Here is a 136589-nt window from a genome sequence, read left to right as displayed (position 1 = left end):
TGTGAAGTCAGAAAATACCAGCCAGCTTCCAGTGATGATTGTCACGAAGGGAAACTTAAGAGAGTGGATATACTGTAGAGTCAGCCTGCTTTAAGGTTTTGGCTGTGCCCACTAGACACCAACAAAGGACCAGCACCACGGGAGCATCAAACTGGTACTGTGGTGACAGTAGCTTTAATCTTCTACCACCAGATGGTCAATATTTCGACCAAGCTTGTATTTCCTGTTGACGACAAATGGTTGATATTTTGACCAGCAGCACGTGGCAGAATTAACATGCTATGTCTTTTTTTGTTCATTAGTATACCTCTAAAGGTATTACTTACTCGAATTACAAAACATATCAATTGTAACCATTATCAACATGTGCCATTTGAAAAAGTCCTTTGTTTCCTTTTTGTTACTATAGAATAAACCACTGCATCTTTTTGAAAAATTTAAATTCTATATGTAAGAATGAGTAAAAAACATCATTTACAGTAATGTCCTACAATTAAGGGTTCAGTGGCAAAGGCCTAAAGTTTTAAATTTTGTGTAATTATGCAAAATATCTGAATGCCATAATTTCAGTTGTTTTTCAAGCCACGATTTTTTTGTACTTTGCAGCAAGTTTGTATTTCTCGGCTTCAACAAGAATATAGGCATTCGAAGCTCCAGACCATAAGAGTTAATATTATCAGTGTTATAGTTTCACGATCTGACTTGGGCATGTTCCACCCTTCACTTGTACAGTTCGTGTATAATAAATAGGCAAAGAACACTGAATCGCTAGCCTTCTTTAAGATGTACATAAACATAAAACCTCTCGCAGCCAAAAGTTAATATAATCTAATAATATAATATCAGTTCAGAATATGTGGAGACTGGACACCCAGTCCTGTTCATTCCAAAGACACCAGCCAGGTAACTAACAAGATGTCGGACCTCCCTTTGTTGTTATTACAGCATTTACTCTTCGGGCAGGCTTTCTACTACATTCTGGTTTATTGCTCATGATTATTTTTCCATTTATGCTGTAGCCTATTGAATAGTTCATGGGTGGTTTTCGATCGAGTGGGTCTGGCATGCAACCAACATTCCAGTTAATCCCAAATATGTTCTATGAGGTTCAAGTCAGGACTTCGAGCAGGCCAGCTAAGCACACTCACCTGATTGTCTTCAAACCACGATGCAGTGGACCCTGCTAATGGTGAAAAGGGCCCATTTCAAACTGTTGCCACAGTATGGGCAGCATGCTATTGTCTAAAATGTCCTCATAAACACAACTGTTCATGTTGCCATTGACCAAAACTAATGGCCTGAGCGGAAACCAGGAAAAACAGACCATGACAATACTGCCACGTTCATTTGGGTGTCCGGTGACTTTTGGCTACATAGTGTACAGTTGAAATTTGAAAGGGGTATTCAACGCTGGTTGTACTTACCTGAAGCGATACGAGGGAGAGACCTGTAAAGGTCAGGTAACAGTACAAAAAAGTAGCTGCTTTGAAGGAACAGATTAAGAAAATCAGCTGCTTCAAAGAAAGATGTCAATTATGTAGTATTGTACTTTGGGGGGAAAATGCACCATAGGCTATGGATATGGCGTTGGCATCTTAGTGTGTTGTGCTAACCATTCTGCAACAGAGGTTGACTAGTAGTAGGTAAAACTGATTTCTTCTTCAGTCCCTTGAAGAGGGAAATATTTTATAACACCCAACCATCCATGAAAGATATTCTAATTTAAGAAAATTGAAGTGAGATACTAAGGACATAATTCTCAATGCCTCTTTTTAATTAGAAACCTGTTTCTTAAAGTTGCCTGTGTTATCTCAACCATGGCCCATTTTATTCTTCTATAAAGCAGGATGTTGCCAAATCCCATCTCTAGAAGCTAAGCAGCAGCATTTCTTTTCCACATGAAGAAAAGCAGTGCCAAATAGCATCTCTCTCTCCCCCACCCACCAAATACCACCCTTCCGACCTTGATATGAAAGCAGCATGGTACTTGGAACCTCCCAGTCCTATAAACCTGTAGATTGTGAGAACACACACCCACCCGGTAATAGATGCCGCTATTTCTTTCAAATATTTTGAGTTAACAAGATTTAAACGACTCATTCCCACTTTACCAGCCACTGAGCTACTACAAACACACAAACTATTTTAATTATAGAAAAGTATGGTTAATTGATTTAACAATTCAAAACCCTCCTGTCCACCCAATCATTTCTTATATATATCTTGAGAAGTACAGCTACGGACACTTCTGGATTGTAAAGATTCCATTTTAAGTCAATGGGAAATTTACAACCCAGAAGTGTCCGTGACTACAACTAAGGGGCTAACTTTAGATTATACCAGTTAAGATTTTAGTTTTTGTTTGTCAAATGGTAATATTTTTCAGTCTAGTGCACACATGTAAGGAAATGAAAAACAAGCACAAAATATCACGCACACAGTAACAATTAACAACCCTGGCCAAAGACACAAATATGTGCATAATTATTGTGTGTGTGAGTGTGTGCTTGCACGAAAGATAGCTCTGTACTTTCTTTACACCCTGTATATATTTCTCTTGTAGTCTACGGTTAATAAAGGGTAAAAAAAATAGTTTTTCGTTGTGACATTTCAGGAGCGCACATACTCCTTCATCAGACATTTATTTTTAATTTGAAGCTGCAATACATTAAATAAAAATACAATATTGAAGCTGCAATACAAAAAAAAAAAAAAAAAAATGGCCGCCGGTCATAGTAGTGCGTGTAGAAGAGCTCCTGGAAAAATCGTTAAGTAAAAGGTAAAAGGCTGTAAAGAAGCTGTTCGTAAGTGCACAGACATTGCGAAAGCTACAAGACAACTGTATTTGCTCGGAAAATAGGTAAAGTAAGTGAAAAGTCACAAAATGCCGGTTTGTTGTGAGTGCGACAGAACTAAACGAGAGATAGAAAGACTGTATCTCGAGCTCTCATCCAAGAATGAAATCATTAAGGTTCTTGAAGCGGACAAACTAGAACTATTGAACGAGAAAAGAGGACTAAATGATGTGAAAAACTCAAACATGTGGTCGGAGGTTGTAAATCGCAACGTAAATAAGAAATCTGTAATAAATTCGAGTTCCAACACAAATGGACAAAATCAAAATGCACGATACAAATTTATACACCATAATCGATTCGAGGTGCTAAACAGTGAAGAAGTTAGCCCCATGGCAACAAGGCTTGACTGCTCAACTGGGAGAAATGCGGGAAATTGTGCGAATAGTGACAGTAAAAAGAGGGTTATTAATAAGACAAAAAATCGCCCATACATGAAGAACCAAGACGATAACGCTGTAAAAAACAAAGGGCGCAAAGGGAAGATTTTGATCTTGGGGGATACCCATAGTCGTGGCATTGCGACGAGAGTAACAGAGAGACATGCGGACTATGAAGTAACTGGATTTACCAAACCCGGGGCACCATTAAGTGAGGTAGTTAATTCAGTGGCTTTCAAGTGCAAGGACTATGGAAGCGACGACTTCGTTATCGTAATGGGTGGATCTAATGATGTAGCAAGGAACGATACAAAATCAGCAATTATAGCCCTCAAAACTTGCCTTGAAACAGTAAAAAACACAAACGTTATTGTTAGTACCATCCCACTACGATACGACCTAATGCAATCATCATGTGTAAATGTGGAAGTAAACAAGGCAAACTCCAAATTTTCAAAAGTTTGCAAAGTTTTCCCAAAAGTGCAAATGTTAAGTGCAAATGAAATCGGAAGAGATGGTCATACCACCCACGGCCAACACTTAAATAGAAGAGGGAAAGATTTGCTGTGTGACGAACTCTCCCTATTGGTAAACAGTACACCTCCCCCCCAAAACGGGAAAAATGCCATAGTTCTTCCGGCTCCAAATCCTACTGAGAAGACTAAGAATTTACCCTTGGCACAACCCTTACTTCAAGATATCACAGAAGTAAATCAGGAAATAGTAAATAGTGGTAACCACATCAAGCAAAATGCTAAAAACAATCAAGATGATAGTGAATCAAAGGAAAGTTTGACTAGTGAAAGTGCAAATAGAAGTATTGAAGATACCCGTCGGAAATCTACAAGGGAAAGGAAAGTCCCGTTAATGCATGACAGTAATTTTTTATGGGGAATGTAATTGGATCAGTGGGCTGTATGGATACTATGGTAAGTTGTAGGAAGTCAGAAACCTTAAATAATTCTCACCAAAACCTTCAAGTTGTAAATTCAAATGTAGATAAGAAAATAATGTGTACGAGAAATCTTAAGAGAAACTGTAATTCGGAAAGAAATGGTGGAGGATCAATATCTCTGAATATATTCCATCAAAACATCCAAGGACTAAACACCGAAAAGAAACTAATGGTAGAAACACTCCTAGCTGATAAGTTAGCAGATAAAAACATCATCTGTTTCACTGAGCATTGGCTGAAACATGATGAAATATGTTGTGTAAATTTTCCAAACTTCATTTTAACTTCAAACTTTTCAAGAAGTAAATTCAGGAGAGGTGGTGCATGCATATATAGTAAAATTGATATCGCAGTAGAGGAATGCAAAAAGTTTGCTCACCTCAACATTGAAAAACACTTTGAATCATGCATTATCGAATTACCAGAACTAAAATATATAATCATATGTGTATACCGAACGCCAGATAGTGATTTGAATATATTTGTCAGTAACATGGAAGTTATTCTAAATCACTTTCAGCAGTCCAACAAAAAGGTAGCAGTGATAGGTGATCTAAATGTTGATTTTCTAAAAAAGAATGTAAATCATGAATTAAACATGCTTCTTAACATGTTCAACCTAGAAGCAATGGTTAAAGTACCTACCAGAGTAACAAAAAATACAAAAAGTGCTCTGGACCAAATTCTATTGAATACACTAGTCGACCAATGCACAGTAGAGGTTTTTGACACTGGATTTTCAGATCACTTTGCACAGTCTTTCTCACTTTCAACACCATTTTCACAAAGCAATAGCAATGTTAAACAAATAAATTATTATACCACCAAAAGAGTTTTTAATGATGAAAATACAACTTACTTCAATCACTTACTCAGCAATGAAGATTGGAAACATATATATGAGTGTAGCACGGTAAATGATGCTTTCGACAAATTTCATTGCATATTTTCTTACTATTTTGATGTAGCCTTACCAAAGAAGGAAGTTAAAGGGGCAACACAGAAAGAGAAACCTTGGATCACAAAAGGAATAAAGATAGCTAGTGATAGAATGAGATTCCTAAACAGGGCTAGGAAAAGCACAGCTGTAACAATTGATTTTGAAGAATACTTCAAGAAGTACAAGTCAACATATAAACGTGTGTTACAAGCTGCAAAGAAAGGGCATAATGGGAAACTAATTTCAGCCTCTTCAAATAAATCCAGAGCAATGTGGGGCATAATAAAAAAAGAACTGCAGGGAAATTGCAAAAAACTAGAAAACATCACACTTTATCAAAATGACACAAACGTAAGTGATCCTTTGGTAGTGGCAAACTTTTTTAATAAATACCTAATCAATGTAAATAAGGATAAAGTCAAAACCAATCAAAACTCTGGTAAGGTTAAAATGAATACACATAGTGCATCAATGTTTCTACGCCCAGTCTCTGTTGAGGAACTGACAGACATCATCTTAAAAATGAAGAGCAAATGGTCAACTGGCTTGGATGAAATTCCATCCTCAATTATAAAGGAATGTCACACCCATATCCTACACCCACTATGCTATCTAGTGAACCTATCCTTTGTTACTGGTGTGTTCCCAGATAAACTAAAACAAGCAAAAATCAAACCTGTGTATAAAAAAGGGGATAAGCATTGTGTAGATAATTACAGGCCCATAGCTCTGCTTTCACCCTTCTCAAAAATCATGGAAATTGCAATGAATATTCAAATTACAACTTTCTTAAATAAAAACAACATAATATCTAAATCACAACATGGTTTCCGTAAAGGCAAATCAACAACTACAGCAATATTTGAATACATCGAACATGTCAGACAACTCCTGGACAATAGGGAACAGTGTGTAGGTCTCTTTCTTGATTTATCAAAAGCTTTCGACACAGTATCGCATGACCAACTTCTGAAAAAATTAAATCACTATGGAATAAGGGGTATAGTAAACACCTGGTTTAGATCTTACCTGCAAAATCGCAGTCAAGCTGTAGAGATCTTACATGTAGAAGGGACAAATACCAATGCATCTTCCCATATCTCTAGGCTAGAAGAAGTGACATGTGGTGTTCCGCAAGGCTCTATTCTAGGGCCAGTACTATTTACCATATACATAAATGACCTGCCTTCAAACTTACCCTCAGTTAAAACTACCTTATATGCAGATGACACGAGCATTGTGATAACTGGCAAAAATGAACAAATTCTAAATTCAAATATAAAAAACACCTCAAACGAACTCTGCAAATGGTTCCCCACAAATAAGTTGACGATAAATAAAAACAAAACTTTAGCAATAAAATTCCATCATTCAAGAAATAAGAACAATGAAGAACCACTAATAAAAATAGAAAATGAACAAGTCAAATATACAAATTCCATAAAATTCCTGGGTATTTGGATACAGGAAAATCTCAACTGGGACATACATATAGAGCACCTAGCAGGGAAATTAAGCAAAACCATATATGGTATACGAACCTTAAGAACCATAATAAACAGGGAGACAATAAGAATAACATATTTCAGTCTTTTCCAGTCACAACTAACATACGGAATTGTATTTTGGGGGAATGCTAGAAACAGTGCAAAAATTTTTATTTTGCAGAAGAGAGTAGTACGAATTATGGCAGGAAAGAAAATAAATGAACCATGTAGGAAAATTTTCAGGGATCTTGGCATTCTACCATTACCTTGCCTATATATATTACATTTACTGTGCTATGTAAAACAAGATATGTCTAGTTTCTCCAAACGTATCAAGGAAGTACACCAATACAACACAAGAAAAAATCACAATCTGGTTATACAAACTCATAATACCACTCTCCTTGAAAAAGGTCCTAAATTCGTAGGTATCCACCTGTATAATAAATTACCTAATCACATGAAAACAATGGAATCAACTACCCAATTTAAGAGGGAATTAACAACATTCTTATTAAGACATTGTTTTTATTCAATAAATGAATTTCTAAATTTGTAAATATTAAATTACATAAATTGTCAACAAAGAGGGTTCGGTTGTACAGAAAATGGAATTATACTATTTATATTATCATGTATGAAGTATTCACTATATGCTATTATTATGTCTAAATGATTATTAATCAGTTCTGTATATATATTGCATTCTTCCATGTTGTATAAGTCACATAGTTACTTTTACATCTTATTTTTACACTAAAAAAAAAATCTTTGCTTATTATTGTGATGGCCTTAAATATTGTATGTAATTTCACTCCAATAGTGTATTCTTCCTCTATTTAGATTTCCTTCATGCAGAAGTTTTTCAAATCATTGCTGTAATTCTTGTCTATAATTGTTTTAATATTTTATTAGTGTATTTGGTTTTCCTTCATGTAGTAGTTCTTAAAATCATTACTGTAATCCTTGTCTAAAATTGTATTAATATTTTATTACTGTATGTATTGTTATATGACGATTTCCATACCTATGGACATAGGTCAACGGAAATAAAGAATATGAATATGAATATGAATATGAATGAATGAAAATGGTAACATTGACCCACTATGGAGTTTTCTTTTTCACAAGTGGAGTAAGCCACCATCTTTAAAATTTAATGTAACGAAAAACATCAAGAAACTCTGTGAAAGCAATGATGATTTTGAATTGCCTGATGATATTTGGGATTCATATTTTTTTAAAAAAAAAAATTAATAAGAAATGTGATCAATTTTTTTTATATGAAATAAAAATAAAACAGACTGCTTGTTCTACAGTTAAGTTATATTACAACAATGTAACATTGACAACATTCATTGTATAGCTGATACTTTGTTTAAAAAAAAATGAGCCATTGTTATAACTGAATCTTTATTCAAACTCAAAATAAATATCTGATGAAGGGAGTGTGTTCTAAAATGTCACAACGAAAAACTGTTTTTTTATGCTTGTAATAACCGTAAAGTAAAGTGCTCCCCTGTGCTTTGCACCATGCCATGATGGTGTGTGTAGGGGGTGTGGAGTTAAGGCAGCACATTTTCTTGATCTCAACAGAAGATAGGGATGATTTAATCAACACCATGCCCGCTACCTTTACCCACCGGATTTTCCTCTAGGTGCCAACTTTATAGGATGCTGGGTGGGCACTTGAGAAGGTGGAAGATCTTTGTTGTTTATCTTTGGGTCTACTCGGGCACAGACCTGTTGTCTTTTGACAGAGTTCCTATGATGTCAAAGAAACCATGGGGAGATCTTAGAAGTGTTGCCAGTTACATATTTGTAACTAAATCTTCATCTGTGAACCATACTCGGATCTGCCAGTTCAAAGTTTATTTGTAACTGTGTGAAAACCCTGTAATAAACAGTTATTGGAACGTTATTCCATCATTTCATTTCATAAAGAAAAGGTAACAAATCCCACACCAGTGACCAGTGACTGCTCATATATTAGTCCATAGCCTGAGCTGAGAAATCCGATCCAGAGTAATCCAACACTTGAGGACCAGTGAGGTGCATGTCACACGCCAATGAATATTCATGAATGTTCAGTCAGTATTTAAAAAAACTCATAATCTTAAACTGGCTCATCAATATCAAACTGAATTATTTCTACTATTGCATTGCAATATCTTGAAATCATAATGTACATTTTGTAAGTTAATTTTCAAACACATTGTTAAACACTATTCATTCATTTAATATTTTAAGTGAATTAACTTTGCCCACATTTCTCTAGGTACATCTATCAAATTGTGAAGTCTTATCCCTGCATGTACTATTCTAATTTTATTTTACAGTATGATATGACACACGTCATTTTATGTGAAGAAATACTGTAAAACCTTCACCGGAGCAGTATTGTGGGGGATATTATATCCATGCTCAGTGCTAGACAAAGCTAAATTAATTGAGGCACCAGGTTTGTTTTTTTACAAATACTTTTAGATGCTTATCGAAATAACCATCAGTCATCCTTCCTTACGAAATTGCATTGATTTCCCACCAAAATGCAAAAATAAAGTCTACTCTGCCAGGGGTCTCCGATTGGAATTACAGCTTGGGCATTATCTTTGCCAAAGATAATTCATGCAGCAATAAAATATTTTCCTACACAAACTATGATACGTTATATGGAAAAATGCAAGATGATAGAAGCACATCAGTTTGGATATTTTCTTCGTTTCTCACGACATAAAGGAGCATCATGATATTCTGCACTCTACAGCTGTGTTTTGTAAAACAAGTATTGCTCGGTAAATTAGCCATGACTATTTTCATTTCTTTTTCGTGTTCCATTCTACATGTTTCCAAGGAATGCATTCTTTTGCTATTCTGGTGCAGAGGTTGTCGCATTTTGTTCTAATTTTTGAATCGCTCATTACATGCAGTGCAAGACTGCAAGAAGAAGAATAAAGGGAGAAAAAAATTACCAGCAGTTTAGATTACCTATAGATTCATCCATTTTCGCCGCAGAAAGTTATGTGGAATATCCGAAGGTTATAAAAAAATCCTTATCCTTTGAGTGTATTGCAAGCGCTATCTACTGCTTATCCCCAAACTATGCCATCAGTCTATTTTCAATATTTTAATAATACAACAGGTCCAAATCGCTTATACCAGGTGTGCCGGTTAATAATTCTTAATTGATCCGAAAGAAAACAAGTGTATCTGCGGAGAAAGGTAACAAATACTTTATTCAAAGTATGCGCCATTGCTAGCTATGCATTTTGCCTATCTGTCCGTCAAATTGTGGATGCCCTACCAGAAAAATTGTTCACATTTTGGGGTGATCCAGTCAGCAAGCCATTGTTCGACATCTTTGTAATTGTTGAAGTGTTGCTGTGAAAGTGAGCGAGACATCAATGAAAACAAATGGTAGTCCAAAGGGGCTAAGTCTGGTGTGTATGGTGGGTGGGGCAAAAATTTCCAGCCAAGTGCAGAACTGGTGTGTCTGACGCCTTTCGCTGTGTGTGATGAGGCGTTGTCGTGCTGCAAAATCACTTTTCCGTGTCTTGTTGCCGAAAATTCCATTCCCTGTGTCTCTCTCCTTTTATCAGAATTATCTACTCCACTTGTCTGGTTTCTAGACGGATATGCACAAAAAAGTAGACTTCAAATGTAATATACGGATATGCACAAAAAATAGACTTCAAATGTAAAAAGCGAACACAATGAAACAGTGCAAAGGCAAAAGTGATGTATTTATATAATTGATTGATTTCAATCTGTGTTAGTAATGAAATGAGACAATTTACCGAACCCGGAAGATCTAGGAACTACATCATAGAATCCGTATCATTCGTTTAACGGAACTAAGGATATAAACCTGTGATATAAACGTTGACGGTCAAACAAAAGAAAAAGAAGTAAGGAATTAACGCCATGGATCAAGGAAACGACTTTGCCACCCTTACGTCTGAGACATCTGGTGGTGAAACTTCCGAATTACTAGCAACCACCGACGATAGTTTCGCGAGCGGGTCCAACGCAAGAGTGTGGCTTATTCCGCGACGGAATATAGTTCCCTGTTTGATTTGCATTTTCCTCCGTCGCTGGAGTTCTTCCTCTACAATTTACCTGTACTTAGTGCAACACACAAAACGTAGATGTACTTTGGCTGTATGTTATGCATTAGAATAGACAAGATGAGAAAGGTTGTTTTATATTTCGATTTAATTTAGCTAAAAAAAAATAAAAGGTGTAGTTGAATGATGGCAAACTACTGCAAGGAAGAGTTATGGTATTCTCTGTGTACAATGTTACCATTTGATTCCTTTCCTAAAATATAAGTTAATCACTCTGTATTTTACTTACAAACAGCGAAAAATAGTATACGCTAAAATAAAACTTTCACCCACAAAATACGAAACACGTGCCAACCCTCGTTCAAGCTCCCCTCCCCATCCTTCCGGGACTGTTCCTTCCTCGCAGAACATTCAACCAACAAACACCCTCCGACTGCTTTTGTTTTGATTTTGTCTGTCCCCGAGGCAAGGTTGACCACTGAACTGAATGTCTGTAGTGCTAGCCCTTAGCCAGCGACTCAGGTTGGGTTGGAATTTCCTATGCGCGATTGTTTTGGTTTTGGTGATAGCAGGGGTGGAAACTATTCAAGTGGTCAAAATTACTGATTTAACTGAACAAATTAACAAAAAGAAACTGACCACTTACTGACTTATTTATTGTAACGAACCAGTCTCGTTACAAATTGTATGGGATCCACCTTTATATGAATAAGCTTTCTTAGAATCTAAGTATTGAAAATTTAATTTTTGTATTATAGTTAATATTCAGGATTGAATACACTCTTTATTCTTATTTCCTCCACTTGTCTACGCCACTTTTCAGGCCGCCTCGATAGCGTAGGGGATAACGTTGTGGGATGGTGATCAAGGGCTCGGAAACTCCACTACTCCAGTTCCGATTTGCCTATCTGAGCAACTAGTGAACCAAAAACTTCGTCACTTTCCACGGCAAGGATAAATGGTGATCCGATGAAACAGGGAATGGAACAAATGCACTAAAATATGCAAACCATGGCCATAATTCGAACCTAGAGCCTTTAGAACAGAAGTCAGTTCTGCGCCACCGAGGTAGCAGTTTTGGAATAATAAACTCCATGGTGAAAACCGAATGGCTTATCTTTGGAGTACACCTGCTCAGCGCAACGAGTCCAATTGTTTTTATCGTGCCGACCTTCGTCGCCGAATGGTTGGCACAGCGCGCTACGAGGACAGGGTTCCCGGGTTCGAATCCAGGCTTGGTTATGGGCTTCCATGTGAGCGTCGTTTCATCAATTTCATAATATCATATCACTCGTTCTCATCTTCGAGATTAGCCGAAAGTGGGAGAAAAACGAAGAAATATAAACCAAATAAATAAATAAATCAAACCAATTGTTGCTGTTATTTGGCTTTCCTTTTCAATGAACTCGCCATTATCCTCACGATGCTTGGCCAACACCGACATATCGAAGGCCAGACAGTTCACACCGAAAGCAACATTTGGCTACCTGGGACTGCATATGAATTAATAATTCATTTCGTAATATTGGTATGAATATTATAAATTCGCTCACACATAAAAGATCGCTATTAAAATTATGTTTCAATCTGAAAAAAAAATTGACGAAAATATATTAAAGGCCCACATAAATACAATGTCAAGGCAAAAGCAAAATATCTCACCAGGAAATACTGTTCTTTTTGCGAACAACAGAATAAATTACAGTATTTCAAGAACCAAGAACAGTAAAATAATACTAACAATATTAAATAATAGAACCTCAGAAAATGGAATATATCTGACTTCACTGATTCACTCATTCTGTCGTTTATGTAACGAGTAGCTACTTTCCTACTTTTTGTTTACAAGACGGTTCGCGAATAGGAACTCTGATCTTTCCAATGTCTCTGATAGTTTCGCCTGAGAGTCAACCTCCGTGGCGGAGTGGTTAGCACAACGCGCTACGGCGACAGGGGTTCAGTGACGACGCCAGGGGGGGGGGGGGCAGGTTTCCCCTAGTCAGACACCTGGCCCCCTAACCCAACTGAAGTTAATGAAATATCTAATAATAAGAGAGTTCATTTCTAAGAGTATGACAATTTTCACAGTTTTCTAATTGGTGTATTCTGTATGCTATCACTTTTCCTGCTTATAATAACAACACGACTATAACAAAAAGTAATTTTGCTTTAGTATATATATATTTGTGTGTGTGTGACTTTCGTTCAAGATTCCAGCGCCGACCTGGGCATAGGTGATATCTCAATCATTTATGTCCTGTAACTTTCGCAATTAATCTCATTTTTAACCAGTTTTAAGAACTGGAAAAAGTGTTGAATTGTTGCAATCTATACTCCCTTCCATTTTATAAAGGGTGGTCACGGACTTTTGACTCACCCTGTATATTGCAATATGTATACTTTACATATGTTTCTTCTTTGAAATTCGTCCTACAGGACAACTTCAGTTAGCCAACTTAACGTATAGGGTGTGTTTTACTGAGTTTATGTTTGCGTAGCGCAACTGTAAGTGTTGCAAAACTTACCTCAAGTTCTCCAAAAATTAACTTTTCCCCAAATTTCCTTATTTTCATCATCTTCTTCTTCTTCTTCTTCTTCTTCTTCTTCTTCTACAAATTGGGCATGATGGAACCTAAATGTACTTCATTGGATTCTGAGTTCCATAAGCTTTCCAACGAGGTATCATTTGTGATTCTGGGATGATAGCCCCTTCTAGTTGGGTGCACTTTTTGACTCGCTTTGACTCTCTTTGCACCGATGCATCTAGTTGGTTGTACGGTGCAACACCGAGTCCTCTAGTTCGTTGATTTCGAGTCAAGTAGTGTATTTGGTATCTGCACCGTCTGCACTTGGTGTCTGCACCGTCTGCACTACCTTCCGGACCGGTGCAAGTGTGGTGTATGGTGACGTGGTGCGTGCTAACTAATCAAATGACCGTTTAAAGAAGCAGACAGGCATTTGTTGAATCTTTTGAACACAGCTTTCCGTCTAGTTGGTTGAACGTCATTTCCTTGCACCACCCTGACACTGGATACACCTGCACTGCACCGAGTGTTAAAAAGTGCAGCCAAGTAGACGGAGCTCTGCAATTTCCTTCAAATTTTGGCCGGGGTCTAAAGGTTGATACTATAACTGGCATTAATTCTAAATCTGAGGGTGTAGGACAAAAACCAAGTTCAGATTCGTCTTCAGCAGATCGAAAAAAAAATTTCACTGTCGACCAGTGTTATCATTCATCCTCGTTGTCGCGATTAGTCAAAAGTGGCGTAAAAGCGACGTTAAATAAGAAAAAAATAAAGTTTCGTCTGAATAAGAAAATTCTCAAAAGTATTTCTTTTTTAATCACTGTCAATACAAGTAATTATGGAACAACTTCTACTTCATCAAATTCTTCTAACGCTGGCGCCTTCCCTTTCCGGTATAATCAACGGGTCCCGGGTTCGGATTTGGTGAGATGTAAAAGAAAAACAGTTGTTTCATCCTTGCATTTGTCTTGGAATCTTGTGTCTGCCCACAATCTTCTCAATATTACATCCTGTCGTATCTTTACGGCATATTTTGTGACCCTCCCAGGAAAATTTTATTAATCCACCTACCTATGCTTGCAGTCAGTCTATTTCGTACCTCCTTTGTCTACAATTATTTTTGTAGGATGCCGTACATAAGCAGTATGGATTTCGTGAGAATACGTAAACTATCATTTGTGAAATTATTCAAGAGAAGCATCTAGGCGAAAGAAAATAATTTTACACAAGAATAGAATACAGCTTATCGTGCAATCAAAACAATAAGGATTTGCACATTTTGTAGAAACCCTTTCCCAATGGAAAGACGTAACGGTTTCCAAAAAGAGGAAATGTTTCTGGTTGTATCGCCTAATCACTGGGATCTGTTGTATCGTAAATAAACACACCGTAGTGTCATTCCGAAAAGTTGACCTTGACCACTCGCAATTGAAGTGACAAACATTTGGAGCTCGCTCCTACCGAGGGACGGAAGAACCAAAAAGTTCTTTGGGAAGAACCATAGCGGTATCCCTCCCTCAGGCAATTTCTAGGCTTCAGACCAGCAAGGTTTTCGTCGACCCATGAATTTGCGGACAAAATTGTTCGCGTGACGACTGCGCAGTTTTAAATTATCTACATTACAGGAAGTAATATAAATACATATTTACATTTATCTATATTGTTTTTGTTATTCTCGCCAAATTTTCAAGTTAATTGCTCGCCTCGTCTTTCTTTTCCCTGACTTGATAGAGACAATCTTCTCTATTTTTTGGCGATTGTGTTGGTTGACAGCACTCGACGAACGTTTAGCTAGCAGAAGCTGCCCAACTCAAATATCCCTCCGCCTCCTGGGAGTTCCAGGAGTAATGGTAGGTGGCAGCACAATATGCTGCGAAAAAAATACGCTGCAGACTTCGAATATTATAGTAATTGCATAATAATACGCAAAGTTCCCAGTGACAAGTATACATCAATCGCAGCATAAATGTTTCCTCTAGTGAACTATTATGTTGGATTTATAATATTCTTCTTGTGAAATAAGAAAATTAAGTGGAAAGGCATGTCAGCTGCATTTTGTCAGTTTTTATTATTTTGCTCTCAATATAATTATAAAATTTATGCTTCGAAGTATTAGAACACAGGGGACGGTTACGAAGAACAAGGCCCTACAAGCAGATGGTCGAAGTTCCATTTCAGAGCAACGCAATTATGGTAACAATTTACCATGTAAATGAATGGGATGAATTTTCAAGATGGCGGCCGTAGTCCATCCCGTTAACACGATGATGGACCATTTGCCTGGCGATACTTTCCCAAGCAGCTGCATCTCCCTTATTACACAACATTGGAGCAACCGTACGTTCTGACGGCACCGGAGAATGCTTCTATTTGTTAGGCTAAATGCGTCATTTGTTATGTTAGGCTAGATAGGTTTAGTTCTCTTAGCATCAATAATAAATATTCAGTATATGTATGCTAATAGACCTAACATAACAACGTAAATATTTCTCATCTGACGTCAGAACGAAATATTGCTGTAGTGTTGTGCGATAAAGGAGACCCTCTACAGCTTGAAGCCAGCTTTTTGGACCTTTCGGACACTGCAAGATAAGCACTTTCTGGATTTTGAAATAGCAAATCTGAATACAGTACCGATATAATAATCAGTCTCTGATAATAATAGTTGTTGTCCTGTTAATTCGAGTATCTATTTCGATTCTGTACTCGTCTTTATCATTCCTCTAGCTGAGATAAAATTTTGACGACTGATATGGTATCGGAGAGGCCTACAGACTGACTTCGGCATCTTTTAAACCAATCTTTACATCCCAAGACTAGCTATTGAGAAATTCGATCATTGAAGCCAAATCTTTATGTTGCGGAGTGAAACACTTAATAATTACATTAATTGTGGAATTACATGTAGCTGGGTGAGAAGCTCAGAAGCAGTAAGATTACGCGACGCAACAGTTTGTTTGTCTTACAACCACAGATTATACTGCACAAAACCTTGAAACGTCTGCTAGTGCTTGCGTCGAGACTCGAACATCAGCGGAATAAGGAAACTAGAAGTAAAGGCAACATCAAAAAAGGGAAAGCTCATTGTTATATACGAAATATAATCGAAGGACGAATAGAGATTGACGTTACTTATTAGCTTTCACGCGTTTTAACAGAAGCAGTTGCTGTCGTAATCATCATTGCAATAGAGTGATCAAGGCCGACGATAGAGTGCAATATGATTGAATATATTTGAGGTACGTAAATAGATTAACGAATGTGAATCATGCGTTGCATAACCTAATAGTAAGTGACATGCACTTTGTCTTTGAGAAATGTCACGTGAGTATGAATTTGAAATGTGTAGACGTTTCTGTTATTCTTCAACAGGTTGTTGTCATTAAATTACTTCAATGTGTTTTGTAAGGAAGAAAATTGTTACAGAAGGGAAAGTTCCTTCTCAGTTCCTGTAATTATATACTGATATTACATGAAAACTTGATATTATCGAAGTGGCGGTAAGGTGAAACAACATAACCTACATTTTTGTACTTATGTGGAATGGTAGCACGTTAACTTAGTTTTTTTTTGTCCTTTGCACAGAAATCGTCTAACAAGATATTTCCCAGTAGGTAACTTCATTAGGTATTGTTCAAAACACTCAATGGTAAAATTGTGCTATATATCCTTGTATTTTACAAAATCTTGAACTCCAATATCCACTTGCTTTCTGTCAAGTGAGATGCATTCTTAGTAGTAGTAGTTAGTTTTATTGTCATGGTAAAGTATCTCGAACATAGCAGAACAGAGAGTGACCTTACCTGAGAAAGATTCAAAATTCCTTAGACCAATTCTCATAGTGAATAATATCATTGGTGGAAGTGTGATCGTATAAAATGTTCGGTAAAACTGTCAAAGCCGGGAATCGGATTTGGTAAATATGCGATAAAGCCCGGACACCTTTCACTCTCGGATTTAACTCGTTTATTCTGTAATTGTTGACATTCGTACTTACTTATTCTGCATTGCGAAAGATTGTTTAACAAGGGATTTCGCTTTTTTTAAACGAAATTAGTATCTATTGTCGACATATCGAGTAATTATTGTTCGTTCTTTTCTCGCTGCCTGAACATGCAAAATGGCGGGCAAATCTTTAGCGTTGTGTTTCAAACGGCAAAGCAATGTTTCAACCTTCTTAACAAAAAAATTCCCGCATAGCCCTGAAAACCATTCACGCATAGCCCCAAAAACAATTCGGGATAGTATGACCATCCACGAATAGCCCCAAAATACCATTCTGGATCATATAACCATCCACGAATAGCCCCACACACCATCACGGTAAGGTTAGGTTAGGTTGGGCAATATAGTGAAAAAACTATGTTTGGAAACATTTACCGAGGATTACGTCATCAGATGCTCGCAACATCCGGTTCAAGTACATGGATGGAAATGCAAGCAACAGCTTTCGTGTATCGGATGGTCATTATTATAGAAAAAATACATGAATTAGCATCCAAATACATTGAAAAATGCGAGAAAACACTTCTACTACTTTCCGAAATTACACAGAAACTCAATTCCGTAAGTACTTTCTCCTGTAAATTTGAAGAAATCTGATTCCCGGCTTTGATAGTTTTACCAAATGTTCAAATAAAGAAGACTGTGAAAATACAACAAAAATAATTAATTATGTAGTATCGCCCATACACCTGTCACTCGTTTATTTTGTTAATTTTAGCATTGATACTTACCTATTACAGAAGATTCTCTAAGGTGAAGTTATGCCTTTTTCCATAAATTAGTGTCAACTTTTCATATTACGAGTCATTATTTGTCTTCGTTGTTTTAGCTTGTGTAACAGACAATGTGGCGTGCACTCGTCAAGGATCATCGCGCGTCGTGCTAGTGTTTTTTTGTTTTGCAGTGCACAAGCAGTGTTTCAAACCTTAATGACCGAAAAGTACGTATTATTACGATTTTTTTACATGTTTCCATGATTCTTGCATGATTACCTCCACTAACCATGCACAATAAGGTTAGGTTAGGCACAGTTAGAAAAAAATTAACAAGGGTTTACGACATAAACAACCAAAATTACGTACTATTACGATTTTTTTACATGCTTGCATAATCACCTCCACAAACCATGCATGATAAGGTTAGGTTAGGCAAAAGCAGTTAAAAAAAATAAAGAATTTACGACATAAACAGCCACGATGTGTCGAACAGATGGTTTTCAAATTCAGGAAACAAAAAGCGTGTTTGGAAACACTGACACGGGGTTACGTCATCAAACGCAGGCAAATAGAAAGGAATTGGCAGCAATCGCCTCTGGGTGTTGGAAATATTTCTCAGGAAAGAGAAAGGAATTCCGGGTCAGAAAGCTTAAACGATCAATATAAAAAAAGATGTTAAAAATTAACATTAAAAACTGTACTTACGTATGTGAGTATGTTGTTCCTAATTTCCTTTCCTTTAGAACTACGTTTCGGGGACTAACTATCTCCTTCTTCAGGTTCGTATAAAATACTAGGTACTTACAGGGTTCCCACACACCTGGAAAACCTGGAAATCTCAGGGCATTTGAAATAAATGCAAATCTCAGGGAAAATCATGTAATTGACTAATGGTTCCCAATGAAGCAAAACTGAGGGATTGTAATATGCTCCTGTCTGTGGATAATCCAAGCGTTGTAGCATTTCTCTTTCAGCAAGGAACTCATATCTATTTGTTTGTCGTGTTTTTTGTTTTTAAATGTGATTCCAGGGCTGGTGACCAAGTGTATACCCTCATAAATTTTGCACTTTTTAAAATTTAATTAACCGATTTCGATCTTTTACATGACGTAAAATATATTTCAAGATGTGGAAAATGCATAATAAAGATAACCTGATGTCCAAAATTAACCAGTGTTCATCTGATTTCCCTTATTAGGGAGTAGTTTTAAGTTTTTTCTGCCATCTTTTGTGTACAGTATTGTTGATTGTGTGTTTACTGCATTTAGAACAGAATTTTAAATATTTACTTACTAGTGCCATATATGAATTATGTACTGTTCGTAAATACTTGTTCATATTTTAAGTTTTTGATCATGTTCAACTATTATTATAGTCATGACATGACATGTGGATTTTTACGTGCCTCAAAAGCTCACATATGTGTAAAATGGAATTACTTGTAGGACCAGCAGATCTACATTAATATCATGTAGTGAAATAGTTTTCTCAACAGATATGATAGAAATTGAATATCATGAGGCAAAGGCCAGTCGAATGGTGTATACTTAACCCCCATCACACTTGCACTTGCAACTGTCACTAACTTACCATTACGTACTAGCATTCCTCACTTCTTCATCTTAGATTAGGCTCGTTTTGAAGCACTGTTAAGTTGGTTTTGATTTTATCACATGGCAATGCATATGTGGAAAGTGGATTTTCTGTAAATAAGCAGGTTTTAATAGAAAACTTGAAAGAAGTCTGTTGTGGCTATTCGGCAAGTTTATGATGCAGTGAAAGTGGTAGGAGGAGTGTCAAATGTAGAAGTAAGCAAAGATATGATCTAGAGTGTTAAAGGTGCACGTATTAGATACGAAGAAGCATTGCAGAAGATGAGAAAGAAATGTGATCACAAAGAAGACAAAAGGAAAGAAATGAAACGTAAAGCAAGTGAGATCAGTGCTTTACAAGCCAAACAAGAAAAGATGCAAGAAGAAGCAAAGGCTATTGCAGAACAATTAAAAAAAACTTGAAGCTTCTGAGAAGTAAAGTTTCTTAATGTGCTGTATCAGACATTAAGTACATTTCTTGTTTTATATTTCAGTATCAGTAATTTATTATTCCTTTTTAAATCTGTACTAATAATTCTCACTTAATATTTATATGTTTTAAAAATTCCAATAATTTGTTTTTCTTAACTATTATTGTATGCATTACAGATTAATTGATATTGTATCCATATATAAACATGTGTGAAAATATTTCAATGTTCTATATCAGATATGTTAGAAATTGTTTCAGAGTTGTTTAAAGTTCTAGAAAACTGGTCATTTTTGTTCTTAATTACATGCAAAGAAGTGTAGTTTTATTTTATTATTGAACTAGTTTTGTTATTTGCATCAGAAAACAACAGTAATAAAGAAGGTGAGGATGGTATGGCTATGAGGGGAAATGGAGGAGGTCATTGTAAAATTATAGTAGTCATTTACTGTGCATTCAATACTCTGGAAAAAATATGAGGATTCTGGAAAACTCAGGGAAAATGGATTTGGAGTTTGCGTGGGAACCCTGTACTTAACATGGTACCACGTTGAAATATAATAAGAGGATAGTGGACAAGGGTTGGTGTGGATATATTTAAGATATTATATCCCCCCTCTAGACATATTTAAAAAACTCGTCGTTCTCTAAAAGCTTGCACAATTACCCTATTGCCATGTTAAGAATGTTAAAGGACTAAAAACCTCTATGTATCACTATGTACAACTTGCAGGTTCGGCATTTCCTGATGAGCAGGAAATGTATCCATACCAACCCTTGTCCACTATCCTTTTATTACATTTCGACTTGGTACCATGTTAAGTATCTAGTTTTTTATACGAACCTGAAGATTGGGATAGTTGGAACAACATACTCGCATACGTAAATACAGTTTTGAACGTTAATTTTTTAACGTCTTTTTTTATATTCTGGAATTGTGAGTAAAACGCACCAAACCTACAAATATATTAAACGATCAAAGAAAACACCTTCACGAACTTCACAACGTCGGAGAAATTGATGAAAGTAAGTAGTTTCTTTGGTAAAAATGAAGAAATCCATTCGGGCGATACTACATATTCACCCAAAAATATTATGAAGACTGATATTATTGTAACTGGATATTCAGCTTGAAGCAAATACTTAACATGAATGTAAGTTAATTATATTGATTTTATGCTAAGTTAGCTTGTATAACGTTAAATTGCAATATTTCGGCAATCAGGGCACCTATAGAAGTTATTCCAGACGGCATTGAAAAGGTCGTGAGGGGCTCTTCCACACAAGATATTGTATGCCTACATGAGCGTAAAAAAAACAAAAAACAATGGTGGTGTAAAGCAGTGGCGTAGCATGAGCATTTCGGATGGGAACGCCAAGTTAGAAGGAAGGGTAGGCCTTTTTTTTTTTTTCTTAAGAGTTTACTTATGGAATTAGCCGACATATGTATTGTGTATTTAAAATCACAATCTCATTGTGTTTATTACATTAAGTCAGCCGGGTTCCGATAAAACATGATCCATGCTTGTTTTATCTAGAAAATGAGATGCCTCAGTGTGCAACAAATGCTTGGAGCACTGGTGTTTTATACCATTTTTAATTAGATTGCTCAAGTCAGAAACACTGCACACCATTCGGAGTATTTTGCTCCACACGTAACACATGTGTAGCAAAACAGTATTTTATAATCAACCTTTCAGCATGACGCAAGTAATTAAAAAACCTACCTCAATCACAAGCGCAACAACAGTAGACTTCATTGTTGTGGATGATACAACTATTGAATGATTTGGTTTATTTTACTTCGCTTTCTATCACTTTTGGCTAATCGCAAATATGAATATGAGTGATGATATTGATGAAGTTGATGAAGAGACACTCACAAAGAACAAACATGCGTAGGCTCGGGATTCGAACCGGAAACCTCTCGCACTGTGCAAAACACACTGACACGAAGGGGGGGGGGGGGTGGATGATCCAACAATCGTACACTCTACTGACGTAACAGTGCCTATTAGTAGTAATTCAGAGTTTCAGACCACTGTTTATTGTATCTTGAGAATGCTGATAAACATTTTAAAATAATTTTGTCAAGAGATCATACAATGTTAACAGTTTTGAAACAAATACTAAACATTTCCACTGGCACAATATTAGGCAGTTAGATACTAACGAAAAAATATTTTTTTAAATAAATAGTTTTGTGGGTTAGGTGGTAGAGCAGCCACAGGCTGAACTTCTACCACGAGGACTTTATCAACTTGTTTGACAAAAACTTTTTTGTTCTTTTAGTTTTTAATGCACTTCACTGTTCTTGCGATAAATTACACGATGCAGTGGTCATTAAAGAAAGATACGTCAGTCAATATTGCTTATTGTAGCATCACACAGCATGAGCAGAGGCACGAGCGCGAAAAACCGTGGAATTCTACTTCTGTCGTCTGCATCGGAAGTACAGCGCCTTGAATCGGAAGGCAGGAAAGGTCACATGGCCCCTAGAACCAATCAGGTCTCCGTACGCCCGCATATGGCGAGAGCATTTCGCCCGTGCTGTAGAGATCCAAACCACAAGCTTTCCCTCCTACATCCCTCATACACAACCGGCAAGCAAAGACATTAGAGAAATGCTACAAGGAGAGCTGTTAGTGGAGCGTTGTAGGCGGATCGCGAAAAATAGCTTTTATAATGCCATTATGCTCAAACATGTATATAATTAGTCACGTTTTACTTTATATTTACAGCATTTTTGAAATTTTAAATCGGAGAACGCCGGGCATATGGACGTATTAGGACGCTACGCTACTGGTGTAAAGATAATTTTGGTAGCCATTTTCTCAAAAATTGGTCTTTGAATTTAAATATACAGGGTGACCTGTAATTAGATGTATTCCCTGAAAGGGGTTAAAGTAGATGCAATTTGCAATAAATTTGACCATATGATACCCCGTCTGAAAATTAGTAGTTTTCGAGATAATCAAATTTCTATTTTTTTTAATAAAAATGACATTTTTCCACATAAAAATACAAATTGAGAAAAAACAGCTCATTGTATGGCACATATTTCAGCATTTTCTGATAGCTAACAAATAAGTGGTTTGTTGAAAAAAAGTTTGTCCCAAATAACAATCACATGTAAGTAACGGGTCGATCTAAACTTACAAGTGGTGATAAAAAATTCAATCTTAGTTTACTTGGCAACATATTAATAAAAAAAATGGTATGACACGAAGCGTACAAATTACTTACATTACTTCCTTGTGTCATCAGCTATACTACAAGGTACAAATGTTGCTAACATTCACATTTGTGTACAAGAAATAATACTTGATTCATTTTCATGTGAATGGAATCAATGAACATTACAATTAAAGAACATTACAGGTCTTGCTCAAAGTGAGCACCTCCGTTACGAATGCAGGCATGCAGGTTTTTACGGACATTTGGTCTCGTAACTCGTGGTGTGATGGTGTCCTTGATGTGTTGACCAGCTGTTAAGATCCTCTCCCTGAGCTCTTCTTGCAAGTTTACTGGTGTGTTGTAAACTAAGTCTTTCATGTGGCTCCAAATGTAGAAGTCGCAAAGCGTCAAATCAGGGGATCGAGCCGGCCAGGGAATCGGGCTGCCTCAGCCAACCCATTTCTTTGGGTAATTTTCATCCAGCCACTGTCGCACGCCTAGGCAGAAGTATGCTACACGCCAAGATGTAGCATTTCCAGGTACCGGTGAGGCCTGAACCGTGGACACACTATGTTGAAAATTCAAGCATTTTAGATTGATTATTTTCCTGCAGTTTACGGTTATTACAAGCATAAGAAAACAGTTTTTCTTTTTGACATTCAGGAGAACACTGACTTTAGTCAAAATGAAAGTAAATGTCTGATGAAAGGAACGTGTGTTCTCCTGAAACGTCAAAAAGAAAAACTGTTTTCTTATGCTTGTAATAACCGTAAACTGCAGGAAAGTAATTCTATAATGCAAGCAATGTGTACATACAAGAAAAACTATTTTAGATTGAAACTCCTATTTCCATCAACTTTCCCTTCTTTCCATTTTTCACTAAGTGGACTAATCATGGAGTTGCATTGGGACCAGACTTTTGAATTACCTCTTATTTCTTACAACTTCGAATGTAATCACCAGCTTCATGTACGTTAACTTTAACAATATTGTATTTATATTATATATTGTATTTATTTCTGTTAGAATTTTAGTTTTGAATTATTGGAATTTATTATCGAAATATGTTACCATGCATTACTTAGCGTACCCTAACTTAAATCTAACATAACTACTGATGACATTTTAAAATTTTGTAAGTTATTGAGTAATAGTGTATGCATCACTTCTTTTTTTAATTAAAATACCAATTTTTGAGAATATGGCTACCAAAATTTTCTTCACACCAAGTTTTTTTTGCCCCCTGACATAGGTATGTACATGTGAAATCAAGACCTTTCCAACGCTGTCTCAATTACTTCTGTAGGTACCATGATTGCTGAAATATTGCAATTTAAAGTTAACATGAAGAAAAAATGGTCAAAATCTCAGATTTTGCACCCCTGTAATTTCAAAAATACAAAAGATACGGGTCTGCAACTTGCATATTTTCCTATCCAGGCAGCCCTTTGAGTATGCCAAATTTGAAATGAATCAAAATATGGAATTGACCATGTGTTTCATTCAACTTTTTCTCTATGATGAAGAGTTGTTTGTCCCTAACTTAAGGGTGTCAGGAGAAGATATGGTAACGGTTGCGATTGTTTTATAATTTTTTTTCAAATTGTTCTATCAGAAAGACAAATTATTGTAGAATTTTGACAATCATTGTCACACAAAATTTGAACCTTCCTTAAAGTAATGAGCACTGTTTGGATTTTGAAAAAAAATTATATATTGTGGATGAAAAAAAAGTAAGATTTTACAATACCGGATGCTTCCGTAATTTCTATCCTACTTCTTATACTCACTAAATATGTAGTCCCGATGAAGTTTCTGGGGGTGACGTGTAGAAGTTGTAAAATAAGCTTTTCAATTACCGCGATCATTCTCCGTATACAAGCATGGAAACCATGTTTCATGATATGAACACGTGATGTTCCGAAAATGGCTTCTTCCGTGAGGAAAAATTGTTTGCCGTTATAGTGCTACAAAACTAAGATTTCATTAATGTATGTGCTCACACTTGGCCAGCAAACAATTCCCTGATATCCCCACGAACCATTCCAGGTTAGGTTAGGCAGGCATAGTTAAAATTCAGTTCGAGAAACCAACCTTTTTTTCCGCTTATTTCCCATTTTCAAAACTCGGTCCCCACATTTTAACTTCAGATTCGTGATTACGAGGACTCAATTAATGATTATGCCAAATATGAAATAAATCTGAGAGGCGTCCGGTATTGTAAAATCGCTCCAAAAAAACTTAAAAATTACCTTACGCAAGCAGGCGTGCTCCCCATGGGCAATGCATTTTCCTTGATAGAAGGTTGAAGTCAAACCTTTTGGCCGTAATCAGTAGTCAAAAGCGTTTAGGAATCTTATTTTAATGCTAAGAGAACTAAACCTGACCCACCTAACCTAACTATGAAAGCCTGTATTGGGAAGTGATAAACCAATGTCAAGGAAACATGCATCGCTAAAACTCCGCAGTATGTGTTACCATACGTAAATTGAAATCGAACCATGTAAAAATTGCATACGTAGCATGATGAAATGAAAATAAAACTAAAGGAACATGGGCCGAAGATATGGAAAATACAGGTCTCAAAATATTTTTTTTCCCACTGTACTAAGGGTGCTATACTGTTCGCATCAGTTCATATCTTTGCAATACTACAATTTTTTTATTACACATTACATAATTTAGTCACTTGCTAGGTGGTGGTTTGTTAGATTGGGCAGGATAGTTCTAGATATTATGAATATATGTCTGGTTTTCCTGTTTACTCATTTGCAATGATTGCTTTTAGTTCAGGGTTCTTTTATAACTGGCCTTACCGTGTGGATACAGTTATCAGCCTCATAGTGTATGAAATATGTTAATTTATTAAAAATATCAATATGTAGTGATGTAAATAGTTGTTGCAATACCAAGGGTGGGGTCTTGACGTCACTTGGGGTTCTTAGCTCAGAGTAGTTCATTGATAATGCAAATAATACATTTATAAGGTTTATTTTATGTAACTTCTCACAAGGTTTTATAAGTTCAGATATAAGTTCAATTATACACATATTATAAAGGGTGTTTCATAAAGTGCACAGTTTTTGAAAATGCAGTAACTCAGCCAAAGCTGCATACAAGTTGACATTTTGTTTTTTATTATTTTACACATTCACTACGATTTAATAATTTTAAAATGATGTCTGGCATATGTCGACCTCAGTTTTGTAAGCAAGCAGTAACTTGATCTGTGAAGTTCACCATGATTCTTGTGCAGACGTCTCTGTCGATTGAACCAATTACCCGTTGGATTTCCCTCTTCAATTCGGGGATTGTTTGAGATTTTGGTCAGGAGGTGTGATTGGCCCCTTTTTTTGAAGATGGGAACGAAAATGCAGTTATGGTAAATGGTCCTCGTTATCGGAACATGATCAGAAATTTTGTGTGGCCTGCTCTGGATGAACTGGATACCGTGAGTATGTGGTTTCAGCAGGACGGGGCTACCTGCCACACATCCAACGAGACAATAACCTTACTGCAAGAAAAGTTTCCTGGTCGCGTGATCTCAGTTTGTGGTGACCAGGAGTGACCTCCGAGATCTTGTGACCTCACCCTATGTGATTTCTTTTTATGGGGTTATGTGAAGTCACAAGTGTACATGAACAAATCTCAAACAATCCCCTAATTGAAGAGGGAAATCCAAAGGGTAATTGTTTCAATCGACAGAGACGTCTTCACAAGAGTCATGGTGAACTTCACAGATCGAGTTACTCCCTGCTTACGAAACGGAGGTGAACATATGCCAGACATAATGTTTCACTCTCAAATTGCATACGGACATATGCCGGACACTTTTCACTTTTAAATTATTAAATCGTAGTGAATGTGTAAAATAATAAAAAACAAACTGTCAACTTTCATGCAATTTTGGCTGAGTTATTGCATTTTCAAAAACTGCGCACTTTATGAAACACCCTTTATAATGACCAAGTTCTAAGTACTAATCCTAAAAGGAACTGAATGGAGATAATCTAAGGTGCCATACTATAGAAGAATATAGCAAAGTCTTTTTTACCTAAGATTGGCAGAAGTGACACCATCAGCCTTGGACAACAATTCCCCTAGTACAGGATGCTGTTTCCTAAAAGGGTTTTTTTTTATACCATTTCAGTTGGTGTGTTTCAATACTTGCCCTAACCTTCAAGCAACCTTTCTGTTCCAGTGGCCATTTTCGCCTAAGTAGATTTCCTACTGTCTTGCCCTTCAGAGGGCAAGGAAATATTGGACACGCTATCTTTGGGGCTTGTTTGGCAGAAAGTCTGCACAATACAGAATTTTGCCCGTTACATTGTTTCTACATTGATTGCTGTGCAGTTCAGAATTAGACCATCACGAGATAGGGTAGCTTTACCCTACTGGTGTAGTAGAATGTGGCCAAGGCAATCCTGGTTAGTAGGAGAGGAATTCAAGGTTCATACCTCTTGTAACGATGCCACTTCGATCGAACCTTGGTGCGAAGCTGCGTCCGACAGCTGAAGCCTGAAAGCCTCCAAGGCCGTAGCCATGACTGTGGGTGCACTCTGCAAGGCAACCTCAAACCAACTCCACCCGGATTGGTAAGGCAGGGGGCCACCACCGGCCCCAGGGCTTTGGGAACCTAGACAGGGAATCGCAGGGTAACTAAGCACTCGGAAGTTGGAACCCTGAACCACGTGCTAAATTAGGGAGTGTGGAATTTATTTTGATGCTACACAGAATTTTTCGATCAACTTCCGAGCCTCCCTGATGGTGCAGTGGTAGCATCACCACCTTGTAGTGAAGGGGTCCCAGGTTCGATACCCAGTGGTTCAGATTCCACTTTAAACTGTAGGTCCAGCCTCGATTAACCTTACTTTGCATAGAGTGGACTTAAAACACCAACTCAATTCATCGACTTCCATATTGTTTTAAGATGTTGATGCAAAGTTGTGGCAACATATGGAAGGAATAGAGATAGGAACAATTCGAAGTTTCTTATGTTTTTCAAAACATGAAAATTCGTAATCAGTGGTGTGCACAACCACCTGACTGGTTTTGAGGTAGAGACAGACACTGAAAGAAACTGAAGATTTCTATGTTCACTTACCCCTAAACCTCCAATGTATCCGCTATTGCAGAGGTTGAAGGTTTATGCTTCAGATACTCTAATGCATCAGCTATAAGCACTGATGGAGGATTAATTTTCTTTGATACCCTTTCGTTTGGTCTGAGGTTGATGTTTACTGGTTTTTGGTATTGTATTAATTGAGTTACAAATTATAATTTGCCATCCTTCAATTTTCGAGTGAAATTGCCACGTCATATAATTTGACTCGGTGAAGCCTTCTAAAATTGGTAAACACAACATGAGAACAATTTTCTACAGTATAGCTTCTAATAACCTTCTTTCTTAATGAACTCAGAAATGACCAAAATGTCACTTACCATGTTTTACACCCGAGCCCTTCAATTAATAGCTGGCCAGCTACAAGTTAATTAATAGATAATTAATAGGTTTCTATATGTGATTGCATGTATGTGTACATGTACCGTGCGTCCATTTCGATCTTCAGCCGAGAGATCGGGAGAAGCGTGGCGGGTGGTGCTGACGGTGATGCCGACATTTGCGGCCTGTAATGCCCGCTTATTTTTATGGACATATGCAGACATTTATATAAATATTGCAAAACGAGCACTAACCTGTGTTATAAGAGTTGTTCAAACTGATATCCACCAAGTACCAAATGTGTAGACTTTCGGGGAGAATACGTTGAATAGACTGAAACTTTCGTGCCTGTAGCTAAAGTCGTTCTGGGTCGGGCCGAGAACTTATCAGCCCCCCTCATAACGTGAACCTTGCAGCTGGCATTCCAATCTTCTCACTGACACAACACACATACACACTGCAATAACACAAACAAGTAACGGCAAGTAACCAATAATAACAGCCCGACCCTGTGGCCGAGTGGTTACCACATCGCGCTGCGATGCCAAGGGTCCCGGGTTCGAATCCTGGTCGGGCTTGGATGTTTGTGAATGTCCATTCATCAATTTCATCATTTCATCACTCATCCCCATCTTCGCAAATTAGCCAAGAGGCACAAAACACGAAGTAAAATAAACTAAATCAATCAATCAATCAACCAATAATAACACTCTTGCGCACAGTACGAAATTAACACACTCTTGGTTTACATCTGCTCGCCACTCACAGCTCTGTCGCGAAGGAACAAAAAACTCGAGCTCGGAGATTTCGGATTGCAAGGAAGCTCACGAACACCATTGACTTTTAACGGTTTCGTCTACAGCGTAATCTTGATACAGTGTTGCACATTCGAAACCTCCAAACGATCCCCATCGCCACAAAACTCTTTCAAGGATATAAACTTAAGCAGGACGTTACTGGTCAAAACTATGATTAAAATGTTTTATTATCTGTGGATCTTAACATCGTTTCTAAAGAGTATTTTTTTGTGTATATAAGGGCAGAACTTGGATGAATTACAGATGATAAATTATAACACAGGTTAGTGCTCGTTTTGCAATATTTATATCATTGTCTGCATATGTCCATAAACATAAGCGGGCATTACAGGCCGCAAATGTCGGCATCTCCGCCAGCGTCGCCCGCCACGCTTCTCCCGATCTCTCGGCTGAAGATCGAAATGGACACACTGTACTTATTGGATTTTGCATTGTGGCATATTAAAGTCATGTATGCTTACCTTCCCAGTTGGGGAGCTGTTGTTCAAAAGAGACCATTGCAGTTGAAAATTTCAGACCCATCCCCAGTAAAAAAGAAAAAATGCCAGTTTGTCCTAACCAAAGAAAAAGTTTTTCCCAGATTTACAAGGATGAGGAACCTTCGTCTCTGAGGGCAACTGCTATCCATTTTTATTTAATTGGAAATCCTAGCATTCCCACCCTTGCTATTAGTACACGACTTTGTAACAGATGTAAGGTGTGTGTGTGTGTATATATATATATGTATATTATTATTTCTTTTTAGGTTATTCGTGAGAGCCCATAGAGCAGCTACTATGGACTCATTAAATAAATTACAAGGTAAGTGATTTTTGTAATTCTAAGCATGTTTTATTTCATTCATAATTAAATGAGAATTTCTCAACATGTTTATTGATTTATCTATTTTTTTTGTTTGTCTGTCAACATGGTGCCTGTAATTTACTGGAATGCCTACAAGGAATTAGGTCATGTAATAAACTAACAACAGTAGGTCTTACGTCTATGGGAAGTATGCCTTTCAATCAATGTATACATTACTAAATACACACTGCATGGAGAGTATTTTCAAAAATACTTCAGGGTGCAGTGCTCAATGCGAGGGGGTTGCATCCCCAGCTGTCACATTGCTACCATGTAAAACATAGGGCATCCCCCCCCCCCCCAGTTAGCAATTTCCACTGGGTTAAGGTGATAACCATTTGTTAATATCAAGATAATGCTTATCACAGGTTTCATGCAAGAATGTTATTTTTTACACTTCTGATGATTGTTTTATCAGTCAATCACCTGTGTCATTGTGTTGGCTCATTGGCTGTTTACAATAGCCTGCTATCAAACCGAACAAGCTTTCTAGTTGAAATCAATCATCAGGATCAGGAAGTTATGAAATTTGATTGATAATAAACCACCTTTTATTCTTTGGATATACAAATAATAAAGATGATGGTTTATTATTCCTTTGAAAATTGAAGGACAATGCGCATCGTGAGGGGAGAGAGGTAGGGTTGAAATGGGGCCAAAGGGGAAAGTGTTTTGATAGTGGCGTAACTATTAATTTCAATATATTAACTGCATGAAAGATTAAAAATAAAGAATAACAGTTATACTTGATGTTCACTCATGTGTTATATCTAAGTGGGGAGGGGACACACACACACACATATAATTACATTAAACTAAAATTAAACTCCATGGCGCAACAGCCCTTGAAGGGCCAGGGCTTGCCAGAGTGGCTTTCCATTGGGTGACGCATGGTCAGCACATCGTATCCCATCGCCCCTGTTTTCTGGTTTTCGTGATGGAAGCCCGCTACTTCTTGAAGTAGCTTCCCAATTGTCGTCACGATGCTGGGTCAACACCAAAATTTTTTGGGCACCCACCCAGACTCGAACCCGGGACCACTTGCACCAAGGGCAAGAGTGCTAACCACTTAGCTATGCGGGAGCCCATATAATTACCTTAGTAATAATCAATTGGTAATACAAATATAACTTTATTAGTCTATAATTGCTTCCTTTCAATTTTATATCAACAGCCTGATCCCCCCAACACCCTAAAATTTTTATGATGCCTATTCCCAAAACTGTTGTCAGTGTACCATAATTTAATTTAGTTGTACAAGGGACATTCATAAAGTAGTAATTATTGACAAGAAGAAATGCAGTAACACACACAAGGTTTTGTGAATGAATCAGTCTTTCTTCAGATAAACTCCACCCAGAGTGATACACTTCTCCGATTAATGTACCAACTTGCAGATGCCATTGTTGTAGGAATTCTGTATTTGGTTGCCCAGGAAGTCATTCACCACAGAAATGACTTCAACGTAGGATTCTTCATTTCTGGAAAAACTAAGTTGCTGGGTGTGAGGTCAAGGAAATATGGAGTGTGAGGGACAATATTGAAACAAAATGTGGCTGCATAAGTCACAGTGTCTTGAACAGAATGAGCAGGCACGTTCCCGTGGAGAAGCTGCACTTAAATACTGACCCCTAAGTAATGTTCACCTTCTTTACGATGGCTTCAATGGTAATACGACTGTCTTCAAGCACGAGGAACTACACAATTCTGGGTTCCTCTGAGAGAGAAGTCCACCTACTGCATTCTTCATCTTGGAGACTTGTTGCAGCACACTGAAACCTTCTATGCATGTAACCACTGTGTCATATGATCAAGCAATCTCTTTGTACACTGCCACAAGTTTTTCTTTCGAAGAACAAAAATACAATTACACCTTGAACTTCAGCTGGCTTCACGGTCTGTGCCATCTTGGGTTTCTGGCCCTCTAGCGGTGTTCTGCAGAACTACTACACACGGAATGTGTACCAATCCGATAACTTAAGAACCAAAGGCTTCCCCACAGTACAAATTCTTGAAACAAGCTTTCAAATAAAAATCGAAAATTATTACTTTATGAACGTCCCTCGTATATGCTGTCATTTGATTGATTGATTGATTTAGTTTATTTTACTTCGCGTTTGTGCCTCTTGGCTAATTTGCGAAGATGGGGATGAGTGATGAAATGATGAAATTGATGAATGAACATTCACAAACAACCAAGCCCGACCAGGATTAGAACCCGGGACCCTTGGCATCGCAGCGCGATGTGCGAAACACTCGGCCACAGGGTCGGGCGTATATGCTGTCATGTTATACATAGTTATGTGTTTGTTAAACTGAACACTGTGTTACAACAGATCTTGGTTGGGTAGTGCCATGCACTCTCAACCAAAGTTCCTGGGTTTGAGTCCTGGTTTGGGCATGGGTGATTCATGAGCATCCCTTCATCAATTACATCTAATCATGATTAGCCAAAAGGGGCATAAAATGACATACATATATAAAGTTCTAAAAATAAAAGAAATAATTGGGTGCATGATTATGCATCAAGGAATAATTGCAAGGATTGAAGATTCCACCCATTAGTCTCGATAACAAATTTAAAAGAAATGTGAAGTTGGAATTTCAGATGTGCTTTCTGGGTTTATTTCTCTAACCACTCTGGCATGACGATTGGTTCTCAGTTATACAGAGCAATCCCTGACATTCGCTACGAGACACTGTGGAAAGCGGCCTTGCGTCAGCGATTGTCTTTCCCTGTGAACTTGTCCGCGACAGTCGCACGGTACAGTCTGTTTTTTTTTCGCTCTTTCCCTTTCTGTTGACTTTGCAGACTGACGCCAGTATAATCCTCCCTCGGAAGTTGTGTTGTCGTGTCCGTGTGTTGAAGATTGTGGCTTAATATGGCACCACAAAATTATACATTACAACAAAGGATTTATCTTGTCGAGTGTTACTTCGGAAAGAGGAATTGTGAAGTGCGACAACGTTTTGCAACGAAATTTCCTGGTGTTCCCGTTCACATAGGACCACTATATTAAACCTCGTAAAAGGGTTTAGAGTAACAGGGTCAGTTCTGAATAAAAGTGGAAAGTAAAACCCACGTGTACTTACTGAAAAAAAACTCAATGAGATAGGACAAAGGTTAGAAAGTATTGTACGAGAAATCGGGATAATTACAGTAGATGAACTTGCACCTGTAAATGCCAATTTCCTTTGGAGATGCCAGGAATATGTTGCAGCAGAGGGACATCATTTTCAACATTTTGTGTAGTCAAGGTTAGTACACAATATGAAAACTAATTTTAATAGCCGATTCTAGGGACTGACGCCGGGCCGCTTGCCGCAGAGTCTCGTAGCGAATGTCGGGGAATGCTCTGTATTTGGGAACAGAGTTTTAACTTAACATGCAAGTTACTTTGTATATTGTAGCCAAATAATTAGTCTTATGGTTGGTTCCATGAGATGGGAATATTAATACAAACTAAGTTTTAAGAAATCTATAATAGAATTTGTATGTTGTAATTTCTTTTCACCTTTCTGTATATGCATGCACAGGGTGCTCAAAAAAATATTGCCACATTTCTAAAGCTTCTAATTGCTTTTAATCACTTCTTTATAGTTACCAGGTTAACTTCTCTTCCACGCACACTCTCAACTGTATTTTACATCTTCCTTCTTAGAAAGGTTGTCTGTGAGACAATTAACATTTGATGAAATGGTAGATGTTACTCCAGATACCGTGAATATTGTGAATGGCTTTGATGTGTTACAACATGGTGTCCACCAGTCAAGAAAGGGGAATCAACGAGTATGTCAAGAAGTCAAGAAATTATACTTGTGGTCAAGAATTTTTACTATCACAATGACTGGCTGATTTAGCGTATTTTACTTCAGTTTTTTGCCCCTTTGGCTAATCGCGAAGATGAGGATGAATAGTGTTAACATGAAATGGATGAAGGGATAATCACAAATATATAGGGACGACAACATGAGCCCCACATAAGATTATACTTTATGTTCCAGATGTCAGAGCCTCACTAGTCTGCCATATGCAGCCCAGGATGCATTAATAGATAAAGTAGGTCTAATTCTCTTGTTAAATACAGCTTCACTTTTCATCTTAACTGGCCTTTTGGTATGTTGTTTACATTAAATAAATATTTATTTTCTTAATTGCTAATTTGCAACTTTACCTAAGTAGGGGTCGAATATAGAGGTTAAGAAAAATGAAAAAAAAACAAGGTAAAAAATAAGTCGCGAAAAAGTCATGAATTTTGGATTTGTTATTGGTAGACACCCTGTACAATTTTCAAGTATCGTTATCGGTAAGAGTAACATCACTAGTATTGGCATCAGTTCAAAGTATCCACTCGGCTCTAGTTTATTATTGTTATTATTATTATTTCTACTATTATTGAGAACAAAGTTGGGGTGGAGATCTTCAGTTCCAACAAATACTCGGTATGGCTAAGGGATGACAACTAGGAATGTTAACAATATGATAAGGTGTCAGTATCACTCATGATTTGCATTGACTTTTCTGCAAGTGAGTCTCTGGTCCTAATTTACATTTTAATGTAATTCTCATATAATGCTTTTTATGGTATATTATTTGCTGACAACATTTCTGAACATTGATGAGAGTTCTCCTCCCCCCCCCCCCCCGTTTGTACAGAAGGCTGTTCCACATATGTTTGACCAAACTAGATTCCTTCCCCCCACATGCAGAATGAACTTGTCAGTGTAGTGTGTGAGCTGTGAGAGAGTGGTTGTGTTTTCTCGCTGAGCTGATAATCCCACCCAAACTGAGCCGCTTTTGGGAGGATTATGTTGTAGCCCTTTACAACGCAAAGTTCAGTGTGTCAATGATCAGGAAGCCATGTAAGAGCAAGGGTTGTGAAGTGAGTTTGACTTCAATCAAGAATGTGATCGACAAGTATAAGGATTCCATGGCCCCAGCGTTTGGTTCTCCAACAAGGGGAACGAGAACACGGCCATGCACACAAGCCACCACCAGTATGAAGGCAAAACTTTGCAGAATGGCCATGCAAGAGAATCCCCTTCCCCAAAGATTCACAGGGTGAAGAAGAACTGCAAAATCAACTCGCAGTACTATCGGGAGGAGATTCTGAGGCCGATCTACGAGCAGGAGCTACCAGAAATGTACGGAAACGAGATCAACATGGTCCGCATCCATCAAGACAAAGCTTCATCACACACCTCAAGATCGTCTCTTTCATTCTACCAGGATATGAAGGACGTTACTGGAATACAGGTCATACCTTTCAACGATATACCTGTGAAGTCTCCAGATGCAAGTCCAATAGACTTTTGTGGATTTGGACTGCTTAAATGGGCTTTGGGCAAGAGATGTGTGACAACTGTGAATGGACTCTGGAAAGCTGTGCAAGAGGAATGGAACAAGAATCCCCTCGTAGTCCCCTCACACATCGAGCATTACCGCACCTGGTGCCATGGATTTTCGTACTATTTGGTAAGTACAATTTGGTCACATATACGCGGAACAGCATCTGTAAAACCTGAGCTTTTTTTTTTTACATCCTATGCATACAAATACATGAAAAGTTATAAACTTAAAAGTACTACTAACAAAGAGAAAAGGTTTTGGTTAGTGAAGATATTTACAATTTTGCATGAGCATGACTTTTTTTTTTCTTCTTTGAATCACGGTTGTAGATTATAGGCCAGAGGATTTATCCTAATTCAGTACCTACCACTGAGTGGTCTGTCATTTACTGGCAGCCATTTTCAGTTATTGCATAACTGCTTCCACCCACAAACATGAGTGCTGAAGATAGCACATTCTTTATTTGCCAGTCAGATTTGGACACATTTGCAACAGAAGGGAGGAGAAGGCAACCAAGACATTTATTTCAGATGTCAAACTGAATATAGTTGGCCCTATAAGCAGTGCTCGAAGTGGATATTCCTAGCTGGGGGGAGGCTTGGTCCAGTTTGGGAATAGGTGGGGGGATGCTTTTATTGATAAACATGGTGACTATTGCAGTAGGTGGGGGGGGGGGGGCACCTGTGCAAATTATCTTAACTAGGTGATGCTTTATGAAAATTTTCTTAACTAGCGAGATCGCATACCATCATACTCACCGCCCACTTCAAGCACTGACCGTAAGGGCTTCTCATTACGGCTGTTTGTAAACTCCAGCCAAGTCAGCCGAAGCTGGCTACATCTGTTCTAGAACTCAATCCAAGTATTGCTAGCTCCGCCCACTCCCGGTTCCATGACATCACGGTGGCATATCCAGCTTACTTGGCTCGTAAGATTTGTAAGCCGTTCTCGATGTGACTGAGTTGGCAGACTGCAGACAAAAACTAGCAGAAAACACAACGCAGCAGCTTTCAATCAATGGCCGGCAGTCATTTATTTGATGCCTACGTAAGTCAGACAAGTCAACTGAAGGAAAAGGTGTAGTTAATATTATCTTATAATTCTTTCCGTAGGTGAATATATATGGGAAAAATATGCAAAAACTGGTATCCGAAGTGAAAAAAAGTAGTTTTTCATCTGAACTGCAATGAAATATTTTTAAAGCCATTTAATACACGGTACACTAAACTAAATTCACCAACCAATAAAATACTACAAAATAATTATTTTTTTTATGTAGGCATACAGTTGATTCGGTTTTTTCGGTAATTTTTTGTGCCAATTTATAAAACTTGTCAAAATATTTTATTAATTTCTATAATCGTAGCCGAGCTTTATATAGAGGTGAGATTTAGTACCATTTACACCTAATACTACTTCCAAAAGAAAGTCAACTGCTTTTAAACATGCTGAAGAGTCAAGCAGACGATCTACCACACCATAATGCACACTGTTCGTAAACTGCAGCTTGGGACAGCTTCGCTAGTGACGTCGACGTAACGTTTCCTGTGACGTCTGCGTAATCCACTCATAAGACCTGGGCTGAGTTGACTGGAGTTTACGAACGACAGTATTTCCTTCAATGGACTCATGTAACTCCATGATCAGTCGCTCTGTTATTGCACCAAACATACATTTGGCAAAAACAGCTCACTCATGACATCAGTGGCGTGGCGTATTCTGAAAATCTGACCTGGTTTACCACATCAATGTATATATTTATTGTACACCCTGTAGATTCATTATACGTAATAGAACTAAAATACCAACCAACACAGGCATGCAAGTAAAACAAAAGCAGAAGTCTTGACAACTTCAGAATTTAATCTCCATTTTTTACGTATAATTGGACCTAGATTTCACTGTTCCAAGGAAAATTCCCTTTCATGCCTGAACCAAGCACAGAAAGGGAGGAACAAGCAGTGTTCTCCCTTCAACGCCCTTCGCAGTGGTGGAACTGATCCTGCAGGGCGTGCATTTTAAAATAGCTACTCGCTCGGCTCCCTTGCCTTCCCTGCGTACAATTGGGAGGGTAACCCAGTCATCAGAAGGATGTGATTGAGAACGGTCAGTGGCGTACATAGGCCAGTCTTTAAATAATGTACTTCAATTCTGGTTTAGAGGCTCGTGTAGATAGTTTGCATAATATATTATGTTAGAGATGGGACAGATTAATCGATAAAATTACAGATTATTTTACCGATCTGATATATCTATATCTTATAATGTAGTGCAATTTTGTTATAATTGTAATAGATAATCTCCATGCCCTCCTTGTTACAAAAGGTAAATGTCTAGATATGCAACTTCTTTTGCACTGCAGTCACATTGAAACATGCATTTATTAATAAGGTCAATGAATTATTCAGGTTCTACAAGAACCATTTGGAATTTTGTATCAGATCGGTAGAATGTTGGTTATTGGTATCGGTAAATTTTATATCTGCTGTAATTTATCAGTATATGCCAAAATTTCATATCAGCCGATCCCTATATGATACAGAGTGTCCCACTCGTCGATTGGTGTGTGGTTTGTTCTTGTACACACTACCTTTAAGGTGTGTGTACAAGAGTTACGAGTTACGTGAGAACATCCGCCGTGAAATCCAGGCGGTCATGCCAATGCTCTGGCAGCAACATTCACAAACATGCAGCGCCGTGTTGAACTGTGTATACAGGTTGGGGGGAGGTCACTTCAGCACTTCTTGTAATGTACCTTCATTTCTCAACCATAAAGGTATGTCATGTACAAATTTGGTTTCATATCCTCTTTTATTAAGATTTTTATAACACTTTTTCCGGGACCCCTTACAAGTTGGACACCCTGTATATAGTTAACAATTACCCATATGTTAAAGCTAAACGTGTAAAAAGAAATATATGGAGAAGGTTGGTTTACCAGCAGTAAATGCTGTAACATGGAGACAGATGCCAATGGATGACAAACTATTTATGTCTGAAATTGTACAAGGATAAATCTTCTGGCCCATAGTGGCAAAATATAGAAACTCTTTGCTGGCAGCTTTGACTACTTCTGATGGTTCTTTCTTCTTAATAGCTTTGGTTCTTGCAGCTGCTAGGGCCTAACACTAACACCTTAAGGTTTCCTTGCATCTAACACAATGAGTGGGAAGAGGGGCAGTTCTGGCAAAATATCTTTGGCCATGTTGAAGGGTAAGTGGTGTCTTAACTAGCATGGTATGTTACTAATATATAGGGTGAGTCTGTGGAATTTTAGTAGGGGTGTGCTGGATGGAATTTCTTTTGATTGGGATGTGACTTTTTTTTTAATCTTTACATTCAGGATGGGAAAAATTTCCCATTTCCGTACTAAATTTGGATATTTTTGTCCTGACACTGAAAATCTTGAATTCTATGCTATTTCTCCCCTCATGCGATTGTTTTTGCATTTCCAGAATGAAAACTGGCCTTTTTTTTTTTTTAAATAAAAACTGACCATTTCGAAGAAGTTTCAACCAATTATGATTCAGAATTAATTAATTGATTGAGAATTAACCACTTTTTAACATGATAACATTTTCTGACTGTCTCAAGTTTTCAATATCCTGCACACCCCTCAATTTTAGTGTACCAACTACATCATAACAAATATGGATACGATAGAAGTGCAGGGTAATGTAAAAGAGAAATTGGCATGTCTTGGTTATATGTGGCACCAGGATCTGGTGCAAGGAAACGGAGGATGCAGAGCTCTCAGTGTGGGTTGTGATGTTTACATCATGAAGAACAACCCAATTTATTTATTTGTAGTGATTGAGATTATTATTATTCCTAATACTTCTATGTCGTCTGACTACCATGCGAGAGATCCGGGTTCGATTCCCAACAGGGGATTTTCCCACCTGATCAAGTTGCTCCGGTGCCTACCCAGCATCATATAAAGTGGGTACCTGGAGGAAACTGGTGGGTAAAGGCAGACCAGGTCATGGTGCTGATCACAACACCCCCCCACCTTCGGCCGTGATTAGGAAAATGTAGGGTCCCAACTCCACACCCCCTATACACCTTCATGGCATAGTGCAAAGCACAGGGGAGCTTTACTTTACTTCTTGTATGTAATAGCATTAATTTTCTGTTTCAATTTTGTGTGTGTTGCCATACACTTATGGAAAGTATAATGTTAATAGAGGACACTTCAGTGTTCATAGCATAATTTGAGTAGGAAATGACTATGGTGCTGGCAACAGTGAGCGGCTGACAACAGTGTCATTATACTGTCAGGGTGGCTACTCACCAGGAATTCCTTGAATTCCAGGTATTATGTGTGAATTATTGCCTCCGAGAATTATGCGTGAATTCTACGTGAATTTTTCTCCGTAGGCGTGAAATATTTTAAATTTTTTTAGTCCAAATTCCATTGAATTTATACATATTTATTAATGCCCTGAGGCAGGTTTTTCAGTTGTTTTTTTTTACCAAGGAATGAAAAGAAAATAAAGCTGCGTGGAAAATAAGACAAGAATTCTCTCAATCCCTTTACTTTGTTAGTCTCCTTTGTAGAACAGTCTATCTCACAGACAGAATATTATCGCAAGATATCTTGAAGTTTATAGTTAATTTTACTTTGAAATTCTTATGCAATTAACAATTTTTCGTAGATTAGTATATTCCGTAACATTTGTGACTTGTGTTTGTAGATGTATTTCGAGTCTGAGTATGGGAAATGGCAAATGTAAAATCCACACCTTAAATTAAATATTTTAAATATATGTACCGTTTAATTGAATTGAATTAGAATTTTTGGATAAATTGGAATCACACTGACCCTTTATATTGCTAATATATTTGTGTGTTTGACTGTGTGTACATGAGAGGAGGTAATACGTAAGGCTGAAATAGAGAAAACATCTGACTGTACCCTTGCATTTTTGGAAATTTTGCCTTGAAAACCGGGAATTATACTTGAATTTTATCAGTGTCGTAGAGTAGCCACCCTGACTGTGCATGAATTGCTATTTACAGTAGACTGTGCTTCGATTGTTGTGTTGTTACCCTGTACATTGTGAGTGCCAACGGGAAGCAGTGGAATGCAAGTGTGCATGCATTTCTTTCGACAGACCAACCCGTGGCCAGCCCTTTCCCTGATGTCTTCTTTGGGCTCTTCCTTAAGCAAGAGTATTCCAAGCATGTCCTGCCACGATCTTGGAATTAAAGGATTGCATCAGATTACCAGTATCCCTACAAACATGTTAGAATGAGTAATGAACAGCATTAGACGCAGCTTGGAAAAATGTGTGGTGCACTGCTGTACCCATTTGCTAGGGGTCATATTGAAAAATTAACTCATAAATGGCATTCCTTTCTGTGCAATTAGGCACTAAGGTCATTCAATAAAAATATTTTTTCACATATGAATGATGTTGCACCCTGTACTTATCTGATGTATGCTAATAATATATTTGCATGAAATAGGTAATGAAAAGATAACAAACTCAGAATAAAACATAACTAATTTTGTAACTATTTATACAGGTAGCTAAATATATAGAAAAGGAAAACCAAATTATCATGCATTAAAAGGTTTTTTGGTTGGTGTTAAAAAATTATAATCAACTTATACTACACTTCCTACGTGTTTACAGAAGCAGATCTCTTTGTTGCAATTTGGGCTACAGTATAAAACTTGCTTTCATGTGTATTTGCTTACTTTTGTTATCACGAGGGCTCGGAAGTTGATGACGTTAACATTCTTATAGATGTCCTTAAAATTATAAAGAGACGGCCTAAACATAATTTCAGCTCTCAAAATAGAAGCTTGATTTTTTCATAAATTCCAACAGAGTATTTGAATTATTAGACAAAACCCATTGTTTGGTATTTTAAACTACTAAAGCAAAGTGGGAAAAAAAAGCAATTAAGTGCTAATGTGGTTTTCTTTATTTTTACTTCACGTTTTTTCTCTAAGTCATTCACCTCCTTTCAGAGTGCGCTTCACAACGATACAGTAGTCGGTCAGCAATACACTTGTGTTTCATGTACATCGGATTATAATCTTTTTTTTTTGTGATTAAAACCCAAGATTAGAGCGAGTATAGTGGCCAGCAAGGGAACCTCTAAGTAAGCTTCACATAAAGTATTTTAAATGCTGAAGGAAGAATAAATGTACCACAATAAATTATATTTAATCCATTGCCAAACTTTCAGTTAAAGATAGTATTGTGCATTCCATTGTAGTGAAATGAACTTGCTAAAAAGACCATGTCAGGGAATTTAAATACATAAATTATGCTAGGAAATGCATTTAACCCTAGAACACTATCGTATGTAAAATTTACATATGCTTTGCGCTCAAATCCCTCCTTTACCTCTCACTTCGCACCCACTCACCCCTCCACCTAGCAGTGCCTCGGGCATTCTGTCAGACGCGAGGCAGCACTGTGGTAAAGAGGGTGCAAGCATTGAACGTCTTTAGTTTGTTCGTTATGTTGGACTCTGTACGTAAATAATACATAGCGCTAGTAATAGAAGAAAAATCTTGCACGTAATTTTGAAATTTGCAAATCAATTTGAATAGTTACATTTTGAAAACAAAAGTTTAGAACCATGCACTATTTTCTTGTAAGACTTTAAAATTACATTCGTTCCTTATTTACAGCGTTATGTATATTATTATTGTTTGCTTTTCATTGTTTGAACTTTTTGCCTTAATTCTTAATGTACGAATGGACTTGTCAATCAACACAGTCTCTTAAAATATTCTATGTTTAAAAAAACCATGTTTATACATTTTAAAATGAATAAAACTCCAATATAAGGAAAATAAACAAAATAATGTTCACAAAGAATCGTCATTTTGTTTTCATGATGTAGAGGTTGTTTTAAAAAAAGATTCCTTTATGCACGTAAAATTTATGTAGCGCTAGTTACACTGTAATATTGGAACATGGTAGTGTTCTAGGGTTAAAATTCACGAAATAACAAGTGAGAAGAAAAATTAACCTAAAAAATGAAGAAAATGCAATAAAGACTGCAAAAAATACTGAAAAATGACCTTAAAGCCAAAAAGTCCAAAATATGCTAAATAAAAGCAATGTTTTCTGGTTCTAACTTATGTGAAAGGGACTGATATCTGAGCCCTAGTAATTAATGTTTAGATGAAACTTTGGAATGCTGGAGGGGTGCTTTTTTAATTATAATTATTGTTATTATTATTATTTTGTTTTGTTTTAAGTCCACTTGATGAACATATACGCTAATCAGGACTGGACCTACCATTTAAAGTGAGATCCAGACTACTGTTCAATGTGCTCCACCGGGCATGAAACCAGGAACCCTTTGATTACGAGGTGACGATGTTACCACTATGCCATCAGGGAGGCCCCTGGAGTGGGGTGCTGACCTGAGTACAAGGATATGCAAGCACCCCCTTGTACACCCTCTGGTGCCACCTATGGTCTAATGCCATGTGCCGAGAAATCTGCATTTGGACTGGCATGAAAATAAAAGTGCCAATTATTACAGTGCACGGTTAATTTTGTGTTGAACCAGGGAATGTTGAGTAAGCATGAACAGGATTGGATTATAGTACAGATGTGTCATAGTGATCTAACGCATCAAGTAAAGTAAGAATTTTGAACATTTCTCTGTCCATTGGCATTAACTATATTGCCCAATTCCCTTCCATTTTGCTTAAGTGGTACATTCAAATTCGTGAAACTGTTGCAACACAGCATGAATACGTGATTCTGATTCTTCTGCAATTGTGGTGTATTTGTTCTGGTTTTATGATATACATATTTTTTCCAGCGGCAGTTTTATTATAGTGAATCCCACAAAAGTACAGCCTCTCGCTAAGTTGATAATAGGCAAATTGTCTATCAAATGATCTATGTTTTTAAGGAACTCAAGCCGAAATGACCTTCAACTACAATGAATGCTGCAATCTTGAATTGTGGGTAGGAAATGGATGCTTCATGGTGTTTGTTGCTTCGTCTATTCTTATCAGTCATCCTTATCTCATCCTCCTCATTATGATAAACCTACAGTAAATTTTATGAAAGTTAAATACAAACTTGGCATTCATAGCTTCCTGCTTTGGTGTTGCTTAAGTTGAAGGTGCCACCACAGGGTAGAGCATAGTTATGTGCTACTTTTTATTTATCTGCCAAGTGGAAATTTCTTTGTCTCACATTCTCACCTTGGTGGCTTTTTTAAAAAAAATTTGAATGGCACCCAAGGCTTCAGCCCCCGTAGTTTGCCCATTGCTGCGGACCTGCTTAACAAGATTTCCAACTTGGGACCTCAGGCTAAATAGCCATCATTTAATTACAAAATTACTTTTGCCGTACAGTGTTCATGCATAATAGCTTATCACTGTACTGCTTTTCTTTTTTGCATAATTTCAAAGTTAATTGGATTGTGTGACATTGTTGGCTGGCATTTTACCCCATGGAGTATCTAGACTCTCGAAAGAGTATCTGTGGCTAAAATTCATCTAATAACTTTCTGATATGTGGTAGTACTAATAAAAATGAGCTCATGCTCAAACAGTGGGTGCTTAAGAAGCGAATATCCATTTTTGTATCAAAAAGAGTCAGCCCTTACATAGATTCCAATCTAGTGATATGTCACATTTTTTTGACCTCACAATACAGATGTGTCTACTGAGGGAGTGGGTATCTCAGAAAGCTAAGAGATGAATAGGTCCTCAGTTTTATTCACATAGGGCTTCCCCGATTGTGCAATGGTAATCTCATTGACTTGTAATCAAGAGGTCCTAGGTTCGATGCCTGGTGGAGGCACATAGTGTTTCAGATTGCACTTTAAACTGTAGGTCCAGTTCCGATTAGCCTTTCTGTGCAAAAATGGACCTAAAAAAACAAGGTCAAGGTTGTTCATGTAACTTATGCCTGTGGTGATTGGTACATCGATATTGGCTCCAGCTCTAGATTTTCTTTCTTGTAATTCAAAATCATCATCTTTTTTTTCACCCTTACAATTTACGTTTTTCACACCTTTGGTTGAACAGGTTCATGCTTAAAAAACATACTTTCCATGTACGTAGTGTAGTAACCCCAGAAGAAATTCCTAATGAATATATTGCATGGAGGCTCCTTCTGATGTTATTCTTCAGTGTACTGCTTAAGACTATGGATTCTCACTTCGAGAGATGAAAGATTTGTGGGAGTAAAGAGTTGTAGAAAGCAAGAATCGGGCCAGCTGCGGGGGACGATGTTGGAGTTTGAAGGAAGTCAAAATCTGGGGTCCCATGTTACTAAGTTTGTGAGGGACGAGAGTGACTTTCATCAGGTTGGGCAGATAAAACACCTGTTGCAATACTGGAGGGATCTACCTGTGATGGCATTCTTGTTATAATTGTGCTCCATCTCGTAAATTTGTCCTTTTGTAATTAACTAGTGACGGAAAGTGGTAAACATTCTTGGTTCTACCTCATTATGCAAAGTATTAATTTAAAAAATAATAATAAACCATGGAGGGTCAGGGCCTTCCTTCCGACTGCTGGCCTCACTTCCTCCTGCCAAGGTGGTGATCATCCAACAAGTTACAGGGTGATGTGTGGTCAGCACGATGAACCCCCAGTTGTTGTAGGTTTCCATGACCGGGTTGCGCTACTCATTTGTATATTCCCAACTTCCTCACGATGGGTGGCCACCAGTCCCATACAGAGGCCGAAATCTCAGGAGAAAAGTTGTTACGCTTCCCCCAGGAGACTCGAACCTGCCTGCATCTCGTAGTCTGAGCCCACACATGGTACCTTAGACCACACGGTGTGGGACAAAAGTAATAATTTAGTACTTTTGAATGTTACCCACATATATTATTGGTAGATATGCAATCATTTTAAGTTTTCTCTCCGTTCTAGGCAAACCCATCACAACTTCGGTCCCATCCTTCGCTGTCCGCTTCCACACAGAAGGAGAAGAGCTGGAGGAGCTCTACCCCAGTGCAGATGAGGACACGGGAGAGAAGGAAGGTAGTGTACTTGTTGTTTCAGACATTAAGGGAGCTTTCAGACATAAGTAACGAGTGACACACGGAAATGAACTTCAGAAATAGATGCAATATTTTGTACTGTAGCAACACGTCAATCTCTGCTTGTCACTTTGGTCTGTTCGTAGCTCATTCACAGTGAATTCTATTTGACAGACTGAAAAGGAAAATGCCACTTGTTACTTTTCTGTGAAAGCTCCTTAGTCCACCAGTTGATATTTTGTTCCTTGCATCATATAAATAAGTACCCTTTGATTGAATACATTTCTGAACAACACACTACATTATATTGAACATAAAAATGCAATAAAATACAGGGTAATTCAAAATGAATGGTGCAACTTTACACAGTTATTATCACGTTATTATTTATGATAGAAAATCAGACAAGGCACCAATATATCGAAAAACTCCGGAAGTTCCATTCCCACTTAGCTTATTCTGCTTAGCCGATGCTCCACCAGGATCGCCAGTTTCGCAAAATGGCTAATGACCAGTAGAAGGCGTATTGTGTGTTGGAGCTATCGAGAACTGATTCAATCACAATGGTGCAAACACATTTCCGCATGCTTTTCGGTAGTAATGCATATGTTTCACCCTTCCGAGAGATTTGCCAAAGTTACAACTGTGAATTGTTAGTGCCTTCAAAACCGTTGACGACGACTTGCTGTCTCGTGCATAGCAAGTACTTGATTATCGTTTGGGCATTTTCTGCATTACGCGTGGTTCCCATGTTAAATCTTTATAGTGTGAGTAAAACTTCCAGAGTTCTTCTTTATATTGATGCCTTGTCTGATTTTCTATCATAAATAGTAACATCATAATAACCGTAAATTTGCACCATTCATTTTGAATTACCCTGTATGTTGGATCAGTGATTCTAAAATTTAAATTTTAGTTGCTCCCCTTGGCCTCTGGCATCACATTTCTAGACCAATTTCTTAATATATGAGCAATTTCAGAAAAATGTCAATCTTAAAGGTCAAAATTATAATGTAAGGGCTCTGGAGTAAAACATGCTAAGTGACATTTTGGTCATTATTAAGTTACATAGTAAGGGGAGCCTTCCTTCAATTTCCGCATGTAATTGCCATGTAATGCAATTCACATTAGACTCATTAAACCGTTCTAAAATTGGTAAACACAACACAAAAACAATTTATCTGCAGTATAGCTTCTAATAAGCTTTTTTTCTTCATAAACTGAATATTGACCAAAATGTCACTCACCATGTTTTACTCCCGAGCCCTTCATATATCAGTGAAGAGCAATGACTGTACGTTGGTTTAAAGGAGAACATCTTTAGATTGCGAATATACAATACATGTTTTTCTTAAGTCTAAAACTTGTCTGTAAAAATTACTTCATGAAGTACTTACTATTCCACTAACTTTGATTCAGAAAATCCAGATTCATAGGTTGTGTCAGTCTGTTACTGTCAAATTTATTTTCATATTGTGCTGATGGAATACATTTCAAGAAATTTTGCTATGCAAGAAGAAATAGTACTACTTGTAAATTTCCCGATTTCCTGAGTTATATTTTTTCATTATGTGTTTTGTGAATCATATACAAAGAAATAAAATATAAATGGAACTGCTTCTAAAGTCTGTTCCCTGTGGAATTGTTCATATATTTCTATTACGAATGGCCCAATATGAAATTTTGGCTGATACGGATAAAGTACCGATATAAAATTTACCGATACCGATAACCGATATTCTACCGATCCGATATAAAATTAGGAATGGTCCTTGAAGACCCTGAAATTTTCATTGATCTCCGTAATAAATGTGTGTTTCGAGCTGATTCCAATGCAAAAGAAGTTGAATATTTAGACATTTACTTTTTCAGAAAGTAGGGCATGGAGATTATCCATAAAAATTACAACAAAATGGCAGAATTTTGCACTAAATTATAAGATATTTATTGATATATCGGATCGGTAAAATAATCTGTAATTTTACGGATAAACCGATACACCGATATGCCTATATCGGCTGATAGCGATAGAGTACCGATTAATCGGTCCCATCCCTAATTTCTATTGAGCTAGTAGATTGTGCACGAACTCTATGTGTTGACCTTTGACAATAGTTTCATAATAGGTATTGTGCAAAATTGAGTGTATTTTAACTGTTCAAACAAATGAAATAGAAAAATGGTAAATACCTCGATTTTATGATTTTCAAGAGACTAACCTGAAAAAAATTAAAATGCAGGAAAATTTAAAATCTATGAAAATTTTATAACATTTTTCTTTGTTGAAACCATCAAGATTGAATGCATAATAAAGGAAAATGTAAAATCGGGGTTCCACTGTATGTCATTAAAGGTATTTTAAAAATGTAAGTATGAGAGTGCAAAAAAATACTGCATATATTTTGTAAATTACTCAATATTCTATTCCAATAAAATAAACGTTGTTAACCTCTTCCCTGTGTTCGGCGTAATATTACGCCCTTGGTCACTATAGCTTATTCTGTGTTGAACGGAATAATACGTATTTTGATGGTGAAACATATGTTTTGCTATTGAAGAAACAACGACCTTTATTTAGTCACGATTTTCAGTGCCGACAAAGAAGAAGAAGTTGAGAGGAAAGTAAACTGTTTTTGTGTTATGCTGACAAAGTGCGGCGATTAGGGGGGGGGGGCAGTTGCCCCCCAACATTTTGACGCTTTTACCCCCTCACTATGCTAAATATTATGTACAAAGGGAAATATACTGTCTTTGCCCTCCCCCCAGTTTTGGCACCTTGCCCCCACCCCCCTCGGTTTTGGAACCGAATCGGTGCCGCTGGTATTTAATAGTATTGTCAAACAGGATTGCGAAATATGTTTTCCCTCATACCTATTGAAGATATTGCAATTAAACTTGGCAGACACATTACTTCTAGGCCATAGTATTTTTCAAGGTAGATTATAATTTGGTACCTATATCCAGGGCCAGTCGAGAGAGCCCCAAAGTTACCAAAAGGGATTTTTCGGAGGGGAATTTCCTGAATTATCCCCGATTTCCCTTTCCTTATACTTGATGTACACATGTTTGTGGTACCATTTGAAAGCCTGTTCTATTCTGAAGAGAAAAACCTATGAACCATGATACTCGCATGAATTGTGCTGAAGCAGTAGCTACTAAAAAATATTACTACGCAAACTCAGAAAAAAAAAATACACACAGCGGGAAAGCAATTTGTCAGAAAATTACACAGGGAAGGGGTTAAATAAAAGAAGCATAAACTGGCATGAAGTACAAGTAAACTCGCAATAAACTTTTACCTCAGCTTATCACAGTCACTTAGTAATTGATCCCATCCCCATTAAATACAGAGTTATCACAAGTTATTGAGCACATTTCAGTGATTTATAGTAAGAGAATTTTTTTTAAAAATTAAACTTTTAAAACAGTTGAAGACAATTCTGTATGTGCTCCAGCTCTGAATCTTGCAATATTATGTTGGTATTTAGTTTAATGTTGACTTTGTCCTGTGACAATGTAGTGGCAGATATGGCAATTGAAAACTAAAACAGGCTTTTATTTTATGAGCCCCCCCAATAATTTATGTACTTGAATTCAGCATAAGATATAATCTGATCAACATGAAATGACAATCTCAACAATACTTTTGAGAAACGTCAAGTTATATCACACACTTTTTTATTTTATTTATTATTAGTATCTGTAACGGAAAGTTAAATGCTGTGCAAATTAATTTGTGTCTTTGGTAATGTTTCTTTAATTGTTCTTTTGTAGATATGTTAGATGATCCGAGCTCTGCATCCCAAGCTTCCACCCCTAGCAGCTCAACCACTCCACAGAATGCAACTCCCTCACGAGATCCTTCGCCAATGAAGGAGTACATTCAGAAGTTTGGCAAACGGTCCACAAGCCTCGACAGTGGAAATGCTAGCCTCGACAATACTATCGATGCTTGGAGCTTGATAAGCGAGTTGAAGGGCAAGATAACAAAGACGGTTGAGGAAAAATTCAGTGAAATCAAAACCGATAAGAAGTCGGCAGGTAAAGGATCGGAGCAAGATAAAATGAGTGGTAGCATCAGCAAGGACAGTTTGAATGTGAGCGAATCCGAGGATTGCGTTCAGTCGTTGAGCTTGAAAGAAGTGGAGCTGCTGGAAGGAGGCGAAGGGACGAAGAATGAAATGGATGCTCAAAGCCAGGACGTGCGTGTAGAATCTGTGACGCCTTCGGGAAACTGTGATGTGCCAGTCGAAAAGAACCAGGGTGACGTTGACGCCGAGGAAAAGTTAAAAGATGAAGGGGACATTGCGCTGCAGGAAGATGCCGCACCTAAAAAGAAATTTGGACATATTAAGGACATATCGCTACGAAACAAAATCCGGCCAAAACTTATCGAATTACGACAGAGACACATTCGTAGCGGCTTGAGTAAATCCCCTTCGGTGAGCATGTCGTCGTTGTGCGCCTGCAAGGAAGGATCTTTGGAGGACTTTGATGCAATCGACGAAGAGGTGGAGTCCGGAATCGAAGTGAAGGAAGAAACACTGTTTGGTACCTCCGAACCCCCGTCTCTTATTGGTGTTCCCAACCGTGGCAAGCATGTGTGTTTCGAACCTCACTTGTGCAATCAACGTATTGGTGTGTTCGGTGTTCTAAAGTTGATTTTTATGAACTATTACGTGGCATATTTTAGCATTATAGTGTTAGCGTACAGTGTGATACCGATGCCAGCGTTTCTCTCAGGTCTAATAGTGGGTGTGATGATATCTGCGGTTGTGTTTTCTATTTGGCAATGGTTGTGTTATCCTGGTGAACTAAAACAGTCATTTTCCATTCCTGACTACAGCAGCCTCCCTATTTTAACAGTGCCTGCTGCCAAAGAGCATCAACCGTCGAACAGGTTTGAGGTAAGTGTTTTGTTTCTTGCGCACAAGATATTTCAATTGTCATTATAGTAATTTTTGCATAATTGGTTATACAGGGTGGCCCAAAAGTAATTATACAGTATATACGACTGTCGGCCTGGCATTGTTGTTTGTAAGTTCATATCTTTTTCAGATATCTTGATACTATGAATGATGGCTGGTAATTTGAAAGTACACAGTCGTAGTACTACCATAACTTGTTGTTGTTTGTATGTTCATTTCTCTTTTTCTTTTCAGACTGTATGCCTACTTTTGGGCCACCCTGTATAAACTGGTAACATCAAATTAGTGTATAAAATTAAATACTAAATTCCATGTCATAACAGTGCTTATGAGAGCCATGGTCTGCAAAGAGACTTTTCATTGGTGAACCAAGTTCCATCATGCTGGTCAGTCAGCCCTAGATGGGATGGGGCCTGGGGCATGCAATATACGCAGGGCATACAACCAGAATTTTTCAGTTTTTGTTTTTTTTATTCTACCTTAGTCTGAAGTACAGGTGACCTATATAATCATGATATAAACATTATTAGAGTTAATAAAAATTTAATTTGTATATTTCGTAAAGACCAAAAAGCAGAACATTTTGAAGGTTAAAACCAAGATTTATGGGAGTATGAAAAAGAGTTTCTTAATTTATTGTTTCTTTTCACTTCCCCATGTGCTGCTGGTGCAACATTCAGTACAAAACTGTGTGTGTTCAATATGAAACTATTAATTTGTGTATCAAAGTGGCATTTTTTAATCATATCCAATATTCTCTAATCATAATTCTCTTTTGTTTACTGCCCTGTGATATCTGAGGTCTAAATCCCAGCCTGGATTTTTTTTTTTTTTTTTTTTTTTTTTTTTTTTTTTTTTTTTTTTTTTTCTTTCCAAGTGTCCCTTCATCAGTTTTATCATATCGTCACTCCTTGGCTTCGCGAATAGCGAAATGTTGCAGAAAATGAATCAAATCAATCAATCTTTTGTTTACTTTTCATTTAATTTTGACACTGCAGTGAATTTACATATTTCATGTAAAATAATATTTTCATTCCATGATTTCATTATATAATTATACAATTAGCACAAAATTATTAATTTATTATTATTATTTTAATTTTTATAATAATTCATCACCATCCTTTGCCGTTTCCTGCCTCTGGCTGGGTTGGCATAGAAGTCAATCCTCCTCCTTTTTTTTTTCCTGGTTTTCCACCACTCCTCCCTTTCCACGGTGTTCCAATTGTTCCAACATTGTCCTCTTCTCCTAACACTGTCCGCTATCTGCTCTTTCCACCGACATCTTGGTCTCCGCCTTGGCCTTATTCCCACTCCTTGTGCATTGTAAGATCTTACTGGTAGTCTTTCTGCATCCACCCTCTTCATGTGTCTGAACCATCTCATCTGTGCCTAATCTATCCTGTCCTGAAGCTTCACTACACCCACTGTGTGTTCCTTATTCTATCCATTCTAGTCTTCCAAAATATACTCCTTAAAAAATTAATCTCCACCGCCTGCATCTTACTTTTATCTCTCTCTGTAATTGTCCAAGTCTCTGCTCCGTACGTAATTATTGACGCATAGTATGTGTTAATATATTACATTCTTGCATTTCATAGGTACATCCCTGTTCCATATGAGAACGCTTTGATATAGTCCACCACCCATTTGTCCTCTTCTGTTTACCTCCTCATCTATTCTTCCACTTCTCTCAATTATGGTTCCTAGATATTTGAAGCTCTCCACTACCCTCAACTCTTCTGTGTCAATCTTTATTCTTGGTTCATTTCTGGCTCTGTTTCTTGTTGTTATTAGCACCTCGCTCTTTTCTGCACTGAATTTCTTTCCTGCTCTTCTGATTTCCTTATTCCAACTATCAAGCTGTCTCTGTACTACTTCTTCCCTGTTTCCCCATATTACTAAGTCATAAGCGAACAACAGGACCTTCTTCTCTTCCTCTCCTATCTTCTTCCCCATCTCTTCAATAATAGCATCCATTGTAATTAAGAAGAGCAATGGCGAAAGAGCACTTCCCTGTTTTAGTCCATTACTTATACTGAACCACTCTTCCTGTATTTGCCTTATGGTGAATATCAGATCTATTGTTGATCTGCCTCTTCTAAATCCATACTATTCCTCTCTCATGTTCAGCTCTGTTACTTCCCTTATTCTTTTCTCTAATATTTTCTTATACACCTTTGCTGAGTGGCACATAAGTGTTATTCCTCTGTAGTTTCTACATTCCTTTCTGTCCTCCTCCTTCAATATGGGAACTATTAGTCTCTTTGTTCAATTTCTTGGCACTTCTTTCTCTTGCCACACTGATTTCAACACTGTACAGCCACTGCACACCAATCACTCCTGCTCCTAGTATCATTTCCACTGGCACTTCATCTATTCCAGGTGTTCTAACTCTCTTCATTCTCTTCAGAGCTTCCTCCACTTCTTTCCATGTGAGATTCATTTTTTCCTTCACTTCTTCATGTTCATTTCCTTTTTTCACGTTCAGCAATTTCTCAAAATGATAGCTCCACATTCTCCTTATTTCACTTTAAACTGTAGGTCCAGTCCCAATTAGCCTTACTGTGCATAAAGTGGACTTAAAACACCAACTCAACTCAACTCCTTATTTCTTCATCCTCTTCTACAACGTTTCCCCTTTCATCCCTTAGCTTACAGCTGTCTCCTCTTTCTCTTCTCCTTTCTCTCACTAATCCATACAATACTTTCTAGTTCCCATCTACATCTTCTTCATATCTTCTTCTAGCACTTTGGTTCATTCGCCCATCCACTTTCTTCTTTCCTCGTTTACTACTGTTCTTGCTTCTTTCTTCTTTTCCATGTACTCTTTTCATGCATTTTGTGATTTTCATTTAAACCATTTTCTAAATGCATCATGTTTGTTTTTCACTGCCTCTCTAGTTCTTTCATTCTACCACGGTGTTTCTTTCTTTTCTTGCTTGTCCTTCCACATACCTTTTCCGGTGCGTCTACTAATTCTGTTTTAAATCTTATCCATTCTGTTTCTACTCCTTTGGGTTCATCTCTTGGTACTTTTGTTCGCAATATTTCTTGATATTTTTCTTTTATCATTTTATCCTTCAATTTCCACACTCTTATCCTTATCTCTTGTTCCTCCCTTCTATCTTTTATTTTCCATCTCCTCACGTCTCCTACTAGTAGCCTGTGGTCACTGTCTAAGTTCTCACTGTGTATTACTTTACTTCCTTGTTTAACAATATATAATCTATTACAGACTTCTGTTCATTATTCCAACTGTATCTAATCTTATGGTTGTCATATTTCTTCTTAACCAGCTATTACCTACTAACAGTCGTCACTCTTACAAAAGTCCAGTTTCCTCCTTCCCTCCTCATACCTCTGTCCCCATCCATCTGCTCCAAGTACTTCCGTATACCCTTTCCTGTCTCTTCCCACTTGTGCATTAAAATCACCCATCACAATTTGCCATTCCTTTCCTACTGTTCTTCCAAGTCTTTTTCAAATTCTTCTTTCTCCTCCCTTGTACATCCTGTTTGTCGGGCATACACTTGAATTATTTCTATTACTTTCCCTCTTACATTCATTTTTAGTTTTATTATTCTGTCATTTACCCTTTCTACTTCCTCACTTATTCCACTTCTGACTGCAAGGACAAAGACTGTTTCTAAATGCTTATTTATATATATATATATATATATATATATATATACAAATAATGAAGGAGACAGTAAACACTTACCACACGAATAGAAATAATTCAATATTTCGCGATCTGAGTCGCATTTTCAAGAAGGTAGATAAAAGATCGACGACACTTTGAGTAGAGGCACAGAATACTGACCGTAGCGTCTCTACGGTCAGTGTTGCCAGAAACAGTTGAAAGGAAACATGAAATACTTTAGCCAGTGTTTACTGTAAGGTGGGTGGGTAGTTTCGGGGAGGAGAGGAAAGAGTTACTGGTTGGCTAGGTTGAGTCCGGGGGGTATAGTGGCATGCATGCCTGCTATATAGGCCCTTTCCCATCGCCTGCGGAAAGATGTGTCAGAGCGGGGGGGGGGGGGGTAAAAGGTGGATGATGGCAACACGGAAGCAGTTATTGAAGGTGGTGTTATGGCTGTTGGTGTGGATGGCAACTGTGAAATCGGAGGTTTGGGTGGAGGAACGGTGATTATTTATCCTTAGATTCAAGGGGGTGGAGGTTTTGCCTAGGTAGAAGTTGCCGCAGATTTGACAGATGAGGGTGTAAATTAGGTTGGATGAGTGGCAGGTGCCCTTAGGGTGAAGGGTGAACTCACCTGCCGCTGTAGGGATCAGGAGGGTGGGGGAGGTGATGAGTATGGGGCAGGTCTTGCATCTGGGTTTGTTGCACCTGTGGGCTGGGGGAAGGGGTGGGGGTGTTTCGGACCAAGATGTTTTGGAGGTTGGGGGGGGCGACGGAAGACGACCCTAGGTTTTTCCCGAAAGATGTCTCTGGTCTCGGGATCACTGTGCAGGATGGGGAGGAGGGAGTGGAGGGTATGTCTGATTTTCATAATGTGAGGGTGTTATTGGGTGATCAGAGTTGGAGGGTTGGTTTTGGGTTGTTTGGTGCGGTTGTGGGAGTTAGCTCTAGTGATTTGTTTATTGATGAGGGTGGAGGGGTAGCCACGGTTGGTTAGGGCTTGGTGCAGGCGTAGGTTGTAGTTTTGGCGGGATGAGGGGGATGAGTTGAGGCGCTGGCCTCTGAGGGCAAGGGAAAATGGGATGGCTTTTTTGGTGTGGTAGGGGTGTGAGCTGGAGTAGTGGAGATACTGGAGGTGGTTGGTTGGTTTGATATGTATGGATGTTTCCAAGTGGTCTCCTGCAATGTGGATGTCCACATCGAGGAAGGTCACTTGGTCTTTGGAGTGGAACCAGGTGAATTTGAATGGTGGTGAACTCATTTAGTCGGTTTAGTCGGTTCTTGAAAATGCGACTCAGATCGCGAAATATTGAATTATTTCTATTCGTGTGGTAAGTGTTTACTGTCTCCTTCATTATTTGTATTTATCCGCCCTTCTGGCACCATTTCTAACCCTATTCTTGTATATGTATATATATATATATATATATATATATATATATATATATATATATATATATATATATATATATATATATATATATATATATATATATATATATATAGTCATATATGTAGCATCATTATGTTATTCCTTCACAAGAACCTTAGAACTCGTGTTTGATATTCCTCATATTTCTCTTTCATTTTGTATTACAAGTTTCATATTTTAAAAGGCAGTTTATTTTATTTGCTTTATTGGATGTAAAATTTAGGATTGAGTGTCAGGATTCAATATTCAGATTTGAATCCATGAATCCCGCTGGGTTTAGATAATTTGCGTTTTAATTCGGAAGTCCTTCCCTAATACACTCATACGTGCATGCGGTGTGTTATTCAAGATTAATCATTGTTTAAATTTGTTTCAGGGTTGGATCAATGAATATCCTGGTGAATATAATCCTGATATTTACCACGTTCGACACACACAGTCAGTGTATGTGTGCTTGGAAGGAACGTTGCTTCTTCTCTATCATACAAGATCTAAGATACCGAAACGTGCGATGTGGAATGAACCAAAACACAATGCAAGATTCTTCTATGTGAGGACTTACGATATTTCAGGCTGTGAAATTAAGCTCCTTCCAGAAGGACTAATTCGGAAAAGGTGAGTCGTCCATTTCTGTATGCTGCCATTTAGACAGTTTAAGCTACAGACACAGGGATTTCGTGAATGCAGCATTTGTAGAGGGACTCGTTTCATTGCTTGGTGTCCTAGATTCCCAAACAGTACTCTTGATTTTTTCTTTCTGTGGGGTTATATAGAAGTTTACCAAACATGAGTGCCTGACATTCCTATCCACGCAGGCGCATTTGTTCTGCATTGAGCGTGGGATACGTATAATGCCATCAAACAGATGAGAGGAGATTAAAAAACATTGGATTTTTGTCGCACCAGAGGTGGCATTCTCATCAGGGTGTATTAAGTTAGAAGGTAAAGTTTCCTGTGCACATTGCATTATTCCATGAGAACATATAGGGCGCTGTAGAGTTACGTCCGCACATATTTTCGATGTTAGCCATTTTTTGGATTTATTCAATTCAATTATTTTTTATCAGCAACAACTGGTGGTTCTGGCGTTGGGGCTAGTAGAAAAAAATGGGGTAGTATAAAACTAAAACATTATTCTTATCTTTGTCTTCCCAATGAGAAAATGTGGTTTCTAACACTCACACACACTCTTATCTCTCACTCTCACTGACTCACACTCACTCTCACTAAATCATAAAACCTAGTTCTCTTAATTATTTTCCTGTAGATTATGGTTATTACAGGCATAAGAAAACAGAACACACGCTCCCTTCATCAGACATTTATTTTCATTTTGACTAAAGATACAGTTATAACAATGGTTAGCAATTTTTTAAACCAAAAGAATCCGTTATATAATGGATGTTGTTAATGTTACATTGTTGTAATATAGCAACTTAACTGTGAAAAGAAGCAGTCTGTTTTATTTTTATTTCAGATAAAAAATTTTGATCACATTATTTTTTTATTTAAAATTATGAATCCCAAATATCATCAGGTAATTCAAAGTCATCATTGTTTTCACAAAGTCTCTTGATGTTTTCTGTTACATTAAATTTTAAAGATGGTGGCTTACTCCATTTGTGAAAAAGAAAACTCCATACTGGATCTATGTTACCATTTTCATTATTTAATTTATTCCAGTGTTCTTCTACAATGAACGAAGCTTCCCAGACATTCAACTCTGTTTCCCGTCAATCTTTTTAAAACCCTTCGCTTTTTAATCAAATGCTTCTCTTCGATGATGTGAGCTGACAAACCTGTGCTTGGGTTTCTACAATGCAAAATAATTCTACAATGCAAGCAATGCGTACATACAAGAAAAACTATAGTTCTCATAAAACTGCATGAAAGGAAACGACATGGGTAACAATGTGCACTCAGTTCAACTCTTTGCAAGGCCAAGTGCAGAGCTTGCTTTCACCGCCGACAGTTCTTCAGTCTCGCAATGGCAAAGCTTGCACCTCAAGCAGTGACATCACAGTTGTCATGGCAACCAAGATAAAACCACTACTTTGGTATGCATTGCTACCACTTCACCAGATAGAGCTCTGCACTGGGGATGGATCCGTGCTACAAAAACTGTTGTCAAGGGCGACTGCTGTGTAACAGACCACAATGTACAAATGTGCTTTTTTAATACTAATACACATCACAAGGATAATTTAATAAAAACCTTTGTTTACACTAAATTATGGTGAATAGTCACTGCACGTACTTCAACTGAATAGCCGTCACTATTCTTTATCAATGTTCACAAGATTGAACGAAAGGATACACATGTGAATAGATACAATTGTGCTTGGTGTCTTTTAGGTAAGATTTACACAAATTAAGATGATAATTTTTTACAAAGAAAAAATATGTATTAATACATAAGTAAGGACAAGATGTAGTCAAGGATTGGCAAGATGGAGGGGGGGGGGGCAAGTAATGAGAAAAATAAATAAGAATAGTTGTTTTTATGAAGTAGTGTAATATGATGAAAGCTGCTATTCGTGAATGCTTCAATATATATTGATAATTTAAGAATAGATTTTGTAATTTTTTCTTAGCAGTTGTTACGATTAGTAAGGGATGCTACTGGAGGAGAAAGTTCATTCCACACTCTAAAATGGGACAAGTACTAGTGTGTGCTTAAGAAACTGAAGTTTTGATTTTCCTCTTGTTTTGCAATCATTTATTAACCTCCCCGTCCCTGCCCTTAGGTACCCATTAATTTGAGGCTGGGTGAACCTCAGAGGCAGTTTATGTAGGGGCAAGGCTGGAAAAAATTATGACCTTAGATCTGCCAACCTAATGGGACTCCACGTGGCATTCAGACACCCTATTGACTGGCACACTCACACTCAAACTGTGTTCTATTTGCACTTCTGAAATATTTAAATTACTTGACTCCCAATACTTTTCATATTTTTTTACCTCCAGTTATTCCATTCAGGGGTAAGAAGAACTAGAAGTAATTCAGATGCCAGCCCCTCAGGCATGGTTCACATGGTCACGTGCCACTTCATCCATTATGTATATAAAAAGAACTACAATTATAACAATTTATACTTGTTTGCAACGCTTGTATTTGCTGTGCTGCAAGCAGTTTTCATCGGAGCTAAGACGGCTCTAGTGGGTTGAACGAAACTTGGCAACATAGCAATGGTTACATTCTGGTTGCAGACTTGCCTCACTGCTTAAACATCATCCCTACGTTCTGAGGTGCGGGAGAGGTCGGAGGTGTTATGGGTGTTTTCATTGCGAGTGGTCACAGTATGACTGAGACCCAACACTTCCGGCTTTGTTCTTCTGTTTCCCACTAGATGGTGGTTGGGTCCATTTACAAAAGGAATGGGAGGGAACTTGGGAAGGAGTCGGGGAAGTCTTGTGAAGGTTCGATGTGTTTTGAAAAGTTTTTATAAATTGGTCTTATTTACCGAGTTCCTTAGTGAAGTGTTACCGTGCGAGTGAAAATATGACGAAATGAATCAGGTGAGATACTTGCAAAGTCAAATTTTAAATCACCAAGACCGATTGTTAGCCACAACTTTCCATAAATCAAGTGTTCAGAGATAAAAACAACATACAACAGAAAATTTAATAAAAATGTTTACGAAAAGTGGGAATGGATGTGCGGGTGTCCTGTAGCTAATCCCTTTTTTGTTTTCCGTGCATTTTATTCAACGGAAAAGATGCTTTGATTGAGGAATTTGATACAGCCAAAAATAGGAGAGTAGAACTGATGTGCAAGAACTGAAATGACAAGGTAAACTTTTCTAAAGTATTATCTACTTTTAATTTGATATGTATTAAATGCTGCTGGTATGACTTCCATTAGTTCTAAGGTTAGCCTATATTTTGAATGTGCCCTGCCCCTTGCAGACCTCACGAACAGCCACTGCAGCCCCCTTTCTCTTAGAAGCTTTTTTTTGGGGGGGAGGAGTCAAATGAAAGCCATGAATCCATCTAAGATAATGATCTTAAAACATTTAGTTTATTAATTTAATACAAGACTGGATTAAAAGTAATTAAAGGCTCAACCGATAGCAACATGAATAACTATCCCATACATTCTAATATATGATCGACTCTTATCATATCATCGCAGATTTTTTTTTTAATTTGACTAGCAACAGTGAAAAAATTATAATGATTATTCTGATTTAATTATATACGTGATGCCGAGAAAACACAAACATTAAAAAATACATACTGTACCCTTATTTATTTATTTAAAAAAAAACGAATGGGGATTTCCATAAGCAAACTCAAAATATTAAAAGAATATATTTAATTAGAACTAAATTTTAAAAGTCAGATGGCAGGTGAAAACTCTGATTCCATGTGTGTTGTCTCATTCGTTGAACACATTGAATGCTCGGCTCACAATTCATCACTCTTGTCTGCTCATGGGCATTCCTTCTGAGCATGTCTTTAAATTTGATATAATTTTTTTTTCATCCTCATTATCGTACATAGTCTAAAAAGGCAGAAAAGCAATGTAAAAATAATAAAGGTTTCAATAAATTATTCCTTCTGATGGTGCTACAGTGTGATGGAAATATTTAAGGGCAATGTGGTAAATATGTGATGCAGTGTATCATATTGTCTATATTTTCAGGCTGTGGAGCAAAAAGTACCCAATATGCATCATTCTGAAAGCAGGCTCCAAGGTCAATAGCGTGCACATCCCAAAGGAGGAGGATGTGGAGTCGATGGACGAGAGGGTTGCATCAGACGATAAGTCTAAGTCCAGCTCTTCCAAGATGGTTAAAGATCATAGTACTGATTCTGATGATAAATCTATTGGTTCCGACAATATGTCGAAAGATGACAGCGTCAGCGAGGATGAGTCGTACTACCACGTGGCGGACACTGAGGAGAAATGTCTCTATTTCTTGACTCGCACAGACCGAGAAAAGGATGACTGGTAAGGATACTTGGTTTTTATGTGAATTAGAACTTTCACTATGTTGCTGCAGACTAAGAGAAGTTAGAAAATGTAATTTTACTATTTAATAATAATCAGAGCACAAGTGATGTAACTTCATTTAAGACAGTTTTGAGAAAAAGGAACATTTAGATAGCTTAGTTCTATGTTTAGCTATTGGAGCACAAACTTAGGAGATGCTTATGAGTTCTGAAATGTTGATACTTCACAGTTCTAAGTTATATATGAAACTCAATTTTCATGAAAAGTGGAGTTATGCCACTTTTACTCTGAACCCTTCATGTGCAGGACTAAGTTAACGCTACCCCCTGCATATTTCAACATACTGTGAAGTTGTATGTGGATGCAGGGCCTCACATGTTCACAATTGTGGCCATTTGTTGAGGTGATGTGATCAGCACCATAATCCAGCCACCTTTTACACCCTACTGTTGAACCTAGGTACCAAGTTTTTAGAGGCTGGGTGAACTCAAGAGCTGTTCCATCCATTTGACATCAACCACCCTGGGAATCGAAACCAGGTCTCCCACATGGTAATCAGATGCCTGGACCATCACAGGACTCTGACTGTGGGACGGCATTGGGAGTCTGCCTGGGTTCAGTCTTTGGGTTCTCGGCCTGTGTATAGGACCGGTGGCAACCCACATGATGAGGAAATTGGGGAGGTACGAGTGAGTAGCGTAAGCCGGTCTGGGAAATCTCTTGTAACAGCTGAGGGTTCAATGTGCTGACCCCACGTCACCCCATTTACCGGTTGAAGATCTCTACACCTCGAGGTAGGATTGTGGGAGAGAGACTGGCAGTCGGGAGATCGGCCTGTGCCCTTCAAGGGCTGTCGAGCCACGGGTTATTAATATTAACAAGTGAAAACTACATTAAGGTGGAAATTACAAGCAGACTTAATTCAGGTAATGCATGGTATTTTTGTATTAATTAACTTTTATCTTCTCACCTAATATCAAATAATGCAAAGATTAAAATACGAGGGTTATTTTTTTAAGCAAGGTCCGTTTTGCAATAAAAACAAAGTAAGTAAATGTTTTTTTAAGAAACCATTTATTTTCTGAATTTACATACACTTCTCTATTTTTCTGCATAATTTCCTTGCTGGTTTAAACATTTATCGTAACGAACTATGAGTTTTTGGATACCCTCCTCATAGAACTCTGCCGCCTGTGATGATAGCCAGTTACTCACGGAAGCTGAGTTAATTGTTGTTCCTTGCGGCAAAAAGTCCACTAACAAAACACCCTGCCTGTCCCAGAACACAGTTGCCATAATGCTGCTCAAAGAATGCCGGGAGCCTGCACGCGCAATCATTCCCACTCATTTCAAACGGTATTCACAAACAGACCTTGCGCCTAGCGACTAACACCTCTTCCACCATCTGAAGACCTTCCTGAGTGACAAGCGATTAGACACTGATGAAGAAGTGAAAATAAATAATAAAATAAATAAAGGGGGAGGGGGTTCGTCCTGCTTACCACACGTCACCCTGTAACTGGTTGGATGAACTCCCACCTCGGCAGGTACGACCTGGCCCTAATAGGCTGTTGCGCCACGGGTTATTTATTTATTTTTTAATAATCCGGTGAGAGTAGAAAGTCATGACTTGGAACTCAGTATTGCCTTTTTCCTAGTATGTGCACTCATTTTGACAGAATGCAAAACTGTACCACGTAATATGTATGTGTGACAATGTAGATAAAGCATAACACATGCCATCATTTCACTAAGTAGCTGAGTTAAAAATGACTAGTTTTGGCATGTACTAAGGTATTATTTCAAGCTTTTGCCACTTTTGTTATATTTAATTTTGTTCTTCGGTAAGACTGGATATTACTATCTGGAAGGCTCAAGTTTTTAGTCTGTGAATTGTGAGTTTTCGATGAAAACACGAAATTTCAAATAACACATTGTAATGTTCATTTTTTCATTTTTTTTAAAAGTGTGAAGTGCATTTTGCTATATACAAATCACAAATTACAGAAAGTTGATTAATTCTGCTGTAAATATTTGAGAAGCAAAAATGGACTCCTCTATACAGGAATAAACTTAATACTCTGATAACTACAGGGCAATTCAAAAGTTGCCATACATTCATAGCACACTCACTGTAGCTGGATGTCAAGTTCCATAATTACTGGATTGGTTTCACTGGAACCAGTGGAGTTACCGCCATGCTCCCCAGATTTAACACCACTGGATTTTTATCTGTGGGGTCACTTGAAGGCGATCGTGTATCAGGAGAGACATTGGCCACTTGCAACACTGTATTCTTGGTTCATGTTCTAAGATCTCCGTCACAACACTGAATGCAGTACAAGCTGAGTGGATCAAACTCATTGACATGTGTATTCACAATAACAGGGATCATATTGAACATATTGTTCAATATGATATGTATGCTGTGTGGTGACTTATACACCATTTTAACACCAAAATGCCATTTTATATACCACTTTTGATCCCAAAATATGCCTGTTTTCGTAAGGAAATCTTGATCTTTTACTCACCATAAACATTTGGCTCTATTGATGACTAAAGCATGTTCTGGCACTTGCAGGTACAGAAGACTTGCCGCAGCTGCTAAACAGACCAGCACATCCAAGGAATCTTCATTTAGCACTTCCCTCAACGGCACGGAGCCCGATTCAAAGAGCATCCGCAGCATTGTGGATACCCCCACCACTTCCAAACCACCAGACGTGGTGTCGTTGACGTCCACGAAAACCACATCGGATGGGGAGACCGAATCGCACAAGTCCACCGGCAAATTCCTTCAGCAGGTGCACAAACTCAGGGGACAAATTTCTGCATCCGTTAACCCCAGTGCTGCTTTGGTTTGTTTTGCTTATTTTGGTTTTATTTTTGCCTAGCGACGTAAGAGATTAAGTTCTTTATTTGTAATATTAACAGTTTAAGAGCATGGTACACGTTTTTTACAAGATTTCTTCACTATTTGCACATGTTCTTTTTTTTTTTGCAATAAAAATAGATGTTTTAGAATTACACAGGGCAGGGCAGGGCAGACTGAAAGACACTTACAACGAACGGTTCCAGGTCTGGCCTGTACATGGGGTGTTCCTTTGTCACTTTCATCTAATTATCATGCATCTTCATCTGGCTTAGCTACAAATGGTAGAAAAGAGATGTAAAATAACTAAGTAGAGTTTTAATTCAATTACAGTAACATCAAAATATACAAATTGTCAGAAATAGTCTTATACTGGGTTCATGAGAAAGAATGTCAGGGTTTCAAAATGACTGCATATCAGTGGAAATTGTTAGTCTGGGGGGAAGTGGTGTTTGCTTGAGCCTTGGGGCTAACTGCGAGGATGCTACTATATTTTAACATGGAGACAGTTGAACAGCTGAGGGAATGCAATTTGAATTTCTTCGCACCCCTCACTTTGAGTACCGCTGCACATAATATGAGAGTAAATCAAAAAGTAAAGGTAATTTTCACGTAACATCTTTATTTCCACACAAGAAGACACATATCACTTTTCCACATATACCCCCTGCACGGAAATGCACTTTTGGTATCGTGCAATCAGCTTCTGTATCCCGTCCGTGAAGGTTTTTGGTTGCTTACGAAGCCACGTCTGCACTGCCTGCTGGACCTCGTCATCTGACCTGAACCGATGACCACCCAGTGCTTCCTTCAAAGGGCCGAAGATGTGGTAATCTGATGGCGCCAGATCATTCACTCATACACCTTTTGTTGAGTCATTTTTACTCTCGGTTTTACTCCTTCCGACCACAGAAAGTACACTACGGCATGCTATTCCTTGATGGTGCATTCGTGGAGTGGTGCATCCATACATGTGACTCTTTTGCTCCACGACACTCGACTGAATGGGGCAGTGACAGATACTCCTACTTCCACATCACTCCAAGTATACACGTGGTGACGTCAGACACACCTAGTCTTCGTTTATTCCTGCGAAGAAAAAAAAATTGCCTTTAGTTTTGTATTTACCCTCGTACATCTGGGATCGGAATATGTTTTTTTACGTTACGTGAAAGTACATATAGTATAAATATTTAATATGCAATCCTTTGTAATTGTACAGACATCTAAACTTTTGACTGCTGTTTTTATTATTACCATAACACAAAGAACCTGTTTGCACAATGGTAATGTATGAATGTTGCTGGAACTGAAACTCAAAGCACTAAACTTCTAATCCCCATAGCAGCCAAATTCATAAATTTCATTGAAAATTTATTTCCCGTGTTATATTCCCGGCATGGGTGTTCTTTGTGAGTGTCAGTTCATCAATTTCATTATATCATTAAAATCATCCCCTTCTTCGCAATTAGTCAAAACTGGCAGGAAAGCGAAGTATAATAAACCAAATCAAATCAAACTTTCTCTGTCACGCAGTGTGTCACAAGTAGTAAACTCATGAATGAATACAAAATGAATGTCCAGAACATTAATGTCCCAAAATTGCATATTGCTGATTGTCCTAAGCTGTCGTTGGCATAATTTCCAGACACTTCCAATCTGGCATTTGATGGTTAGCTTAACATACAAGTATTTTTCTAAATCAAAACCCTATTCAGTGACAAAATTACATACATTATTAAGTAGTTGAATGGACCATTGAGGTTCTTTGTAAAATGTTTCTAATTTCATACCTCGTCGATACAATATCAGTTCAGTTGTCAGCAAATTTCATCAGTACGAGCATAAATTTCATTTCTGTACATCCTTAATTATTAAATGAAAATTAAACTCCATGCTCAACGGCCCTCGAAAGCCCAAGGCCTACCAGAACAGCTTTTTCTTTGGGTGACATGTGGTCAGTACATGAAGTCCCATCGCCGCTGTTTTCTGGCTTCCGAAACCAGAGCCTGCTACTTATTCTTGTCAAGTAGCTATCCAGTTGTGCTCACTATGTTGGGTCAACGCCAAAATTTTTGGAGTTCCTACAGGGAATTGAACCCAGAACCACTGCACCTATGGCAAGAGTGCTAAACATTTGGCTAAACAGTGGCATAACAGTTTAATTTTGTTGATTTCTCTATATGCTGATAACTGGTACTATGATTTAAATTCATGGCATAAACATGGCTGAAATTCACATCTTGAAAAAAATTGTTATTCATTTGCCTACTGATATAGGTGACTGTTCACTTCTGACAATTCACAGAAGACTGATGAACGAATAAGCCTCTATGTATGGTGGCAGAGAGTCACTGAAATCAGTAGACAAATAAATTAAGATTTTTCACAAGAGTGACATGGAATTGATATGTATTTAAATACTCTTAACTATCCTGTTGTAATAAATTTTCAGAATTCATATTTTCATGTTTTTTTAAGCATTTTGTTGTAGTTCATGTCAATGATAAAAGTTACACACTTAAGATGCATTGTGTTCCAACCCAGCCTGTGTGCTTAAAACAATCTTTTGGACTATTTGAAAGTTCATTTTATTGTTTGAGCATATTGATTATCATTAATTCTCAGGTTCTGTGCACACATCATATTTGATTTGGCATGTATTTGCATGTGTATGTGTCAAGTTACTTTCTGTACGTGTTTTGAAATTCATATGTTTATTTCCCGATTGTTATAAGTTGGTCTGCATGCAGGTAAAGTATTAGACATGTTTTAAGTGATAACATGACAGTCGAGGACATGTCATTTCCAGTAGTGCTTGCAGTTAAGTTGTTGCTCTTAGAAAGTGCAGTTTAACTAACATTATAACTCCATTAAGCCTTGTTTCCATTATTATGAAAAACTAAATATGCTGACCAAGGCAGTAATTTATTTTATTAAAAAACATAAACTAACGTAACGTTTCAACCTTCTAGCAAGGTCTTCTTCAGACTCTGTATCAAGTACAAAAGTAACCAGATACCACAAGAATAAAGACTGTAGGAGGAGTGGATTCAAGAAATGCATAAAGGAGACAGGAAGACTACCAAGTTTGAAAGGCTTTCCAAAGATACACAAAGAGGAGATAAAGTTAAGACCAGTAATGAACTGCAGAAACAATATTTTGGAACCCTTAGAAAAGAAATTAAAGAAAGTTATTGACATGTTAGTAACACAGCAAGAAAGCAGAGCAGTTAAGAACAGTGAACAAGTAGTAGACCTCATAAAAGGACTTAAGTTAAATGAGATGAAGACGACAATGTTTAGCTTAGACGTGAAAAGTATGTTCCCGAGCATCAAGAGGGGACACGTTTTGGACATTATTAAAAAGAGAATGGGACAAGAAATTATAGGAGAATGGGATAGTGAAAGGGTAGTGAAGGCGCAGGAAACCATTTGGAATAACGGTTACAGTATAATGGGAGATAAAATAATGTTAATGAGTGAAGGACTAAATATAGGTTCCAGTCTAAGCCCAGCATTGGCTGAATTGGTTATGAATTAATGGGAAAAGAAAGTGATAGAAAAGGGAGGTGACAAAATGATTCTGTTTTGCAGATATGTGGACGACTGTTTTGGCATATGGAAGGGAACAAAGAGGCAGCTTGACATTTTTGCCAAACAAATTCAAGATGAAGAAAGAGGGATATTATTGGAACTTGAAATAGAAGAAGAAGACAAGTTAAGCTATCTAGATATATTGATGAAGAGGAAAAGAGGACAAGAAATTGAAACCGCTTGGCATCAGAAGAAGTGTGCAGCAGGGGTATTCTGCCACAAAAGAAGTGATGTAAGTGAGGTGACAAAAATAAATTTTATAAAGAATATGGAGGACAGAATCAAGAAAATATGCATGAAAGAATGTGAAAAAGAAGGCAAAATAAATAGCCTATGGAAACAGCTGGAAAAGAATGGCTATGAGAAGCAGGATAGACTGGACATAAACAGAAGAAGTAAGAAAACGGGCAGGGGAGAATTGGAAGAGAAAGAAAAAGAGGAGAGAAGGTTTGGAATAAGGAGTATGGGGAAGACCACAGAAAAGATATGCAAAGTGCTTAGGAAAGCAGGAATTAAAACTTACAGGAAGGGAGGGAGAAGCATCTTAGGAATAGCGAGGAATGCTAACAAGAAAAAGGAAAACAGAGAAGAGGAAGAAGAAGGGATTATCTACGAAGTAAAATGTAAAGAATGTCAGAGTGTGTACATAGGAGAAACGAAAAAAAGGCTGAAAGACAGGTTGAAACAACATAGGGATGATGTACGACTTAAGAGAGAGAGAAATGCAATATTTAAACACAGAGACACAGGACATGACATAGAGTGGGATGAGGCTAAGCAGATAGGAAGGGAGAAGAGAATGCTAGTGAGAAAATGGAAGGAAGCCAAGGAAATAGAGAAGAAAGGCGAAGAAGACACAATGAACTGGAATGGGGGACTGAAGTTAAACAAAGAATGGAAGAAGATGTTGGAAAGAGTGGAAAGGACAAGAGAAAAAGAGGAGAGGAAAAGGAAGAAAAATGAAGGGAAAAGAGCGTGAGATTAAAAAGTCCAACCACATTCTATATGGAAGTAAGTGTGTTTAGCCTTTTAGGTGAAAGTATAGTTGGAAAGTGAAAGTCATCTGCTAGAAAGTTCAAAACAACTTTCTAAATAGTCTGGAGGGAGTAATGTTTGTGTATATATATTACCCTTCTTGTGGTATCTGGTTACTTTTGTACTTGATACAGAGTCTGAAGAAGACCTTGCTAGAAGGTTGAAACGTTACGTTAGTTTATGTTTTTTAATAAAATAAATTACTGCCTTGGTCAGCATATTTAGTTTTTTTAACTAACACTAACATAGGTACTTATTTTTGGAATGTTTCGTTGTATATGAAACGTCAAAGAAGAGAGTGTGGTGTTAGGAAACTGATTATATTTTTATGTTTTCATGCTAAATGATATGGATATGATAATATCTTTGCAGTATTTTAACAATTTGAATTTTTACATCCAACTGATTATTGACAGTTATCAGAAATTATACGTGTAGTGACTAAACTTTTTAATTATGTACACTCTTGACCAGCCTCTGTGGTGAAGTGCTTAGTATGGCATGCTACGACACCAAGGGTTCTGTGCCTGGGTGTGGGCATTCTTTCATATCTCTCATCCTCATGTTTGCGATTTGCCAAAAGTGGCAAATATTGGTTCTGATCCCACTTTAAACTGTAGGCCTAATCCTAGTTAACCTATCTGTGCATAAAAGTGAACTTAAAACTCAAAAAAACTATCATTCACATATGTTCCTCAATAATTATAGACAGAACAATATGTAATTCATGTTACAATAAGTAACTAGTAACGATTTTCTTAACAAGTAAGTAGGGATCCATACTTTGTCGGTATCGGATATTGCCGTACAGTGTACGCTTTATTTATTATTATTTTTTATTTCTGCAGGGACCAGGTAAATCTGGCCCAAAGTCGAAGAAAGATCCCGGAAAGGAGGAACAAGACAAGGGCGAAGAGAAGCTGAAACCTATTGAGGAGGACCCGCAAGCTTCACCACCAGAAACCTTGTGGGTGAATGCCCTGGTGGGGAGGATTCTCCCTAATGTTCTCAGGGACAAGTTCTATGTGGAGAAAATACAGGAGAAGATCCAGAAGAAGCTGGCAACCATTAAGGCAAGTCCTATTCCATTCGACAATTGTCATTTTGTTATTGCTCTTCACAAGTACAGTGTGTTTAAAAAAGAATGGCCCAATTTTGAAACCTCGTATCTGTGCAACCATGCACTGCCAGTGAATGAAACTTGCACTTCTTGAACCGCCGTTGTGTGTTTTAAATGACTGCTGCTAGATACCATTAGCAGCACCCAAATAGACGCTAACCTTAATTGTCGTTCATAAGATGGCGTCTGTGCAACAGAAGGCATTTTATGTTATCCAATTCAGCAAGATATTACACCCTGTGACTTTTTCTTGGGGATACATAAAACAACTTTTTTTTTTTTTTTGCACCATTACCCACTGACTTGGATGAGCTCAAAGGTCAGGTTACATAAGTGACCTCACACCCTCTGTATTTTTAAGTGTGGGAACACGTAAAGGCTAGGGGTGTGTGGGACAGAATTTTTTGGGTCGGGATGGGAAATTTTTTAAGTCCCAACATTCGGGATGGGAAAAATTTGCAATTTCCCAACAAAGTCGGGAAATTTTCGGGACAGGAAATGTTCAAAATTTCCCGAAGGTCTGGAAATCTCGAATTCTACATGTCATTTTCACTTTAAGTGATTGTGTTCGCATTTCTGGTACAAAAACGAACAATTTTCAATAAGTTCTAGACATGTACAATGCAGAAAACTTCTAGAATTAACGACTTTTAAAAATGACCATTCGGTATTTCCCAACTGCTCGAGATCCCGGGATGGGAAATTATTTCCGATCCTGGTCCCGACTTTTCAGGATCCCGCACACCCCTAGTAAAGGCCATCGCATACAGTAAGAATATTTAAAACCAGGGTCACGGTCACAGTCTCCCAAATCACCACAAAAGCAGACATTTTACGCAACCGGGAGCATTGAATTGAAGCGTAAATTCAAGCTAAGATGGGACATTTTTCATATTTTCCTGAAGGAATAACGGGATGGCTAAATGTACACATTTTAATATGGAAACTGTTTCATCATAAATATGTATATTAGAAAACTAATTAAATGAATAAGTACTGTGTAAATATATGATGATACGCACTAGACTCCAACTTACCAGTCCTTTAGAATTAGAAGTCATTCATTAATATTTTGCTGAATGGCACTACTCCATAGTTCATAGTAATGGTGGTGAAGATGCATTGCCGCTTATCTATATGCATATAAGTCATCGTCACGAAAAGTAACATTTTTGCTTTCCATTTTACATTTTAAAAAATTGGTACAGAGAATCAAAAAAAAAAAAGGACTGTCCCAGCTAATACGGAACATCTGATCACATTAATTTTCAGCAGATGGTGTAACTGTAACCATTACATATCAATCATATGTGCGTTCGTATGCATGTATTTGTTTTCCTATGTACCCGAACTTTTGCCACTTTTCACTCTGGATAGTCGGTTCCTATTTAATCGATATTTTTCTTTATCAGTTGCCATACTTCATGGAAGACTTGATAGTTTCTGAACTGGAGATTGGCCGAGCATCTCCCATCATTCACAGGGTATCAAAACCTGCAGTGGACGAACGGGGCTTGTGGATCGACATGGATATTACATACAACGGTACGGCCCGAATGAGCTTGGAAACTAAACTCAACCTGATGAAGTTGAAGAAGGCCAGTAGTCTCGAGAGCAACTCAGGCTCCAATAGAGACGGACAATCGCCAACTGAGAAGAGTGATAGGTAACTTGAAAATTCCTCTTTTTCTTTAACTCCTTAAGTGTGGAATTTATTGAACTAGTGTAAAAAGTTTTTTTTTTTTTGTTTCTTTCTTCTTTAAGCAGGATTCCATTGAACAAAACTAACTGAAATTAAACACCAGTATTCACCTGTCTTCTTATTTTATACAGTATTGTTTTTTTTAGAATTGCTTTCATATTCTACGACAAATGTAAATACAGTAAGACCTTACTAATCTGGCCTAAGGGGGGGGGATAAGTTGACCGGTTTAACAAGAGTCAGGATTAACTGAAATAACCTAAAAGAACAGTAGAAAGTGCATTAAAACTCAGTTTATAGCAACAAAACACGTTTTATTATGGTGTATTTAAAGGGCATAGGCCTAAATACACTATGCAGTACAGTAAAATGTAAAGCAATTACTCGAAACTCTTGCTGTGGAAATTGGTTTGAAGTACATGTCTATATTCTGTTTGGACAGTTCGGAATTTATTTCCTTCACTGTTTTTTTTTTCTTTCCCTTTTGCCTGTCCAGATTAAGCCAAGTCCAGCTTATCGGGGTCCAGAGTAACGAGGTTTTACTGTAATACAATAATATATAACATAAAATAATTCTTGAAGCTTTCCTGGCAGCAAATATTGACGAGGTTTTCTCGGGCAATCAGCCAGGTGATTTCCGGAAAGGCTTCCGAGCTTTCGAGAGCTAACGTCACTCTCATCTTCATCTTCACTTCATTCCCTGAAGATGAGAGTGACGTTATACCGCGTTTGTTACAACCTGTCCCCTTTCCCGCGCTAGGGAGCGCTCGAGAGTTTCGGTGCCAATGAGAAACGAGGAAAAAATCGTCTGCTGGGCAGCGAGGAGCGAATGAAAGCCAGAAGAGAGGCGCTTACGTAGACGCTGTTGCGACGTTGAGTATTTTAATTGGCTGCCTGGCTTTGACCTTCCCCAGCACCGAGAAAAGCCAGGGAGCAACTAGCGCGGGAACCGGGACAGGTTGTAACAAACGCGGTATAGCTCTTGAAAGCACGGAAGCCTTTCCGGAAATCACCTGGCTGATTGCCCGAGAAAACCTCTTCAATACATAACATGTCGGCATGTCTGTACTTCAGGTTCATGCAGAAATCTTTCTGGTGTGGAAGTTTTTTAAACAAGTGCATCTCAATGCCCACGTCACACATACTTTGTTTTTGAGCCATATTTCTGTTTTTTATTACGCACGACCTATACCACATGAAACCACCTTCTCAACTTTTCTTACGTCTAATTTACATTCTTTCTTCTTTTTCATCTTTTCATCCTCTTCTGCTACTGTTTTTGTTTTTACTGCAGCTAGTATTCTCACCTAACGTGATTGTTACGTTCTCATAAAACATTAAAAATGCTGACCAAGACAAAAGTTACTGTAAAATAAGACACTATAACATGAATTTTAAATAAAATTTAAAATAAAAATATGAATTTTGATAATCACATCGTAAAAACAGTAAAAAAATAGATTTATGGTAGTAAAAGTGACTGGTGTAAATGTATTTTGTAATTATTTAATTTTTAATGTATGGCACATTTCATGATTAAGTTTTGATTATTTGGTAATTATTATGGGAAAAATTGAGGTGTGGAATCTTGAATATAATGTCCAAAGTTCTCATTTCATGAAAGTAACTTTTTGTTTAAGTTGGGCAGTGTTTCTTGAGGCATTTATAACATTTTAATAGCCAAGAAGGGAATGTTTACCTATTGCGCATGTTTTTGTAATAATTTATTGCACATTAGAAACTTTGTCCCATGTTTATTATTATTATTATTCCGTAATAGTAGAGTTACTTTTGAGGTACATATTCCAGATTAGACAGCATAAGCTTATAAACTTACATAGATTTTATTTTTCAGTCGGTCCCCAATGTTTCATAGCTCACTGGAAGATAGTGCCGAGTCGTCATCTGATGAAGATGCATATGATCCCTTGGTTGAGCCGTAAGTGTTACAGTTAAAGTATATTTCCTCTGTTAAGCTCAGACGTGAGTAAGTCATGTTAGTTATTATTTAAATGTTGTGTCACTATTGAGGAATACTCTAGGTGCACTGTAGATACTGGCAGAGTCGATACATAAGTATTAGTATTAGTATAAGTATTCGATTTATAGGTATTTGAATTCCAGCCTGGGCATAGTGTTCCTTCATCAATTTCATCAAATCATTATTCATCCTCATTGCTGAAGTTAGTGAAAAGTGACAAGCACCATCAAGTGCAAAATTTACCCTTTGATTCGATTTGTACAAATTGAAGTACATGTTCATTCTGTCTGGTATAAATCAATGGGAAGGTTGTGCAATTGCGAGTAAAAAAAAATAGGTTTTCTACATGACACGTAAATTACAGGTAAAAATGCATAAAATATGTATAAAACGTAAAGTATATAAAAAAAATAGAATCAAACATAAAAATTAAAAATTAACATAGTTTTTGCAATGGTTATGTTTGACAATTGACAGTGGCTTTAAAAGAAACTTTCCTTCTGAATTTGTATATGCCCTTATATTGGAATTTTACAAACTGCCATATTCACGTTTACATCATAAATTACCCTATGTAAGTGAGAGTGATAATTATAAACATTTAAAGTGTATAACATTTCTTTTTCAATGAAAATTAAAACGACTACAATTTTTTTTTCATTGTTGGAAGCAAAATCGGCAAATTTTAAAATAAGTAGTTAAATTTTCTGTTCAGTCAGCAGTTTCATTTTCATTTTCAGAATAACATATAACAACAATCAACGTGTTTTTTACAGTTATATATATGTATGAAAAGAATTTGAAGCTGTTACTAAAAACTTTGAAATCCAATCCAAATAAAGTAAATTGTCGTTAACCGTTATGTTATGTTGTACTAGTGCAAGACGTATATATCAACAGGTTTCTCAATATTTAAAAATATGTGAAAGAAAATTTCGATTTATAAACTCTTGTCAGTTACGGTGAGGGCGTAGGTGGCTGTATAAACAATCTTTAAATAATAATGATTTTGTTCTGAAATATGTAAGAAAATTAAAGTTTAAAATGCAATGTAATTAAACTAGTTTTTATGTTACTAATTTATGAAAGAAAACTAGTTTTTTACATCTGCGTAAACAACTGGTTTCCTACACAAAGTAAATTACACGTAACTTACGTAAAAAAACATAAGTAAATTATCTTGCCAAATCTGGCCAAGGGATGTGTGTTGTGATTAAAGGGTTACAAGAGCAACACATCATTCAAGGTTGGTTGCACTTGGTGAACTTTCTTTGACGAGGACATACAAAAGCTTGTGCATCACTATGACAAGTGTGTGTATTCACTTGGTGATTATGTTGAGAAGTAGTGTAATAATAAGTGTATATTCTAAATTTCTCTCCTTTTTTTTTGTTTTGATTTACCATCTCACCAGAGGTTGATTTCTTCATAATGAAGAAATAAGAGTACTTTCTATTAATATTTATTTAGTGTAATTAAACCACTTAAACCTACTGATGAGTAAATTGTTTAACTCAACAGACATCCTGGTAAAAAACCATCCGGAGGCAAGAGTGCAAAAAAGAAGATTCTAAGAATGGTAGACAAAATAACATCATCAAGATATTTCCAGCAGGTGAGTGAAACAGCTTATGTAGAAGGCAATTCCTGTGTAAAATGTTGGGCGAGAGGTGTAAGGGGCACCTTCCACCTAGGAACCCAAAAGTCAATCTAACTTCCACACAGTACACCCTGGACTGCATTTTGCAGACGAACTAGGCTCTGGCGACTGGCACTGTGGCCAGTATAATTTTGTGTATTGTCCTGTGTTTTGTCTTTGTGAGTACCTCTACAGCCTCAGCTTTTAACCTAAGTGAGAATATTTTAAGATTTTAGTTATGCAATGTTAGAGTTGTTATTTGTAATGGTAAGGGGCTGGCTCCCATATAATGAGATGGGTGCAAAATAGCCTAAGTGCTGATGCACCCAAAATTTTAAATTTAAATTCAAAATGGGAAAATTGGGTGATGCTTGATCAATGGACCAAATCCCATCACTGCTGTTTTTTTGGCTTCATGTCATCATCCTCCTCCTTTGCTGTTTCCTGCCTCTGGCTGGGTCGGCATAGGAGTCAAGCCTCTCCATTTTTTCCTGGTCTTCCACCACTCCTCTCTTTCCACGGTGTTCCAATCATGTCCTCTTCTCCTAACACTCCACTATCTGCTCTTTCCCATTTTAATTCTGCTCCCTCAAAATTAGGCCCAGTTTAATTCTACCTCCTCAAAATTAAGCCTTTTAATTCTGCTCCCTCAAAATTAGGCACAGTTTAATTCTGCTCCCTCAAAATTAGGCACAGTTTAATTCTGCCCCCTCAAAATTAGGCCAAGTTTAATTCTAACTCCTCAAAATTAGGCCCAGTTTAATTCTGCTCCCTCAAAATTAGGTCCAGTTTAATTCTGCCCCCTCAATATTAGGCCCAGTTTAATTCTGCCCCCTCAATATTAGGCCCAGTTTAATTCTACCTCCTCAAAATTAGGCCCAGTTTAATTCTACCTCCTCAAAATTAGGCCCAGTTTAATTCTGCCCCCTCAATATTAGGCCCAGTTTAATTCTGCTCCCTCAAAATTAGACCCAGTTTAATTCTACTTCCTCAAAATTAAGCCTTTTAATTCTGCTCCCTCAAAATTAGGCCCAGTTTAATTCTGCTCCCTCAAAATTAGGCCCAGTTTAATTCTACCTCCTCAAAATTAAGCCTTTTAATTCTGCTCCCTCAAAATTAGGCACAGTTTAATTCTGCTCCCTCAAAATTAGGCACAGTTTAATTCTGCCCCCTCAAAATTAGGCCAAGTTTAATTCTAACTCCTCAAAATTAGGCCCAGTTTAATTCTGCTCCCTCAAAATTAGGTCCAGTTTAATTCTGCCCCCTCAATATTAGGCCCAGTTTAATTCTGCCCCCTCAATATTAGGCCCAGTTTAATTCTACCTCCTCAAAATTAGGCCCAGTTTAATTCTGCCCCCTCAATATTAGGCCCAGTTTAATTCTGCTCCCTCAAAATTAGACCCAGTTTAATTCTACTTCCTCAAAATTAAGCCTTTTAATTCTGCTCCCTCAAAATTAGGCCCAGTTTAATTCTGCTCCCTCAAAATTAGGCCCAGTTTAATTCTGCCCCCTCAATATTAGGCCCAGTTTAATTCTACCTCCTCAAAATTAGGTCCAGTTTAATTCTGCCCCCTCAATATTAGGCCCAGTTTAATTCTGCCCCCTCAAAATTAGGCCCAGTTTAATTCTACCTCCTCAAAATTAGGCCAAGTTTAATTCTACCTCCTCAAAATTAAGCCTTTTAATTCTGCTCCCTCAAAATTAGGCCCAGTTTAATTCTGCTCCCTCAATATTAGGCCCAGTTTAATTCTACCTCCTCAAAATTAGGTCCAGTTTAATTCTGCCCCCTCAATATTAGGCCCAGTTTAATTCTGCCCCCTCAATATTAGGCCCAGTTTAATTCTACCTCCTCAAAATTAGGCCCAGTTTAATTCTACCTCCTCAAAATTAGGCCCAGTTTAATTCTGCCCCCTCAATATTAGGCCCAGTTTAATTCTGCTCCCTCAAAATTAGACCCAGTTTAATTCTACTTCCTCAAAATTAAGCCTTTTAATTCTGCTCCCTCAAAATTAGGCCCAGTTTAATTCTGCTCCCTCAAAATTAGGCCCAGTTTAATTCTACCTCCTCAAAATTAAGCCTTTTAATTCTGCTCCCTCAAAATTAGGCCCAGTTTAATTCTGCTCCCTCAAAATTAGGCCCAGTTTAATTCTGCTCCCTCAAAATTAGGCACAGTTTAATTCTACCTCCTCAAAATTAAGCCTTTTAATTCTGCTCCCTCAAAATTAGGCCCAGTTTAATTCTGCTCCCTCAAAATTAGGCCCAGTTTAATTCTGCTCCCTCAAAATTAGGCCCAGTTTAATTCTGCCCACTCAAAATTAAGCCTTTTAATTCTGCTCCCTCAAAATTAGGCACAGTTTAATTCTGCTGCCTCAAAATTAGGCCCAGTTTAATTCTGCTCCCTCAAAATTAGGCACAGTTTAATTCTACCTCCTCAAAATTAAGCCTTTTAATTCTGCTCCCTCAAAATTAGGCCCAGTTTAATTCTGCTCCCTCAAAATTAGGCCCAGTTTAATTCTGCTCCCTCAAAATTAGGCACAGTTTAATTCTACCTCCTCAAAATTAAGCCTTTTAATTCTGCTCCCTCAAAATTAGGCCCAGTTTAATTCTGCTCCCTCAAAATTAGGCCCAGTTTAATTCTGCTCCCTCAAAATTAGGCACAGTTTAATTCTGCTCCCTCAAAATTAGGCACAGTTTAATTCTACCTCCTCAAAATTAAGCCTTTTAATTCTGCTCCCTCAAAATTAGGCCCAGTTTAATTCTGCTCCCTCAAAATTAGGCCCAGTTTAATTCTGCTCCCTCAAAATTAGGCCCAGTTTAATTCTGCTCCCTCAAAATTAGGCCCAGTTTAATTCTGCCCACTCAAAATTAGGCCCAGTTTAATTCTGCTCCCTCAAAATTAGGCCCAGTTTAATTCTGCTCCCTCAAAATTAGGCACAGTTTAATTCTACCTCCTCAAAATTAAGCCTTTTAATTCTGCTCCCTCAAAATTAGGCCCAGTTTAATTCTGCTCCCTCAAAATTAGGCCCAGTTTAATTCTGCTCCCTCAAAATTAGGCACAGTTTAATTCTACCTCCTCAAAATTAAGCCTTTTAATTCTGCTCCCTCAAAATTAGGCCCAGTTTAATTCTGCTCCCTCAAAATTAGGCCCAGTTTAATTCTGCTCCCTCAAAATTAGGCACAGTTTAATTCTACCTCCTCAAAATTAAGCCTTTTAATTCTGCTCCCTCAAAATTAGGCCCAGTTTAATTCTGCTCCCTCAAAATTAGGCCCAGTTTAATTCTGCTCCCTCAAAATTAGGCACAGTTTAATTCTGCCCACTCAAAATTAGGCCCAGTTTAATTCTGCTCCCTCAAAATTAGGCACAGTTTAATTCTGCTCCCTCAAAATTAGGCCCAGTTTAATTCTGCTCCCTCAAAATTAGGCCCAGTTTAATTCTGCTCCCTCAAAATTAGGCCCAGTTTAATTCTGCTCCCTCAAAATTAGGCACAGTTTAATTCTGCCCACTCAAAATTAGGCCCAGTTTAATTCTGCTCCCTCAAAATTAGGCCCAGTTTAATTCTGCTCCCTCAAAATTAGGCCCAGTTTAATTCTGCTCCCTCAAAATTAGGCCCAGTTTAATTCTGCTCCCTCAAAATTAGGCACAGTTTAATTCTGCCCACTCAAAATTAGGCCCAGTTTAATTCTGCTCCCTCAAAATTAGGCCCAGTTTAGTTTTTCCCCCTCAAAATTAGGTACCAAGTTACGCCCATGGTCATGTTGTCTTAAGTTGAAAATAAAAAAAGACGTTAAAAACTGTACTTACGTATGCAAGTATGTTGTTCCTATTTTTCTTTCTGTAGAACGACGTTTTGGAGATTAACTAGGAATGGCTGAACCTGCAAGTTGTATAGTGATACATGCAGGTTTTTTAGTTTTTTAACATTTTTAACATGAGAATAGGTTTATTGTGCAAGTTTTTTTAGTGAACGGCGAGCTTTTTATATACATCTAGAACGAGGATATAATATTTTAAATGTATCCACACCAACCCTTGTCCACAATCCTTATATTACATTTCAACGTGGTACTATGCTAAGTACCTAGTTTTTTCATACGAACCTGAAGAAGGGGATAGTTAATCTCCGAAACGTCGTTCTACAGAAAGAAAAATAGGAACAACATACTCGCATACGTAAGGACAGTTTTTAACGTCTTTTTTTGATATTCTGGAATTGTGAGTAATACGCACCAAACCTACAAAATGCTATTAAGTTGAAAAATAATCGCATATTTCAAATGCTAAATATGCACATATTTGGAACAATCATATCATTGATTGAATTTGATGTGCAGGTCTGATTCTAGAACCATGTGTAGACTAGAAGTAAGTGTAATTTCAGTCAAAATGATGGAACATTTTGCGGTGCCCGAGGGAGACAAGGTGCGCACTTTGGGAACCACTGTTGTAGAGCATAGTTTGTTCATTTTTTGTGTCAATAAAAGCATTTTCATAATATTCAGAGTATATTTACAAGTGCAAGCACAGACTAGAATTAGTTCAGCTATACTTTTTCGTAATGGTCATCATCAATGTTTTGTATGTCAACGATTGCATTAACATTTATGTTTCCTTTTGTTTTTGTACAGGCCACTGAGTACAGGTACATCAAGAAAGCTATGGAAGGAGTGTCGAACACAAGACTACTGTTGAGTGTTGAAATGAAGGCGATCGTTGGAACTCTTGTGTTGAATGTTCCACCCCAACCATGTGACAGAATATGGTAAGATTTTGTCATCAATCAATCATTTTTTTTTTAACTCCAAAAAATTTTGCATATGTTTGTCTTGTAATACTGATATTGATAAAGTACCAACATAAAATTTACCAATTTACTGTTAACAGAATTTCTACTGATCTGATAGGGCCTCTCGTATGGCGCAGTGATAGCGTCGTCACCTTGTAATCAAGGGGTCCCGGGTTCGATGCCCGGTGGAGGCACACAGTGATTCAGATCCCACTTTAAACTGTAGGTCCAGTCCTGATTAGCCTTACTGTGCATAAAGTGGGCTTACACCAAATCAATCAATCAATCTACTGATCTGATATAAAATAGGAAAATGTTTCATGAATAATCTATGTCGTTTATTCACATCCTTAATGTAAGTAACCAATTTGAAGTAAAAGTTATGCCTTTGGAAATTATATTGTGTATTTACTTTATAAAACAAGGGGGGGGGGTAAATTGCAAGGACTGTGACATAACTCATGGCAACTATATTTTTCTCAAAGTTAAATGGTGGTACCGCCGGCCCCTGTGGCCGAGTGGTTAGCACATCGTGCTGCGACGCCAAGGCTCCCGGGTTCGAATCCTGCTCAGGCTTGGTTGTTTGTGAATGTCAATTCATCAACTTCATCACTCATCCCCATCTTCGCAAATTAGCTAAGAGGCACAAAACGTGAAGTAAAATAAACTAAATTAATCAATTAAACTGTGGTACCGCAATATGATTGTATGTCCAGGATAACATGGCACCTGTAGTATGTAGGCACGTCACTAGATGGCAGTGATGAATGGTAATGTAGAGGGCCGAGTCAACCATTGTGCCAAAGTGTGAAGAGTGTTCATGTATCAAAGTAGCTAGCTATTCTTCGAGAGAGAAACAGTGTCATACCATAGTATGTGTCTCTCTTGTTCCGGTAATGCTTCTATGCTTTCAGACTTGTGAACAGATGCGGGTATTTTTAATGATGTTTGCTCGCAAGAAGAGCTCAGGGAGAGGATTTTTACAGCTGGTCAACACATCAAGGACACCATCACATCACGAGTTACGAGACCAAATGTCCGTAAAAACCTGCATGCCTGCATTCGTAACGGAGGTGCCCACTTTGAGCAAGACGTGTAATGTTCTTTAATTGTAATGCTCATTGATTCCATTCACATGAAAATGAATCAAGTATTATTTCTTGTACACAAATCTGAATGTTAGCAACATTTGTACCTTGTTAGATAGCTAATGACTCAAGGAAGTAATTTAAGTAATTTGTACACTTCGTGTCATACCATTTTTGTTATTAATATGTTGCCTAGTAAACTAAGAGTGTATTTTTTTATCATCACTTGTAAGTTTAGACTCACCCGTTACTTACATGTGATTGTTATTTGGGAAAAACTTTTTTTTTCAACGAACCACTTATTTGTTAGCTAACAGAAAATGCTGAAATATATGACATTCAATGAGCAGTTTTTTCTCAATTCATCTTTTTATGTAGAAAATTGTCATTTTTTAAAAAAACAATAGAAATTTGATTATCTCGAAAACTACTAATTTTCGGACAGGGTATCATATAGTCAGATTTATTGCAAATTGCCTCTACTTTAACCCCTTTCAGGGAATACATCTAATTACAAGTAACCCTGTATAGGGCTGAGCTAATACTAATATCATGTATCTCTGTGGGCTTCTTAATGTAACCAGTATCAGATAATATTGTTTGCAACTTAATCAGAGATATTGATAGATACTTTCATAGAGTGGAGTGTTTCATAGGGTCTGTAAAAAATGCTATCCAATGTCCTGAAAATTATGTGAAATGCATACTTTCCTTTATCTTTGCAACAAAATTGAGTCAAAATGGTTCCTGAGATTAACTTATCATCTCAATATTTGAAACTGAAACTTTTGTAGATTGATATGATATATTGTTCGAGTGCAAAACTTTTTTATTAAAATTTATAGAGTGGAACTCCGATTTTAAGTTTTCCATGGTACCAAGGTAAAAAATCTAAAATTGTGGTGAAAGTTTCATAACATTTTGCTATGTTGAAACTATGAAGATTGAACGTATCATGAGGTAAAATAAAAAAAATTAAAAATGCTGTTTTGATATAGAACTGATTGCATGTGTTATATGAGAAGAAATACATATTTCATAATACAGTACACTTTCCTCAATATTTATGTGCATTGTGAAGAATTTAAATAAATGTACTCCTTATTCAAGAAAGTGTGGGTCCCTAACCCCACACCCCCATATACCTTCATGGCATGGTGCATAGCACAGGGGAGCACTTTGCCTTTTTTTTAATTTTATGCAAATCTAGTTGTGTGCTGCTTGGGTATTTTTATTTGATTTATTACAATGAAGTATAGTTTGTTATAGCAGTTAATCATGTTAAGTGCTAACTTGAATTGAAATTTTTGCATCACAATATTAATCTGTATGAGACGCAACCAGTGGCGAAGCGTCATAAGAGGCCTGGAGGCCCGGCCTACCCTAATATATTTGGCTATTACGGATTATTTTATTACTTGCAATTTCATTAAACGACACCTTAATAAAAGAAAACTGAAATTCTAGGCCTTACGATAATTTCCACAAATTTCCATCCCTGCCAGGGGCTCTATCGTCGCATGTCGAGTCACTTCTCCGAGGGCCTCAGCTGGTCCCATAACATTCTAAGTGATTCATGCGGGAAAGCATAATTTTAGGGGCGTGTTCACCCGAAATGGACACAGGTAATCCGGCCTCACGCAGTGATGCCAACCCTAGCATAATTGTTCTAAACGTAGTACAATTTGAACTTCATTGGCACCTAGCACCCTGTGTTTGACATAATGTTAAAATATAGCATCATCTATAAACATGCCTTCGTGGGAGACAGACCAATTAAATTCAGAGGAATATATTTTGGAAAAAAAAATTGCAGATCTTATTTGTTTCAAACAAAAGGTAATATGCCGATCCAGCCACCTAGTCCACCGTCTTATTTTCATCTTTTCTTTATCTTTCCTTAGCTTACGAGGAACATTTTATTGAAGGAAATTGGTAGAAAGTTTGGGTCACAGATAAAAGAAGCTGCCGCCTTTCCTAGTCGTCGAACTTTCTCAAAACTTTTTCAAGCGTTATATTGAACCCATTTAATTGGTAAAACCATTGTAATTAATTTAATGGGGGAAATTACCAATATTGTTTAACTGTAGTAAATAATCAACAACGCATGTTCACATCACAATAGATGCATAAAATGAACTTACAAACCTAAGTCATCCGAGCACAATTTAGTTGCATTTAGCAAAATTTAAGAGTTTAATCAGCACACTTTTTCTGATTGGGAGGTTGGCAATGCTGGACACAGGGTACAAACTGGCTTCACATCTGTTTCTTGTTCAGTGCGAGGTGTCCAACGAGGGGAAAGGGAAGGTGAGGTATAAAGGCAAAGACAACTTGTTCCGAGGGCGAAAAATGTTTCTATCACAGTGTTCTGTGTTTTCGTTAGCTTCTCGATTTACTTCTGTTGCATTGTTGTTTTATGTTTATATTTTATCTTTTTTTTTTTCATTTTGTTCATTTATTTTTTTATTGTTTGATTGATTTGGTTTATTTTACTTTGTTTTTTGTGCCACTTTTGGCTAATTTGTGAAGATGGGGATGAGTGATGATATGGATAAATGGACATTCACAAACATCCATGCCCAGGCCGAGATTCGAACCCAGGACCCCTACGGCGATGTGTTAACCACTCCGCCAGGGGGGTCGGCTTTCATTATTGAGAGTGTGAAGTGAGCGTGGGGAATAATGACTTCTATTACTCTGGAATGCTACAAAAACAAGCATAAAAGCCTATTACCGGGCATAGGAAGAAAGAAGGGGCATCGGAACATTGATGACTGCCACTCGAATGGCATCTAAAGCATCAATTTACAATAAAATCAAGAAATACGGTTTACGAGTTGGCACACATCAAGAGTAACAATTTTTAAGGTACGTTGATAGATGCAAGAATATGTTGTTATGTTTTCAAAAATAACTTTAAAGGTTATATTTTTCATATTTTAAAAAAGTAGCACCCATAACAACACAAATGCACATGCCTGTGCCTACCCTTCCAGTGACACCACGCTTCGCCACTGGACGCAACGTGAATTGATTTAATCACAATTTAAATCAAAATTTAAATTAGGTGATTTTTTTAAAAAATCACTTTAAAGAAATAATTAAAGAATAATGCACATAAGGATTTTGTTGATATCAGAACCACTATTGGTCAAAGTACATTAATCTCATAATCATTTAATGGTGTTGATTAGGCTCTAAGAGAGGGAACAAAATACGAGGTGTGGCTAGAAAAAAAACCGGACTTTGCTACAAAATCTTGTATTGGTTATTTTGTACAATACGAACATTACCCCCTTCAAAGTACTCCTTCGCACTATCGATACACCGCTTCATACGAATCTTCCATTGCTGGAAGCAGTGCTGGAAATCATTTTCTGAAACCATGTTCATGACCTCCATCGCTTTTGTTTTCACAGATTCTGCGGTCGTAAATCTGGTTCCTTTCAATGCTGATTTGACCTTTGGGAATAAAAAAAAAGTCGCACGGAGTGATACCTGGCGAATAGGGTGGATGCTCTAACATTGGGATTCCATACTTGGCCAAAAAAGCCTTGACTGACAATGCCGTGTGGGCAGGAGCATTTTCCTGATGAAGAATCCATTACTTGCTTTTCCACAAATCATCTCGCCATCTTCTTACTTGCTCATGGAGGCTTGTGAGCACCGTAATGAAATAATGTTGGTTGACAGTTTGACCTTCGGGTACCCAATTTGAATCAATTCACCGACATTTGCAATGTTTGATTCCGTTTTTGACGTGCAAGGTCGTCCAGGATGAAAGTCCCTCTTTAAAACTTTGAAACCACTCAAACAATTGAGAGCGTGATAAACACTCATCTCCGTACACTTCCTACAACAAAACATAGGTTTCTGTGGCGGATTTTCCGAGTTTCATAAGAAACTTCACATTGATCCGCTGTTCCACTTTCACACTTAACATTTCTCCAACGGAGTACAGATGTACGGTTCACTTCGTCCACAAGCTACAGTGGAACTGAGCACCGCGCAGCCTGGGCAATCACACAGTCGATAGGCAGGATATCACGTTATACACTCATGCACCGCTTGACCTTGACGCGCTTGTCGTTTGTTTCAATCCGGTTTTTTTTCTAGCCACACCTCGTATATGTACTGATGTACGAAAGGAAATGTAAACACATGTATCTTGATTTAAAATTCAATAATTTTTATAGGCAAATATACCAAACATTTTGCGTAGAATAATACACAAAATACTAATCATGTTAAACCGTACATGGCATAATTATCATTAAACTGTAAATAACATGGCAGCTGATATTTTGCAAACTATAAAAAAATTCAAAAATTCAGCTACAAAGACTGTGAAAAATATTTTAAGTTACAATTACATCCAGAATGTTTTAATTTCACTGGAAGAAAAGTTACTGAAATAATTATAGTTTCATTATCACACTCAACAAACATTTTCATAGTAGGTTCATGTACACAGTATCAGAAACAGAAAAATGAATATTTACATTTATTTCTTAATTTGGTTTAATCAAACTGTTAAACATAAAAAAAGAAATTTCCATATGTATGGTGTCAAAAACCATTCTAGCAATTTTAAGCTTTTTTTTAATCAATTTAAGTAAGAAAAAAAAAATCATCCAAAATTATTTTTTAATAAGAATCATGAGACTGTAATGTGCATTAATGAATTGAACCATTCGTTTTTCAGGTATGGGTTTCGAGGAAATCCTAAGCTGTGGCTATCTGCAAAACCTAAGCTTGGCGAGCGTCAGGTAACAATCACTCATGTGACGGAATGGATAGAAAGAAAGCTCGGCCTCGAATTCCAGGTATAGTTTCTTTAATTGTGCTCTTTTCGGTGAAAAGTGTGTACATTATCAGTTTCATGTTGAGGGGAATAAACAACGCAGTTGATAATATAAGACGTAAGGGAGTTACTAAAGATATATCTGCGAAACTTACTTGCAAATGTTCTATTAATTTCGGTGGCCTCTGCCACCATCCACTTGGGAACTTGATGCTTTACTGTTAGGTTGACTTCCGGTTCCTGTTGTTGTTTCCTCGACTACCGCTAGGGGTGCTGGTGTAGCCATTTCGTCTGCTGCACGTGATGGGTTTGAGCTGTTGTAATAGCGGGAGCCTCCCTCCCTCCTTCCCCCTGTGTGTGTTTGGGGGGGGAGATGTTGCTCCTCAAGGGCTGATATATTTAATAAGATTCATGTATTACAAAGATAAGTTTCATGTAATTTCATAATCTTCTTGCAACATCAACTTGAGGCGAGGAGATACAATTACGCACCAATTGTGCATTTATTTCAGTATCGCCCGAATGAGCACTGCTACTAAAACAAACCCTGGGTGTATCCAAGAGTATGAATTTCTCTCCATGTTGCAAGTGCAAACATTTTGTTATGTTGATTATTAAGCTGGACACGATGTTTGAAAAATATGATGAATAATAATTTTCGGAATCCCATGTATTCCTTATGGGGAATCAACTTCAACATCAAGTTACGGCTAATCAAACGGAAGTTTCGACTTTTCCGCTGGTGAAATTCATCTTCAAACTGCCCTCTTCCCGTTGACATCTCTTTCTATTCCATCGGAAATTTTATATTCACAGGAGAATGAATCAAACCATACTCCCATATGATTAATGCTTTTTTCCTTGCCTCCTGGCAGTGTTGCCAAACCTGATGGGCATAAAAGAACTAAATTTCACCTTAAATGGAGTTAAAACTGACTCTCAAGGAGCTAGATTTACGATGGCTGGATAAAGTGCCTTCTAGGGTAATGTTAGTTGTCAAAGGGGTAGGACACTGCTATTATCGTTAACTCTAAATTGGTGACAATTTATTGTTAGTTTTAAACATCTAGATCCGGCTGCATCACCTATCTAAATAATCCACCGATGGTGGTATGAAATCGAAAGTAAAGAATTATGTCAATTTCACGTCTAACATTGCGCTATAAAGAAGTAGCTGGGGATAAGAGAGAGTGGGGTGACGCAGCCAATATAACAATATCACGTCACCTGCAAAATGTATAATTATGACGAAAGGTGGTCTTTGTGGGTCGGAACCAGAGATGGCATCATAGTGGGGCACGGGGGGTGGGCGTCCCAGTTCACAGCCGAACGAGTGCACGAAAGACTGATTGATTGATTTAGTTTATTTTACTTTGTGTTTTGTGCCTCTTGGCTAATTTGCGAAGATGGGGATGAGTGGTGAAATTGATGAATGGACATTCGCAAACAACCAACCCGAGCGGGATTCGAACCCGGGACCCTTGGCGTCGCAGCCACAGGGTCCGGCTAGAGTGCAGGAAAGAGCCAGATGTGGCTCCAAGAGAGCTAAGTTGGCACACTGCCATGGACGGAAGGGCTTGGGAAGACTCCCGTGGAAATTGTATCGCATGCCCTTAAAAGAAAAATCCATCTCCTTGTTATCTTTTTTCCTAATATTTACAAAGATTTTCACATAATAGAAGTTAATGTGTATTGTATATGAAACGCTCATCCCCTTGAGTGAACTTAAATGTTTCTCTTAACAGAAAATTGACTTTCAGTCATGCATGTTTAGACTTCTTTACATCCGATGTGTTTCCATCTTAATTAGTAGAACATGCTCTGTTTTTTTATTTATTTCAGAAAGTCTTTGTTCTTCCAAACATGGACGACTTTGTCATACCAGGAATGACAAGCCGCATGCAAGAGTGAGTTGAAAATTGGTGATATTTTTGTTACATTTAATATAGATAATATATATATACATATATATGTGTGTGTAAATGGAACACTGTGTTTTTTATAAGAAAACTGAGTAAAAATATTATTATAAAATAAAGTAGTGTTCCTTGTTTACTAAATGGTTTTTAAATGAACAGTGTTGCCTACTTTTTAAATAAGAAAAAGTGATATTTCTAAAGGCTGTCTCTAGTTTTTATTTTGAAAAAAAAAATTGTCTTAACTTTTGTATTAAAATCTGCATTTATGCTGAGCTGTGCATTTTTTCATTCACCCTAGTGGGGAGAACTGATGTTAACATTTGTAATATAATTCATTTGTAAAATGTTGCAAAGGCCAAAATTTTTTAGTGGTAAAGTGTGAACTCCTGACAATTGTTTAACGTATGTCCTTCTCTGAAAAGTTCTAGCTGTTGACCAAAGTCTTCTATCAAGGTAAAGATAAATGAATAGTATATTATATATTTCATGTTAATTTTATGGATGTGGTGGGCCCTTATAAATTATAATTTTGTTACACCAGACATAGCAGATTGTATCACATATATATTTATGTTTAAACTTTTAAGTATTGTTGTTGCTATAATTTTATCAATATTTATGTGTATTTGTGTTTTTTTGCGTTATTACAAATTATCTGGTGATGTGTTTTGTTCTCAGTATTTTTTGTTTTGTTTTGAGGGCATGCAATATTAGAAATAGTAAATATTGCTTCTTTTTCTTTTCCATATTAAATTGCTAACTTTATCGCTGCATTCATTTACTGCATATGTTCATGACATGAAAATAGTGCATATAACGAAAATGGATGTTATTTTTGCAGGTGTTCAGTAACAATTCCAGTTTTATTATTTATTTTGTAATTCACTCTGTAAGAATGTTATGTGCTAGCTATGCAAAAAACAAAAAAAGTAAATGTAACGTGCATGATTAAATATTCTAAACCATATTATTTTCCAATATGATTTTAGCATCATTCTCTTTTTCTTTATGATATGTATTAACATTGCTTTATTATTAACTTACGTAACGTGATGGAACTTGATGATTTGAGGAGGGTTCAGTAGATTTTTTTATGTGTACATGGTCACTTTCCACTTCAAACTGAAGCATTGCAGTAAAAAAGAAGAAATGCTTGAAAATGTGTTCATTAATTTCTGAACTCTAATGTCAAATTTAATTACTTTTTCTGTTTTATATTCCAACACAGTTACAAGTAAACTATAGCTAAATTGGTTATACATTTTCTTAAGCTTTTGTTACAACCACACTAAGAAAATTAATGCATAAGTGTAAGAAACGAATAGAAATATACCAGACTTTATTTTTTTGTACTGTCCTGCTGCCTTCATAATTTAATATTATATTAATTCTTAAGCAGAAATATATACATAGAAAGATGATCTTCCATATTACAAAACTTTCCCATTGTAGGTAGATTCGTGCTTATTTTCAGAAATTTGCAATTTTTGTCTTCTTTTCATTTATACTATAGCTATAAGAATTTTTATAATTTTCAAAATTTAAATGTTAGACTTTTCACAATTACACCGATGGTTGCCAAAAAGTAAATTATAAGTGCATAAAATTATATGCTGAACACTTTTTTTATGCATAGTCAGTTGCAAAACAATGCAAATTTGGCCTTTTATGCCATTTTTAGTATTTCTTTCAAATTTCCCCACGAGTAGTCTGTAATTTGGTTATTGAGGAAATGAATGCCTTGTGCAGTGGTCAGGGCTCATGCCACATGATGACTGAACGCTGAAATTTTGGAAATTACCAGCTACTGTTTCCAGGATACATCGCACCAAAATCACATTTTAATCCACGGTTCATCATCAGCATCCTCCTTTGCAGTTTCTTGCCTCTGGCTTGGTCGGCATAGGAGTCAAGTCTCTCCATTCTTTCGTGGTCTTCCACCACTCTGCTCTTTCCACCGACATCTTGGCCTCCCCTTTGGCCTTACTCCCACTCCTTGTGCATTGTAATCTTACTGGTAGTCTTTCTGCATCCATCCTCTTCATGTGTCCGAACCATCTCATCTGTGCCTGATCTATTCTGTCCTGAAGCTTCACCACACCCACTGTCTGTCGGATCTCCTCGTTCCTTATTCTATCCCTTCTAGTCTTCTTTAACATACTCCTTAAAAATTTCATCTCCACTGCCTGCATCTTTCTTTTGTCTGATTCTGTCATTGTCCAAGTCCCTGTTCCATGCGTAGTTACAGAGGTCCTGGGTTCAGTTCCTGGTAGAGGTAAATTGCATCGTTGTTTCGATTACACTTTAACTTTAGGTTCATTTAGTCTATTTGAGCATAAAGTGATCTTAAACTTTTGGTTTGCATCAAAGTTGTGAGCACTAACCATTCAGCTACATGAGAGCTCTGGTTTAGGGTCTGTACAAAAAAGTAATTGTAAATGTAACTAATAGTCCTGTAAAAGTAACTAGCAGTACATTTGCATAGCCATTAAACTTGCAGTGAGTCTGGTGAAATGTTTCATGTTTTTCACTGAGTAATATAAAGTATCTTATATATTAGAGTAATGGCTCTATTGAAAGTCCCAACCTGTTAAATAGTTCTGGCTACAGGATGCACACTGTAGGGTGAAGTGCACCAACTTTTCTCCTGAGATTTCTGCCAGTGTATGAGACTGGGTACCCACTCATCATCATGTGGAAATTGGGGAGCTTAACCCTGTCATGGAAACCTATAACATTAACTGGGGATTCATCCTGCTGACCACACGTCACCCTGTAACTTGTTGGATGATCTTCCACCTCTGCTGCGGCATGTGGGAGTGAGGCCGGCTGTCGGTACGTATTTTTTGGCTCTCAAGAGCTGTTGCACCACTTATTGTTTAAGCAAATAAATATTGATCATTTTTGAAATTCTGGCACAGAAATTCTGTAGCAAGTACAATAGACTGAGTGTGGATACATTTTTTTTGGTAAGCATTTTTAATGGTGTATACAGCTTATTCTTGGAAAAATGTGAATTTTGGGGAAAATAATTTTAAAAATAATAACCGATTTTTGAAATTTGTAAATGAGAAAAATCAGGTCTCTGAAGAGGATGCATCTTTACTTGTATATTTGAACATCATTTAGCTACAAATGTAACTAAAAGTACTGTAACAGGTCCAACACTTACGCAAGGGATCAGTACAGGGATTTGTGTTGTGCCATGCTAGAAGTTGACTTAAGCTCAGTCACACCAAGTTTTGTCGTTTTGCTCCAAATGACTACAATTTTACAGAGCTCCTGTTTATCCAAATGGTTAGCACCCTCACTTTTGGTGCAAGCAGTTCTGGGTTCAAACCCTGGTGGGAGATTCTAAATTTCAGTGTTGACTCAGCATCATGAGGGCAGATAAAGAGCTACTTGCAGGGCCATAGCCAGGATTTTATTTCGGGAGGGGCTCATCCCTTATCAGCAGTCGACATGTAAAGGTGAAAAAAAGGTTGGCTAGAAACTCGGAAGATGAATTTCTTAGTATATTACAAATTATTATGCAAGATGTTTAATCCTGATAAGGAAGTAAAATTAATTACCACAATACACCATTTAAAATAGATATTTGTGTTATTTCAGGGGGCTTCAGCCCCTTAGCCCTCCCCCTGGCTACGTGCCTAGCTACTTGAAAAAATAAAATCTGGAAATTGGTGATCGGAATCGATGCACTGACAAAGAGTTATCAGATGAAAGCCACTTACCACGGCATGACTCTCAAAGGGCTGTTGTGCCACAGTTTACCAAGTTTGATAATTAAAGTGCACAATGCATAACACTTTCTGTCTCAAACCTTAAAATATATTACAAAGTAACAATATGCACTGCCTGCAGCAGCAACATTATTGAATCAGCCTTAGTTTATTCTGGTGAAGAAAATATGTAGAGTTGTGTTGCAATGCTTCAAAATCAGCTAGAAACCACAACATTACTGAGTGGCCCATGTGACCAAAACATACTTGTCCAAACTCTTTCCATTCTATCTACTGTGATACTCATTTACCTTTAACGTACTTTTTTTCTTTCCAACCTCATATTTTTTAATAGTGCATGTGACCAGTCATTGGCAGATCGAAGAATGTAGGGGCGATTTTCCTACAGAAGTCCATTCTAACCAATGTTCACATAGTTTTTATATAAACAATATGTAGCACTACTCCGTGCTGTATAGGAATTAATGTGCATGGGGTGAAAATAGGGATACTAGGTCCGAATCTCGCATTAGGAAAGAATGTTTATTATTTTCTTCCATCATTATTATATCTTTCCGTTGAGATAAAACTGAACGATATGAAGATATGACGAAAAGTGGGGAAACAAGGATCTTTCTCTAGAATCATGTCACCCCTGTTGCACCAGGAAAATGTAAAATACATAAAGCATTAGGGTCGTTATTTAATTTGATTCCCAATGCAGATTATTACCAGAAGACCTCAATACTGAAATAAAATTAATAACAACATAATTATTATTGACATTCAGTATTACAATATTTACAAAATATCCATAATGTTTTTCATCATGAAATGAAATAAACAATAGCTTACATAGACAATACTGAGACAAAAATAAAATATAGATTATATGTGTGCAAAAAATTACTGTAGGCATTTTGGATCATCGCCCTTCCCGTGGATCCACACCTGTGACCAGTCGAGGTAAAATGGGGTAAAATTGTTAAAAATAATAAGAATTGGATGACAGTGCTGACATTTTGAATAGAGAACAGTCTCCAATTAACCAATAGTGTGGAGCTTTACTCTATGTCAAGCTTCAGCAATTTGCTTGTTCTTGTGGAGACCAGCAAGCACTCCGTCCTGTGCGGGCTGCACACTGCACATCAAGGCCAGTAAGCAACATAGGAGTTGCAAGAGGCACCCACTTTTTCACGGAACTACCTCCTGTTTCTTCTGCTGCGATTGCTATGCCACACTGCACTGTTTCTCGCGAATCAGATGGCAAGAGGTTTCTCACTGTACGGACGCGACCGAAAAATCCTCCTGCCTAGCTCATTCCTTTCTTTCCACCCTTCTTACAATGTTACAGTACTGCTGCTTGCTCTGTAGTCCACGCATGCATATGAGAGCACTCTTACACAAATCCAGCTGGTTGACCGGTTCTAGCCTATGTTATAGGCACACCCAGCAGTTTTCCAGTTCTGGGTATAGGAGATTTCAACTGCTGAAAAGGAAATTTCTAAAGTCCGCCTGGTGAAAGAAACGACTTGAGGAAACCAAGACTTTCCGCCTCCAGTTAAAGGGGGCGAAAGTGGTGTTGCTACCGGTTGCTACTCACCTGACTTTTGTCTAGTCGTACACGACACCTCTTCCTGTCAACATGTCCCCTTCGCTTGCATTTCAGGGTGAGGCAGGGAATCTGAGACCCATTCGCTTGCTGCTCTAGCAACCATTAGGCTTCACCATACTTGACCTTGTTGAGGGTGCCACCTGTTTCGAAAATGACTCTAAACGAAAATTTGGCAACGCAGAATACCACAAGAATTTCCCCTCACCATGGCAACTTGGACAAAGCTGATTGGTTCAGCGGCTCATGTGACCCTACCTGGCTTTTCAACAGAAAAGACAAAAATAGAATTTCCAAGTCCATTCTTTGGCCGGAACTACTGTAATGCTGTTATGAACATGAAAATCTCGGCCTGTTTTCTTAACTCTTCATCGGTTGCACCTGGAAAAGTACATTGTTACATTGTATCTAAAGATATACCTTTAACGGGTACATAAACAGATGTTGAAATCTATCACAAACAAAAACTGCACAGAAAAATGAAACATAAATTTATTACAGTGAAGTATCTGTATCTGTGAGATACAAGTACAGTTTTCCTAATATATTCATGGCTACTTTTTAACTTTCATTTTATTATATTTTGCTCCTACATATAATGATTCTAACTTAAATACATATCTTTATCACCACTTATGATATTTGTTGTCACCATACGAACTTTTATTTATATGTGGCCACTGCTGTTCATCTCGGTCACCACATTCCAGTTCAGTTTCTGAGTCACCTCCTCTTTACTCTACATTATCACAATCGCTGACAGATCCTTCATCACTGATATGATCATCTTCATTGCTTTCACCATTACTAATAATAATAACAACAATCTGTGGCTCGACAGCCCTTGAAGGGCCTTGGCCTATCTCCCGACTGCCAGTCTCCCTCCCACAATACTACCTAGAGGTGTTGAGATCTTCAACCAGTGATGGGGTGATGTGGGGTCAGCAGGTCGAACTCCCAACCGTTATAGGAGATTTTTATGACTGGGTTACGCTATTCACTCATAGCTCTCCAATTTCCTCACGATGGTGGGTTGTCACAGGCCGAGAACGGAGAGGCTGAACTGTTGAACCCATGCCGTTCCGCACTCGGAGCCCAAAGCACAGTGCCTTAGACCGCACAGCCACAGAGGAGGACCATTACTAATACATGGAACAAATTACAGTGGAACCCGGATTTTACATTTCCCTGCATTATACATTCAATCTTGATGGTCCCAACATAGTAAAACGTTATAAAATTTTCCTAGATTTTACATTTTCCCGTATTTTAAGTTTCTTCAGTCTGTTAACTTGAAAAACATAAAATCGAGGTTTCACTGTAGTTTCAGCATATTTTCTGGATCCAAATGATCCATTCTGCAAACAAACTCACCCAAATAAAGTTGCTCAGTCTGTCTCACAGTTACAAAACATTTAGTGGCACCAGGTGGTTGTCTGTGTTCAGACAAAAGGTAAGAAGCTACTGAGAAGCTTAGGACTGCACATCTAATTCCTTCCGAGAAAATAACAATTGAGCCCCATGTATCTCAAGAGATACATGTTGGAGGGTTAAGGACAATTTTTCAGAACATTGAGTTCTGACCCCCACATCAGCATGCTCATCTGTTATTTCTTTTACTGTTTGCATCCTACTTGTGATGGTGGTGGTCAATGTTAGAAAGAAGTGTGTCAAAGATAAACATCGTTTCTCACCATGCCCTCCTTAACTTTCTTATGTGTCTAGCTCATTGTTTCACTAGGATTACATAGGCACATGTGGGAAGCTTTGTGCATGATTTAAAATTGTTTTTGCTTATATAATTACACTTCTCAAATTCAGTTTTTGAATTGTGAAAACTGCATTTTAATATGTGATACATGTCAGTCAGTACTAAATTTCTGTTGCGTGAATGATTATTGTTGCGCATACATTGTTAACGCTAGCACCGATAAGAATGTAAACTTTACATGTAACAAGACATTGCTGAGGTGTAAGAGTGGGCAGCATAGTATTGTAAATATGTGTAATACAGTTAGTGTTACAGAAGTGTTCAGTGTATTGTACAATTGAATCGTGTTGCTAAAACATTAAGCATCGAATAGTACCTATAAAATATGCTGAAAATCAAAAATCAAAGATTGTGAATGACAGTTTTTACTTGAAAGAACCAAGGTTGAATTTCACTTCTTGAAGGCAAGCAACGAGAAGTTGAACATCTGAAATATTTTAATTCCAAATCTGCAAACATATCAAAGGAAAAATATGCTATATTTGATACTTGGAGATGAAAATTTAAGTACCCCTGAATCTATTCATATCTAACTTAATGGGTGTCTCTGATCCTTGGTCTGCATCAGATTGGAATATCATAGCAGTTTTCAAAAATCTGCTGTGGCATTCCAATCTGCAAAGTTACGTCTATTTGGAATTCCTTCTAAAATATTTGAGCGGATCTTCTTGTGGTTTGCTTCCACTGTTTTCTAGATAGCTACGAGGTGCTTCCAGAAGTTGAGTTCCAATTATCTGTAAAGTAAAATAAGAACATCAGTAATAATTGACATTTACTGCATTAGTTATGATGACTCATAATGTAGTTTTTGACATATTCGCTACTGTTGTTCAGGCATTTGTCGTAGCGTCACACTAAATTTTGTATGCCCATGTAAAATGTGTCTGTGCCGAAGACTGGAACCATCTGTACTGCTGCATTGTTATCAAAACGTTATTCTGCCAGTTAACACTTTAGCTGAAGAAAGGGATAAGTCCCTTGATGTGATTTTGTTTATTGATTTTGGTTTATTTTGCTTCGCTTTTCTGCAACTTTCGGCTAATTGCGAATATGGGGATGAGTGATGATGAAATTGATGAATGAACACTCACAAAGACCCATGCCCAGGCTGGGATTCGAACCCGGGACCCCTGACATGTAGCACAATGTGCTAACCACTCTGCCACAGGGGTCGGCCCCCTAGATGTGAAGTAAGGGATGTACCAAGGGGGTGGGGTAGTCAAAGATCTCCCACTTCAAGCTGTATCAAGTCGTGCACATTGGATTGCCCTTCCTTGAATTGTATACACCATCATCCGTTCATACTGTCGCTCATGACATCTGGCCCTTATACCTTGCACAATTGCCGGTAGATCTCTGCCAGCATCTGCTTTTGAACATGCAAAAATCTGATTACATCACTTAGCCTACCTTACAGTTGCAGAAGACTATATGAGACCTGCCATCTTCCTTCTAGCACTGTCCTAAAATCACTGCCTTCAGTGTTGTGACTGCACTACATTACAGCCACATACCACCTCTTCCTGCCTGCATACATGGTGCTCTGAACACTAGCACCGCATACAGATGCCATTGGAACTTGGATGTGCCTCATATAATAGAAAACGAACTTGCTGTGCTGTGAAATTATCACAAACATGTAGACAATGGGAAAAGCAAACCACACAAAGATTTACCTGAATGTTCTATAAGGAATTTTAATTGTAATTTTACGGAATTAATCTTCTATTTTAAATTGTTAAACACATTTTTAAAGTAACATTTGAGGAATTTCTTCAGAACTTTGAATACCGGAGCAGTTTTTAGAAAGGAGAGAAATTTGTGAAAATTACTTTGCTGCTGTAGGTCAAATGACCAGCACGTCCTTCAGAAGTTCCAGATGTGATTTCCAAAAGAGGATCTGTGATGTCTTTTAAAAAAAAAAACATTCGAGGCCATTGCCAGAAATTAGAGATGGATCAATTTTCAGTTTTTGCTAATATCCCATATTTTGCAGATCCAAAATAAAATTACAAGTGTTTCATGAAGCAAGCATGTAACAATGTGACTGCAATGGGTTTTGTCTTAGAAAAAGGAACTTTACAAAGTCTGGATATGTGAATTAACTTTCATAGGTACAGAACAGAGCATCCAGGTTACATCCTTTGATTAAGGAGGCGAATTAACTATTGTCAACCTCTGTGGCAAAGTGGTTATCACAGTACACTGGTTTGAATCCCGGCATGGGCACGGGTGTTCTTTGTCTGTGTGTCTTCATCATATCATCAATCATCCTCATCTTTGTTATTAGTCAAAAGTAGCAGAAAAAACAACGTAAAATAACCCAATCTGCCTAATGAACTATTCCTGTTCTTCAGCAGTTGGAATTTTATGTCAGATTGGTAAATGTTATATCGGCAGTTTATTGACTTGAGCAGAAGTTTCTTGTCTTTATATTCATTAGAAAAGAGCAAAATGGCAGATTTTTACGCTAAATTACATTGTGACCGACACACTGATATTCATGTAACAGCCATAGTGGAAGGATTAATCTATCCTATCACTAGGAATAAAGCAAGAAGGTGGTAAATACATCAACTTTCACTCATATTGAAATAGAACACTTATCCAGTAGCACTAACAATTTCGGATCCTTGCACAGTAGGACACGAAATATGACGGTGAATATATAGGGTGAAATTCAAATTGGATTGTTGCAAGTAAAATTGAGACACGAAACCCACTGTGTGTCATATTCTTTGCTCAGATGACAAACCTTCCAATTGTGTGACTGTGCCACATTTTCTCGCAAACTTCGTTAATTGCCAAGTTTTGTTCCTGCCTTAAAGTGTGTGAAGATCTGTTCGTATCAAGCATGTTTTTTGATGATGTATGTAATATTTCTTGAATATGTGAGTAATAATATATTTTGAACAATAAGGGAAAGAAAATATGTGTATTTAGATAGAAATGTGGTGAAGTGACAGCGACATATTTCTTGTTAGATTTCCAACTAGTCCTCGGCATGCATGATGTGTGTTGTTCTTGTGCAATATATAAGTTTGTGCCGAATTGTTTGTAAATGAAAGGCATTGTTTGTTATTTACCGGTGGAGCTGTGTGATATTTCCATGTATCAATATTGAGTCAGTATTTTGTGAAAATATTGAAGCTACAGCATTGTAAAAATATTGACTTCAATATTTTGTATCATGATTGTTGATATTATTGTGCTTGGCATTAATATTTAATAATTTTTTTTATATTTGTTATTTCTACTCTATTTAAACAGTATAGATAAGTTGATATCACACAGCCTTACTTGTCATTAGACGGTGTTATAATTTTTCTTGTACTTTATTATGACTATTTATGAGTAAACTTTCCCATGGAAATTGTTTTGGAAATGTTATTTACTGTTGTTATTGATGGTGTTATAGAGAAAATTTTCAGTAAGTATAGCCAAGGTATAACCTCCTATTGCTGTAGTGTTTGTGTTTATCATAACCATCTCTGATATTTGCTAATGTTTGTACAAAGTTAGCCATGTAGTTAATATTGAGTTAAGTATTGCAACTAATGTAAGGCTTGCCCAATTGGATAATTTAAGGCTAGAGTGGACCTTTGGCTCACACCAAAACAGCTGTTTTCAAATGTTCATCTTCTTTCAGAAAACCGCTATTATATTCCAAAATATGACAATTTACATATGCTTAAAATTCATTCTAGAACATTCATGTGGTTTTCTTTCACTGTTGTCTATAGACTTAACGTAGCTACGAATCTATTGATAATATCTATGCTGTGTACGCTTTCAGAAGGAACATGAATTCAATAGGCAGCCAGTGTTGTTGCGCTGTTGCCAAACTAACTGCTAGCGGAAGGGAAAGACAGAGAATTCGCTGTGACTAATATTCAAATTTTTTGTAATGCATATACATACACAGTATATATGAGTACAGTGAAATAATATAGTGAATATTTCTACACAGGATTATAATACCATATCACTGCATCATATAAGAATTCATACTGACTCAGATGCACAACGTTCGTTCGATTGATTGATTGATTTGGTGTTTTAAGTCCACTTTATGCACAGTAAGGCTAATTGGGACTGGACCTACAGTTTAAAGTGGGATCTGAACCACTATGTGCCTCCACCGGGTATCGAACCTGGGATCCCATGATTTCAAGGCGATGACGCTACCACTGCACCATCGGGGAGACCTCACAATATTCGAGAATGCCCATGACAATGAAGGGTCATTCATCATTGTGTATATTGAGACTAATTTAATACCCATTGTTTTTTCAAGACAACTCTGCTGTCAACACGGTGGTAACGAAGAAATCAGACTGAAGGGAAATGAAATGATAATTTTTCGAAAACAGCTGCCCTGGCGTGCAGGATCCAAAGGTCCATCTGAGCCTAAATGTTATAATTTAGCTTTTCCAAAACATCAACATTTGTAGAATCATGTAGATATTCTAAATTGTGTTAAATTATAGGTATGTTCAAAAATTCATGAAAGAAGGTTCTTACGAATTCTTTGTCTGGATTACATTAGCTGTTGTCTTTATATTTCGCAGCTTTTTTCGAATTTTCCTCTTCTTTGAAAAACCGATATGATATTCCAAAATCCAAAATATTACATCAACTTAGAATTCCTTGTAGAGCATTGGCGTGAATTTTCGTTTAGTTTGCTTTCACTGTTATCTAGATATTATCAATAGTTCGTAACACTATAGTATAGGGGTGACTGATTTCTTCAAATTTACAGGAGAAAGTACTTACGGAAATCTTTTTCTGTAGCATTGTGGAAGTTCGTGAATGTAGTTTTGATCCATTTTAATGCAAATACATGTTGTTTTCTGCTAAAATCTCTGTCCGACACGCTGTTTCTGTTGCCGCCATTTGCTTTCTGCACGAGAGCACGATGTTCCGTGTGTTGGATGACGTAACCCTGTAGTCAGTGTTTCAAACTCTCCATGTTTTCACTAGAACATGACGTGTCGAGTATTTTTTTTTACTATGCTTGCCTAACGTAACTTAACCTAACCTAACCTTATGGAAAATTGTTTTTGGGGCTAACGTGAATGGTTTTTGGGGCTAACGTCAATTGTTTTTGGGGCTATTGTCAATTGTTTTTGGGGCTAACATCAATGGTTTGCGAGGTATTAGCATAATTTCAAATCCGGGCACGAAAGTAGGTATTTTCCGGTGAAGGAGGTTGCAACCCTGCATAAATCGACAAAACACTCTCACAACGCGCGATGAACCAGTACACTGTTGCCATAATGTGTGTTACAGAATCGAAATAACAAGTAACAGTAAGTACTCGTAAATGTAAGAAATAGAAATTATCATAGTTAGAAATGCATTATTTCACCTTAGGAAATGTTCCGCATTCCAAAATGATACGTTAGCAATGTAAAAAAGTGTGAAATTTATGATTTATAGGTGTCACCCCCATACTATAGTAGTACTCAATAGTTTAATAGACTTCCATAATCCCAAGACTATTGATAATCTCTAGATAACAGCGAAACCAAACCACAGGAAAAGTCACGATGGAATTCTAAGCTGAAGTAATTTTTTGAATTTTGGAATATCATAGCAGTTAATTTCAAAATAACTGTCCTGGCTGCGGCCGAAGGTCCAGGCGAACTTTATGGCACATAGAGAGGAGTTAAAGCTGCACAAATTCTCAATCTCTGTTACAATGGAGCAGTGGCGGCTCGTGGTGATCCAAAGTGGAGGGGCGATATCTCACAAATTTGCTCTATTGATTTGCTTTATTTTACTTCGCCTTTTTGCCACATTTGGCTAATTTGCGAAGATGGGGATGAATGATATGATGAAATTGATGAATGGACACTCGCAAAATCCATGCCCAGGCCGGGATTCGAACACGGGATCCCTGGCGTCGTAGTGCGATGTGCTAACCACCCCGCCACGGGGACCGGCACAAATTTTCTCTACTAGTAATGCGAGTTTAAATGATGAATTTCGTATAACAGCCAACGTGATAAGAAATTGATACGTTTGGTGTTTATCGAATATCATGTTTTACACGTTTTAAATTAATAATTATTTAACAGTAATGCGAAGAAGATGGAAGAAGAAATAGAATTTTAACAGATTTAGTCGTTTAATAGAGGGGAAAATTCAGAAGAAGGGATATTAATTTTTACACAACTTGATAAGCACAATGACGAATATTTACGTGCATTAATCGTGAAAATTTCTAGTAAAAAGTTACACAGAAAATGTCTCCTGTCCAACATGACTAATTGATATGTGAAATAGGGCACCAAAATAAATATCTCACTGGAAAGGTGATATCTGCGTTACCAGAAGCTCTAAAGTAAAAACTTCAAACTTACCAGAAATCTTCAGACATGCTTGTAACTGAAATTTATCCTTCTGTCCTTCAACGCGAAATTTGCGAGTAAACTCACGACCTCCCTTCTTTGACACTTGTCTAGATTCAAATTCGGACTAGATTTTTTGTTTATTTTTCATCCAGACTTCCAGACTTCTGGTAGAAAAACTTCGCAGCAACAATTTATCCACACTGTTCATCGCGACAAATGCACAACTACCGAAAAAGCTTCACTTCACTTTTCCATGGAAAACGAAGAGTCGTTTTATTGCTTCGGGGTTCCCAGACAATTTTGCCAAATTTTAAGAAATTTGTAGTTTACAGGTTCCTGTAGCAACTCTTGGTGAGTTTAGATGACGAGTTTTTAATTTATTTAACATCCGCCTTGAAAAGAAATTGGAGAACTTTGTCACATTATCAGGAATTTTTTCAAACGTGCTAATCAAAACATGTATTTAAATCTATGTACATGATGTACTCCACATCATTGTAATCCAAATGTACTTTTCACTAAATTCAGAAAAAATACAACGCATATAGCTACACGATAGTTTTGCGTGTAACAAGAATCTATAGCCGACTTCCGTGGCTAGCATATCGCATTACAAAGCCAGGGTTCCTGTGTTCGAATCCCGGCATGGGTATGTGTGTTCTTTGTGAGTGCCCCTCCATCAATTTCATTATACCATCACTCATCCTCATCGTCGTGATTACCGAAAAGTAGCAAAAAGCGACGATAAATAACAAAAATCATGCAAGAGTCTGTACTTTTTCAGTTAGCAACATTTTCTTTCCTCGTTCGAAATTGCGTTATTTATTGCTGTACTCTTGTCATAAATGAATAAGATTATGGAATACAGAATATTTTTTTTCAATGGTTGGTAATTTTCTTTCTTACGTTAACTTCATTGCTTCTGGCAACTCTTCATTGTTTACCGTTCTCCGGAGAGAGGGCCAGTTTCGCCTAGGGGGTGGGTTTCGGACGACAAACCCTCCGTACTCCCAGCCAGAGATCCCGCGCGTGTTATTCCCACAGTTCCCTCGCCGCTTTCCCCTCGCGACCGCACCTGAGAATGCTCTACGTCTCGTAAGGTGGGAGGACGGCGCCCCGCCAGATTTCTCTCGAAGTTCCGTATTCCCCCGCATGGTGGCGTGCAAACTTTGCAATTGTCGCGGAAGAATGAATACAGAACCGACTAACCAACGATCTATAAGCAATGGAATATTTGCAATTCAGACAATGTAAAAGCTAACATATAAATGTTAATGTAATGTTTGTTCACTTGCGGTCGCACACGGTAGTGCGGCGTCCGTATCGTCCTTATGACCGGCCGCCCCTGCAATGGAGACAAGTCATTTGTTTCCAACAATATCAAATAAACGTGGTTCATATCATAAAAATGAAAAATCGCAGATCTGACACTTACTTTTTGTTAATATTGTTAAATCATTATAGAATGATCTGGAAAGTATCTGGGAAAAGTCGGTGTTGTTTTATTGTGCCTAATCTTCTATTGCATATATCTAAACAACAGTAAGTTTCAAACAAAAATTCTCCAATATTATCTAGGATAGATGGTGATTGAGAATATAGATTATCAGTCTGGTTCTTCAAAAGTATGTCAATTTGTAAAGAAACGTGTCTAGTTCAGTGTTATGACACTAGTTTCTTTCCTCACAATGGCATTATGCATATATATTGATGATTTAGTTACATTAATGTGGTAGACTTGATGACCAATTATATCAACTTATTTTTATTATAATTAGTTCTTTACAAATAGAAAGAAAAACAAGAATTTCAATTTAGATGAACAAAAAGGAAAGCAACGAAATTTTAATGCCAGAATTGAGCCTTGTAAATCAGGTTTTACTATTTTTGTTTTGTGGCCATATTACATCAACTAATTGTAAGCCATAAACTAAAAGAATTCTGCACTTATTAGCAGACTTTGTGAAAGAAGGGAACATTTAGTTGCAACTCATTAGGTTAAATTATGTATTCTCCATCCACTGCAAGAGTGAAGTTAATATAAACAAGAACCATGTGACTCCTGATAAATAGTCCATTTCCTATGTGTTAGTTCTAGTGCTAATTCACCCGTGAATATATTGGTTGTACCTTTACATCTTGTAATACCCACAACTTCAATATAGCAACTACATTGAGTGGTATGGTTCTATCACATTCATTGTATTCCTACGTGCAAGATTACTGCACAGCTCCCATTCGAAGAACCAATAGGATTTCTCAGCAGCCACATGTGTTTGTTTACATTGACTTCATTCTTACAGTAGACAGAGAGTAGTTCAATATTATTGGTTTTAGAAACTTTTCTTAAAGTTCAAAAATAATAGTATTAGTATTGATGGGCATTTTGTTTTGCACTGTACATAACAGTTAGTATCCGTTCACTTTTCTGCTTTTCGTTATTCTTTTTATGTTACTAGTATGCAGTCCACAGGAAAGGGGAGGGGGGTGGCAGTGATATATCCCGAAATGACACTTTGGAAGGGATGAATGTAAGTTGGGTACCTTAGTGCAGTGGCATGTCAAGGACATATACTCTTTTTTTTTTAGTAGTCGGTCCTCATTGGCCCATCTTTTCCTGCCTTTCTTTACTTTAGAAATACTTGCCGAAGGGCGGGGGGGGGGGGGTGGCTTGTCTAACATCCTCCTTGAGCATGCCTCAGAAAACAAGAATCTAATTTTTGATTTGATATGATTTATTTCGTCATCAATTTATAGTGCTGTAAGCAAAGTAAGTTTCGCACCGTGGCCGTGCTGTCTGAGGCGTCATGTTTTGGACTCCTACTACGAGATGAACGCAGGTTCGAGTCTTATGGGGAGGAAGCGTAACAACTTTTCTCCTGAGACTTAGGACTGTGTAAGGGACTGGTCACCATCGTGACGAAATTGCAGAGCTACTGGTCATGGAAACCTACTACGACTGAGGGTTCGTTGTGCTGACCACGCATCACCCCATAATATTTTTTTTCCTTTCTTTTAATAAGCAAAATAAGCTGGCCTCTTTAGTATAGAAACATATCAATATGCAAATTGAAGAGAATGTTTATCTTTCATTGTTGCCAAAAATAATGCTGTTGTATTCTTGAAGGCAACATCTGTCGCATTGGTGGCCGAACATGTTGATTGGTTGCCCCATGAGCTTGCTACTGAAGTTTCAGGACAAGTTCTTGTTCGGGCATGAGTGTCACATTCTGAATGTCCCTTCATAGATGTCATAGAATCGCTATGTATCCTTATTGTCTCGATTAGCCAAAAATTGCAGGAAAGCACATAAACTAAGTGAAATACTAATTGAAGAACAACATTGTCTTTGTAAAGTTATTTAAAAATTTGAAATAAAAATTTGACATTCCAGTGTCCCCTTTCTTCCTAAGAAAGAATGACGTGTGCACGAAAATATGACAAAATATAGAACTCACTCATAAAAACTGTCACCCTTCACCCTTCCCCCCCCCCCCCCATTCCTGTGTACAGCGCTGATAGAATGTATTTATTTTAAAGGGTTATTTTTATTACATTGTAGTGTGCGTGTCAAGGTTAAAAATCTGTAATAGATGATGTAAGGTGCAAAATAATAGAATGGTCATACATATTCAAAATCAAATAGTGCTTGCTTGAAAATTTCTGAATTTGGTGCCAGTGGATATAGTAAGCTGAATATTACGTGTCAAAAATTGGAGTTAATTTGGGAACTCTTTTTGGACTTGGCTGTCTTAGCAAGATTTATTTTTTCCAAAATTTTTTACTGTTTTAGATAATTCTGTTGTTGATCTGCTTAGACTGTCCTCAGCCCAGGAACATTAACAAATCTATTCACATGCTGCATTCATTGTTGTCTATGTATTTGTAATTGTTTTATGGAGAAGTAAGCATATTTATTTTATATTTTTAAAAGAAATACCTAGACAGCAACGTAATGCAGCAACTCGCGTTGATAATATTTGCATAAACCATTCATTTTGAACCTTACAATGAGGTGTAAATTTTTTTATTATAATGCCTTTTCACTAGAAAGCTTTTGTGTTTCAAATCATCATCTTTAACAATTTTGATTTTGTCAACAGAACATAGAAGTATGATTGTTGAAATGTGATATGAAGAATGTTACATTGTTGTAATGTTAACAATTTATGAATGAAATTATTACCGTTTAAATGTAAATGATTGAAGTGTTCGTAAATCTGTAGTTAATGTGTTTAGAAAGAGGTGATATTGCACAGGGTAAGAGTGTAAATGTGCAACTGGTTATGCTAGTGTGAATGGATGAGCTGTCTAAATTTATTTTATCAATGTTGGTGTTGTGATTTTTGTAATTTAAAAAGAAATGGAAAAAAAATGAAAATATGAGCTTCCTAAAACCAGAAATTTTCAATGTGCAAGTAAAGCAAACTTGAAAATCTAGAAGAAAATGTGATAATAGCATATGACACTTTTGCTAGGAATAAATATATATGTGTATGTTATGAGACCGGCATACATGTGACTGGAAATTTTAAATAAAGTGGCTGAAATATATTTTGGAGACTAATTTTTCTTGTACCTAATCCCTTTCTGGATGTTTGTGATTGATGGAAGTCAGTTTTTTCCCCCGGAATGCAGGACATAATAGCAACTAATAATAATAATTAATTCCTTTGCTTTTAAAAAGGAAATTTTATAAGAAGTTCTATTAAAATTTGCATCCTTTCCTATATTGGACGCCTAATTGTCCAGAACAGAAGAAGAAAAAATGTTGTTTATATTCCCTCACTTTCGTACCCGTGTCGCACGCTATATACATTAAAACTCAGCTGTTGGTTAATGACAGGTCGATGGTGGCGCCACGCGCTGGTAAAGAGGCAACTCGCCTGACCTGATGCGCAAGTGTCTTGATCTATTTTGCAGGCGTGTGTGTGAAAGCTCAAGGAGAAAATATGTACACGCGCTCAGCCAACAGATGACAAAAAAGAGTGGTTTAAATTACTGTGAATGTTTTTGCCATGTGTAATTACGAAGTGTTGATGACCCTGAGTTGAAAATCATATCCCCAGCGGCTGTGTAAGTTTCCTGTCGTAAAAATGAATTGATATGTATTATTGACGTAATGTAGTAACTTTTCTTTTACAGATGCAATATTAGGTTAATCTTGTGAAGCCGACGGTGAAGATGATAAGCAAATTGTCCATCAACATGTTCATTTGCTCGGGTTTCCATAATGTAAATATTTCAAAACTGAAGCTTTACTCTACTCGCTCCAGCTACTCTCCCGTCTACTCGACCAATGTAAACCAGCCTTAATGCTTAAACCAAGATAAAGTGAACTGTCCTTGCCCCCCCCCCCTTTCCCCGATTTTGCACCCAATCGCCGTCAGTGTCTGTGAGAAATCATGTTTATATGTACTCGTAAATTACACTCTGAACTACAGATAGGGGAAATATAGGGGAGGGGCAACGGTGCACATTGGTGCAACGGAACTTGGAATTCTTTTATCATAGAATAAGACCATCACACACAGCTAAAGCAATCTCTCTGATGAACGCCATGCTACAATACTTCCGTTGATGATGAAGGGATTCTAAGGAGTTTTGAAATCGCGATTTATAGTACCGAATCAGTTTTTTTGAACTGCGATTTCTGCGACTGATGTTTTTACGTTTCACAGTGGCGGCTGGTGGTCTGGCTCTTCTAAACAGCTCAAATTGAAAATAGACTTCCTGGGGAATGATTCATGTGATTGTGGATACTCAACTCCAACACATACAATCTTTTTTTTCAAAGTGCTGAAAATGTTTTCTGTTTATTCTGTGATAAGGTGTTCAAAGAGTAAGATGCGATCAACATCAGATATCCGTTATTTCCTTATCTTGAGAAAAATCTCGCTGCGCAAGTTTGTGCCAGTGACTTTGTGGGGGGTGTTTAAAACTCTTGTACCAAATGAAAGTGGACTATAAGGTCTATCACGGAACTGGATTTCCTATAGGAAATTGGCTAGAAATTATGAATCCACGACTTTTGCGACACCGTCGTATGCGACACTGTATTGAAAATATATTCCATGACAGTTGCGACACCGTCATATGCGACACAAAGTGTAAATAGCTTCCCGTCACACTTTATCCAGGTTTAGGACTTCAGCATCATGGAAGCTGGTGTGTTTTTGAAAACCTTTATTAGTTTTCCTTCACACTGGCATCATGGAAGCTGGGTGTTTAAAAGCTGGATGTATTTATCCTTTGTCAATGACGGATTTTTAGATCCCTTGTCAGTATAGGAGCAGACTGCAATCCCTGTCAATGTAGAAATGTAGAATGTGTCGTTTCTCTTGTAGTTGAACCCATGGGCGTCCGGAAGGGGGGGCCGTGGCCCCCCCCCCTGGAAAACGAGTCAACCAAAATTTACATATTTCACCCATATAATTTAATTTCAGCCACAATAATGTGTGTTAATTATTGCACGAACATGATAAATTCAAATTTAAGCAATGTTTTTTGAAGGATGAACAATATTATTGGTGAAAATATGCCATGTTGGCCCCCCCCTGGAAAAAAATACCTTCCTTGCCCCTCCCTGGAAAAAATCCTGCGGACGCCCATGGTTGAACCAACATCTTACTATTTTCACTCTAATTTCTGAACGTAACGCTATTCTCCTCAAAAAGCGCTTAAGATCTCTATGCATTTCATAGTCTGCAAACGCTCTTTGTATTCTCTCATCTAATGTATTGTACTGACGTCGTCTACGTTTCCCTTTAATATTAAAGGCCCTCCTCTCACATAAGTACACAGCTTCTATTCTTAAAGTCTTCACTAATTGGTACACGTTAGGACTTGACTCTTCCGTCAATACATTAACTGTATGGTTCCATCCCTCAACTGCATTGTAAGTCCTGTGCCGCTGTTGGGAGCAGTTCCACATGGAAATGTCGAAAACATAGTTTTTCATCCACTGTTCAACGAAATAATCCATTTTTTTTCTCAATATGTCGCGTGGTTTGGAGCATCTTCCATCACACACAGCCATCCATCATCGACGTCAGCCACAGGAAGGTAAGCCAGAGCTGAACACATTCTTATACACAGCCGCACGTCTGGATCTGTTTTGTAATCGTTTGTCAGTCAAAACTCCTGCACCTTTCGCCACAAACATTGGTTAAAGTGATAATTACAACCACTGATTTGAGCCTCTGGAAATACTTTCTTCAGAGACGCTATTGCTGCTGCACGTACGCAAATGTCGCTAATTCTGGTAAACAAATTAGAAATCGTAGGGGAAAATCCAAGCAGTGTCGCTTATGACGGGAAAAAACCAGTTTATGCCTTAGTGTCGCAAATGACGGTGTCGGAAATGTCGTTACTCCAGAAATGATGGCTGCCTGCAATGGCGTGCCCATTTTTTCGAAAAGGGGGGAGGGTATGTACACCTTTTTCTAGTAGTCAGCCTTCATTTTGCCATCTTTTTTTTTTTTTTTTTAAGGAATACTGAGCTCTGGCTGGCCAGGACGACTGCAAGGCTGGTTTTGTCGAATAGGCAGTTGATTCTCTGCTCGATAAAGTGAGATTGAACGTTTGGTTGTAAAGATACGTAATATGCCAGTTTTGTTAGGAAAATTCAGAAAATCGGTTTTATCTGTGGTTTTTGAGTGTTGGTTGTGCGATTGTTTTTTGTTTGTTGCTCGATTAAAAAAAATCCGAAATGAGGTGTATTCGTGTTTATTAATATTTAGGAATTTATTCATTGCAGTGAGATTTGTACACGAAAAATGTGCATAGAAGATAACGAACCAAGATCCTATTATTATAATAATTATTAGCGCTGTATTCAATATTTGACTTATTTAGTTGAAGAACAATCAATGACGTATTTAGGGGGGCTCCGGACTCTCCCCCCCCAAAAAAAAATTACGAATTGCAAAAATTAAATGTTGAAAATATACGTTGTTTAACATTTCTTGTACAATCCAGTGATATTTATTTCCACCGAACTTATTTGAAGGCAGTAAATATTCAGTTTTTATAATTGCTTTATTTAACATTAATTTGATGTGCGTCTGTCTAAACAAAAGCTAACGTAGTACAATGACTCTTTTGTTGCATAATTATTTTATTGGGCGACTCGAGACAGAACTATTCTACCGGACTGGCAAGGACATATTTAAGGGCGAGGGCCAAGGGTCTCGGACCCCCCTTACCAAGTACTAAAATTAAATAATGAAAATATACTTGTTTAGCATTTGCTGTATAATCGAGGTTATTTATGTTCATCGAACTTCGAATGACAGTACCAAAGATATTAATCTGAAACTTTAATTTTCGTCAACTGGATTTAACATTTGTTTTTGTTATTCAATAAATATTATTTTTTTATCTATTTGGCACTGATTTGCTTGTCAGGACAGTTGGTTTCGTGCAAAATTTAAGCAATCCTAACTACAAGTAGCTACGCTAGATAATGAATACATGCTTTTATATATCTATTTTTATACCGTATTTTTACCTATTCATATAAATAATAGCAATACAATATTAATTTATATATTAAAATTGAATATAATTATAATGATTATTCTGTGGCGGAGTGGTTGGCCAGGGGTCACGGGTTCGAATCTCGACCTGGGCATGAATGTTTGTTAGTGTCCATTCATCAATTTCATCATATCATCACTCATCCTCATCTTTGCAAATTAGCCAAAAGTGGCACAAAAAAAGCGAAGTAAAATAAAGCAAATCAATCAATTATAATAATTATTGTAATTTAAACGTTAATACTATTATTATTATTTCTGAGACACTTGCTTCGGACCCCTCCCCCCCCCCAAATAAATTTCTAAATACGTGCCTGACAACAATATTTTTGTTTCTTTCTTTTTTGTATAAATGAATTTTGCGAATCTCATATGTGAATACATACTCGAATTCACTAAAATAATACCTTTCTAGCCAATACTTGTATTTTTCTTTAATTTTTGCAATTGTAAGGAAAATAGCAGAAGTAACTATGGTCTTCCTCAAGTCACTCGTTCGTTCATCCTCTTAGATTATCCGCTCTGCGCAACGCCTTGTGCGAACAGTTCCCTCGAAATAAAAGTGTGGACAAGAGAATCCTGCAGACGGCTGTGAGTGGCACGAGGCACGCTGTTTGTGGTTGCATCGTGCGTCTCATCGCGATGCCACAGAATGACAACTTGCACGCGCCCTTCTGCACACCTGGGGGGATCCAGAGTCGTTATTTGGCGTTTTGGAGTCCCTTCACCTAATGCGTCGCTCGCATTTCGAATGTCAATTGCTGACTTGTTTCCGCCGTTTGTTGCGGTGGTTTACGAGATATGCTGAAATGCTGACTGAGGTTCTGTCCGAAGGGTACAAAGTACAGACTTGAAGTATGGTCTTGACGTAAGTGACGTCACCTAGTACAGTTCGAAAGCGCCAAGAAGAGAAGCACGCAAGTGCACAGCTCGCAGTACGGATGGTTGCTGACTAGGTCACGTGATTTTCGCACTCGTTGTTCATTTGTTTAAAATCACGGATGTAGAAAGTCCGCAAGTTGTTGGTTAAAGTTCTTCTAATGTGTGGAAATGTATGTGTACGAACATTTGAAAATGCTATGTGATTTCTATGGTGAAAAACAATTGTGTTTAAAACGCGGGGAAAACAACGAGTACTCAGTTTCGTCTACTGATCGTATTTGGCGCTGCAGTCGGAGTGCAACTCGAAAGACTTTCACTTCCAGTCCACGACTTGAAGACCGCACTCCAAGACCATACCTGGATGATGCTCGCTTCAAGTACGGTCTTGCAACTTTCAGACACGCCCTAAAAATCCAAAAGCATATTCTCTGTTGGCTGTAAGAACAAGGTCGAGGTGGAGCAAAACGGATTAATCGCAAAAACAAACTTGAACACCGGAATAAGCGCGAGACGAACAACCGCGAAACAGATTAAGCGCGAACGGAAGCAGAGTAAAGGAATAGGAGCGAAAAGATTAAGCGCGAAAGGTACAACCGCAAAAATGTCACTTTCGCGGTTGTTCTGTGGGGGCAGTGTCGTACCCAGGATTTTCGAAAGGGGGTTACGTATACGTTTTTATTAGTCAGCGTTCATTTTGCCATCTTTTCCTGCCTTTTTGACGTTTCTTTTAGGACTATGACCCCCACCAAGCCCCCTTGGGCACGCCACTGTGTGTGTGGGGGGGGGGGCTCCCCGATATCGTAGCCTTGTAATCAAGGGGTTCCGGGTTCGAAGCACATAGTGTAGGTCCAGCACCAATTAGCAAACTAATTTGAAGTTGCCGGAACTAACAAATGGGAACGGAGCTATATCTCAGAAACCACGTGGTTTTGTTTACATTGACTTCGTTCTTACGGTGGGTGGAGAATAGTTGGAGATTAAGGAACGAAAGTTGTAAGAATTATAGACCGTCGATTTGTGCTATTTATGGGGATGAGTTCTGAAAGTAGCCGGAAAGATACACCCGGGTTCGAATCCCGGCCAGGCATTGCTGTGTCCCTTCATAAGTGTCATCATATCATCACTCATTAGTGTTGTCCACGGGACGAGACGGGACAGGCTTTTAAAAATTCGAGACGAGACGAGATTGACCATGTGTCATGAGACAAACTAATATTTTCGAGACGAGACAGCATTTCCACGAGACGAGACAGGCCAAAGTCTCGTCTCGTGGGCAACAGTATCACTCATCATCGCGATTAGCCAAAGTGGCAGAAATTGGACGTTTAATAAACTAAATCAACCAATTAAAAAGTAACACTTAATATGACATTAATTACGGTAAACTATGTCATAGTCGTAAAAGAGTGTAAGGAACCTGAGAGTTTAAGGTTTTATATTTGTAAGAAGTTAAGATTTTTAATATGTTTATTACTTCACATAATGTGCAAGTTGTCACAGACAATTATAGTTAGATTGATTTGATTTGATTTAGTTGATTTTACTTCGCGTTTTGTGCCTCTTGGCTAATTTGCGAAGATGGGGATGAGTGATGAAATGATGAAATTTATGAATGGACATTCACAAACAACCAAGCCCGACCGGGATTCGAACCCGGGACCTTTGGCGTCGCAGCGCGATGTGCTAACCACTCGGCCACAGGGTCGGGCAGTTAGATTGATACAGTTGTGGTTGGAACTTGTATATATGTTTATAATTACGTCAAAATCTGTTCTTGTTAACGTCACTTTCTCCTCTCAGCAGAGGAAGTGAACCCACCTGACGACAGACTGAGTTTGGAAAACAGGTGAAGGTGAAGAAGAATCAATAAGAACTTGGAAACGGAGAGAATTCAAGTATCGATTTTAGGTTTTCGAGTTTTCTTCTTGCCGATAAGTTGAAAGTAAACAATTAATTATGTAATTTGAATGTTCTAGTGTTTTATTGGTAAGTGATTAGGAAATATTAGTGATTATAAAACTGTGTCTAACTTTGAAAACCATATTGTGTTTCTTTTCTACCCAGCAAGCCCTGATGAGTGATAAAAGCGTCTCATGTTCCCGACAAAAGTAGCAGCGGACTAACTTTGGGACGACTGGTGTCCAACTGGAGGACGTTGCAAGAGCCGGTCCTATGGAGGTACAGGGAGGCCCCGAGGCAGATGAAAATAATTGTTTGTGTGTGGTTTAAAACTAATTTATAGGATGCTGGTGCTTCCAATTAAGCAACTAATTTGATTTTCCTTGACTTCGGGCATTCTTTTGACATACTTGAAAATATCCAAAATTGCTGAAACCATATATATTAATTCTAAAGAAAGTGCTACATAATAATCGTGTTCAAATATTTCAGTCAAAAATAGTTAATATACAATTCATTAATTATAGAAAGAGATCATGATGTGAGAATATCATTTTACATGAAACCATACAGTGTCAAAATTCAATTCAAAAGTAAACCAAGAAAATTGTGATAGAATACCTTATTGGATGTGACTAAATATTACAACTTTACTAGATGTTGACCAATGACCAAACCCGTATTGTAATTAAATATAAACATAATGAACGACGCACTAGTGGCGTATCGGAAATGAAAATAAACACTAATTTAGAAATATTTATTAGCTTCCCATAATTCTTGATTAAACCTTCAACATGTTCTCTTTTGCTCATTAATAAAAAATATATAAATTGTTTATTAATTGCAAAAATGTTTATATTGTGACTGTACAGTATAGAGCAACTGTACTTCAGAATTAGGAACAAAAGTTTGATTTTTTTGAGACTCGGAAATATTTTGGTTACCGGCCTCGCGTAAATCGTGTGCTCTAAGCCCCGCACCCAACTATAGAGGGCCGGCCCTGGTCGTTAATACTTTTGAAATGATCTCGGTAATTTTTACAGTTGCTAGCGGAAATTGACTGTCTTGAACTGTCATTTCTCTTAGTTTTTATGGTGTGTATGTTGCCTTCTTCCTGTTTTGCTTTGTCCCTGACATCATCGTCACATGCCCTTTAAAATGTTGTTGAATACAAAAGTTATTTCTAATAATCTCCGGTGCAGTAGCGTACGCAGGATTTCATCAAGGGGGGTGTTATTTCGAAAACTTTCTACAAATTCACATTACCATTGTTTTATTATACTTTAATTAATAATAATAATAAATTAATTAATAATTCTTATAATTAATTAATTTAATTACTACTAATAATTACTACTAATGCGGCTGCTATTTATGAAAGAAATAGAACAAAAATACATTTCTTTTGTTTCTTTGTTACAAAATAATTCTCTAGTCAACGGTTATTTGTATATGATAAGTGAGACATTTTAAGTGTGAAGAAAATCCATAAAAACAAGATATTAAATTTATTGAAATAATCGAAATATGTAACTCATTCAAGAAGCCGCGCTGGTCTAGTCTGACAACTTCGTGGGAGATCCGGGTTCGATTCCCGGAATTGGTTGGAATTTACCCAGGCTTGTCTCCGCACCCAGCCTCATAGCAATGGGTACCTGAGAGCAACCCTGGGGGATGAAGGCTGCCGGAGCACTACGTGTGCCTTCACGGCACGCTGCTATATGCGCGGGGGAATTTACATTACCTTTACCTATGGAACTCACCCAGGGTGATGATGAAGCGCGAGAATACATGTTGCTAAATTCCACTGAGTCTATGTTTTCGTTGAAAAGTAAGTTTATAGACATTCCAACACATTTATCACTTCTAGGTGATTCACAAAGCACTTCTTCAACATTATTTAATGATGTGGATATATACTCAGCATCGCTTGAGAGTTCACAAGGGGATGTGAAATCAGTACCGGGAAGAACGTTTGCAATAAGGACGAAGCAAGGAATTTTCACAATTCTCACGAGAGTCACTGCGCGACTTTTTGCAAAAAAAATTGCAAAATTGAACTTTGCGGCCGCTTAGATTGTGTTTGGAATGTTGTGTTTTTCTTCATTCTGCATGGGAATAATAATTCAAATTATTATTATTATTATTATTATTACTGTCGCAGATCTTTGACTGTGATAAATTAGCCATTTTTAATTTTTTTCTACAGCATTTTCATAATATTTCAAAAGCTCAAGGGGGTGGGTTTAAACCCGGTAACCCACCCCTTGCGTACGCCACTGCTCCGGTGTATAAGCCCAGACTTATTTTATGATTGCAAGAAGTTTTATGTGCAAAGCAAGCGACTGCCTAGTGTAAATCTCAGCTTCTTTTTTTATTTCATGAACTTCGACATGGGAAAGAACAGATAAGATACTAAAGTATAGGTGTCTGATGGTTCTACTCAGCCATTATAGTTTTGTAACGGCTTAGGAAAGTAGGCAACATAGTATTGTTGTCTAGCTGTGCATGAAAATCCTTTTCTTAACTACTGATATTGCAACGGATTTAACGATGGCTGTTCGGAGAGGAATCTGAGCAAGTCGACAATAAATCCCTCAACATGATTGCAGCGAGCAGTTTTTGAGAGTAGCTCGTGGATAGAACAATAGCTTGCAGCGTTACAATCATCTCTACGACCTGGCTGGAACTTCAACAAACCGATAGTTAAAATGCTTTTCTATATGAAAAAAGTTGAATCTCGGTCCAATCGCGTGCTGCCATCTGGTCAGTGGCAATATTCGTTTCGAGTGAACTATCTCCTCAATCTTCACACTCAAAACTTGACTGTTGAAAAGACGACACGTACTACTTAAGTGGGATCCATGAGTATTACCGTGCAAATTGGCCATCACTATGTTCATGCACTTTATTTGACCCAATAAGAGCTTCAAGAATTAAGAGGAAACTCAAAACAAGCTGTTGATAAATTCTGCACCAGCATACATAAAACTTCATCGCTTACAAACGCACAGGATTTAAGAGAAAAAAAAATGAAAATAGTCATGGACGATTGCACGGTAATACTCATGGACCCTACTGCATACAAACACATATACAAGACTCTGACGTGCAGGCACGTATCCAGAGAGGGGGCTCAGGGGGCTCGAGCCCCCTCCGAAAGTTTTCGATTTACACTAGATAAAATGAGGTTTTTGGCTTGTGTGTGTGAAATAAAATATTGTGATTATAATTTAAAGAGAGATATAATTATCGAGGAAAAGCGGATAATGTTCTAGAACCCTGAGGGATAACCCTGTTATTGATAATATTGTATGTAAACTTTTCTTGCTCTTTCGGTGTTGTCGCAACAAACTTCAGTATTATTTAAAGATTTGTCAGCATTTGGAAGTTGCACAACAAAGCACTGTTGAAGGAAGCGCCATGAGTCGGGCGATTCGTTGGATTACTAATTCTATGAAAAGCTCAAGAGGGAACGTTCTTGAATAGGAGGTGGAGTCGAACTACAAAACCTTTTATGTGCGGAACATTCCATATGGATATAAATATGCGGATTCAATTTCACGGTTGGTCTGTACATCAGAATAATTCAATAAGACTTCAGGAGTAAGTGTGACAGTCGATTAGTGATCAGTCAGTGTCCATTGACAGTTTTATAAGATGTAGAGATTAGTGGGGGGGGGGGGGAACTAGTGACACATTTTGCTGGAAAATGCTGAAGTCTGCCACTATTACAAGTTCGGGTCGAAAGCTGAAGACATTGTCGACAGTGTAGTGCTAGTTTCGGGTCATGAGCCGAAGAGATCGAAGGTCTCTAAAGTAAATATTTCAGCAGTAATGGGCATTGGAGCATATTTTTTTTTCTTTAAAAAAAAAAAAAAAAAAAAAAAAAAAAGGAAATAAGCTGCACAGATCGACTGAAAATCTAAGTTTTGAGTGACGATTTATTAGTGACCGGACCAAGTTTTCTGTATGCAGTCCGAGAGTTTCGTGGGTTAAAAAAGGACTCTTAAGTCAACTGTTTTGGAAAAAACACTCAAACACTAACTACCACAAAGGGGCAGCCATGAAGGCCGAAAATTTTATGAATGTCAAGAAGAGAAAACAAGAAGATGTTGCATATGTGGAAATTTTAGCGGAAAAAGCAAGCTGGACCATGACTCCAAAACCAGGGTCTCTGGCATATACCGTGCCATTTTTTGTTCTACCAAGTGAGCTACCGAGTTACCCTTGGCTTCGCTTGATCTTTTGCTGTCGCTGTAGAGCAGTGGCACGGTATGCCTAGTGGAGCCTGCATTTTCCGCTAAAATTTCTGCATGGCACATGTCTTGTGTATTCCCAACCGTAAGATGTTGCCTGTTTAATTAACAAGCACAGAAAAATGAGATAGAATAAAACTAAGGGACATTCCCACCGGTTGACAAGATATTTTTCTTCTGTGGTCAACACGAGCTGCTGTTTCAAGGTGACAATGACATTAACCCACCAGGTTTCACACCGAAGCTACAAGTTATACGTGAGGATTTCACAAATCGAACACAGGCTTGTGCAGCCTGTCGTGCCACTACGGTGTGAAAAGTTTCTGTTGATTGGGTCACTCATTGCAAACGACGTGTGTGTGCCTTCGGTCTAAATTCTTCCTAAATCTTGAGGCTCCAAGTCACAAGGATTGAAAATTAGGATTTTTGTTAAGGTTACATTTTGAAGGCAGGCGACAACACCATAAAGGATCATATCCAAACCTAAGAGAACACATTCGAATGGGCCGGACCCTGTGGCTGAGTGGTTAGCACATCGCACTGTGGCGCCAAGGGTCCCGGGATCGAATCCCGCTCGAGCATGGTTGTTTGTGAATGTCCATTCATCAATTTCATCATTTCAACAATGTTCGTACATTGCAACAGAGGAGTTGAGTGATAAAAAATGCCCCGATATTACGTTCTGAAAGAAAAAAAAACAGCAGCTTAAACAGTGGCAGATTTAGGAGACAGTTGCTCTCTATTATTGGCTCCGCACTATGGCTTTTTAATGCTAACATTTGTCTACTAAGAGAAAGTAAACTTTTCTTGCCCCCCTCACCCCCCCCCCCCCGCCGTTTTGGAACTGAATCGCCACCATCGACCTTAAACCTTGCGAGGTTATATCTATACCCCTGTAAAAAATTTATGTTTAGCACCCCCCCCCCGAAAACAATTTCTGGATACGTGCCTGCTGACGTGCGTATTGTATACACACATATTTATTTGCATTTATTTTGGTCATTTTGAGTAGCTTTTCTACCTCTTTGATTAATCGCGACGATGACTGTAACTGACTGATGAAATGATGATGCATCCAATCCAACCTGCTTTGTAGTCAAGGGGTCCGTTGCGATACCCGGTGGAAGCACATAGTGGTTCGGATTCCACTTTAAACTACGACCCCTAGATCATATATCCTGGCACCAACAGTAATTTTTATCTAGTTTTAACAGAGCAATTCCAGAAAAAATGTCAACCTTGATGGTCTGAATTATTTATCAGCAAAGAGCAATGTGCTGTACATTTTTTAAAAATCAATTGCTATTTCACTAACTTTGATTAAGAAAATCAAAATTCATATGTTGCCAATTGTGTCATTCTGTTAACTTCAAATTTATGTATTTTACTATGACCGTAGTGCGCGCGGAGCCGTCATTTTGTTTATCTCGCTTTCATTTGTGCCAGTTTGATGGAATCATGTTTATTATTGCCACCAGAGGTAAATAAAAGAAGTTACACAATGACGTAATAACGAAGCCTCTGTGCAACCTTGCATGCCTTCAGGCGGCTCATTTTGGATTCGGACACAGGGACAGGAAGTGGTAGACACGTTGTTAAGGTGTCCGATATGGAGGAGAAGGCTAATTACGTTCCATAATGTTTTTAAGTTCAGATCTTGCACTCACACACACAATTATATTTAGTTCGTGAACTTTCTCTTCCATACTACGTGGAGAAGGGTTAAACTTTAAAAAGGCAAGAGACCAATTTAGTTCATTATTAGTTCGGTTGAATAAATATCCATCAAACTAGCCAAATGATAATAGACAATGCTTTTTTTTCGGCGAGTTTATCTAACAAAGTATATTTATGTAGTCTGATAGTGCTTGTACATTATGTAAATAAACTCGCATCAACTAGAACAGTGTTGGATCTATACATTCGAAAAGCATACTGCCTCATACCAATTTAAGTACACTTTAAGGTGTGAATCTTCCACTTCAGGGTCGTATGCATTAAACAAGCCAGTTTAACGTGCATACAGACAGAGACATAGCATGGTTCTCTGTCGACTTGTATGGGGCAGATAGAACTACGGTATAATGACGAACTATGATTCAAACCCGTTTGTATTGTAACTAGATGAAACGGGTATACAAGATACTCAAGAAATTCCCTTTGCCGGAATGTCGTTAGCCAAAAGATCTGCGTTATATAATGAACTAAATCCATTACCTGCAATGAAGTTAACGTGTGTAAACCGTGGTAACTCGAGTGTGGGGGGATTTGATTAACTTTCAACCCCTTTCTCGTCATGAAAATGTCGCGTCTGTTGCGAATACAGGGACCAGAACTATCTAAAATGTCAGCAACTAGCTGAGTGCAGAATATTTCGCAGAAAATTTCTCGCTTGGTTGTGATGCTATATCATCTATATTTGGTTTCTTGCTGGAAATTCAAAACTTAAAATTTTTCCAACGCATGATCTTCTTGTTTCATTACTAGATAAGGTACATGAACGTTTAGTTTAGTTCCTAAGTGGTTGAAACATCTCAGAGACGGTGAACAATGGCAACAGCTAGTAAATGAGATATTGGACGTTTTTGTGACGTCATTAGGCATGAACGAGATTATTCAGAAGTATGTGCTGTGCAAGCAATCAGTGAAGGAATCTTCCACTGTGCTTATTCAGGTCGTATGCATTAAACAAGCTAGTTTAACGTGCATATATAGTGATGGCAGAATACATTTGAAAAAATAAAATCTAAAGAAAACTGCTTTTAAACTGTGTCTCTGCTGTTGCTCAAAACATACAATATTGTTAATTATTTCTTGATAATAGGATGCATCCAGTTCATACTGTCAGTTTTGCAATAGTCTGTTGTGCAGGGTCAACGAAGTTAGTAATAAGGTGTGTTTTATACAGCGTATATTGATACACCTAGATTGAATTGTATATTCTGCAAATATGTTGTAATAAAGAAACAAATTGCCGGAGTACTAATTCAACTACTTTCAACATTTGAAAGCACGGAGTGTTATTTGCTTGGTGAACAATTTTACATTTGGGAAATGTTTGCATTATAAAGTGACTATTTTAGTGGTGGTGGGGGTTAGAATCATTCGTGGGGTGGATCCGTAACATCTCAAACGTTAATTTGCACCCTCTCTGCTTTCCTGTATAGTGAATAGCCTTGGCCTTCGGATACGTAAAAAGATTTTTCTGATCTTGCATATACGTTGTTTTTTTTCGGCTTAAAGATCATGATAAGTAGCAGTCTTCCAGAAGAGAAATTCCAGTACATGCTGGGTCATGTTCAGTGACCCTTCGCCATACACGTTCCTATCGAGGGATTCATGCGATAAAAAATGCCAACAGATGGCACCAGCGCTTCAGCGTTAAACAGTGGCGCCATCGCTCTTGGTCCCCGCAGAAACCAAGTGCTGTGTATATTTTCTTGTGACATGTCCACTTTTTATACTGTCCTTTCTTAAAAGGAGTATTACGTGAGCTGTGAGAGCAATGCAAGTGCACTTAGCTAAAGACAGTTTATATGCGAGGTGATGCCTCTTTTTGGTGGCAAAACTCTTCCTGGCTTTTCAAAGTGAATGTTGAAATCCCCGACAGGATAGTGACGAAGTGTTTTGTGGTCAAATTCTGCGTGAAAACGATTATAAGCATCTTTTGCATCGGTTGTACTGAATCTTAAGGGCATGCGATACAATTTCCACGGGAGTCTTCCCAAGCCCTTCTGTCCATGGCAATGTGCCAACTTAGCTCTTTTGGAGCCAGATCTGGCTCTTTCGTGCACTCTAGCCGGACCCTGTGGCCGAGTGGTTAGCACATCGCGCTGCGACGCCAAGGGTACCGGGATCGAATCCCGCTCGGGCTTGGTTGTTTGCGAATTTCCATTCATCAATTTCATCACTCACCCCCATCTTCACAAATTAGCCAAGAGGCACAAAACGCGAAGTAAAATAAACTAAATCAATCAATCAATCTTTCGTGCACTCGTTCGGCTGTGAACTGGGACGCCCACCCCCCGTGCCCCACTATGATGCAATCTCTAGTTCCGACCCACATAGACCACCTTTCGTCATAATTATACATTTTGCACGTTACGTGATATTGTTATATTGGCTGCGTCGCCCCACTCTCTCTTATCTCCCCAGCTACTTCTTTATAGCGCAATGTTAGACGTGAAATTGACATAATTCTTTACTTTCGATTTCATACGACCATCGGTGGATTATTTCGATGGGCGATGACGCCGGATCTAGATGTTGAAAACTAAGAATAAATTGTCACCAATTTAGAGTTAACGATAAAAGCAGTGCCCCACCCCTTTGACAACTAACATTACCCTAGAAGGCACTTTATCCAACCATCATAAATCTAGCTCCATCCCATGAGAGTCAGTTTTAACTCCATTTAAGGTGAAACTTAGTTCTTTTATGCCCATCAGGTTTGGCAACACTGCCAGGAGGCAAGGGAAAAACCATTGATCATATGGGAGTATGATTTGATTCATTCTCTTGTGAATATAAAACTTCCGATGGAATAGAAAGACATGTCAACGGGAAGAGGGCAGTTTGAAGATGAATTTCACCAGCGGAAAAGTCGAAACTTCCATTTGATTAGCCGTAACTTGATGTTGAAGTTGATTCCCAATAAGGAATACATGGGATTCTGAAAATTATTATTCATCATATTTTTCAAACATCGTAAAGGTAAAAAAAAAGGTAAAGTGTTCCCCTGTGCGGAGCACCACGCCATGAAGGCATATAGGGGGTGTGGGGGTAACGCCCCACACTTTCTTGATCCGGTCGTGAGTGGGGGTGATGTGATCAGCATCACGCCCCTGACCGCCTTTACCCCTCAGGGTTTCCCCCAGGTACCCATGTTATTCGACGCTGGGTAGACGCCGGGGCCGCTTCCAACGTTAGAAAAGTTCCCGGATTTGAACCGGCCGGGGATCGAACCCGGGACCTTTAGCATGGTAGTCAGACGCGTTACCGACTAAGCCTGTCCAGCTTAATAATCAACATAACAAAATGTTTGCGCTTGTAACATGGAGAGAAATGCATACTCTTGGATACACCCAGGGTTTGTTTTAATAGCAGTGCCCATTCGGACGATACTGAAATAAATGCACAATTGGTGCGTAATTGTATCTCCTCGCCTTAAAGTCACTACTTGCGATTGCATACAAACGCAGTGAAATGCATTCCGGAGCTACACAGTCAAACAAAGAAATTGCGACACAACACTTCCCCTCGACATGTGTCTGATTATGTTCTCGATATCGAAACTCAGGGGAGTGCCCAGAATTTACGAAGGAGGGAGGGTTAGGTTTCCCTCTTTTAGCAGTCAACCCTCATTGTGTCGTCTCTTCATGCTTCTGGCGTTATTTTTATTAGGAATACTGGGTTAATTCTGTTCATCCAACTCCTATACCCACCTCACAATTTCCACTGTCTAGTACATACATCATGTTATCTACGCAGCATTCAGGGAGGGATGAGGAAGGATTTGAACACAGCTCATCTGAAGTCTAATGACAGAGGCTAAAAGCTCTCCCAAAATATGCAGACACTTCTTTATACTTTAAGTCGTGTCTGAAATGAAAGGTGATGTTGAAAGCGAAATTCGTGATTAAGGGTTTGTACCCTTCAGGCAGGAAGGGGGGTTGAATCACAGACCGGCAAAATGCACCGATTTGTTTTCTGTGACCATAGGAACACAGATTCATAGCAGTGTTGCCAAACCCCGAGGACAAGATTTTCCCTTTCCATCTTTCCATGTGCAAAATTTACCCTTTTCGTCCGATTTTCCTTTCAGCTGAAAGAAACCGAAAGACACAATCATAAAATTTGAATATTATTATAATTTTCGATGAATCCATTCTTGTAGTCATAGTAAAGTTTCGTTGAAAATTGAACATTTTTCACAAAAAATTCCGTGCATTGAGAAGAATTTCCTTTCATTTTGCAACACTGAGCCATCCTCCTATTTGATGGGCAGCAGGAGAGAAGGACGGGTCCCGAACAAAAGAAGGGATAGAAATCATCCGTTTGTCTTCCGGCATTGAACGTCCTTGACCACCAATCCAGCAGGGAGCGGGTGAAGACAATGCTCTTAGAATGAGGGTGGGGAGGGATTCTTTTCGAAAGGCGCTAGTTCGTATATTCGCTACATGAGGGCAGCACGTGGTCAGTTTCAAAGCTTCTCCCTTTCATCTATTACGGGGAAACAAGAGACAATCAACAGAGAATCCTATAAAAATGGCCACTTTTGCATCTTTCGAAGGTTGTCTCCCGGCTGATTTATAGTCTTTGATATGTATTTAGTAAACCTCCAAAGTTTGGTGCTAGTCTCCGAAGGGTGCTTGTTTGTTTTATTTATTTATGTAATTGAAACACAACAGGCGCATGCCCAATTACAATGTTCAATATACATAAACAAGAACATAACTAAGAAAATTAACAAAAATTATGAATGACGTAATATACATTTACATTTAAGAACAATTGTGAGAAGAATTTAATTATTCGATTACAGAGACAAAGGAAACACAGAGATAATTCAACAATAAATGACGCTAAACTGTTGGATATAATCTTACAGCTGAATGAAAACCAATTCAATGAATAAAACAAAACATACAGAAATTCAACGAATAGATCTAATGTTACAATTACATTTAGATAGGTCAATGTTTGGGTTATTCTAAGAAACTGAATTATATAACTTGCACATTCTCTTCATGGGTTCAGCTTCGGCCATTTTGGTTCTTCCGAAGGGGATATGAAAGAGGTTAATTCTTGGCCTTAACATACAGTAAGCTCGGAGAGAAAAGTTATTTGACTTGTTTGCCTCCTTTCGTCGAGTGACGAAATATTAAGGATTTCGCGTAATATGTTGCTAGGAGTGAGTTTTGGATATGTACCATCAAGTTTAAATAGTAGATATCTGAGAAATTTATTTTGAACCTTCTCTAATTTATCGATATCTTTCTTGAATTGCAGGTTCCAAACAAGAGAAGCATATTCGAGTTTAGATCTGACGAGTGTATAATACAGCAAGAGAAATGTTTCCTTTTTTCTAAATTGATTACCCATTCTCATTATAAATCCCAAATTTCTGTGAGCTTCACTTAGAATGCGGGCAATGTGTGGTTGGAATGTTAACGTTTGGTCAAAAGTGACCCCTAGGTCGGTAACGATATTCTCACTTTGTACTAACACATCATAGTGTATGAATGTTGAATGGGGTGTCTGTTGTGGGTGAATGATACAAGTTTACTTTTCTTTAAGTTCAGGCTGACTCTATTAATTTCACACCACTGAAGCAAGTTATCCAGCTCTTCTTGTAATATAGTACAGTCATCAGCGTTTATGATATTTTTATATATTTTAACATCGTCAGCAAAGATTAATGTTTCCGATTTTGTGAGTAGTTCTGGCAAATCGTTTATAGAAATTAAATATAGCAAGGGACCAAGATTCGACCCCTGTGGGACTCCTGAACTGGCCATGAATTCAGTTGATACACGACATATTGTCGGCGATTCTGCAGGTAGGAAGAAAGTACTGTTATAAGTGGAAGAGTTGGTTAATTTCTGTATTAATATATCGTGGTGAACTGTGTCAAATGCCTTTGAAAAGTCTGTATATAATGTAACGAGTGCACTCACGGCCCCCGAAATGACGTGTCAATCATACCCCGGCACGGGGCCAAACGTCGTTATGTGTACGGGAGACCGGTCGTGAGTCTCGGTCCAGGTTTTCAAGTTCGGTACTGAGACGGTCGTTTATTGTCATAGTATTGCGAGGCGGAGATTAATACCTTGAAATGTTACACTGTTTTGTTTACCTTTGATATGTAGATTCGAACAATCATAAAACACTAATAGCATAATATCTGGTACCTGAAAAACGTCAAATAACAACACTGACGAACGGTAAAAAAGTGAATATATATTGTAACAACAAAAATATTGCAATCAACAACTGTTTACAAAGCCTCCCCACTCTCACAACATTCACGCTATCTCTCTTTCACACACATGAGGTATTTTTACATGTGAAGTATGGATACAAATCATGGATCTCATCAACATACCATTCCTTTTAATTTTTAAACCTTTATGTGAATTTAGGGTATTTGTCTGCCAGCTCCTGTGCTCTTTTAAATTAACTTAAGTGCCAGCCCTCGGAAAGCGGTTAACTAAGACAATGGGTCGGCGTGGTTAAATCTTTCGTTCGAATGAACGTGTGCATCGAGTCGTAAGCTCGACTTTATACTAGTTTCCCGGACGGGGGTATTACACATCAGCCTCTCTCGTCCAATGAGAACAACTACTCAATTACATAGTGATGCAAAACTTAATTGGCTCCAGCTGCCGGAATACACTAATCAATCGTCGGCGCGAGCAAAAATTACCTTAAAAACCACCATGCAACAAATAAATACTATTTCACGCACACGACCTTGCGATAAAAACAACTACGCTTTCCACAATTAAAAGGACTCATCAGTCAACTATTGACAAATTAAATGGCGCGACGGGGCGGTCGGTTACACAAGAAATGGAGCACACTTTCACAATTTATACTAAATATTAAAGAAATGAAATGGAGCTTCTAACGCTGAATGCAGACAATTAAATTAGCACATCTGAACCTGAAATAACTCTTTTTTATAACAATACCAAAAATTATCAGACGCGGGGTTAGGTTTAGGTTTTTCCTGAGTAACTTTGCTAATAAGTGAGGCTTCGGCGTTAACTGTACGGTGTTGATACTAACGACGCACGTTTACATGTACATGAGACCCTCTGAAGTATACTGTACCAGACTCTGCTACATGGCGTGGTCATTCATCTCTCCTGGACGCGGGACTTGCACACGGTTCCTTTGTGGCGAAATTGTCCTCCGAGGTCGATCGCGACGAAGAATAATTGCGACGATCTGTTGTACTTGCACCTCCTTAGTACTTCGGGCTTTCCTCTTGTCACTAGCGTCGGGTGTACGTGGTCACGCGCCGGTCGGGATATCTCTAGTGTCGGGCATCAATTGGACGTCGACCTGCAATCATCTCTCTCTGGTGCCGGGCTTCGTTTGGGCGTCGTTCTCGAATCGTCCTTCCCTCTCTCTCTCTGGTAACGAGCTTCGGTTGGAACGTCGATCTGGAAACGTCCTTCGGGCTTTGGTTGGGACGTCGATCTGAAAACGTCCTTCGGGCTTTGGTGTCGTCTTTGGCGTTGGCTGACTGGCTTCGGCGTCGTTGCAGGCGTCAGGGGGAGCGACGGGCTCCCTTCTCAATCTTCTTTAGCCCTCCATCCTTATGTAGTCCACGCTTGGCAAAAACATATCACCGCGTAATCTTCACCAAAATAAGGCGCACCCTGGTAACGCTCTATCTGCGATTCACTCACGGTACGTAAGGAAACAAAGTCCACGGACACAAAACAATAATCACGCGAGAGTGTAGCGCGGAGATGCTCTCTCTATGAAATCCGGGTAAAAACTGTGTGTGGAATCGTAGCACCGCGTATTTAAGAGAGATTCAAATTCGTCCGTTGGGAATGACGCTAAGGTGGCTTCGCTTCCCTTTCTGAGGGGGTGGAAATGACCTCTCTCCATTGTCTTGAAACGCGGTCAAGTGCGCGTCGTCGATCCTTGCAAGCTTGAGCTCCAGCTGGCTTTCCTGGTCATCCGTGAACATGGGTTCGAACGCCTGCTGCGACTCAAGCTCGGTAGCGGCGAAAACAATCTTTCCTTATCTCCGTGTTGGTGCAAATATGTCATGTCCTAAGCCGAAAAGACAGTTCCGCTGTCACTCAAGAAAACCCCATCTCCCAACTCCCGAGTGTCTGGCTCGGATACAAGTTTATTCACAAAATAAAATCAAACCTCACACTTTCATGTTTGTGCATAAAATGAATCAATAAACAAAAAAATAATTTATATCGAACTGCGTTATACATGTCACTAGATACCGTGACATTTCGCCCTCCTTCCGATCAAAAAATTCTGTAGGCGAATAAAATTTTTCACTACTCAGGGGCATGAAATTTTGACTACAAATTTTTTAGCACCCTGTACAAGAAAAGTAAACCAGTTCGATAACACAAAACACATGATATAAATGATGCCTCCAATTTACATAATAGATCAACATATTATACACTCAAAAATTTACACAAAAATAGGATAAATGTACCTCACATCCTGATCAGAATTCAAGCCAAAGACTCGCTTGTGCTTTTATATCGCGCTAACCACTCTTGACGCTTTTCGTCGGAGCAGTTCCACCTTTTGCAGTTCTCTGTATGTTGCGGCGCTAGCGTCTTTCCGGTTGTGCAATCTACCAGTTCAAGTATGTTAGTGGCTAGCTTGCTCTTACAGAAATACGGCCCGTCGTACATAAAAAACAGCTTCTTGATCTTTCCCTTCACTTGCATAGAGCGTGGAAAGTGCGTCAGGAAGGCTTCCCTAAACGCCGAGTACGAATGAAAGTGTCTTTCCTTCTGATCCAGCCAGTTCTTTGCTCGATCTTGCATCCAGCCTTTCAGTACAAGCAATCGCTCTCCATCCGTCAGTCCTAACTCCCGGGCTGTTGCTTCGAATTCCTCGACGAAGGCAGACGGCGATATCCGGTCGTCCCCGGAGAACTTCTTGAAGTTTTTCTTACATTCGGACGGGTACAAAGCTTTCCTCGCCGACGTTGGTTTAGACCATATGTCGTCCCGGCTTGAAGTTTGGGCTTCGAACGGTCGCGACGATGGAAGATGTAGTCTCGATTCCACTTCGCTTCCTCGGTTGACACCTGTAGTCGGCCTTGCGTCACTCGCGCTTCTTGAAGGCGAAGGAACTTCAGCTGGCTGCGATGACGTCATAGCTGCCGGCTCTCGCGGTGATCCCGGAACGTCGGCTACGTTCAATTGTTGCAGTTTTTTTCTCGATTCCCTTTATCTTCTCGGAATTCCCTTCCGCTGGGTTCGCTGCTCGCCGCACTTGTCGCTCGAGGGCATCGTTGCTCCGATTGCAAAGGAACTCCAGCTGTGCGTTTTGCTGGCCGATGTGTTGCAGGGCTCCTTCTCGTTCACGTACGCTCTGCGCCAGTGTTGCCACCTTGGCTCCTTGATCCATGATGCGAGCGTCGGTCTCCTCGGTTCTGGGTTTGATTTGAGCCTCGGATTCTTTCATCGTTGGGAGGAGTTGTTGCGTCATTTCTTCTCCGGAGGCGCGAACTGTTCCTTGGAGGCGTTCTCCCATCCCTCGTACGTCGGTCTGCATCCTGGTTTCCAACCCCTGGATGTTGGTCTGCGTCTCGGTCTGCAATCCCTGGAACATGGTTTGCATCCTGGTTTCCATTCCTTGGAACATGGTCTGCATCTCGGTCTGCATCCTGGTTTCCATTCCTTGGAGCATCTGGAGGATTAGCCGGAATTGGTTGGCAACACTGCCACTGCCTACGTCATCTCCTTGTTCTTTGCCGTGGTCGTCGTCCGCACGTGACGTACCCCCCTGGGCACTTGGTATCTCCCTTTCCATTCCTGGCGGGCTCTTGCACTGGAGACAAACCGGTCCGGAATCTCCTTCGCTGTCGACTTCGAAATCATCAAATTCCTTTCCACAAGCCTCGCAAACCATCATGACGTCACTCGTGTTCAAACAGTCTATACGACGATTTCTTAATCTCATGAAGGCCTTTCGCTAAATATCTGCTCGATTTTCTGTCGCACTTAGGAACAGTTACGCCAACTTACGCGAGCTCACACAAAATGTGAATTACAAATCGATACATAAAAAGAAAAAGGAGGTCCGTCGGGAATCCCTTATCCCGCAACTCAGCCTGAAGCCATAAATTACGCCAAAAACCAAAAATACACAAAAAGTACATAAAAAATGCCCTATGCAGCTGCCCTTGCTGCTTTCGCCGAAAAAAAAATATTTGCCCTATTGTTACCAATTACGCCCAATAACGTGTCCTTACACGTGAACCTACGACAAATACATAAAAATAACCCTCGAAATACAAAAGGAAAAATACACAAATAACCAGGAACCTAACACAAGAATTTTATGCATGACGTATACAACAATGAAATTTCTACCGCTCTCGCAACCTGGCTTTCCTGGAAAGACATGACAAAAGTTGCCGTCCCATGTTCGCGGCGCCAAATGTAACGAGTGCACTCACGGCCCCCGAAATGACGTGTCAATCATACCCCGGCACGGGGCCAAACGTCGTTATGTGTACGGGAGACCGGTCGTGAGTCTCGGTCCAGGTTTTCAAGTTCGGTACTGAGACGGTCGTTTATTGTCATAGTATTGCGAGGCGGAGATTAATACCTTGAAATGTTACACTGTTTTGTTTACCTTTGATATGTAGATTCGAACAATCATAAAACACTAATAGCATAATATCTGGTACCTGAAAAACGTCAAATAACAACACTGACGAACGGTAAAAAAGTGAATATATATTGTAACAACAAAAATATTGCAATCAACAACTGTTTACAAAGCCTCCCCACTCTCACAACATTCACGCTATCTCTCTTTCACACACATGAGGTATTTTTACATGTGAAGTATGGATACAAATCATGGATCTCATCAACATACCATTCCTTTTAATTTTTAAACCTTTATGTGAATTTAGGGTATTTGTCTGCCAGCTCCTGTGCTCTTTTAAATTAACTTAAGTGCCAGCCCTCGGAAAGCGGTTAACTAAGACAATGGGTCGGCGTGGTTAAATCTTTCGTTCGAATGAACGTGTGCATCGAGTCGTAAGCTCGACTTTATACTAGTTTCCCGGACGGGGGTATTACACATCAGCCTCTCTCGTCCAATGAGAACAACTACTCAATTACATAGTGATGCAAAACTTAATTGGCTCCAGCTGCCGGAATACACTAATCAATCGTCGGCGCGAGCAAAAATTACCTTAAAAACCACCATGCAACAAATAAATACTATTTCACGCACACGACCTTGCGATAAAAACAACTACGCTTTCCACAATTAAAAGGACTCATCAGTCAACTATTGACAAATTAAATGGCGCGACGGGGCGGTCGGTTACACAAGAAATGGAGCACACTTTCACAATTTATACTAAATATTAAAGAAATGAAATGGAGCTTCTAACGCTGAATGCAGACAATTAAATTAGCACATCTGAACCTGAAATAACTCTTTTTTATAACAATACCAAAAATTATCAGACGCGGGGTTAGGTTTAGGTTTTTCCTGAGTAACTTTGCTAATAAGTGAGGCTTCGGCGTTAACTGTACGGTGTTGATACTAACGACGCACGTTTACATGTACATGAGACCCTCTGAAGTATACTGTACCAGACTCTGCTACATGGCGTGGTCATTCATCTCTCCTGGACGCGGGACTTGCACACGGTTCCTTTGTGGCGAAATTGTCCTCCGAGGTCGATCGCGACGAAGAATAATTGCGACGATCTGTTGTACTTGCACCTCCTTAGTACTTCGGGCTTTCCTCTTGTCACTAGCGTCGGGTGTACGTGGTCACGCGCCGGTCGGGATATCTCTATAACTTGACAAGTTTAAAAACAAGACGCTGCAATCAATTGTTTGCGCACCTCACATCACATTTCCCCTCTCCATTGTCTGGGGCGACGTTCGTTCGCAGTGTTGCAACCCGGAGGCAGCATAATTGTCTGAGAATTTTCAACGAAATTTGAATGTGAAAGGCATGCCCTAACCTACGCTACCTATTGATTACGCTAAATTCTAAATACATTTTGATATTATCCCTTTAAACCTTAAATGAATTAAGTTATATTAGGGATAATTCTTACCAGCATAAGAAATGTATGAAATAAAACGATAGAAAAATGAAAAATATATAAACGATAGAACTGAGCTCACGTTCTAAGTGCTTTCCAGTTTTCCTTCTTCAGTTTCACTCTCCCACTCATCCGAGTCTGTGTCTACCGATGAATCTGTGTCCGTGTCTGAATCGGCTTCACCGAGTCTAATTATCAGTTCATCTACACGCTCGTCCATAAGTCCATCTCTTTCAAAGTTTCAATGCTTTAGAAAATAACACAGGCAAGCGTGTTATCAGATTGCCTTCTCGTAGTGATTGTTGTACGATAAACGATAAACAAACGAACCACTACCCCACTCGGTTAAAAAAAAAAAAGGCCACTGCTCGATGTCGCATTCAGAAAATGAAGTCATTCGCCCTGTAGTTTCTCTTTGTTATAAACCTTAACGCACGTGCGTAATACTACAGTTTGCGATCGACGCACCGCACGCATTTTCAAAGGCCGGATTAAATAAAATGAACCACTGATATAATAGGAGCCTGCATGCACCGTCACGCTAAACAGTGAAAATCCTTTGTCATATTTTTTTAGCTTAATTTTGCTGAGTTCGCACCACTGGTATTCTCAACGCCACACCAGTGAGTAGAAGAGTGGTGGGGAGGATGACGTAATAGGAAGTGCTCCGCAGCGATCTGCGCATATCGGGACTTAACTTGTCAGGCTATAGTGTCGGGCATCAATTGGACGTCGACCTGCAATCATCTCTCTCTGGTGCCGGGCTTCGTTTGGGCGTCGTTCTCGAATCGTCCTTCCCTCTCTCTCTCTGGTAACGAGCTTCGGTTGGAACGTCGATCTGGAAACGTCCTTCGGGCTTTGGTTGGGACGTCGATCTGAAAACGTCCTTCGGGCTTTGGTGTCGTCTTTGGCGTTGGCTGACTGGCTTCGGCGTCGTTGCAGGCGTCAGGGGGAGCGACGGGCTCCCTTCTCAATCTTCTTTAGCCCTCCATCCTTATGTAGTCCACGCTTGGCAAAAACATATCACCGCGTAATCTTCACCAAAATAAGGCGCACCCTGGTAACGCTCTATCTGCGATTCACTCACGGTACGTAAGGAAACAAAGTCCACGGACACAAAACAATAATCACGCGAGAGTGTAGCGCGGAGATGCTCTCTCTATGAAATCCGGGTAAAAACTGTGTGTGGAATCGTAGCACCGCGTATTTAAGAGAGATTCAAATTCGTCCGTTGGGAATGACGCTAAGGTGGCTTCGCTTCCCTTTCTGAGGGGGTGGAAATGACCTCTCTCCATTGTCTTGAAACGCGGTCAAGTGCGCGTCGTCGATCCTTGCAAGCTTGAGCTCCAGCTGGCTTTCCTGGTCATCCGTGAACATGGGTTCGAACGCCTGCTGCGACTCAAGCTCGGTAGCGGCGAAAACAATCTTTCCTTATCTCCGTGTTGGTGCAAATATGTCATGTCCTAAGCCGAAAAGACAGTTCCGCTGTCACTCAAGAAAACCCCATCTCCCAACTCCCGAGTGTCTGGCTCGGATACAAGTTTATTCACAAAATAAAATCAAACCTCACACTTTCATGTTTGTGCATAAAATGAATCAATAAACAAAAAAATAATTTATATCGAACTGCGTTATACATGTCACTAGATACCGTGACAATAAAACGTCAACTTGCCCTTTATTAGCTATACTGGGTGCAATGTAGCTTGTCAGTTTGACAAGATTAGTTACGGTTGACCGCTTTTGGACAAATCCATGCTGATTGGGGGAGAGAATGGGTTTAATATGGAAATATATATGTTTGTACATTATCTGCTCGAATAGCTTCGCTGGTACTGACAATTTTGCAATAGGCCTATAGTTACATATGTCAGCCTTATCAGCGGCTTTAGGAATCGGACAGATTTCAGTTGTTTCTACGTTGCTGTAACAAATTCATTGTAAAGCAGTTGGAAAATTTCTGGAGGGGCCCGAGTCTGGTAAGGTGAGTCCATGAGTGACTACGCCAATGGCCACAGCCCCTACCCCGCCCTCTCAAGATGACAAGGAACACTCATTATTTCCTTTTTTCCATTCTTGTACTCAGTGACGTTCGTGGGGGCCCTTTAGGCCCAGTATTCTTAAAATAGAACATAAATGGCAGGAGAAGATGGCAAAATGAGGGTTGACTATTAAAAAGATTATACGTAACCCTCCTCCCCGTTTCAAAAATCCTTGCCACGCTACTTTGCACTTCATTATTGATCACCACTGGTTGCGCTCTTCTATTTGACCACCTCTTGTGACACAAATATGAACTTGCACAAATGGCTCTACATTTAATACACTTACCCCCGTGAAAGCATTCCACCCTCTGATAACAATGCAAGGGAAACCGCCTTCTCTGCATGTGGCAAGAATAGTCGACGCCTTTTTTTCGGATTTTTATGCTAATAAGATACTGCAGTCCCCTCCACAGGCCGCGGTTTCTCTTCAATATATCAGAAACCCATCCCCGAGGCTCTAGAGTCTGCGATTTGGTATTCAACTCAGTCAATCTTCAAGCTCCAGGGAAAAGGTTTCAGGAAAGATTCCAAACGTTGAAGTCCTTGAGGATTAAGCATGGCTCTTTTCCTCCTTCGTGAGGCATGGACACGTTTGTTTAACTCTTTTTTAAGTCCAACATAGATTCTTGACAGCAATGAGGTCATAGAATTAAAATTTTAACATTTTTATACAATTAACTTACAACATGTACCTTAACATGCTTTGATTTATTCTTAGGAAATCTTAATTGGAAAGAAAAGACAACTGCGAAAGTCATTTTGTCCACATTTTGGGGGCCTCCACATGGTGCATGAAAATTCCCGAACATATACACCTTGACATCACTTCAATCACTTTTACCTCATAAGTTTGTCAAAGTTTGTTTCGCGTAGAATGCTGCGTGCCAGGGGGTGCACTCTTCCAATTTCCATCTCAATAATAATAATAATAACAAAGATAATAAATGAAAACTTCTATATCAGTAGTAATAGAAACAAAAATAATAAAGAAAGAATGTTCAGTGGCGATAGGCATGTATAAAGTATAATTGAACTCGATTAACATTTTAGGTAATATACATTTATTTTTTTAATGACTATTTAAAAACCAGTTCAACTCTGGCTAATATAAATTTGTAATAGTAGTATTAATTACTATTCAAAACACAATCCAACTGTGGGTAATATAAATTTGTTTTTAATTACTATTAAAAACAATCCATTTTAAAGCAAAAGTGATAAATTTTTATTATATTTCTGTGGTTAGTCGGTTATATTCATATAACTTACAAGTTAGTTACGGAGTTAGTTATGTTTATATCCGATTTCTTTATGGATTACATCATTTGTAAATACGATATATATATATATATATATATATATATATATATATATATATATATATATAAAATATATAACTATGTATCGCACTACTAAGCGATGGGCAGACTGTTAATATTCCCAGAAGAGCCTATGGAGCTGGCCTAGTTTATTCTTTACTTTTTAATATGTTGTGTTTGTCTTACGCAGGTCCCTTTGCAACCTCGCACCGCACTTTATCCTTTTCCAAGGGACTTCTTACACCGATTGTTTTAACATTTTAAGTAAGAATTTTAGATAAGGGGATATTTCCCCGTACACACTGAAGGGTGCAAAATGGCCGCATGTGCCGACCAATTTTAAATCAACCAATCAATTCACGCTTCTGGTGAATTGCTCACGATAAAATGTTCATGTCAATTCATCCAAAGTCCTCTCTACAGCAAACCATGGCACGATGCCAGCGCCACCATATCACATAAGAAATGTTAAAAGCAACAACGCCGTAGGAAAAACACAATACGTGATATTACGAGAACATCGGCGGGAACGTAAAACGTAGAGGTAAAAACTGAACAGATTGACCGCAAATTCTTGACATTTTTTTGTGTTTGTGCCGCTCACAGTGGTCGGGTTTCTTCTGACGATTTCCATGACAACTTTATTACTCGTAATGCGTAAGAAATTAGCAGCAAAACCAGAACGGAAGCTCCTAAGATCGTAGAAGCCTTGTGGATCGCAGTTTCATGATGGCCAATAAAGCGTGTTATTCGTATATTAGAGATAATTGTAATATAATTTTAAAATGCCAGAAATGAAGCTGTTTGTTGAACAGGTGTTGGGTTCTGCAAATATTTTTCTTCTCGAAATTGAACCATCGGTACTGAATATATGAACATACGAAGCAGGTGCAAGTTCTGTTGTGCCAAATAACATATTGCTCTTAGGTTTTGGCAGGTAACATCCATTTTTTTGACGAGGAGAAGCGAAACGCATATTAATTACTAACGAAAGGCTTAAGAGGCTGTGACGATGTACGGTAAGCGACTTCTTAGAACTGGAAACTTGCAACGTTCTATGAAACATGTGTACTCCATGATGAAACATATACTTATTTCCGTAAACGTTTTCTCCGCACTAACTTCTGATGGTTAATTATATCGTAAATTACCTGGGGAATTTATAATTGTGATAAATTATTTTCATCAACATTTTTGTTCATTGCCACAGCAACGCGGCCTCCCCGATGGCGCAGTGGTAGCGTCGTCGCCTTGTAAGCAAGGGGTCCCGGGTTCGATTTCCGGTGGAGGCACATAGTGGTTCGGATCCCACTTTAAACTGTAGGTCCAGTCCCGATTAGCCTTACTGTGCATAAAGTGGACTTAAAACAACAAATCAATCCAATCCAAAGCCACAGCAACACCAATGTTGCCAAATACATACCTCTGGCATACAAGTTATTACAGATAAATTAAACATCGAATATTTGTACACATTGGCCTACCCAGGAGGAGCTGATGGGCCTACAGCTCCTCCTTAAATTGTGAGAAAATCAAAATTTTGAAATGAATGAAGTAGACACTGCAAAAACAGGCCTGTAGCTAGAGGGGACAGGGGGGCGCCCCCCACCCTGTGAAAAATAAGAACATAATCCTACCTAGAATACTCACTAATGTTTACAATTATATCCTCTATTACTCTAGCAACATAACAAAGACACTTATTGATTTTGTGATTTATTAAGGTGTGTGGGATTCCGAATAATGTCGTACTAGGAGTAGGGGGAGAAAATCCCTTCCTGATTCAGACTTCGGGGAATGATTTCGTAATTTTCAGTATCTAGAACAGTTGTGACATTTTGAGAAGTCTTGTATGAAAGTTGCCTAATGTGTTTGGATCTTTTTCTTAGATGTGTTGCCGGCCCCTGTGGCGGAGTGGTTAGCACATCGCGCTACGACGCCAGGGGTCCCGGGTTCGAATCCTGTGAGTGTCCATTCATCAATTTCATCATATCATCACTCATCCCCATCTTCGTAAATTAGCCAAAAGTGGCACAAAAGGCGAAGTAAAATAAATCAAATCACAAATCTTAGATGTGTTGCTATGAACTTGGAACTGCTTAAATTTTTGTTTCTCAAGTCTATCTTTTGGTAATAGTGATTCATGTGGTAGAGAGAGGGAGTGGATATTTGATTTTTGTTACTTAGCGTTGCTTTTCTGCCACATCTAGCTAATCGTGACTATGAGTGTTGTGAAATTTATGATGAGGCACTCGCAAACAGTGCTGCAACCACAGGGGGCAGGGGCATTTTCCCCCCAATCTTGGAAGGAAGTCCAATCTAGGGGGGGGGCAAACATTGAATTAAAGAAACCTGACTAGCAGACTCTAAGAATAGCAGGACAAATGGATACTCAAAATGGAATTAGTTTTCAAGTGTTTCTTGCATTTTTCTTCCAGACGGCTAAGGGCACTTGCAGTGTGCACAGAGGGGCAATTTCCCCCTCGATTTCAAATGTTATACAAATAAAAGTATATTTCGTAAAATTTTCTTGATCGCTTCGCTCGCAAGTACAGGTTCTGCTATTCTTATAGTCCAAAGCTCTGCGAGGAAAAATGATTTAAATGAAAAAAAAATGTTAAAGAGAATGCCATGGCACCCCGTGAAATTATTTGCGCCATATTAAATCAATATTATTTTCAGTTTGCAAATATTTGGATCTAAAGATTTTCCTGCTCGCTTCGATCCCAATATGATTCTTCTCTGTAATGCATTCTAAATTACCCGAGAGAGAAGTAAGGCCAAATATATACTTCAGATTGTTGCTGCTTAAATGCACGAACAAGTATTTTGAGGAAAAGGAGAGGTCACATTTGAGAGACAATTTGGCGTATGAATTGAATTGATCATGTAATGTATTTAAATAATATATAAAGAAACTTTGAATACGTACACAATTTAGCGTTAACATGTTGCATATGTATTTTCTTATTTTACGTCGCTCCATGTTGCATATGTGTAAAATATATGTTGTACATGAAAGTTATACGTGTCATATGTACAAAAAAAATAAGTTCGTCATGCATATTCTGTCTTTCAAAAATACAGTTTGTGTACTTGTTTTCCATTATTAGCTAATATGAAATTGAACATGTTGGAAAAATACCGGGTCATCCGTTTGAGATGTCAAAAAAGTAAGCCTTTATACACAAGAGGTTAATTAATGTACGAGTACGTATCTCCGAGCAGCTTGTTGTAATATAAGAAGAAAGGATGGAAGTTTCGAATTCAGCC

General features: G+C 38.1%; 1 protein-coding gene across 4 annotated transcripts; it reads left to right on the top strand.

Moving 5' to 3' along the window:
• The first annotated feature begins 15974 nt into the window (after window positions 1-15974).
• Window positions 15975-105107, top strand: LOC145989979 (testis-expressed protein 2). Of its 4 annotated transcripts, none has more exons than XM_083125537.1 (15): window positions 15975-16448; window positions 30136-30191; window positions 38681-38796; window positions 45467-45577; window positions 49351-50483; window positions 55959-56197; window positions 60231-60539; window positions 63127-63349; window positions 68898-69122; window positions 70582-70835; window positions 72727-72810; window positions 74374-74467; window positions 79118-79251; window positions 85072-85192; window positions 87013-105107. In XM_083125537.1, the coding sequence occupies exons 3-15, from the start codon at window positions 38745-38747 to the stop codon at window positions 87079-87081; spliced, it is 3048 nt and encodes a 1015-aa protein (XP_082981663.1). In that variant the 5' UTR covers window positions 15975-16448; window positions 30136-30191; window positions 38681-38744; the 3' UTR covers window positions 87082-105107. The 4 variants fall into 4 exon arrangements, with proteins under 4 accessions (XP_082981663.1, XP_082981661.1, XP_082981660.1 ...); XM_083125535.1 differs by having other exon boundaries at window positions 15976-16448; window positions 38696-38796; window positions 63127-63403; XM_083125534.1 differs by having other exon boundaries at window positions 15976-16448; window positions 63127-63403.
• Window positions 105108-136589: the final 31482 nt, after the last annotated feature.

This window comes from Lepisma saccharinum, chromosome 7 (genome assembly GCF_977018435.1).
Source record: "Lepisma saccharinum chromosome 7, izLepSacc3.1, whole genome shotgun sequence".
Lineage (NCBI taxonomy): Eukaryota > Metazoa > Arthropoda > Insecta > Zygentoma > Lepismatidae > Lepisma > Lepisma saccharinum.
The sequence above is the reverse complement of the archived record's forward strand: the minus strand, read 5'-3'. Positions and strand labels throughout refer to the sequence as shown.

Coding starts and splice junctions, on each gene's coding strand:
- LOC145989979 (XM_083125535.1), top strand. CDS start 38,745: ATGAGTGGGAAGAGGGGCAGTTCTGGCAAAATATCTTTGGCCATGTTG. Junction 50,484..55,958: donor AACCGTCGAACAGGTTTGAG/GTAAGTGTTTTG, acceptor AATTTGTTTCAG/GGTTGGATCAATGAATATCC. Junction 79,252..85,071: donor CAACCATGTGACAGAATATG/GTAAGATTTTGT, acceptor TTCGTTTTTCAG/GTATGGGTTTCGAGGAAATC.